Here is a 144,179-nt window from a genome sequence, read left to right on the forward strand (position 1 = left end):
AGATCGGGGTAGGCAACCTATGGTATGGGTGCCAAAGGCGGCACGTGAGATGATTTTCAGTGGCACTCACACTGCCCGGGTCCTGGCCACCTGCATTTTAATTCAATTTTAAATGAAGCTTCTTAAACATTTAAAAAACTTTATTTACTTTACATACAACAATAGTTTAGTTGTATATTATAGACTTGTAGAAAGAGACCTTCTAATAACGTTCAAGTGTATTACTGGCACGTGAAACCTTAAATCAGAGTGAATAAATGAAGACTTGGCCCACCACTTCTGAAAGGTTGCCAACCCCTGGTGTAGATGGAAGTGGGGCTTGGGCTCAATCCTGAGTCAGCGCTCAGACTTAGTGTGCAGTGTCGACATACCCCCAGGAAGGCCAAGTAGAGCTAAATGGGATGAGGTTTTGGGCGGAGGACACTAGCCTAAGACCACAGACTCTTTCTGTAAAGGTCACTCACCAGCCAATGGGGCTGGGTGGGCTGAAGGATTTTGTAACAGGACTTGGGATTGGATTCACAAAGGTACTTGGGTACCTAAACCCCAGATTTAGGCACCGAAATCCCAGTTTTGGCTCCACTTTACAACACTCCCACTGAACGCTGTAGGCGCCTGAGATCATTTGGCACCTAAGTTTCTGTCTCTGGACATGCACCTTGCTGCCTCCCTCTAAGTGCCTGGATGCCTGTCTCCTGTGAAAGCCCCAGAGAAGCCAGGAACCTGGGGAAGGTAGGCATTCACCTGCTTATGTCCAGTGCAGGGCCTGGTCCTTTAGGTGTGCGCTGAGGCTGCCTACCAGGTCAGATCCCATTCAAAATCTGGTAGGGAGAGGCAGAGGAGGTGGTGGTGGCAGCAGTGGTGCTGGCGTACAGCTTATAACTTTTAGCCCAGTGGTTAGTGCACTCACCTGGGATGTGAGAGACCCAGGTTCAAGTCCCATCTTCTGCTTGAGGGAGAGAGAGGATTTGAACAGGGGGCTGTCACCTCTCAGGAGTGCTCTGACCACTGGGCTGTGGGATATTCTAGTGTGTGGGGGGCTCCCTCAGTTTCTCCTGTTGAAGCTGTTCTGGCTAAATACCAGACCTCAGAATCATGCTCACTGGCCTGACTCCCCCTCCTCCTCCTCTGGCCACTGTGGGTGAGCGAGGAGGCCCCTCACTCCCTTTCACAAAAACAGGCTTGGGCCAACTCACTCCAGGAAAGGAGTTCCCGTTTGTGGGCCACTAGCAGAGCTAGGTGCTTCCCTACAGCCTGGACATGGGCTCCCATCTCCACGAGGGGGGGCAGGTTTTAGGACACCCCCCTGTCATCAGCATCTCCCATTGGCTAGTTGAGGCAGCTCCTCACCTAGCATGCTGGCTTTGTGAATCACGTTCTAAGGCGCCTCTCTCTCCCCTCTCCTACAAGGAGCCTCAGTGCCTAACTGAGGCTTTGGAGGTCATCAAGGTGTTCTTGTGATTTTCTAGGCACCTAAAATGTAGGCACTGTGACACTCCGCATCACAACGCCTATGGGCCGTTGTGGATCTGGGCCTTGGAGTACGAGTGACCAGATCATATCATGCCTGGTTTGGTGACAATTGACAGTTGTGTTATTCAGAAAGGTGCTAATGGCTGGCTTGGATCCAAAGACAGTCACAGAGCCTACAAAAGCTAATGGGTGCCAAACACTCCTTCAGGCTCAACCGAAGGCATAATCAAGCAAGCCCCTTTTAAGTAGGAAAAACATCTGGGAGGTGCTGGGAGCAACAAAGTGTATAGTAGGTCAGAACTAAACTGAGTGGACTGAGGTGTTTCTCTGGCTGCAAACACATGGGCTAGGCTGTTGGTTGTAGGCTGTGTGTATTACAGGCAGAAAGCCAGGAGAAAGAATTGAGTGCATGACATGGAGAAAAGCAGAGACAGGGGTTCTTGGGCACAGAGCTCACTGGAGTGGCAGACATGGGGGTGTGTCTGAGTAATGGAACTGCCTGCTTTTTTACATTGTATAAATTCTCTGTATATAAATGGGGTTACACAAAGAATACACCTGATTTAGATCTCTGATTCCTAATCCAAACAGAAACAAGTCTGCAGGGTGCCAAACATTGGCTAATCATTAGGCCACAGGGGCCTTAGTGTCAGGGACAATTTTAATTTCAATTTCTGATGCATCAATCAGCTGTGGCTCTAAAGAAAATATCACAGCAGTTAGACCAGCATAATGGTTGTTAAAAGAACAAGCTGAAAAAAATCTAGCTGTAATTTTAGAAAGCATGAAATGGGTGGGACTGGGACCCTGTGGGGAAAATGAATATATGCTCCTGGCATGGGAGGGTTGGGAAACTGTCAAAGCCGATTTATAGCTATATTCATTTTCTGTAACTCAGTGCAATCAGGCATTTAAATAAAACACAGTGAAAATTCAAGCATGACAGAAGTTGGTGACCTGCCCCATGTTGTTTGCAGATTAATCAACTGGTCACACTGACCTTTGTTTTAAATCCAGAACCTGGTCATTCCAACAGCAGCACCTGACTCATTACAGACTTTAGGTAAACTCCAGATACAGTTCCTCTCTCTCTCATGTAACTACCTCATCATGCAAGGAGATGATTTCAGGACCATACACATGCATTACTAATATACGTACTTATACGGTATGCAGGTGCAGATTTGGCAAGGATCTATTACAAACAGGATCTGTTGCAAGTGATAACTGAGTCAATATCCTTGTTGGAAGTTAATCACTGATGTGAAATCTCTATAGTTGTTAGGCAAAAACTGTACTTAAGACAGAGTTCATGTTGTACAGAGAGAGAGCAAGTGAATCAAAAGTAAAAAGATTGGGACTTTGTAATTTCATAGATTCTGAGGCCAGAAGGAACCATTGTGAGTGACCTCCTATACAAACCCGGCCAGAGAACTGCCCCAAAATAATTCCTAGAGCAGATCTGTTAGAAAAACAGCCAATCTTGATTTAAAAATTGTCGTGGTGGATTCCCCATCATCACTGACCCTTCGTAAATTGTTGCCATGATTAATTATCCTTGCTGTTAAAAATGTACACCTCATTTCCAGTCTGAATTTGTCTAGCTTCAACTGCCAGCTATTGGATCAAGTTAGGCTTTTGGTTGCTCCATAAACTTAAAAATTGGACTGATGATCTATCATTTTTACTATGATAGCTAATCATTATCTTATCAGAACTCAAAAACCAAGTATAACAGATTTAGCAAGGATTGAGTCACTCGGATATAATCCACATAGTGTCATCAGACAAGTACAAGCCTTGATTCACCAAGGGTCTTTAAACACACTCCTTGCTTTACGCATGTGAGTATTCCCAATAGGACTAGTACCTTGCTGAAGCAGGGCCTGAGCTGAGGGATTGGTAATGGGGCACGTAGTCTTTCTGGTGGGATGTCACACTTCTAGATTGTTGGGTTACATTTGGCTGGAGCTGGTAGTGGCTTAAATAAGTTACAATATCTTGGCTATTTGATGGTCCGTGCAAAATGAATTTCAGATATTCTTAGTTCAGCTCCTAATCAACATAATTAAAGCTACCATCACAAGGGATGCTAACTGCAGACGTTGCTGACAGGTTCAGCAGAGAGGCCAAGGAATGACTGGGCTACGGAGATCAACGTACAGTTGGAGGTAGTGTCTTTTTCTACCTCCAATGAGCTCTAGAGCTTAACCAGGGCTGGGGATAAAAAGGCGTCTGTTCTCCACGGCCATCTGCGTGGGACCTTTCACCAGCCCTAAACTCCAAATATCTTTTCATAAAGAAAATGCACATTGTTCTTGTAAGGATTTAAAATTCACAGACATGTCTATCTTGAATTATAACTCTTTCTGGGTGAGTTGTATACAGAGTTGTTTATCCCTAGATGTACTAGGCCCATACTTTTCTTCTTGCAACACATGGAATCAGTGGTACTCCAGAGCAATCACCCAATCAGAGCAAACCTGGCTTCCAAACCTTCCTCCTGCCTCATTGAAGGAAATTCCCATCTGTAGAGCGATACTGTGGGATTATAAAACAAGCCAGTTCCACTCTGCCTGTTAGCACCATATCTCTGAACTACCACTTAACCTTGATTTGGGAGGAAACCTTTCCCCTTGCTCTGAGCTGTTTTTGGATAGATTATTTCAATCACACTTCATATTAAGGCTCTACTTATACTTTGCAAAGGATTAACAAATGATTGATAGATATTTGAGTAAATGGCTAATTGATTGTTATGAAGTCCAATAGGTTGCTTACCAGGATGTATAACCAGCTATAACCCCTTATCCTCATGTGCTCCTAACCATCCATCCATACTGCTCATGCATGTAGCATGCTTCCAACAACAATTTATTAACTCTTTATACATGGAACTGTAATATAAAGTGTGACCATTATTGAATTAAAACAGCTGTGTTAGCACAGATACAATGAAGCCACTGAAACCCACCTAACTGGCATACAGGGGCTATTCTCCTGGAAGCAGGGTCTGAATGAGCTCTCCCCTGACAGCTAACTGGGAAGAAGGAGAGACTTCAGGAGCAAACTGTATTTACCTAAACACACCTACTCTGCTTAGAATCCAGCAACACATGGAACTGTGTTGCTCAAAGTGATCAACTTTGGCTAGTGTTGGGTTACAAATCACTTTAGTACTGAATGCAGGGGTAGTGAAATGTTGTTATCAATGTTGTTGTCTTTATTGTATGAGTAAAGGGGAGCAGAACTGTGCTTAATCTGTCCTGATTGAAGGGGTTATCCTCAGCTGAAAGGAACTCACTAAGCCAGGGGCTCAAATGCCAGACCGCTGTGAATGTAAGAGGGGTGGGGAGAGATGTCCCAGCCAGGTAGTGTGGACTCTGCATAAGGGTCCCTGGTCTGGTTTAACCTGTTCCTCCCCACTGCTCAAAGATAAAGCTAAATAGGCTCCATTAGGAGTCTTTTGTTATGTTAAGTGCTCATTAGAGCTGAAATCATTTGTAGTGGGACAGCATTTCTGCCTAGCCTCTTCAAGTTCCCCCACTAAGAGCTGACAATCACTAAGATCTGGGTAGACTGTTGAGAGACTGACCTGCAGAGGTCCCAGCAGAGAGGCAGGTGACAGCAAAAGGTGACTGGTGAGCAGGTGGCTGGCAGGAGCAGCAAGCAGGCGGCTGATGAGGGTGGCCGGCGAGAGTGGCAGCTGGGAAGGTGGCCAGCAGTATGGAATGGTGGTAGGCAGAATGGAACGGTGGCTGGTGGGGCAGCCAGCAGAGTGGAGCGGAACGGAACAGTGACTGGCAAGGTGGACAATGGAGAGGAACAAGTAGCTGGCTGGGAGGCCAGCCAAAGCAAGTGCTCCGATGGCAGAACAGTTAAGGTGTCTCTTTCTTCCCCAGGTGGGAGGTGAACTCACACAGCTGCACCTTTTAACCCTGGGTCCTCACTGATGAAGGACAACCACAGTGAGGGAGGTATGGTGAGGGAGCAGAGGGGAGTACAGTAAAGGAACTTTTGGTTGTAGAACTCAAGAACATGGGGCAGAAGACTCTGCCCCATGCACTCTGGGGCGGGTGTCCTGCTCACAGCTTTATGATTATGAATCCTGCTTGTGGCATTTTCCCTAATTACTGACAAATGATTTCCCTCTTTTCATTAAAAGTTTCTTTGCTACACTCAGACTCTGTGCTTGTGAGTTGGGAAGTATTGCCTCTTAGAGGTGCCCACAGGTCATGTGTAATTTTCCCAGGTTAGTGAGTGGGGGCTCAAGCTGGTTCTGTGTTGAATTGCTGAAGAGGAACCCCTAGAAATTGAACCCATCCTGGTTGCTGCTGGCTCCACTTGACAGAAGGGTTACACTTCCCTCAGTGAGGGATTAACAAGGGGAACTCAACTGAGTGCTTATACGCAAAGGTCTCCTATTTATTGATAGGACAGTAGAGATCACGGGAGACTATGTATTCCTAGCAATGGAGTTAGCAGGACACAAGTCTCTGTATTCATGTCATCGATTCATTTAAGGAGGGTGTAAAGTATCAGGCTGATGCATCCTGGATATGGCTCCAGGGTAGATGGTGTCTGTTCTAACAACAGGGCAGATATTGTATGGGCAGTGGCAGAACAAGTCTGACTCAGAATCTTCCCCATCAACATGCTCCAACCCTACCCTGAAGGCACCATCTGTAGGGAAGAGGGCAGTTAGGCCACAATTCCCGCTCAGTTCTTGGCCTTTGTGGACACTGCCAACCAGTGCTTATGCTGGTTTTGTGATGTGGATACTTGGCCACTCTTTGGGCTGAGGCCATCAACACCTCTCACAGAAGCTACTAAACAGGCATCAGATAGAAACAACCTTCAGTCTGGAGTCAAACAGACAGCCCAGAGGTGAAAGTCTCTGTATTTCATAATGTCATACAAATGTAGAACTGTGGGTCATCTAGTCCAGTCCCCTGCACTGAGGCAGGACTAAGTATTATCTAGAGATTCTAGACCATCCCTGACAGGTAATTTTCTAGCCTTAAAAACCTCTAAGGATGGAGATTCCACAACCTCGCTAGTGCTCCTGAGCCATCTGGTCCCCCTTATGTTTTATGTCCAAGAGGCACCGACTTTCTTCTTTCCAGGTGAGCATTCCACCCCTGCTCTGCCCCAAGGTCCCACTCTGCCACTTCCCTGAGGTCCTGCCCCCACTCCTCCCCTCCCCCCAGAGCCTCCTGCCCGCCACAGAACAGCTGATTGGCAGGTAGCATGTGGGTGCTGAGCACCTACTATTTTTTTCCATGGGTGCTCCAGCGCCAGAGCACCCATGGAGTTGGCGCCTATGGTCACACCTAGTGTATTACTGGGAGGATAAAGCTGTTGGAACCAGTGAGTCAAGCTGTCAGAAGCACAAACCACTGAACAGAAACTACCTCTCGGGGAAGTGTTCGCTATTTGACGAGATTCTCGGGGTTTTCAGGATTGCATTGACAGCTTGGGCGGAGCTGGCATTGCTGGTGGAAAGGAGTTGGCATTTTGGTGCATGGGTGCATTAACTGGCACTGCTTTGGCCGGGTTCACGTGCTCAGAGAGAGCTCTAACTCAAACAGGGAGCTGCCAGGTGACTGATATCACAGAGTTATTTCCTGTAAGAAAGAGATGAATATTGTAGACTATGGGGGAAGATGCTCACTGGCATACTTCCCATAGGTGCATGAATTAGGAACAACAGTGTAACCTATGAGTCACCATTGCCCAGAAGATGCTAGTAGGAGACTGGGAGTCCGGACTCCTGGGTTCTATTACTGACATGCTGCATGATCTGGGCCAAGTCACTTAACCAGGGGTGTCTCAGCTTTTCCATCTATAAAGCAGGGATAAGAATACTTCTCTACCTCACAGAGGTGGCAGGACTTCAGTCAAGTCCTGCCTGTGTTACAGCTTTTAACTACTGAGCAGTAGCTACACAGTTAAAACTCAGCTGTGGCAGCAAATTGTTTTCTCACCCTTGCTAAGCTGTACGTAGAGTGAGGAAATGTAGGGGACTCTCCCACCACTGCCTTAGTCCTACTGTGGCTACCCTGGTGGTAGCAACAGCGAGAGCACTAGTATAAACAGACTTTCACCACAGTGTGGTCAAACTCTACTCAGAGCAGGCCTAGATGAGATGGGGATTAAACACCAGCAGAGACTGGTGGGTCCTCTGCTGTTGCACTCGCCTAAAGAGCTGCACCAGTGGTAGCAATGGTGGGCAAATTTAAGAAAAAAGTCTAGTGTAGAGAAGACTTGACAAAGACCATGTGGCAAGTCAGTAGTGGGACCTAGGAGGCAATGGGATGACCTCAGGACCACATGGCAAGTCAGTAATGGAACCTAGGCATCCAGCTATATCCTCTAGGCAACACAGTCTCTCATGAGTTACGTTAAGCAGGGTAAGCTGAACATGGTGATCCAAATACCAGCGGCTGGTCTATGCTAGGGCTGGTTGAACTGCATCAGTGCTGATGCAATGGTAGGGGGACTTCCCTACATTTCTCTGCATAGCCAAGATCCTGGAGGCCTCAGCTGGCACTCAGCTGTCTCCTGGAATGGGTGAAGCAGACCGGTTTTGTAGTGTGGGCAGGAGCTCACCGTGTTTGTGGAACCAGTTTGGCCAACTGTTCTTCCTTCCAGTTCCCTGTGTGATAGGACATCCCCAAAGTCCCGCTAATGCCACTCTCTGTGCATGTCCTCCAGGCACTCTGTCATCCTACTGACACATTATGGGGTAGGTGTCCAGTGTCTTCCCACAATGCACTCATACACAGATGGTTTAGGCAGTACTGTGGGTTCAAACATGCAAACACAGCTGTAATTGCAGACAAGCCATTGTATGGACATACAGGCTAAGGTCCTCAAAGGTATTTAGCTCTTTGAAATCAATGGGAGCAAGGTGCCTAAATACTTTTGAGGGCCTGGGCCAAACTAACCCATGTTTCTTGTAACTGGTTAAGATGACTGTCCCTGTAACTAGTTACAAAATCACTATGATAGCTGCACTATAGATGGGCCCTTGTTGTTTGTAATGAGCTTTGAGCTCCTTGTAGTAAAGGTACCATAGAAATGCAGTGCAGAGTCCTGCCTACAGAATGTTAACAAACCATGTCTGTATTACATGAGCTTTTGCCTGACTTCTGTTTATACTGGGTCTATTCATTCTTTGCCCTGACAATGATTACACATTCTAATGGATTGCAGACTAATTGTCCTGACATGAAGACCAGTGCTACCCTTTATAAGGGTAGGTCCCATTATGAAATATGTGTATAGTAACCATTTATATCTGGCGTAGTCCAAATCAGGGGTGCCCAAACTGCCTAACTGAGGGGCCATCTTGCCAGGAGCCTGGGGGATTTGCCTAATTTGCAAAAAAAAATTGAGCAAATTGCAGCTTCCTTACCTTTGCTATGGAAGTGATCTGTTCATCTAGACATGACCTTAGAAAAGCACACTGAAGGCAATCATTCCTCACTCTCCTTCTCACAGAAAGGCACTCTGCTCCTCCTGCACTTTACAGGATCTGGTCCTATGTGTGTGACCTCCAATTATCCAAGTGTCATTAGACCCAGAGTTAGGGCATGCCCCTGTATCAACTCCTCTTCCCAGTGCACATTATTAAAGCACTTATGAAAGAAGAATAGAAATTAGTGTGGCAAGAAATCATCAGACTCGGTAACATAGACATATGTATGAAACCATTGATAAAGTCAGCAGGTCAGGTCCTCAACTAGTAGCATTATGTTTAATCACAAAAGCTGAGGATCTGTACTGCACATTTCCAACACACTATAGGGTAGGGTGACCAGATCACAACAGTGAAATAGCGGGACACATTGGGTCCCATCAGCCCTGCCCACAGTCCACCCCCACTCCTCCCAGGTCCCGCTCCCCCCGCCCTTCCTCATCCCCCAGCCTGCCGCTGGCTTGCTGCATCTCTCCTCAGATCCCCACTCACCGCTCGCCTCCTCATCCCTGCCTGCCCCTGGCTTGCTGCTTGCCTTTTCACACCCCCTGCCCACCGCTCACCAGGGTGCTTGCCCACCCCCCCACCTCTTCCCGCCCCTGCATGACCCTTGCCCCGCCTCCATTCTACCCTCTTCCACCAAGTCCCTGCCCCTGCCCTGCCTCTTCTCCGCCTGAGCGCGCTGTGTCCCAGCTCCTTCCCCTCCCTCCCGGAAAGTCCAAAGCACCGCCAAACAGCTCTTAGGCATCGGGAAGCGCTGGGAGGGAGGGGGAGGAGCAGGGACGCAGTATGCTGGAGAGGGGAGAGGAAGGCGAGGAGAGGGGAGCTTGGCTGTGGGTGGGTGCGGAGCACCCACTAGTTTTTCCCCGTGGCACCCAGGGCAGAGGACCCATGGAGTCGGCACCTCCCTCCTGCTTGCCTCCTTACCTGCATATCAGAACAAATGGCGTTCCAATCGTACATCGATCGGGACAAAGGGTTAAATATCGGGACAGTCCCGATTTTATCGGGACATCTGGTCACCCTACTACAGGGGAAGGAAAGAGATTAGGCTAGCATCTCTAGAGGTGCCTTGGTTCCGAAGTATAAACCCACCTCTGTATTTCTTGAGTTTCTAAGATTTGCTATTTGTTCTCCTTTTTACCTCTGACATTCTTGTAGAGTATGCACTCAAAACACAGCTATGTATCTGCAACCTTCGATTCCACCTAAAAGTACAGTAATTGATGCAAGAGTCCATATGTAATAGAGCTATTAGAGATGGTCAGAAGTGGTATTTTTCATGTGGAAAATTTCAATTTTTTTGGCAGAAATTAAAATACTGAAAAGTTTTGGTCAACATTTAACATTTTTCAGGAATTCCATCTTTCAATGGCAAATAAAAAATTTCAGATACTTCTTGCAAAAAATGTTGCGGAGTCAAAAATGTGATTTGTCATCCACAGCAGTTTAGATGGAAAATGTTCAACCAGTCCTACTACATACCCACATATTGCGTCTGTCTTTTTCATAGGCATCTAGCAACAGAGAAGGAACACAGAGCTGCACAGTGGTCACTTTGAGGGAAAATATAATCTGTATTTTTGGTAGATTAATTTGTTTTTCTGTAATGAAGGTTAATGCCGAATCCAGTGAGTTTTTCCAATTTATAAAGAAGAATTTCTCCCCACCCAACCTAATCAACCAGTAACTAATCCTGAAATTCAAATCCAAGCTGAAACTTGCTGTGGAGTGGCACATTTTGTTTTATATCCTGTGGATCACATTCCTCCCTGGTGAAACACCACAGGCTTCAAGAAAGAGAGACCAGGAATTAACATGGCCCTGTGTGTCTGTGTTAATTTATGTCAAAGCTCTCCGTGTTTCAGACAGTGAAATGGGAAATCCATACACAGAACCACCTGCTGAGCGTCTGACAACAGCACATACTAAAAATGTTGAAGGTGTTAATTTTTTTAGACATCTGAGTTAATTACTTCAATATTAAAGTCTATGTGAAAGGGATTTTGTAAGGAGTATAATGCTTAAAAAGATCAATAGAGGATTTTGACCAGATAATCCTGCTATAGATCAATGCCTAAGATGTTGGAATCAGTACTCTGTTGGAGATCTTTTCCTTGCTATTAACAGTTATCCATATGAGGATGTCTGAAGTTAATGGGAGGCATAAGTCGTATAATGGTGATGGGAAGAAATATCCCTGTTGATAGTAAAAGAGGAGTGGCTCATTGCAGGAGGAGGGGTAGTCCCTGGCTACTTGTGATGCCACTGAGATCTCGTGTCCCGCCAGGGATCACTAGGAGCACTACCGATAAGGTCTGCTAATTGCTGCAAGATTAGATTTGAGACACTTGGGCCTGATCCTCAGCTGCATTGCTCCTGATCTACATCATGATATGCCAGCACGGAGGGGTCTTAAAGCCAGCATATTCACCTGCAGGAAGATCACCCCAGTGTAAGGAGATCCTCCAGTGGTGAGGATTTGCCAATCCCTCCCAGCAGGGCCCATGGGAAAAAGGGGCATGGTCAAAGCTTCTATATGACCTGGTGATCTCCGGTCAAATATCAGCCCAATCCTTAGACTGCTCTAACTTCTACCAGGGAGCCAGCCCTGCATGCAGTCAGCCTAGGATCTTATTGAAGAAGTAAAAAGGCTGCAAAGGCAATCTGTCCCCCACTGATACTGCCCCATTCTGGGCACACTGCACCTTTCCCTGACAGACAGCTGGGTGCTTTATTTCTCTGTCACCACAGCAGCACTTGCATAGCTTGCCTTGCCTGAGTCTGGGTCCCTGTGTCTATGGAAGTGGGGTCTGGGACAGAGGCTGGGCTTTAAAAACACCCGTGTGGAGGAGATAGAAACAAAGGGACAGGATTGAGTCCGCTGTCAGGAGCGGATACAGCTATGGATTATGCTGGGGCAGTCACTAGAGTGGCCAGGCTGCAGAGGGAATCTGTTTTGACATCTTGTCTGAGGGCCTGTAAATCTTGGCTATGGCCCTATAGCCATGCATTCTCCTTTAACTTCAATGTAGTAAAATTCCTTCCCAGGTCAGGGTAAAATTCACCCCTTGTCAAATGGCACAAATGAAGAAGGTTATGGAGAAACATGTAAGTATCAGATGCAACACCTGCCTCTTCCTGGAGATGCTGGCCCAGATCCTCAGCTGGGGTAAATCAGCAAAGCATCCGAGACACCAGTGGATTCACCCTGATATACACCAGCTGGGGATCTGGGACAAAGTTGTTACTAAACAGGAGGACCCAAAGAAACATTATACCTCACTGTAACTGCACTCTTCAGTGCTTCCTTTAATTACTGTGAACTTGTCACCAGTGCTCATTATAGGTGAACCTGGTTGCCTGACATTTTTCATTACAAGACTCCATTTTGGGGTACTTCTAACTTTGCCAAACTTTAATAGTTTGGGCTGAACTTTTCAATGCTTGGTGCCTCGGGCTGGATTTTTTTGAGGGAACATTTTAACCAGAACAGTTCAGTAGTTTCAGATGTTCCTGTGCTCCTTAATTTGTTCCCCTGGTGTGTACAAATTATAATACAGCCTTTCATTATTTGATCACATTCTGTTTTTCCACAGGCCCCTCCCCCATTCAGTGGACAGGCTGGATAGTGTACTGCAGATGAAGCAGGGTTGTGCAGTGAAGGAGTCTGTTGTCTGCCTTGTTTGTGGCAGTATTTGGAAGCCCCCAGCCCCTGCAGCTTGAGGGTGTTTTACTAGGCAGCATTCCCCAAGTGGTGCCTGGGATATAGGAGACCCGGGTTCTAGTTAGGGTTGCCAGGTGTCTGGTTTTCGATCGGAACACCCAGTTGAAAAGGTACCCTGGTGGCTCTGGTCGGCACTGCTGACTGGGCTGTTAAAAGTCTGCTTGGTGGCGCAGTGCGGGCCTGGGGCTAAGGCAGGCTCCATACTTGCCTTGGCTCAGTGCGGCTCCCAGAAGTGGTCTCCAGGTCCCTGCGACCCTAGGTGCATGGGCAGCCAGCGAGGCTCCACGCGCTGCCCCCACCCCGAGTGCTGGCTCTGTAGCTCTCATTGGCCAGGAACTGCAACCAATGGGAGCTGGGGGCGGCACTTGCAGGCACGAGAGCAGCTTTCGGAGCCTCCCTGGCCACCCATGCATCTAAGGGCCACAGGGACCTGGCAGCCACTTCCTAGCAGCTGCAGTAAGTGCTGCCGGGACCCCATATCCCAACCCTCTGCCCCAGCCCGGAGACCCCTCCCACATCCAAACTCCCTCCTGGAACCCGCACCCCACACATCCCCCATGCCAAAACCCCCATCCCCAGCCCTGAGCCCCCTCCTGCACCCCAAATACCTCATCTCTGGCCCCAGCCCAGAGTCCCCTCTCCCAACTGAAGCCTTCACCCCCCTCCCATCCCCCAACCCCCTGCCTGGTTAATGTGAGTGAGGATGGGGGAAAGCGGAGCAGGGGGGGATGGAGCAAACAAGGGGCGAGGCCTCCGAGAAGGGGTGGGACAAGATTGTTCAGTTTTGTGCAATTAGAATGTTAGCAACCCTAGTTCTAGTCCCAGCTCTGCCATTGGTCTGTTGGGTGACTTGCTTCCCCACTCTGTGCCTCAGTTTCCCCATCTGTAAAATTGGGTTAAACAGAGCATGGGTAAAACATCCCTCAGACCAATGACTAGAACAGCATCAAGGCCCTGGAAAACTACAACTCCCAGCCTCCACCGAGAGCCTTGGCCAATGGCTGCCAGCCTGAGGGCAGTAGCAATGCATGCTGGGATTTGTAGTTCTAAATGGGATCCAGCCGAGAGCTACGGTGTCCCGCGGACTCGTTCACCCAACCTATTCATGGACAACAAAACCGCTCGCTTCCCCCCGCGCCCATCCTCCGCAAAGCCACCCATTTATTTTGCCCAGGCTCAGGAACTTTCACCTTCGGAGACCTCAGCTCCCACCAATCAGGGCTCAGCTTTCTTGGGGCAGCCCCTACAGAAAGCCTGACTATAACTAGGTCAATACTGCTACCAATCGCCTGGAATTTTTTATAATTATTTTGTAACTTATTTCGCGTATCTGTATATTTTTGTTGTCACTTCTATTATTAATTCTTCTAAAGACGCTTAAACCAGTCCTGGCTTTGGGGAGGGCACCCCCGGTCCGCCGCTCTCTGAGAGAAACGATGCCGAGAGAAGACTACAACTCCCAGCGGCGAGGGGCTGTGGAAGAGGCCCGTCCGTTTTGTAGTCCAATCACAATGGGCGTTCTGACTGCGGGCTGGGGATTGTATTGAAGTGGCCCCTCTGAGCCAATCACGGTGAGGGGAGGGAGGAAGTCATCGAACGCGCAGGGCCAATTGTGTTCCGGCGATGGGTGGAGGCGTGGTTTATGTGTGTGAGGGAGTGACGTGACGCGACGCGTCTTCTTCCAGCTCAGCGCGTGAAGGGGGGACTTGGGGGGAGGGTAACGGCTCCGCTGGGTTCGCTCGCACCGCGCTGGAGATCGCCTCGAGACGGGGGCAGCGGCTGGGCGCAGTCTCGGGGCGGCGGCGGCGCGAGGCGGGCGGGAGTGGCTGAACCCCCCGCGAGGCTCCGTCCCCAGCGCTCCGTCCCCCTGCCCGGCCGGCCCCGCCGCTCTCATCCCCCTCGGCAGCAGGCGGGAGGATGCGCCGCCGCCTCCTTGCCGGGGGAGGCAGAAGGGGGAGACGATGAGGAAGCCGCCCCGCCGGCTCCTGGCCCTGGGTTCCTGCCTCTTCTTCTGCAGCTCCCTTCTCTGGTGAGTGGGTCTCTGAGCCCGGCGGGTGGGGGCGGTGGTCTCACACCGACCCCTCTTCACGCCGGACTCCATGGCCGCTCCGAGCACTCCCCCATCCCGAGCACCTTCCCAAATGGAGCATGGGGGTTGCATCTGTTGTGTATGGCGGACTCCCCGCTCCAATGGGGCCCTGGCTGTGGGGGGGTCACCTCCCCTCACCTGTGCTGTGTATGGCGGACTCCCTGCTCCAATGGGGCCCTGGCTATGGGGGGGTCACCTCCCCTCACCTGTGCTGTGTATGGAAGTCTTTGCCACTCGCATGAGGCCCTATAGCCCTGTATATGGGGGGTTGTCCTTCCCCACCTGTGCTGTGTGCTGGGCTTTCCCTGCCTCTCCCTGGTCTTATAGCCCTGGGAATTACGGGTGTCTTCCCTTGTGCTGTTTGGTAGGATTCTCTGCTCCCAGGGGGTTGAGGTGGCCTCCCCCCGTGCTGTGAGTGGTGGGTTCTCCTGCTCCCAGGCACCCAGGTTTCCAGAGGAGGTTTCCTTCCAGTTAGTCTCTCCTTTCTGTGGTGTGGATACCTCTTCCCACAAAGATCCTGTGCTGCCCCCGTGACCTCCGGTTACAGGTGCATTGACTTCCCTTCTTGGGGACACTGCGTGTAAATTGCTGTACAAAAAAGCAAGTCCCAATAATCAACTCCCATGTCTGCTGCATTCACGGTGGCCGGAGAAGCAATGCTAGTGTAGTTTGGAAAGTGCTATGGCGGACTTTTAGGATGGAAGACTTTGTCTAATCACAGAATGGGCTTGTGTCCCTGTTGCAGCTAGGGCTGAGCTTAATGGTTTACAAAGTGATTTAAGATCCTTGGTTGGGAAGTATGCATTGGAAGGTATCTCTTCTCCTCCCACCCATTGTTTGCTTGAGGCGACCAGCAGCCATCACCCCTTGTGAAGTAATTGACTGTGGTGGTGGTTTTTAAACTCTGTGGAATTCTGCGAGTGACTTACAGCAATGTTTCTCAACCTTTTTGATACCGGGGATCAGCTTGCTGCCTTCCTAAACTGTCAGGAAAATCTCAGAGACGGTTCCGGCACCGGTCCACAGGCCGGTTGTTAAGAAACACTGAGGGTACGTCCATACTACCCGCCCGGATTGGCGGGTAGCAATCGACTTCTCGGAGTTCGATATATCGCGTCTCATCTAGATGCGATATATCGAACTCCGAACGCGCTCCCGTCGACTCCGGAACTCCACCACCGTGAACGGCGGTGGCGGAGTCGATGGGGGAGCCGCGGACGTCGATCCCATGCCGTGAGGACGGGTAAGTAGTTCGAACTAAGGTAGTCCGACTTCAGCTATGCTATTCGCGTAGCTGAAGTTGCGTACCTTAGTTCGACCCCCCCCCCCAGTGTAGACCAGGCCTGACTTATAGTATTAACTTTCATTTATCTATCTCACTTTTCACTTTGGCTGAATATTATTGTGGTGACCATGTCCTTTGACAGGGCTACCATATTTTCTTCATATCCTGTTTGTAAAGAGTTTTGTGATCCTATGGCACCACCATCCTCTCAATACGTTAGTGTCATCTTCAACTCTGCTGCCTCTCTAGACTACACATTTAGGCCATTTCAAATTCTTCCAGTTTCTTTCTCTAACATTTTTGAAATCCAGCTTTTCTTCTAAATTCATATTACTAAAACTCTCATCAAGGTCTGTATCTTCCATCCAGGCTACTGTAGCCTTTTCCCCTCTGGGTTTCCTGACACCCATTTCCCACTGTGTGCCCCCTTACTCTTCCGATACATTGCAGCTAAAATAATCCTGTTTTGTTTTCTGATCATGTCACCCCCTTCATCACATCAAATGTCTTCTTGTCTTTAAATTTTAAAATTGTGCACAACATAGTCTGTCTGGTCTTCAAATCTTTGTGTCACATTCTGACCTGTTTGCTGTCAATTATGCCAGATTCTCTTTTTTTTCCCACAAGCACCTTTGTGCTTGCTTCTTTATGCATAGAATGCACTCCCTGAACTAGTCTGTAAAGCTTCTTCCGTTTCTTTCCCAGTCATTGAGGTCCACTTCTGCTGTAATGCCTAAGATAAGGTGCCAACCAATAATGACTAGAAAACTGACTCACAGGGACTTCTAAAATTTGTTGTTTTTAAAAGCTGTGTATATATGTGGCCTATTAATGTGGTCTTGCTATTTCCTTTGGCCTCTCTTCTGTTATTCCAACAGTGGCATTTTGTTCTAAATTATTATAATCTTTTGAGGCAGGGACTGTCCTTTTGCTGTTTTTAAGTGCTGTTGCTATGTAGAAGATAAAATAATCTTGAAGCTGCAAACAGAAGTAAATAGGAAGCAGTAATACATGTAGAGAGAGAATGGGGTAGACTTCACAGAAACCTGTGGAGAAGGAAGGTGGTAAATGCACACCCCATGTGGGATTTTACTTGGGTGACTAGATGTCCCGATTTTATAGGGACAGTCCCGGTTTTGGGGGCTTTCTTATATAGGCACCTATTACCCCCCACCCCCAGTCCTGACTTTTCACAATTTCTGTCTGGTCACCCTAGATTTTACTGAATGTTAAGGGAAAGTGAGAGAATTTGGGGAGGGGATATTTCCTTTCCAATTTCATAAATAATCACTGGACTGACTTAGTCGTTTGCTTGTCACATTTCACATATGACTGCCAGAGAAGTGTCACTCTGTAGTCTCCTCACATTGGTGCCCCCAAAACACCCAAGAAGCACGTTAGAAGTTCTTTAAGAAGTTGCAAACTTATGTTGAAGTAAGATTTTTCTTGGTATATGTTTTTGCTGCCAGTCAATCTTGTAGACAGTTACTGTTGGTATGAGCTCTCGGAAGTTATCGCCAGTGGATCATTGCTTTTGTCTTCCTCTGAAATCTATTTCACTTTGGTTACTTTTTTGAAGGATAACTGGTTATGCTGGATTCTCTCTTAAAAACAAATTACTTCTTAAACCACTGAGCTTGACTTTTTGAAAAATCTTAGAATGGGGAAAAAAAAAATCAATATAGCATTTTTGTACTAAAACTGTAAGGGGGTTCTCTACTTGAGCAACCTACAAATATTTAGAGAATTAACAGGGCAATTAATAGGCATTGTTGTAAGAGATCACAGTGCACAGAGTGCTTCATTGTGTAACGTAAATATTTTGCTGCTTGTGAAAACAAACATTAAGTCTCTGTAAATGGACAATATAGTATGATTAATAGCTGAGGGTCCAATCCTACAGTTAACCCTGCATGGGTGGACTCATGGGTAGCTCCTTGAATTGCATTTCCCCGGGGGCATGGGAGTCAGCCTGAGAAGTCAACTGCATGATTGGGGTTCAAGGTTTCTAACTCTACCAGAAAGCATTGAGGCAAACTGTACTAATAGCTTAAAGCATTTCTAGCACAATTCTCTCAGCTCATCCCTTTTTTAAAGTTGTGGGGGGAAATTCAGTAAGAATCTAGCAAATAGTTTAGGTTGTTGGAAGAGGAGGATTGTTATAACCCTTGTTTAAACGTTCAGTTGCCATTAGCTTTTCATAAACAGATTTGACCTATTGAGCAAAAGTGTAATGGGGTGTTTTAATTGTTTCCACATGGGTTTTTATCCATTAAACAATTAAGATACCTAATAAAAGTAGAATAATTCTTCCTTTCTTGCATACGTCCATTCATCTTCTCTGTGTCGTGTTTGGGGCTGATAACAAATTAAGTGTTCCAAAGCTGTAATTCGTTGTTAATGGAACAGGTTGTCCTCTTAAGTTCCCTGCATTTTTAAGAATAGAGCTAGGTTCTTTTATTAGTAACTATTATACAAAAGGTCACAGCAACTTTTATCTATTCCATGGTAGAGTAAGAGAAGTTAGGATCCCTTCTTCTTGGTTATGAGTGACAAATTCTGCAGATTACTGAAAAGAAAGGTGCTGTTTTTATATCATAAGGCAACTGTTAAATTCCACTAGATTTTAGTTTGGGGGAAACTTGCTCTGAGACATCTTGTTGTTGTTACCTTTTATTATCTCTAAAGCATTTGAGAATGGACAAATTCTTCTGTCAGGCAATATGCTGATCAGTCTTGGAGGCTGTACTGTAGTTTGTCAACTTCAGCAGTAAAATTGCAGACTCTTTGCTATCCCAGCTTGCTCCAACACTCTTCTTGGTGTCTCGTTTTTAAATAGTCTAGATCAGTGGTTCTCAATCTAATTACTATTGTGGGCCGAATCGAGTAGTACTTATATGGCCCTGTGGATGTGACATGGACCACAGCTCTGTGCTGATTAGGCTGCAGGTTGAGAACTTCTGGTCTAGATGTGGTAAGGAAATAAGATTGCATACAACTCTCATTCTTTTAAAATATTTCTCTAAAGTGAACTTTGTGTTGGTAGAAGGTGCTTGTTGGACAACAATAGAGATTAAAATACTCTCTACAGAACGGCAGCACAACTTTCTCCAACTCAATCTTTCAATAAACCTCTCAGACCTGAAGAGCTGAGAAGTAAATCTCCAGTCCTATTAACTTTGTAGCTTGTCTTCTGAAACTACACGTTGGTTTTAGTTGTGGTATGGACGCTTGATGGGTAAGAAATCCAAGAATACCAGCTCTCATTTTCCTACTAGCCACCAAATAATCCTCTGATATTTAAGGGACACCAGCTTTGGCTTCAATAAAATGACTAGATTTCAAGTGTCTGCACACATGCCTGTGAGTTCTTATCCAAATCTTGTGGCTCTACAATCACATTTCCTAGTTGTTTTTAAAAAAAAAAAAAACAAAAAAAACCCCCAAAAAATCTAAGAAAAACCTACACTAACACAACATGACTGTTTCTACAGGGGAAAGTAACAATGAAACAGACTACAACAAATTATCAGATATACAAAGGAAAGTAGGAAAGATCTTATTCTTTTATTTCTGTTACCATGGTTATAATACTTTTAGCCTCTATAGATATGGCTTACCAGCCATTCAGACTCTAACAGTCTCACTCTTTAATTGTACTTCCTTAGTTCTCCTAGCTCAGCTAGATAATTCCTGAGTTTGAACCAAATTAAATTTTACATGAAAGTGTTTTTACCCATTCCCAGCTATGGATTCGAAGAAACCTAAAAGAATCTAGAAAAATCTCAACTTTGGTATTCCCATATTTCTTGTAATTTGGCCATTTGGATGTTCATTATGCACCTAATTTTACATTTGTGGTCATCCTACAAACTTGTTTATAGGGATAGTTTTTCTTTTAAAGATACAACTATCTTCTGTATTAAAAGTCAGTGGAGTAATAAAGGTCCATAATTTGTGGGCCAGCAACTAAAACAGGAGTATCATTAATTTTCTTGTGTTTTTTGGATTAAACTGTTATGTTTTGGAACGTCATCTGGACATAAAACTTTGAAGCAAAATGCACGAAGTACTACTAAAATATAGAAAACATCTTTCTAAAAACGAACCTGGATCAAGGGCATACTGTCCCTGGTAACTGATGAGAACAGGATGTTTGGATGGTTTTAGAGAACTGCTTTTGATGCCAGGCTTCCATGTCCCATCAGTAATCAAGGGCAATATTAATGAACTAAGATTTAGGAATACATTCCTCTAAAAATATATATGTTGGTATGGGTCAGAGTTCCCATTACATGAAGCATTTGTCAGGCAGTCCTAAGGGATGTGGGAAATGTGTAAAGGATGTTGTGTGTTTGCAGAACACTGTTCTTTGTCCCTCTGTGTGGTAACCTCAAAGTATTCAAAGTGTATTGTGCTGAAGTTAATGCTTAATAGTTTGGTTTTCTGCAGAGCCAATTAAATGATGCAGCCCTGGAAGCTTGGAGATCACTTTAGGGTTCTTCAATACTTAATTGTATAGCACTCACTGCTTTGTTTGAATTCAGACTACCTTTGATAGCTATTTAAACACTAAAGAAACTGGTATAAATTGTTTTGAATCCAGCTTTTGTCCACTACTAATAGCATTTTCAGAAGCATTGTTGGACCTCAGGTTGATGAATGAAATGACTGTTGTAATCTGCACTTCTATAGCACCTTCCATCCCAGAATCTGAAAGTGCTTCACATGTAAGTTTAGCTGCAAATCCTTATGAAGCAGGTATTACCCCATTTCACAGGTGTGGGGAGAGGGGAAAATGAAGCACAGAGAGGTTAAAGGCTTTTCCACATTAGGGATTTTGCTGGTGTAGCTATGCTGGTACAGACATCCTCAGTGTAGTTGTGCTACACCAGTTGAAAGCAGGGCTTTCACCAGTTATTCAGTAGGGCACAATGGAAGCATGTCTACATATCGATGCTGGGGGATTGCACCAGAGAAGCTACATTGGTGCCAAAATCCCTAATGTATACAAGCCTGAAATAACTTGTTCAGAGTCAGTGGTATAGCTGGGAATAAAACCCAGATGTCCTAACTCCCAGTCTTGTTTACTAAATACAAGATACTTCATCCTTCCCTTCCTGTAACAAATTAATTACATGAAAACTCATTATGAACCTTAATATTCAAGTTGAACTAAAATACTTTCCTCCCTAGTTTTCTTGCCTTTTATACTAACATTCAGTCTTACTGGCACAAGTATATAAGGTTACATGGATTTGTATGTTTGCAGGTTTATTACAAGCTTTCATACTGAAATAACTATTAGGGGGGAAAAAATCTCAAATCAGGGGTGGGCAAACTTTTTGGGCCAAGGGCCACATCTGGGTGGGGACAGGGGGTTGGGGTGTGGGAGGGAGTGCGGGGTGTGGGAGGGGGTGCGGTGTGCAGGAAGGGGTTTAGAGCAAGGGATTGGGGCAGAGGAGGGGTGCAGGGTGTATGAGGGGGCTCAGGGAAGGGGGTTGGGGTGCACAGGAGTGTGGGGTGTGACGGGGGCTCAGGCAGGGGGTTGGGGTGCAGGAGGAGTGCAGGGTATGGCAGTGGGCTCAGGCAGGGGTTTGAGGTGCAGGAGGAGTTTGGGGTGTACAAGGGGGCTCAGGGCAGGGGGTTGGGGTGCACAGGAGTGCAGGGTGTGGCAGGGGGTTGGGGTGCACAGGAGTGCAGGGTGCAGCAGGGGGCTCAGGGCAGGGGGTTGGGGTGCACAGGAGTGCAGGGTGCAGCAGGGGGCTCAGGCAGGGGGTTGGGGTGCAGGAGGGGTGCGAGGTGCAGGCAGGGAGCTCAGGCAGGGGGTTGGGGTGCACAGGAGTGCAGGGTGTGGGGTGTGATGGGGGCTCAGGCAGGGGGTTGGGGTGCACAGGAGTGCAGGGTGCGGCAGTGGGCTCAGGCAGGGGGTTGGGGTGCAGGAGGGGTGCGAGGTGCAGGCAGGGAGCTCAGGCAGGGGGTTGGGGTGCACAGGAGTGCAGGGTGCGGCAGGGAGCTCAGGCAGGGGGTTGGGGTGCACAGGAGTGCAGGGTGCAGCAGGGGGCTCAGGCAGGGGGTTGGGGTGCAGGAGGGGTGCGAGGTGCAGGCAGGGAGCTCAGGGCAGGGGGTTGGGGTGCACAGGAGTGCAGGGTGCGGCAGGGAGCTCAGGGCAGGGGGTTGGGGTGCACAGGAGTGCAGGGTGCAGCAGGGGGCTCGGGCAGGGGTTGGGGTGCACAGGAATGCAGGGTGCGGCAGGGAGCTCAGGGCATGGGGTTGGGGTGCACAGGAGTGCAGGGTGCAGCAGGGGGCTCAGGCAGGGGGTTTGGGGTGCAGGAGGGGTGCAAGGTGCAGGCAGGGGGCTTAGTTCAGGGAGTTGGGGGGTGGGGCACAGGAGGGGTTCAGGCTCCAGCCCAGCACCGCTTACCTGAAGTGGCTCCGGGGTGGCAGCGGCGCTCACCGGGGCCAGGCTCCCTGCCTGCCCTGTCCCCAGCCCCATGCCGCTCCAGGAAGCGCTGCGGCCCGGGGGGGAGGGCTCCGAGTGCGCTGCCCCGAAGCTCCCATTGGCCGCGGTTCCCCGTTCCTGGCCAATGGGAGCTGCGGGGGGCGGTGCCTGGAGGCCAGGGCAACACATGGAGCCCTCTGCCCCCCCGCCCGGGGGCCGCTTCTGAGCCATGAGTGGCCGGACCTGGCCCGCGGGCCGTAGTTTGCCCACCCCTGGTCTAAATAATAAACATGGCAAATTTTCTTCTATGGCTGCCAGTCACAGAGGCTACCAGAGATGCTGCACCAAGTCACACTTTCCCAGGAGAATACACTGCAATGCCTGCATAGAAGTTGTTAATTGCTAGTTTTGTCTTGTACAGCAGCTCAAACTTGCCCTCTTGCCGCAGATGGAATCAGGCTCTAGCCAAACTAGTTACCACAGTGGTGGGAATTCTTCATTAGTGGGTCAACTGTTGCAAGCTAAATTGTAGGAATGAGGGAAGCCCCTCTTTTCCCCCCATGTACCTTGGATGAAATTATTCCTCACGCATCAGTGATTGGAAGAGAGGCTGGGTAAAGTGGCAGAAGGAGATTTTGCTGCGTGTTTAGTGAATCCAACTCGCATTGATCTTTTCTCTCCTCTCTCATTTGTTCTCTTCCCTTCCCCCCTCAAAAGTTCTGAGTTAGGGATGTGCTCTGTGAGGCTCAGTGACACCCTCTGAATATGTCTACACTGCACTAAAACTGGCCTGTGTCAGCTGACTCTGGCTTGGGATGCAGGGCTATAAAACTGCAGTGTAGATGTTCAGGCTTGGGACAGTCCCTGAGCCTGGGCTCCAGCCTGAGTCCAAACATTTATACTACAGCTTTATAGCCAAGCAGCCTGAGCCCCACAAACCCGAGTCAGCTGAAACAGGCTATGTCTACACTGCAATAAAACACCCATGGTTGGCCTATGTGAGACTCGGTGCCACCCTGTATTTTAGGCTAAGTGTATGAGAGGCTGTCAGAAGAAGACAGACCAAAGATAGGGGATAGTAGGAAGCTCACTTTACGGAGCGTTCAAAGCAACTCTACAGTTCCCTGTTTCATTGTTTGTTTTTTTTTGTTGGTGAATTAGAATAGGCAGTATTTGCAGCAGGCTGGTCTCCTGGCTAGAGATCTTAACATTTTAAATTGTATTGGGGTTCAGGATTTTTTTGTATGTAATTTAAATCTGTTCATAACACTTCTGCTGTGGTACTAAAATGTTTAATAAATCAAAATAAAATTACTTCATACCTTTTGTGGAGAAACTTTTTATGAAGAAACAGACTTAGGCATCCGTTTTATATATTCAAAACCTTTGTTTCCATCTGCTGACTTCTAAAGTGAAATGCATGTTCTGTGTATAGAGAACTCTATTGTGGAGGTGCCAATTGTGGCTTTGTAGCTAAAGATGAGTATTTTTTTAATTAAAGCAGGGATTTGCATACTATTAGAATCTGAATTTACTTCTTGATATCTACTTTTGGCGTATGTTTTTGGAAAAAAGTACACCTCTACCCCAATATAACGCGACCCGATATGACACGAATTCAGATATAACGCGGTAAAGCAGTGCTGTGGGACGGGGCTGCGCACTCTGGTGGATCAAAGCAAGTTTGATATAATGCGGTTTCACCTATAACACAGTAAGACTTTTTTTTTTTGGCTCCCGAGGACAGTGTTATATCGGGGTAGAGGTGTAATGCAGGTTTTCATTGTAAGCCCTATTTTTATTCCACTCTAAATCCCTCAAGGAGGTCCTTTGAGTTGAAATGTTTCCTATGTTTACTGTGGGTTTTTATGGTAACTTGAAATGAATTGGATAAGCAGTTTCTGATGTATTGTGTTTTTTTTGGTTTGTTTTTAAGTTGTCTTTGAAAATTATTCAGCTACCTCTTTGTCATGTCATATCTCAAAAGTGGCTTGTCCTAGAAACTTCAAATTTGTTTATTCAAGGTGTGAGAGAATCCTACTTAAATGGAAATGCAACCCTGTAATTATAATCTCTGCCATTACTCTGTGAGACCCTGCCTGTTGCAAAGACATGTCATCTTCCAATTCCTGGTTTTTTACTCTTCTTTAGCCTTCCCTGCCAGTGGTCTATTGTATCGTAATTCTTTAAACTGCTGTTTATTTTGCCTACTGTAATCTTTTCCTTTTGGTTTTGTTTCAATGAAAACACACAATGCCCAAGGAAAAATACTTCATCTTTATTCTTAGTCCTGTCCTTTAGTAAAGCCATGTTTCTTTGAAATGGACAAGATATTATAACTATTAGTTTGGAGTAAAATATTCCAAATTCTGCTCTTAGTGGTTGTCTGCTTGGAGAGGTTAGTGGCTTTTGGAGAACGCAGGCTAGAACACTTTTTTTTAGTCTAAAACGAGGTATTATAGAACTTGAGATCAGTGAAAACATTCCCATGTTTTTAAAATCTAATGAAAATAGTTAATTAGGATTTGAACACTTCAGCATTGTGTTAGTGCAGGAGAACTAGGAACATGAAACTGAGTACAGACAAAAATGAAACTCACTAATTAATCTTAATTTTCCAGGATGCAAAAGTCAGAAAAATCAGCATTAATGGTAGACATATTAAAAATATTTATCTAGGAGTGGTTAATAAAAAGATAACAATTTTTAACTTGACATTGTCCCTTCAAACTATTTTCTGTCTAAGCTTGCTTCACTTAAAAAGGAACTTTTTTTTAGCCTAAAAGCTCTTCTACTTTTAGCCCCATAAGATAATCATCATGGGTCATTTCAGGATAAGAAGTTTATTATAAATGAGAGGTGGGAAAACTACGGCCTGTGGGCCACATCCGGCCTGCCGGCCGATTTTAATCTGGACCTCAAGCTTCCACCTCAGAGTGGGGTCTGGGGCTTGCCCTGCTTTCATGCTCCAGCTGAGGAGCAGGGGCAGGGGCCACTCCGCGTGTGTGCACCACAGCTCCCAGAAGCAGCGGCATGTCTTCCCTCTGACTCCTACGTTTAGGGGCAGCCAGGGGGCTCTGCGCGCTGCCCTGTCCGCAGGTGCCACCCCCACAGCTCCCATTTGCTGGGCACTGCAGCCAATGGGAGTGGCAAGGGCGGTGCCTGTAGACGGGGCAGCACGCAGAACCATCTGGCCGCACCTCTGTGTAGGAGCCAGAGGGGGGACATGCTGCTGCTTTCGGGAGGTGCTCGAGGTAAGCGCCGCCTGGAGCCTGCACCCCTGAGCCTCTCCCCATACCCCAACCCCCTGCCCCAGCCCTGATCCCCCTCCTGCCCTCTGAACCCCTCAGTCCCAGCCCAGAGCACCCTCCTGTGCCCCAAACCCCTCATTCCCAGAGCCTGCACCCCCAGTCGAAGCCCTCACCCCAGCCCGGAGTCCGCTCCCTGAACTTCTTGTTTCTGGCCCCACCCCAGAGCCTGCACCCCTTCCTCCCCCCATGTACCAACCCTGATCCCACACCTGAATCCCTCTGTCCCAGCCTGGAGCATCCTCCTACACCCCAAATCTCTCATTCCCAGCCCCACTCCAGAGCCTACACCTCCAGCCAGAACCCTCCCCCCTTGTGTACCCCAACCCCAATTTAGTGAACGTTCATGGCCCACTGTACAATTTCCATACCTAGATGTGGCCCTCGGGCCACAAATTTGCCCACCCCTGTTATAAATCCATTATATAAAGTGTCTGGCTGTTATACAGCATAGTTTTATAATGATTTTCAGACAAAAATTAATATTCACACAGGTTGATGGTAGAATCCTGATAACTATGTTTTAACATTGCTGTTGATTGCCATTTCTGCTTCCTGTGTGCACAGCACTGAGCAGATAATGGCTGTCAGACTGTGTTTGTTCTAGAATAACTTTCCCCCAGGTAAGGGAACTGTTTTTAACATAGGTGTGAACTAGCTGTGGTGGCAGAAATGCTGGCTGGTATGACTGAAGCATAACTTAAACTTTTTAAAGAGAAACTCTGTTCTTTGCTTAATTTCAAGAGCTTTAAAATATTTGTTATCCACAGCTAATGGCACACCTGGTGTTTGCACAAACTTGTGTTTAAAAACCCCAGTGTGGGAGATGTGAGGGAGAAGCATCAACGCCATGTGCTTCATTACCTTCCTGTATTCTGCACAGTCCACATAAGGCTTTGCTATTTATTTTTTCCAGCCAGAATGCATTAGTAGTATTTATGTATTTTTAATTTAATCCATCCACAAACTGTTCTACTAAGATGGTAAGATCAGGTAGAGCCTGCTTACCGTGTCACATTTAGCGTCAGGGCACTGTGATAAAGACCTGTGAAGAATAGGGTCTATATCAGTGGTTCCCAAACTTTAACAACCTGTGAACCCCTTTGCCGAAAATGTCAAGTCTAACGAACCCCCTCCTAAAAACAAATATTTCCAGGGATTTTCTCCTTTACCTGAGTATAAATTATAAAAGCAGTGATCTTGGAAATACACAATTTGTTTTTATGACATGCTTATTACACGCTATTTATTATTAATTATTATTGATCATTACAGTATTTTTATTATGAAAACAGCAACACTCTTCCAAGATCTCACTTTCGTAGCTTGTATCACTTTGAATAAGCCTGTTATAAGACAAGGTTTCTATGTTTCATCCAGGCGTATCAGATATGAAACAGCAGGAAGGTATTTAAGAAGTCAACTCAAAGAGTTCCTCCTACACAAGCATTCAGTTCTTGAGCAGTCCAGGCAAACAACACACATTACAACAAAGCTTAAACTTGTTCTTCATAATAATTAAAAAAACTAGCTGCCTATTTCGTTTTAAAAACAGCAAAAAATATCCACCTCCCTTTCCATTTCTTATAAGGAGTGTTGAAGTTTAAATCTCCTCAGTGTGATAGATAGGCTTGCTTTGATCTGCTTAGCTCTTGGAAGTCCAGGGGCTCCAGGCTGCTGGACCTGTGCTGCCCGGGGTCCCTAGGGACAGCTCTGTCCACCATTCAGGATTTTTTTCCCTGAGAACCCTCTGTAACATTTCACAAACCCCAGTTTGGGAACCACTGGTCTATATATTTAAGCGTGACAAGAGACTTGGAGTGCCCCAATTCAAACACTTTAAAGGGGGACCTGGTTTTCAGAGAGTCCGTGGTCTGCACTTTCTGAAAATGTGGTCCATTTAAGGTGTGTGAAGTGGGACACCGAAACACTATCAACACTCTTGGAAGCTCAGGTACAGGGCTTTAGTATTATTTCATAACAGGGTTCTAATTTTATATTGGTGTAGTCCACACAGGAGACAAGCCCACTCAAAACACAATTACGTCACAGTAAATTTTGCTGTGTTGGACAAGGATGATTAAACTAGATACTAGTAGTGAATGAAGACTGATTATTTCTCTGTTTCCTCTGCAGACCTTTGTTTTTGTTTTTTATCATTTATATGCACTCTAATTTGTCTAGTAACTTTCTGTATTTAAAAAAAAAAATTAAGCTACACTAAGATTGAGAGTTCTTGATGCAAACTTGCCTGATTTGCAAGATCTGATCTACAGAAACAGGATATGCTCACTATTTTTGTGCATATGAATCCAGTTCTGTAAATGAAATGAAGAAATCCCTTTCTTTCTGAAGAACATTCTGGATGGCAGGATTTAAAATATGAAAACTTTTTGTGAAAGAAAAGCATAGTTGAGCAACAGCGAAGAAAGTATATTCTGCTTTGACCTATTTTTCATCAGTTTCAAGCTAGAAAGTAATGAAATATTTCTGTGTTCTCAAAACAAACAGTGAAATGCATTGTGGTAAGAAACAAAGATTTTACTTCAGGCAATATGTATAGATTCTTATCTTGTAGCATCCTTACTCATTTTGATTCTGTGTATTTTGTGCTTACTGTTTTCTCTCAAAGGCATGCGCATAGTCATTTAAACTGATTCTCTTGTTGTAGCATCCTGCTCTGTGATAGTAGTAACTAGCTATTTAAATCATTCAAAATTGTTTAATCGGTCAAAAAGTTAGCTTTAACATTTCTCCGTTGTGTGGTAGAAATGAAGTGTGGATAAACCCAAAACACCTCTGTACGAATAAGAGAATGCTGTGTCTCGTTGTATTTGGGTGAGATGGGATGATGATAATGGCCATTTATAGTACCAGAGGTCTCTTTTAAACCTCTGGGAGTTACCTGCCTTTGTTCCATGCTTCAGAGGTAAGCAGAGTACTTCTTACATTTTTTTTAAAATTGATTGCTGTCTTTCTTTGCTGGCACACTAGAAGTGCTACAGCCACATTGAGAGCCCAGTCTTCTGCCTCTGTGTAGGCAGATGTAGGTTCCTCAGGGCGCTTTCTGGAGGCCTCCTTTCCTGGTAGAATTTTAGGACACTCTTCTCCTTCTGGCCAAACAACTTTAATAGAGAGATGGTCCATTTGACAGGACTAGAGGGGAACCAGGGAATTTCCCTATTTAGTGTCTTGTCAATACACTAAAATGGAATGTTGAGCTCCTGGGGACCTCTGTTGTTTGGCCTGCGTAGCTCATCGCTGCTGGGAGTGGTGCATTATGGGCAGCTATCCCAACGTTCAAGTGGCTGCAATGTGCTTTTCAAAAGAGGGGGGTGGGGTGGAGTGTGACAGGGAGCGTGGGGGAGACAGAGAGAGTTGATTTTTGGAGCCAACACTGTGTGTCAGCTCCCTGCCTTGCAAGTTCTAAGGATTGGAAGATACACAGCACCAACCTTCAATCATTTTAAAACTTTCGACCCCTTCCCCCACCCCTCTCTTAGTCACTAAATGCAAATAGCCTTCAGACCACATAAGCAGCTGTTTCAAAACTGACTCCCCCCTTCTCTCCTCAAGCAAATTATCTCTCTCCTCAAGCAAACACTAGCTGTGCCCGTTCCAAAGGAATTCCCCTGCTTGCCTCTGCTCCAGCAAATAGTAGCTGTGTTTGTTTTTTAGAAAAGCAGCCCCGGGAGCCCGGAGTTCACAAGAAAACAAAGAGAGGCATCACAACAAAACAAAAGAATGTTATCTGGTACTTAAAGCATTTTGGGAAGGTTCCGGAGGTCAGTTACAGCGTAGTAAGATTAATCACTGTTTACACTTGCTCCCCAGCGCTGCATCACCAGCGCTGCACTCGTTATACCTGAGGCAGATCAGGTGTATGGCCAGCGCTGCAGCCAGGGAGATGCAGCGCTGGATGTGCCTTGCAGGTGTGGACAGTTACTAAGTTGCAGTGCTGTAAACCCACCACCAGCGCTGCAACTCTCCAGTGTAGCCAAGCCCCAAGAGACCCATCTTTTCCAGTTCCTCAGGCAAAAATCGTAATGTCCAGAAACCGCATAGAAAATCCAGACCCTGTTCCTTCTCTTCAACCCCTCACCCCGAGTAAAGCTCCGAAAAGATGTGGTAATAACTCCTTTCTTTTTAGACACCGTAATCCTCCAAGACCACATCAGAAGTATAGAGCTTTAAATAGCCTCTTTTTTTCTGAGGAGTTGACTAATCATCACAAACATTACTTCAAGTCATTGTCATTGGAGGAGGGCAAACTCTCTGAATCAGATTGATTTTACTTGACTTCCTTCCAGATTAGGACCATTTCAAAATGAAGGAAGAAAGACAGTGTTTTTCCCTCATTCTAGAATCTCTGGAGAAGATTGTGTTGGACTATTCGGAGTCCACAGACACACATAGGTCCACTGGTAAGGCCATTAATGTTGATTTGAGCACGAACCATGGGTTGAAATGGAGTGAAAGATATTTATAGGTCAAGATGACTGTTTCATGTTACATAAAACTAAATACAAGCTGTAGTGAAAGTATACCAACTAGATTAATTCAGACTAAAAACTATTTAATTTTAAGGCTTCTGGTGAAGTCACAGAATTGTATGGCAATAGGATAAGAGGATGTCATATGGCACTATCTGATAGGTTAATTTTGAAAGTATAATGTCCTTTTGGGATTTCTTTTGTGGGGAGCTTGCAGGCACAGAAAAGACTGAGCATGTCAGTCTTATGCATGACATGGAACACAAACCACCTCCATCACCTTGGCTGTTGCCCTCTCCACCACCAGCTGCCAAATCCAAGTGGTTTTTAAGGTATTTTGTTCCTGTGAGTCTTTTCAGCAGCTAAACTGCAGTCTTCATTGACAGAAGCAGCAACGTCTTATCTCTTTCTCTTCCCCTTTTTGGGTACATTTGTCTTTTTCTTTTTTCTTTGAAATCTGATTCTGTGTTTTTGTTTTTTAATCCAAAGCTGCTGTTTATAACCCCCCAAACAAGGGCATTTAATACCATCTAAAAGATTGTCAAGATTTTCTCCTTAAAGACTTTACAGAGGGAAAGATGGAAATTGAAGTCTGTCTTGTATGTTTCAAATGCTTTAACTGTTTTTTGCTTTTTGTGTTTAATAAACATTTCAAAGGACTTTTGTGATGGTTGTTACAATGGGAATAGGAAACTTCACTTCACACAAAAGCCACACCATACGTAACTGTTTAATGTTCTTAAAACACCTGAACCCTGTTGAGACCAACAACCCTTATGAATATACCAACATTTAAAAGCTATACCATATGCAAATAGACAAGTTGGTCAAATTTTCATTGATTCTAAAATTTTTCCTTCCTTCATCTCGTCCAGCTCTGTTGCCAGCATAGTAAGATATTAACTTTATTGGATGGAGGGATAACCTTCATATTTTTTTATTTTTTATTTTTTTTTTGTATATTGAAAGATCAAGAGTTGTCTAAGAGGGCCTTCAAATTCTTCTGCATTGCCTTATGAGTAGCCATGGCTACTCATCTCTGCTTGCACAACTTTTTGCATCTATCTTGCATGGAGTCCCTGGCCCTTTTAATTCAAGCATGCTGGCAGGAAGAGCTGACAGCTATCACCAACAAACTGCAAGAGAAGTGCCAATTTAGAAAGTCAGGAAAAGCAGTTTAAAGTTTGAGGGCATAATAAGAACATAAGTGGCCATATTGGGTCATAACAATGATCCATCTAGCCCAGTAATCCTAGCTTTTGACATTGCCTGGTACTAGATGCTTCATAGGGAACAAACAGAATAGGGCAGTTTATTGAGCAATCCATCCTGTTATCCAGTCCCAGCTTCTGGTACTAAAGGTTTAGAAACAGTTGGAGCATGGGTTTGTGTCCCTGACCATGTTGGCTAATAGCCATTTGTGGACTATCCTCCAAGAACTAATATTTTTTTCAAGCCAGTTATTCTTTTGGCCAGAGGTGGTCAATTATTTTTCGTCAACGTCCGAATTTCTTGATCAAGGTTTAGTCAAGATCCAGATGCCAGAAAAAATAATTAAAAAACCCCAATAATAAGTAAATAAAGTTTTTTTTGGGTCTGTTCAAAAGGATCTGGCAATCCAGATTTGACCCATGGTCGACCTGTTGACTACCCCTGCTTTTGGCCTTCACAGCATTCCCTGGCAGTGAGTTCCACAGGTTGACTCTGCATTGTGTGAAGAAGTACTTTCTTTTGTTTGTTTTAAACATGCTGCCTATTAATTTCATTGAGTGACTGACCCCTGGTTCTTGTGTTAAGTGCAGGGGTAAATAACACTTCCTCATTTACTTTCTCCACACTTCATGATTTTATATTTCTCTATCATATCCCCTCTAGTCCTCTTATCTAAAATGAATGGTCCCAGTCTTTTAAATCTCTCCTCATATGGAAACTGTTCTATACCTCTAATCATTTTAGTTGCCCTTCTCTATAGTTTTTCCAATTCTTTTTATGGGGTGACCAGAACTGTACACAGTATTCAAGGTGTGGGTGTTACATGGATTTATATAGTGGCTTTATTCTATTTACAGTCTTATCTATCCCTTTCCTAATGTTTAATATTGATAGCTTTTTTGACTGTTGCCACACATTGAGCAGATATTTTCAGAGAATTATCCACGATGACTCCAGGATCTTTGAGTGGTAACAGCTAATTTAGATCCCATCATTTTGTTTGTATGGTTGGGATTATATTTTCCAGTATGCCATTACTTAGCATTTATCAACATTCAATTTCATCTGCTATTTTGTTGCTCAGTCATCCAGTTTTATGAGATCCCTTGAACTCTTCACAGTAAGCTTTGGACTTATAAAACTACTTGAATACATATTGTCTGCAAACTTTGCCACCTCACCATTTACCCCTTTTTCCAGGTTATTTGTGTGTTGAACAGCACTGGTTCCAGTACAGGTCCTTGGGGAATCCTGCTATTTGCACCTCTACAGTATGGAAACTAACCATTTATTCCTACCCTTTGTTTCTCCTCTTTTAACCAGCTACTGGTACATGAGAGGACCTTTTGGCAGTTAGGTGCCTATCTCATCATCCTTAACAATGGGTGGGTTTAGACTGAACTGATGCTAAGTTTAGGGGCTTATGCCTTTATCTAGTATGTGACCCTGGAAATAAGTTTTCTGATAGCTATCCTTGATTATACTGTGTGCTTCATGGCCCACTGGTTGAAGTTGCCTCTGTACATAGGTCTGATTTTAAATTGTGTTGAACAAGTTCATGCTTTATGTTCCAAATTTGATAGGCTTCTAAAAATGAAGCCATTTTATTATGGGGAAAGTGGAGAAAATTTGTCCAACAAGGTGTAGTGGTTCATGTTTTATGGGTAGATAGATATTAGAGTGTATTGGGGTAAGAAAATATCCCTTAAAAAGCAGTTTCGGTTTTCTTTGCAGAGGAGGTCCCTGTAGCATAATGTAATAGATGCCTCTCTGTGGTGCCATCATGGATGCTGCCATCAGATAATCATGTTTATGTGGGTTCTATTTACTTCTGGTTAACTTGTAACTTGTCTAATTCACTTCCACTGGCTGCTCACTTGGTGCTAACTCCATTTTTGGTCCTTGACCAGAAACTATCATTATTCTAATGGTGTCTTCAGATAAGTCTTCTGTATCAAGAATAACTGCTACCTTTTAAATGACTTTAAATAATGAGGAATTTAAGAGCTATGTTTAAAAAACAAAACTGTACAGTCTACTAGATCAACATCCGTTTCAAAGTCACTCAGATTTTACAAACATAACATTCTAATTCAGCTTGGTTTGTTATGGATGCCAAGCTGTCAATGGAACACTGCTAAATCGCAACATCACACACATTATTTTATTCAGAAGTGGTGAGCAGATGGTTTTTTTTCCTTCCTCTTCACTAAAGAACAGCACATGCTTATTGTATGAAGGGTAAAGTTTTTGTCTTGTAAGCTTGGGCTAGCATCCAGGACTTGGATGTGTATCTCTTCTTAACCTTAGGAATCCAGTGGGGCATCCAAGAAAGTCAGGCGTAGAAATATACCAATGAAAATGCCAGATTATTCTTTATCAGATTTAAATAGCTTCTGTTGCTGTCGTCATTGAACCATCTGTAGCAAACTTGAATTGTCACATTAAAAACTTCTGCAAGGTCAGAGACTCTCTTAGAAACAGTGATTTATTCAGAGAGAGGGTAAATCTTGATGCAACAAGAGAAGTATATAATAGCAAGGACAGGGAATGATAAAATCTTAATATTGACTAGAAAGCCTTAATGTACTGATAATCTGAAAGACTGGTAGTCGTTTTAGCTATTTTGTTACTCATCGATCAGTGTGGAAATACATGTTAGAAACTATCTGCACACTAATACATAATAAACAGTAGTGTGGCATGTTTGGCCTGAGGCAAAGAAAATACAGGCATTTGAAGAGGTATTTGCATGAAGGAACTACTTAAATGGGTTTGCTGTGTCTTGGACTGGTAGAGCTGCAAATACTATGAGTTAGCATCTTGGATTTTATTGATTTTTTTTGTATTCTGAATATAAAGACTTGACAAATATGCAGCCATATATATTTTACTGATAGGCTATAGTGTTTGGCAATAACAAAATGCTATCAGTAGTTTGTTCTATGTGAAAAGCACTGAAATAGAGTAGAAGGAAAAATAGAATCATGGTGCGGATGAGAAAAGTAATAGAAATGGGACAGGGTCAAACCTGTAACTAAATTAATTGCTTAACTTTAGGGTTAGTTTTTGTTGTTGTTGTTTTTGTTTTTTTCCCAGCTGCCAATCTGGCTAACGGTACTATAATAGCTGCAAGGAACTCAAACTACTTCCCTAGAATAGAATTCCTCTCTTCTTTAAAAAGGGGCAAGATTCCCTTTTGGTCAAACAAAACAATTAACTCCCTGCAGAAATGGATTCTATAAAATTTTGTTACTGATTACTAGAGCAAAAGGGGACTCTCTGTATAAGATTATATGCCAAATATACTATGTCTCCAAGTCTAACATCTGTTAACCAATGTTTAGAAATACAGTCAAACCTCTCAATAACGCGCTCCGCTATAACGCGAAATCGCATATAACGCGATCACAGGTTGGCTCCCCTTTAAGGTATAATACAGTACGGTACTGTACCAATGGTCCCCAACACCATGGCAGGGGAGAGAAGCTGCAGCCCCGCACCTGCTGGTGACAGAGAATTCCGAGGCTGCTGGCACCGGTGCTCTCTGTCCCCAGCAGGCGCGGGGCCCCAGCTTCTCTCTGGCTTCTCCGGGGCTGCCGGGGCCAGTGCTCTCTGTCCCCGGCAGGTGCGGGGCCATGGCTTCTTTCCGGCTTCAAGAGAAGCTGCGGCTCCCCACCTGCCGGGGACAGAGAGCACCAGTGTCTGCAGCCCCGGAGTTCTCTGTCCCCGGCAGGCGGGGGGCCGCAGCTCCTCTCCCCTGCTGGGCACTAAGCACCAGGGGCACTAGGCGGTGCACCTCAATGCACCGCTTTGGGGCCACTGAAAAACTGACTGGTTTGAAACCCTGCTATACCGTGACCCCGCATTTAGCGCAATGGAATTTTTTGGACCCCAAGGGTCGCGTTATAGCGAGGTTTCACTGTATCTGCTTAGTTTTCTTTATATGAGTATTGTTTAGTGGCATATTGTACTAAATCAGCAGGAAGCAGACTTTACTTGACCCTGTTCTTAAGTGGATGCTTAAAATTAGGGGGGAGAGATAGCACAGTGCTTTGAGCATTGGCCTGCTAAACCTAGGGTTGTGAGTTCAATCCTTGAGGGGGCCATTTAGGGATCTGAGGCAAAAATCTGTCTGGGGATTGGTCCTGCTTTGAGTAGGGGGTTGGACTAGATGTCCTGAGGTCCCTTCATACCCTGATAGTCTATGAATTAGTTTTTTTTTTATAGAGACCAATAGGTTAGAATTTTGGGTAAGAGGAGAAAAGTAACAGATGAGGACTTGTTCCAAGAAGGGGCTAGAGACAGGCAGAGGGTAGAATAGCTGCCCCGTTTGAAAACTCTCTTCTGCATGTCTTTTTAGGTGGCCTTCTTTAGAATCATGTGTGTGTGGGGGGGTGTTCGTAGATTGGAAGTATGGGATGTCTGCAACATAAAGGCAAGATTACTCAGAATTTCAAATTTGAAGAATGATTCTGCCTGTTCGATGTGCCTAAATTATAATATTGTAATAATGTTAATAGAACTGAAATGTCAAAACTGCAGAGGTTGATTGTATATAGTGAAGCAGTAGTTGGGAACATAAATATTTTACAAATTGTTTCTTTTAGATCTTTGTATTTCTGTAAATTACTTTAACTTAAACACCACTTGTGTTAATAATTTACACTCTTGTCTATTGTATTGTTGAAGATTTTAGTAGTCTTTTTAGAATAAACTTAATCTTCAACCACATAGAATCATATTCATTTAAAAACAAATGAAAATGTACTTGTAAAACTTGTTCTGATGGTTGTCACACATTTATATACACCTTTCTATGGTTTTTAGCTTCTCTAGCGTATGGGTGTCAAAGCTGTGACTTATATGCATATGGGGGGTGTGTGGTTTTTTTAAATTCTCCCCTACCTCTTGTGGAGGGGGAAAAAGTAGGTTGTGATTTGTATTTTAATGAGAAGTGAAATCAAGCTGCCTAGTTTAGGAACTAAAATGTCCAGCCCCTGGTTAATAAAGCTGATCACACATTATTAACAATCTGTTCCATAGATGCAGTACTCCTGGGGAAATTCTGTGCTACTGTGTGCATAATTAATGAGCCATGCGCATTTTTCATTTTTTTGCGCAGAAAAAAGCTTCTGCTGAAATGTTAAAGCAGCAAAGAATCCTGTGGCACCTTATAGACTAACAGACGTTTTGGAGCATGAGCTTTTGTGGGTGAATACCCACTTCGTCGGATGCTCCAAAACGTCTGTTAGTCTATAAGGTGCCACAGGATTCTTTGCTGCTTTTACAGAACCAGACTAACATGGCTACCCCTCTGATGCTGAAATGTTGTTGCAGTTCCGCCTTTTGCCCATCAGAGGGAGCTGTGGCAATAGAACACAGCAACTGATCCCAGTCCGATAAGGAAGAGAAAGAGCTCGCCTTCTTCGCAGCACCTGTCGGGCCAGGTTAGGGGGGGGAAGGAAAAAAAACCTGTTCCATTCTTTTCCCACTCATACCCAACAACCCTCCAAGTTCACACCTAGGCTCCTTCCCAGCAATTTGCTTCCCCTCTCTCAGCTCCTCTGTTATCCCTGACTCTTCCAAGCCTTTGCACTGGTTCTGAGGGGTGCAGGAAATATGGTTCTGTATTGTAGTTTAAATGAATTATTACTCAGAGTTCTATATTAATGACTCTTTGTCAAAAAACATTTTCCTCAGTCTTTTTGGTCTATATTGTTACAGACGTACTTGCTGACAGGTGTTTTGAAATAAATGACCAAAAAGTAATTTAAACTGGTGTAATTATATTATTGTTTTGACAAATAAAATATGCAGAATTTTAAAATATTGTGTGCAGAATTTTTATTTTTTTGTTGCAGAATTCCCCCAGGAATAAAGCATTTACATTGCTATGCATTGTCTGTCTTTTTTTTTAAGCGCAAGCCCTCATGGACACTACTTTTATTACTACACCCTATTTTAAGAGACCTAGTCCACCACTGTAGTAGGAAAATTGCGGCTTTTCATTCTGACAGTTCACAGAAGATCTCAGCTGAGTCTGCAACTGCAGTCAAAAAAGCAATGTTGGAATGTCTAAGAAATTAGATGGAAAATACAGAATGTGATTATTTAGATCAGTAGTTCACCCTTACCTAGTGTATTGGGTGAAGTGCTGGTCAACCCATCACAGGAAGGACATGACAAAATTGGAGGGGGTTCAGAGAAAGGCAATATTGATTAGGATTCTGGGAGAAAATGTCTTGAGTGCTTGCTTCTTCTCTTTTTTGAAATAAGAAAGGACTTGATTAACAGATTGTTTTAAACAGGTTAGGAAATGCCAGATGTACAGTGCAACCTTAATTCTTCTCCCTTGCATATTGATCCGGTGCCCAGAATGAGGCAAGGGTCTTGTGGAAAGAATATGATTGTGTAATTAAGCCTGTATTATAATTTATGTACGTAAGGAGTCAGAACAAAGTGTGCATGGGCAACTGTAAATCTTGCATTTCCTATCTTTTGACTTTGCAGTTTAAAAAACTTAATGTTTTTGTGTGTAACTTTTTTTATAGGACAAAACAAACTGTTCTGTGCAAATATGTCAACCCCCTGTTAACGCATCATAAGCAGAGTTTGAATCCTGAACCTTCATCTCTGCAGTGCAGATGACTACAGTTTGAGCAAAAGAACTAACTGAATTAGCTGGCAGGAGGGGAAGGTTATTCCCAGAAGTGTGGTGGTGCAAATAGACTGCAGGGTTTTGGATGTGATTGGGTGCGAGATTCTAACCTGGCCCAGTTCTCTTCTCTCACTCACTTACTATGGCAGCTTCCACAAGTTTGCCAGTACAATGCCTGCTACTGCTTTGGCAGTAAGGTGAGCCTGGCCTTAGAATGTCTATTATTCTGATACAGTGCTAACATTTTCTTTAGAAATGCAAGGGGAAGAAAAGAGATAGTGGTGTTAGCAGTTTCTGTCACAGCAAAAAACAAAATTTCAATAAGTCAAAGAAAAGCCACTTCTGTGATACCAAGGCATTTTCCCTGCCAAATATCAAAGATCTGCTACAAATAGTAAAGGTGTGAAGTTTGTCAAAGATCACAAAAATCTTTTATAATGAAAAGTGTTAGGCAACCTAAATATAGGGATCACTTGCTGCTCACCTTACAGTAATGAATAGTATAGAGAAGCTATAAGTGATCCTCCCCCTTATGCTTGTGGTGAGAATGAGAGAATGGAAGGATTCAATGAAATCGAGGGCAGCAAATAGAAAACTAATTACATATTGTGTAGACGTATTCTTTATCTGTCTGTAGAATTAATTGCTCCAGGATGTCATTGAGGCCAGCAGTTTAGCAAATGCCAAAGGAGGATTGGACTTTTACATAGATAAAAAGTATATCTAGTTGCAGTAGTTCATGCAAACAATTTTTGGAAAGATTATTAAATCTCATGATTCAAGCCTTAAACGAACCTCTATTAGGAATTACTATGAGACATTCATGGAAGTGCATAGCTGTTGACTGGGGCTTTTCTTTCAGTTTCCTCTGAAGCAGGTCACTGTTGGAGACATGATACTGAACTAGATGGACCATGGGCCTAATATAGTATGGCAATGCCTGTGTAATGTTTGTTTGTACCTAATGTAGATGTTTATAAACACTACTTACATCAAAGTAGCTCAGGGGTTCCTAACGCGGTGCCCGCAGGGGCATCTAAATGCGCCTGCGTCTTGGCCGGCGGTGGAGCATCCGCCGAAATGCCGCTGAATTTCTGTGGTGTTTCGGCGGCGACATCTTTTGATGACGTCGCTTGTCGGCGTTAAGTGACGTCATTGAGAGGCGTCGCCGCTGAAATGCTGCAGAAATTCGGCGGCGACGCCTCTTGATGACGCCACGTGCCGCTGACAAGCGATGTCATCGAGAGGCGTAGCCCCCGAAACGCCGCAGAAATTCGGCGGCATTTCGGTGGGTGCTCCACCACCGCCACGGTCCTTCGTCTGGCAGGCGCCAGACGAAAAGGTTGGGGACCACTGAAGTAGCTGGTTGGGCTCAACCCCAATGAGAGAGCTTAAGGGTGACCACCACCATTCCTAGTCTTGCATTGCCATAGATGTTGTTTAACTTGAAATATGTAACACATTATACTGGATCCAACAGTATACTCAAATCGTTATTAGCCTATTTAATATTCTCTGCTTTTCTTGCAAAAGTGTAATGGTGGCAATGTGAGTGTCAAATCATGTCATATCACTAGGCTGCTGTGGCTAGACCTAGAACAGTTATCCTGTTCTTGTGTACTTCCAGAAACAAGAGGACAAAAGATATTGCTGCCTATGATGTTGCATTCCATATGTTTTATTGAAATATGCTTATGAGTGTAAATATGATGCAACTAGAATATGCTTTATGCAAAAGGTCTCTTGTAAGGTATCATAACAAAGGTTATAACCTACTGAATATATTCCTCCTATTTGTATGCATATAGCATTCTTGTATCTGAAGCTAGAAATATAAAATATAACTCCGAGGTCGTATTGTAATTAATGGTGGTTTAGAATCTTGATGGCTCCCATTGACTAGGACGATTGGTTGTAAACGGTTTATTTACCTGCATGCCTTCCTGTGTACCTGTGGGCCATCCCAGGAAGAATGGAGACTAAGGGTCTTAAAGTGACGTGACCATGTCACATGATACTGGAATCCATCTTAATCCTTGTACTTTTCCATGGATGAGCCGGGGATGGGGACAAGCACAGACAAAAGATTCCCACCTTGTGCCAAAGCTATAAAAGGGGGTGGATCAAGGGGAGGGATAGCTCAGTGGCTTGAACATTGGCCTGCTAAATCCTGGGTTGTGAGTTCAATCCTTGAGGGGGCCGTTTAGGGATCTGGGGCAAAAAAAATAGTTGAGGATTGGTCCTGCTGTGAGTAGGAGGTTGGACTAGTTGACCTTCTGAGGTTCTTTCCAACCTTGATATTCTATGAAAAGGGGTGGCCAGTCATGAGAGAACCTCTGCTTACCACCTGAGCTGTCTGCTGGATCTAACAGACTATACCAGGGGAAAGGATTGGGCACAGACAAGGAAGGCATCTAGTGTGTGAAAGAAGCTTATGGGAACATCTTTGAGGGTGAGATATTACCTGTAGTCAGTTTCTTAATGTATTAGGCTTAAACTTGCATGTTTTGTTTTATTTTGCTTTGTTTACTTTGTTCTGGCTGTTATTACTTGAAATCACTTAAATCCTACTTTTTATACATTATAAAATCACTTTTGTTTATTAATAAACCCAGAGTAAGTTATTAATATCTGGGGAGCAAACAGCTATGCATATCACTCTATCAGTGATATAGAGGGCGGCCAATTTACAAATTTACCCTGTATAAGCTTTATATAGAGTAAAACAGATTTATTTGGGGTTTGGATCCCATTGGGAGTTGGGTGTCTGGGTGCTGGAGACATTTCAGAAAATAGTCCAAAATAAACTTTCTTTTTCCCCCCCATTGGAGTAACTGGACTTTTCATTTTCACTGAAGTAAAAAAGGTATCATTCGGAGTATAAACTGTTCATTAAAACTAAGATTGTTCTAAAAAATGCTGTTTTTAAAAAATCATTTGAAACAATGTTAGCCAGCTTTTAAAAAGAAATTTCAATTATAACATGGAAACTGAGCTCTCCTTACATATGGCTTGAAGGCCCCGCTTGGTCTCCAGGCAGTTCTCATTCCCACAACCACTTCAGAACATTTTTCACTCTGTTTAGGCATTTATATAGCCACCTTCACCTTTTGAGTGCCTCAATTCTTTCTGAGCTAATAGGTTCTCCATCTAACTCCTGAGTTTGTCCCTCAAATAAATATAGAATTTTATGTAAACCAAATCATATAATTTACCTTTTGGTATCCAAGCCTAAATATCTTTCTTTACCAAGCATGTTAAAGGGAAATTTTGCATTTATACATCTAGAAGATAGAGAAAATGTGATGAGCCCTTTGTGCTATATCTACTTGGATCAGAAGAGCTAACTATTCAACTAACAAAATGCCTCCTGTAGGAGCTGAAGATGCAACTCCCTCATGAACACCCCCTCCTTCGCCCCCCAAGCCTTATACAAGCACATATGTAAAGCCACTATCTGGTTTACCATATATTGGTTTACTAAGCTCTATAAAGCTTGGGCTTTTCTTTACCTGGCAGAGCTTTGTTAGCATCCTTCAGTGTGCTCTAAACTTACAATATATGCTTTAAATACATTTGTTTATATTTTCAGTTTGTGTGGGACAACAGAGCCTGTTTTTATGTATGATAGTTATCTTTATTGATCATTACTGTTTGCTACTGTCCAAGGGTGTGTATTGTCAGTTGATCTGTGCATAGGCAAGGAAGAAAACTTCAGTTTCTGACCTGTGACTAAAAGGTAAAGAAATTTCAAATTTTAGAGAGGAGTGTATCCTTTTAATGATAGCTAATCAGTATCTTGTCAACTTCCATTCTGTGCATTTTGTTTTCTGGTGTTCAGCTCTGGAGGCACCTCCTTAGGCTGTGATTTCATGCAGTTGGTGTGCTAAGGGAGTTATTTTTCTGTGAAGTATTAAAAAAATATAAGATGCCTTTATAGTCAGGTGTGTAGGAGTTCCCTACTGCACAGTGCCCATAATCACTGGATTTACCATTCTGACAAAGTAAGTTACAGATAAGAAACTGAAATGTTCTTTTGAGAACTACTTATCAAAAAATCTGAATTTTCTGACGAGAGGCTTTTTATCTCTTGATCAGAAAAAGTCTGCATGTTCTGTTCAAGCTAGTACTCTCTACTACTATGAGATTGCATCTGTCAGTGCCACATGGTTTGACTACAATCCACAAGGTCATGGGTTCAAGTGTCACTCGATTAGGGGGCTGGAGCACATGACTTACGAGGAGAGGCTGAGGGAACTGGGATTGTTTAGTCTGCAGAAGAGAAGAATGAGGGGGGATTTGATAGCTGCTTTCAACTACCTGAAAGGGGGTTCCAAAGAGGATGGATCCAGACTGTTCTGAGTGGTAGAAGATGACAGAACAAGGAGTAATGGTCTCAAGTTGCAGAGGGGAAGGTTTAGGTTGGACATTAGGAAAAACTTTTTCACTAGTAGGGTGGTGAAGAACTGGAATGGGTTACCTAGGGAGGTAGTGGAATCTCCTTCCTTAGAGGTTTTTAAGGTCAGGCTTGACAAAGCCCTGGCTGGGATGATTTAGTTGGGTTTGGTCCTGCTTTGAGCAGGGGGTTGGACTAGATGACCTCCTGAGGTCCCTTCCAACCCTGAGATTCTATGATTCTATGATCTCATATTGAAAAGCCACCTCTAGTTTACCCAACTGCAGAGTGGATACCTGATCCATTGGGTTAGGGCAGTCAAAGGTGGTCGGACATGATGCTCGACACATCACTCCCTTGTGTACTGTTGGCTATGAAATTAACTGTTTCAGCCCGATGGCTTAGGGGAACTTAGACTTTGACTATTGTTAGGCTAGTTTAGAATGTAATATCGTAGGTGCCCAAGTACTGTACACTTCTAAGAGGAATAGAACACCCCGAGCCACTAAGCACACTGATGGCACTGCACAAGAAATGAGTGAATTTTGATCTATAGACTCCACTTCTTAATTTACAAATCAGTCAGTAAAAAGTACGAGTATATTTCAGAGCTAACTTCCCAGTCCATCCTGCTATGAGATCACTTCTTAAAACTGAAGTGAGTTTCCTAGCACTGCTCGCAAAGGATCATCAGTAACCTAACAAAAGTGGTGTGTTCTTTTTTTGGTTATACCCAGGTATTTTATAGGAACAAACAAAAATAAAGTTGAGGGAGATAATCTTTGTATTTATGTATGTAAAGTGAGACTTAGATTTTTAGTTCCTGTTTTGTCTGTGTTTTGTTTAACAGGCTTCCCAGCTGGCATGTTTTTTGTAACGAGAGCCCTTCATCTACATCGCAGTACTCTCCAGATAACTATGCCCTGGCAAATGAGGATGAGCACATCCAGGAAAAGGTACAGTGGAGATTTGCATATTTTTCAGTAGATAGGCTTGGTATCACATGACTAATTGCAAAGCTAGTGGTGGTCCTCATTTTAAGATTGGTTCTCAATCAGTGATTTAAAAAATATGTACCAAATGCTCCAATTAGCTAAGGTGCTAGGGCTAGTCATCTAGAAAATCTACTTTAATTTCCACAGTGTCCCTGTCTCTTAGATCATGCAATGTCCAGGCTCACTGTAGTTTTGCCAGCTTGTGCTCTAAGTGATGCACAATCAGGGTGGATTTGATTTAAATAATGATTTAAATCACTAGTCAGGAAGACTCGGTTTTCTACATAAAAGTGCATTTTTGTTCGTTATAACCTTAATATTCTTCACAACTCACAGATGTAGATTTCATTTTTAGAAGGTACACACTATACATTTTTAAACAGTGATTTATTTTGAAAACTTTTCAGATTAGTTTTACAGCTATATCAGAAAATGAATGACTGTTTGGTTATTTCATTTACCAAAGGTAACTGAAGCAGATATTTATGAAGTCATTGGGAGGTGAACTATCTCCAGTTCAACAGGTTAATCATTAATATTTGGAGGATTTTCTTGTCATGACTTAGGAGGAGGAGAACATCACCAGACAACATTTAAATTGTCTTATTTAACTAAAACAACAACGTTAAGTATTCTGGATTTTTTTCTTCAACAGCAAACATATAATATTTTAACAAAACAAGCATATGTCCCTCACTTCTAACATTTATCTCTAGACTTCTTCTCCCTGTCCAGATCTATTCTGCCCCCAACAATCTTCTATTCATTGAACTTTTTGAAACTTTGCACTTTTAGAGAGAGGTAAGGGATTGACTCTGTGTACACAAATTAGCAGAGGGACATTAGAATTGAGGTCTGTTATTTCTCACCTCTACTTTTTTTTGCTGTTAACAAGCATGTTACCTCTGGAGATACAAATCCACAGTTTGAAAACTGCAAAACTAATCATCTCTGATGGTATCTTCTAGACTGAGCACTGAGTCCCATTGGGTAGATAGAAAGATTAACCTAAATAATCTATACAGAAGCCTGTGGAACCCCATAAAATTGGGTCCCTAATCCATGAACTATTGGAACTCATTTACAAAACTTTTTTAAACATTACATTAATATATTGTCTCATATTATAGAATTAAAATTTATAATCACTATTACATTATACGCAAAAAGAACAGGAGTACTTGTGGCACCTTAAAGACTAACAAATTTATTTTAGCATGAGCTTTCGTGAGCTGCAGCTCACATGCTAAAATAAATTTGTTAGTCTTTAAGGTGCCCCAAGTACTCCTGTTCTTTTTGCGGATACAGACTAACACGGCTGCTACTCTGAAACCTGTTATTACATTATAGTGCAAATATATCTCATCATGGATCTTAATTAAAACTATATTTAGGTTTTTCCTCAAAAAGCATTTTATCAAAAATCTGATTTAAATAAAAAAATCCATTTTTAAAATGGATTTTTATCCACCCTGTGCACAATCCTGCAGTTCTGATGACCTCAGCTGAAAGAATACAAGATAATTTTTTTAAATTGAGCAAAACGACACAATCATAAAAAATGGGACTTGTCACTAATCCTTCATACCCCAGTTTGATTTTATGGCTAATGTAATATGCCCACATCACTCAAAGAAGAAGCCAAGTGACCTGTAGTGGGGGTTGAGTTTGTGAAACCACTCTTGTACACTTTGTACTGATTTTTCTGATAAGCATCCTAAGGGAATGAGGGGGAAGGTGATTATTTGTTTCAGAAGCAGATGTCTAAAATTTAAGCCTAGAGATTAAACTCATTCCACCAGACCCAAAGTATCTTTTGTAGCTTGTTTAGGAAATTACTCTGTGTGTGAAGATATAATTTAGAGCTGTTGATTCTTTAGCATATTACTCTTGACTGGGTCTCCAGAACTCCTCAATTCAGGAGGACAATCTTGCAGTGTTTGACTAGCCCTCCTTTTAGAGGAATTTCTGCTAGTTAATCTTTCAGAAGTGGGGATCTGAGTAGCTAATACTTGAGAGAAGTCACTTACCTGAAAGTGTGCAAGATTAATTTCATATATAGATCCATACTTATTTTCCTCCTTTTCTGGAGTCTGTTTTAATCAATTGAGGGTTCAGAGCTGCAGTTCATCATATAGCCTTGCTTGTCCTTGGGTATTCAGACATTTAGTACGTTTAGCCTTCAGAATCACTGATTTTTTTCAAATGGGTCTTATACAATGAGGGGCATGCATTTCCTGAGCTTGTGAATATGTACAGACTATATTTCAAAGAACTGCAACTATAGGTAAACAATTTCTCAGATATCATTCACCGATCCAGCCAAGAGTGTAACTTCCCGCATATATATATTGAGAAGTTGTACCAGTTTAAATCTATCTAATTGAACGGACACAAACCCCTAACAGACACACTTAAACAGTCTTAACAGTTTCTTAAGTCTGTTTATCTTGTGTCAAATTAAGCTAAACAGATTTAGGTCACGTTAGAGTGGCATGTCTATGGCACCATAGCTGTGCCAGCATAACTCCATAGTGTAAATGTAGCCTACAGTAGCAAATAGGGTTTTTCCATCACTGTAGAAACACCACCTTCCTAAGTGAGGGTAGCTAGATCAACAGAAGCATTCTTCTGTCAGCCTGGCTGCATCTACACCAGGATTAGGTTGGCATGGTTACAGTGCTCAGATGTGAATTTTTCGCACCCCTGAGTACTGTAGCTATATCAATCTAAATCTTAAGTGTAGACCAGGCCTTAAGGAAATGTTAAATTGATTTGTGTGTTTTTGTGCAAACCCATTAATTGAACTAAAATGACTTAAACTGGTGTGACTTTTCTTGTACAGACAAGGATTTAAGAGCATTTAGCTTATATACATTAGCGTGTAAGACATGTCTTTGGATGTTCCATAACTCAGCTTGTTTTCTTTTGTTGGATCTAGAATTCAGGTCTAGAAAGGTAAAATACTCCCAAGGTTTGTCTCAAGACCAATAGTGGGAAAGTGTTTTTAGTAGAACACAGATTAAATTCAAGCATGGTATGAATATTTATTATCCAATTGTTTCTTTACTTTGTAATGCACTAGGAGGAAACAGGCAGGCCCATTGGAACAGAGTCTTTAGAACATGTGGACTCAAATATACACAATTATCCTGGAGAAACTGATTTACTTGATGACTGCACAAAAGAAGACCAGGCAAGCTTTTTCATTCATTTGTCATTTGGTGCATTTTTCAAACATTTGATGGGTTTGAGCTTTTCATTTGTGTGTTGAGGTTTTATAACTATTTATATTGTATTTTACTTGCATGGAGATATTGGGCACAGAGCTGCTGGAGGTGTCATTTTTCATATGGGAGGAAAAAAAACAAGGACCAACTGTCACGGAGTCCCTGGGCGATGCTCTGGAACTGCTCCCCACCAAACCAGTCAGGACTTTGGGAGCCTCCTCTCCCTTGGAGCAGACTGTCTGCAGGGCAAGAAGCTCACATGGCTTCACCTCCTGGGTCTCTCCTTGGAGCATTCAGCATGTGCCCCTCCGTGCGCTTCCCACAGCGAGCCCGCCCCAGCGGGGTACTGGGGAAGCCACCGGGTCCTGCACCCCCACTTTGCAGTCAGACGTGACTCTCAGCCAGCCAGTAACACAGAGGTTTATTCCATAACAGGAACACGGTCTAAAACAGAGCTTGTAGGTACAGCGAACGGGACCCCTCGGACGGGTCCATTCTGGGGGACAGCGAGCCAGACCCCCACGTCTGCACTTCACTCCTCGTCCCCAGCCAGCTGCAAACTAACAACCCCTCCAGCCCCTCCTCTCTGCTCAGCTCCTTTCCTGGGCCAGGAGGTCACCTGACTTCTTTGTCTCCAACACCTTCAGCTGGCACCTTTGCAGGGGAGGGGCCCAGGCCATCAGTTGCTAGGAGACAGTGTCAGGCATTTAGGTGCACTGGCCCCTTCCTCTGCAGCAATCACACACTCTTATTCCACCACCTAGATATTAAGAACTGCAGAGGGGACACTGAGGCACCAACACAGTATTCAGAGAAAACATTAAGAACATTCCCAGTTCGTCACACCAACACATTTTATTATTAAATTCCAGCATGTATAATTTTTAACAGTGGGGGTAATTGACTGTTGCACAACTTACCAAGGATGTGGTGGATTCTTCATCACTAGAAGCTTTTAAGTTGAGATTGGATGTCTTTTTAAAAGATTCTCAAGCACATAACTACTTGTTTGGCTAGAAACAGGAGTCACTTGGTGATATTCTATTGCCTGTGTTATGTAGCAGCTCAGACTAGATCGGGGTAGGCAACCTATGGCATGTGTGCCGAAGGTGGCACAGGAGCTGATTTTCAGGGGCACTCACACTGCCCAGGTCCTGGCCACTGCTCTGGGGGGCTCTACATTTTAATTTAATTTTAAAGGAACATTGGATGCTTTCATTCATAAGCAACATACATGACACTAAATGCTACTTTGGGACATATTTGCAATTTTTGTTGTATACCCAACATTACAATTAGGAAATTTTTCCTAATAATGCTATATTTCTAAAAAAATTAATACGTTTCACCAAAACAAGAATTTATACCACTTTTCCAATGTTCCTTTATGGCAGGGGTCGGCAACCTTTCAGAAGTGGTGTGCCGAATCTTCATTCATTCACTCTAATTTATGGTTTCGTGCGCCAGTAATACATTTTAACCTTTTTAAAAGGTCTCTTTCTATAAGTCTATAATATATAACTAAATGATTGTTGTATGTAAAGTAAATAAGGTTTTTAAAATGTTTAAGAAGCTTCATTTAAAATTAAATTAAAATGTAGAGCCCCCCAGAGCAGTGGCCAGGACCCGGGCAGTGTGAGTGCCACTGAAAATCAGCTTGTGTGCCACCTTTGGCACATGTGCCACATGTTGCCTACCCCTGCTTTATGGTGTCAGATTCTTACTTTCATGTGTGTATGTGTGTGCGCGCGCGCATATTTGGTTTTTGAAGAGATCAGTAATTCAGATGTATGTTTTATGGAAATACAGGAGAAATGTACATTTACATCTCACTTACCAGAAGTCATATAAATTTTGCACTGATTTCTAATATTTTAAACAGACTACAGAAATGGGTGAATTAAGTCTGCCTCAGGTTGAGACACTACCTTCAGTAGACTTAAATGAAGCTTCTTCTAGCATAGCAGCAAGCATTGAAAACATTTCCAGTTCATCTACCTCAGAGATCTCTCCAGTCTCGCAGCCTGAGTAAGCCTTTTATTTTGTTACCATTTTGGTCTTTATTGCAATAAGTAGTATTTCCCCAAATAGGTGGCCCTTCTAAATTGCTAGGCATGAGGAATTGGTTGTAATACTGTGTAGGTGTTGGGATTTTGCTTGCCAAGAGTACCATAGCATTCTCATAGCTATACATTTTTGTTAGAGAATGCCATCTGAAAGTATTTAATCAGTTCTTCAAAATCTCCATGGCAACAGCTTTCTCATTGATTTACAGTGGGGGAAACTATTGTTGCTACTATGTAAACTTCAGCCTACCACACTCTTACTAGTTTTGCTACATACTGATTTATGATAGCAAGGCTACTTCAATATACTGTACCACTTCTGCAGTGCACCTTTCCTGCATTGTTTGCCTGAAGTGTCAATGTTGATTATCAACCTAGTGATATATACTAAGAACTGAAATATTTTTTTCCTTTCACAGTAGTAAGCTTGCTAACTGTATTCTATATACACTTCATAGTATATCTGAAAAATACATGTCTTTATCTGTTCCCTGTTAAAGGCCACTAGCCCTCACAAATAGGCTTTCATGTCTTTGCCAGAACTGTTTCACTGCTGGGCTATACTTTGTCCCTTAAGGAGATAAGCCTCTAAGAATTCTGTTATTCCCACCAGCAGCAACAGGGCTGTCCTAAACTCTCTGCTCTGACAGCAGGAGATTTTTTCCCCCTTAAATGGGGTCTCAAAACATCTTCATTTAAAAGAATTCAGCAGTGCCTGTACTGCTTCTGAGGCTCCCAGTGGATCATAGCCTAGGTTATCAGTGGCTGGGTGGCTCTGAAGCAGTCTCTTCAAAGGGCACCTCTGGAACACAGAGGCATCACTCTGCTGCCCTCTCTGTGATGACACAAAATGCAGGAAAATAACAAGAAAAAGTTGAAGGTAACTATAGAATTCAAGTATCAGAGGGGTAGCTGTGTGTGTTTGGATCTGTAAAAAGCAGCAAAGAGTCCTGTGGCACCTTATGCGTCTGATGAAGTGGGTATTCACCCACAAAAGCTTATGCTCCAATACTTCTGTTAGTCTATAAGGTGCCACAGGACTCTGTTGCTTTCTATAGAATTCAAGTTGTGTAAAATTACAGAGCACCAACCCCTAGCATAAGAATTTAGACTTCTCTTGCAAAGTTCTCCTCAGACACATCAGGATCTTAAAACAATGCTCAGCTAATAATTTTGCTGAAAAATCTCTGCTGCAGTACTTAGGCAGTACAGAACAAATTAAGCCTGACTCACTGTCATTAAATTGACAGATTAAAGGAAAATCAGAATAAATTGGACTCATTAAATATAGCCAGTTTTTAAAAAAAAATTACGTAAAGTCTGAGGATACGTTTGCACTGCAATAAAAAAGCCCCAGCACAGAGTCTCAGAGCCTGTGTCAATTGATTCGGGCTGTGGGGCTACAAATGGCAATGTAGCCACTGGGGCTCAGGCTGGAGCTCAGACTCCGACATCCACCCCCCTCGTGGGGTTTCAGAGCTTATGCTCTATCCTAAACCCAAATGCCTCCATTACAGTTTTTGTCCCCTAATTGGCCTATTTATACTGATGCATTCACTGATATTCTTTGCCAGTGGTGTTCAAGACTCATGGTACAAATCATGAGAGCTGGCAGCACTCTTAGTGGGCTTCTTAAACCCTTAGTTCATGGAGCCATATAACTTCATGAGACTTTCACCTTTCATTAAAAAAGCTTCTAGCCCTCATGGATGGGGAAAAGCTGGAAAAAGTGAGCCCTAAAGGCTGAAACGAGAAGGCAAATTTAAAACAAATGTTTTTTAAAATCTTGTCATTTTTAGGGCTAGGCAATGATATTATGGGGCCTAATTCATGATTTTCAAATGGTTTGGATTGGCTTCCCTGAATAAATAAGGGAAGAAGGAACAGGGTGACCAGAGAAGGTGAATGTTTCTTTTCACTTAAAAACCTTTTGAATCAACAGAAAAATGTTTATACCTATTTTAATTTCTGTATGGACACTTTTATTTAAAGTGGCAATGGACGTTTAACAAGCATATGTTCAATCATAGACAACATATGGAAGTTTAGCAAAAACTTTTATAGTCCAAGATGTTAAAGAAAAAGTTGTATAGCTATCTTATTTTGCTGTTGTGAGCTTTGAGTTGCGAACTGCCTGTTTAGCTGCTTCTGTTAGTTTGAGACATTACAACCACCACAAACATACTTGAATCATTTCATCTAAACTCCTGTTTTTACTCTGTAATAACTTAAAAGTTGTTCCTTTTGGACATGAAACTGCTCATGATTAATTTCTGCCAAAAGACGAATATTTTTGGAAACCTTTCAGAAAAAATCAGTTCCCATCTGAGTAAGATGGGAGATTTTATGGTTATATAAACTCTTTATTTTCTGACTTGCGTTTCAGTTAGTACTCAGTGTGAACAAATGATGTGCACATGTTTTGTAGTAATTTTTTTTAACAATTTACATTTGAAAATGACTAAACAGGACAAAATACATGTGCCTAGTGTTCGTGCTACTCTTTCATATATGTAAACGACACATGTATATCTTCTGTGGGGAAAAAAAAATCTCATTTGTGGCTAATGAAGTTAAGGTATACCCTAAGATTTTTTTCAGTTAATATTTGTACCATATTTTATTGAATTACTGATTATTCATATTCACATTGTTTCTGATCATTCATCTTCTCAGTCTTGTAGGGTCAAGAATGTGCAGATCAATTTAATATTAATATGTTTAAGTTAGGTTTTACACCTTGGCATCTGAATTTGAGGTTTAATGCAAAGGTGTGATTCACCTGGCTCTGCCACCAAAAGGGGTTTAAAGGAAATAGCTATTAATATAATGGACCGAATAACTTGTAATTATAACCCCTGGTTTTAAGGATCATATTTAACACAAATCCTAAATGAACCTGTTTGGTAAAATCAATCTCTTAAACAAGATAATTAGTAGTAGTCTTCCTTTTGTACTCGCGGGGATAGACAGATCCCTTTGCGCATGGCCAAGAATAAGTTTTTGAATGTCTGGGTTTTTTCTCCCATTTAGCATTTTCATTTGAAAGGTGCCAAAATAAGTTGCTTAATTTGTTTCCTATTCCTGCTTCCATTGTAGGAGTAGCATCAGGTGGCAAATGGAAAAACTCAGCCTGTAGGTTGCTAACCTGCTGTTATTCTTTGGAGGAGAGGGGGTAGGGGAGGGGACAGCATTTTGCAGCCCAGTGTCAGAATATTGGTGTGACAAGGTTTGTATTGCCTCAGGTGAAGATTGCTAGTTCTGATATACGAGAGGCCGAGCAAAGGCTTTTCTTCGTTCTGATTTATCACCCTTATAGATAACGTTCCCTCTAATTTTTCCCATCCATTGTGGAATGAATTTTGTGTGCAGTAATATGGAGGTATGATGTGTGGCGGGAGGGGGCCGAGGGGTTTGGAGTGTGTGTGTGAGGGTTCAGGGCTCAGGGCTGGGGTAGAGGGTTGTGGTAAAGGGGGGAGGGCTCTCGGATGGGGTTGGGGATGAGGAGTTTCGGGTGCAGGCTGCCTTGGGTTTGCGGCGGGGAGAGAGGACGACTCCTCCTCCCCCCCCCCCCCCCCAGCCATCTCTCCCCGCTACAGCACCTTGGCGGGGAGAGAGGCGTCTTGCCCCGCTGCAGCCGCCCCGGGACTGGGGGAGTCGGGGAGAGGCGTCTTGCCCTGCTGCAGCCGCCCCGGGACTGGGGGAGTCGGGGAGAGGCGTCTTGCCCCGCTGCAGCTGCCCTGGGACTGGGGGAGCTGGGGAGAGGCGTCTCGCCCTGCACCCATCTTCTAGGCCCACCTATGGCCATGCCCGAGTGCAGCGTGCACACCTGCACGGCTCTGCTAATTTTGTGTGCGGCCCTTGGTTGTCTCCTGCGTAGGCGTGCACCTTAGAGGGAATATAGCTTATAGACCACTGGTTCTCAAACTATATTGTACTGGTGACCCCTTTTACACAGCAGGCCTCTGGGTGCAACCCCCTTATAAATTAAAAACACTTGTTTATATATTTAACTCCATTATAAATGCTGGAGGAAAAGCAGGGTTTGGGGTGGAGGCTGTCAGCTTTTGACCTCCCCTGTAATAACCTTGCGACCCCCTGAGGGGTACCGACCTCCAGTTTGAGAACCCCTGTTACAGACCATTGTGTACTCTTACCTTGTATGAATGTAGACAGAAAAGGAACAAATCAAAAATTCATTTGTTCCCTCTTCTCTCTCCATTTTTTTTTCCTGCTTCATCTCTGATGAAAGGCAGCTATGGCCTTTTGTTGCTTTAGGATCTGTGTGACCCAGCAAGTTCAGGTTTTCTTCCTGAAGACTGAAATGGAAATAATCAAGACACAAGGACAGATTCTGTAGCCCAGTTGTGGCCCCTTTACACAGTGGCTACAAAGGGGCTGTAATGCAGCATCATTTGGTCAGCAGAGAATTCCCCTGGTATAGGAGAATGGTATGCTAGCACACATGTGCTGCTGCCAGGCCCTGTGTCTTTTCATGCCATCCCCTCCTGGCTTAAGAGGCATGACAGTGCTCTGTTCAGCTGTACATATCCTCCGCTGATGTATGGTTTATGAAGAATCCAACACCAGTGGTGAAACTTACAGCCAGTCAGGCAGCTCTAAGTTGCGTTGGTTAAGGCTCACCCTGAGAATCTCACAAATGAGCTGGTTACAGCTTCCTTCCCCCCAGCCCAAGCAAAGCAAAGTTTGGACAGAAGAGCCAATTTCCCCCTTGAATTTTCCATTACTATTACAAAATAACTATTGCAAGAGTGATAAGATGTCTTAGTGGAGACTTGAGAGCTGGGGCCTGGGCCTTCTATAAGACAAACGTTGTGTGCTGCTACTTATACCATGGCAAATGGAATAGATGGGAAATAGATCATCCTTGATGTGAGCAATATGAGACTACACTTGCAAAATAGTGACATAGCATTATATTTCCCTTCATCCACTTACAAGATCTATGACTGACATTTCCATGGTACTGTATTATATATGTATTCTCTCTTTTTCTCTATCAAAATAGCTTCATTAACTTACCTCTTTGATTAGCAGGGTACTTCTAATACCAGAAGGGTAAAAAGCATGTTATTTCTTTCCCTTCAGTGCAATAGAAAATTCCCGTGCTGATATCCCTGTAGTCAGCTCTAGTGAAGCTGAGCAGTCAGAACCTGACTGTGATATTGGTGGGGCACTTGAGGCTGACCCTCAGAGTGAGCCTTCCTCTTTTGTCAGTCCACCAGAGAGGTGAGTGTTGTGAGCCTAAAATAACTTCAATGTGTTTTGCTATGCTGGCTTTGCAACATGGTCATTCACCTGCTCTGCTTGCTTCTGTATCCATTTTTTGTGTACAATTTCATATGTAGTATATTAAATGTAGTTATATGAAGATTCTAAAACTGCTTAATATGTTTTATTGCTTCTAATATTCTTGTGTATTTTTCAGCCTTGTGGGTCAGCATATAGAGAACATCTCTTCTTCACATGGCAAGGGAAAGATGACTAAATCTGACTTTGAGTCAAAGGTCGCAGCAACTGAAAATGGGCCAAAGAAGGCAAAATCTGCTTTGAATGCTTCAGATAACTTGAAAAGGGAGGTATGTAATATAACTTGAAATATTCTGCCAGGACACCCATAATTAAGGAACTATCCAGGAGTTGTGTTTAAATTTCAAAATTATCTTTTTGCCTTTTCCTCTGCTTTGATACGTATATTGCCTCAAAGATTTCTTCAAAAACTCATTTCCCCCCTTGCTTTTTTCAGTTTTAAGTATCAGGTTTTCATTTCCCTCTTTGCTTTAAGAATTAGTATTCCCTTCATTTGAGGGATTGAGCTGTAGTTCAGGTTACTGCCTTGTGTGATGTGATTTCACTAGTTAGGTCATTGAATGATCTTGCCAAGATCCTTCATCACAGAGGACGAAGGACTGATACAGATGATGATTCAAATCTAAAAAAATTGTACAGAGCTGCCCAGGATGATGGCAAACGAGGGTCTTGTATCTCATAATGGGGAGAACAGTAAAGGGGAAAAAACAAATGTTGTTTGCAGCAGAAAAAGCACTTTCTTTTCAATATTTAAAAAAAAAAATGGTTTCTCTCCCCTGTACTGCCCCGTTCTTCTGTGTAAAATGGGCAGATACTGTTGGAAGAGAAAGTCGCAAAAGTTACTTGGAAATAATGCAAGAAACCCAAAACAACTATTTTAAAAAAACAAAACAAAACCCCTAACAGCCATCCAACACAAAAAGTGGAATCGTCTACAATTGCACAGCCCACACAAAGCCATCTCTGGGAGAAACCATGGCACAAGGACCTGCCACACAGCACTACACAACACCCCAACATCATGAATTTATGAAGATTATCTCTAACCAGAGCTGAACTATCTATACTCTCCAAGGGACTGAACTTCTGTGATGCCACAGAACCTGATACCATACTAAACATGGGGAGAACTATGGGTTCTTCCACTGACTTTTGCCTCAAAGAATTCTTTCACAACAACGGCGACACCACCCACAATTACCATGTCCCGACTGACAGTCATAAGAAAAAAGAATTATCTGACGACATCACAGAGAAGACAAAATCACACTCTTGATCATTATGTTGCGTCAGGAAAAAAATTGACTGACTGTGAAATCTTTAACAAACATCACATCCACCACAATCTCTCCACTGCCGAAAGGACAGCTATACAGACCCAGAAATCCAGCCACCAAATAGTGATCAAATGAACAGACAAAGGAGGCATCATCGTAGTCCTCAACCATGGTTATGTTAATGAGGCCAAGTGACATCTGTCCGACACCACCTACTACAAAGAATTCAAAGAAGACCGCACACCACAGTTTACCCAGGAAATTGAGGATATAATGAAATCCTTCCCCAAACCACTGCAAGAGAAACTCTACAACTTCATCCCCCACAAATCCAACCCAGACACCTTTTACGTGTTCCCAAGATATACAAACCAGGGAATCCAGGCAGGCCCATAGAAACCATCTTCAAACTGTTCACCACACAAAGGGCCACTTTCCTCTAGGACACAACCTATTCTTCCAGATACTCCACAACATTAACAACCTCCCTCAGAACACTGTCCTTTGCACCATGGATGTCACCTACCTATACACCAACATGCCTCACAATGATGGCATAGCTGCCTTTCTCAGATATTTACAAGATAATGGACAACCCTCAGATATCCACCTCCAGCACATTGCCAAATTCACCCATTTTCATCCTCACCTGTAACAGTTTTACATTAAACAACAAACACTTTGCCCAAACCATGGGAACAGCACCAGGTACTAGGATGGCTCCCCAATGTGCCAACATTTTCATGGGTCACCTTGAAGAATATTTGGAAAAAGGCACCACAAAATCAATGATATACTTCACATATATCAATAATGTTTTCATCCTCTGGACAGATGACCTAAATTCTCTCGGACTTCAACCACCATGATCCATCCATTAAACTTTCTGTAGAACACTCCCACACTAGCATCAACTTCCTGGACACCACAATCAGCTTCAACAATGAAACCCTCCAGACTACTATATATGAGAAATCCACAGATCACCACATCTGCCTTCGTAGATCCAGTAGCCACCTCAAACAGATCAAGAAATCTATCTACAGCCAGGCATTCAGATATTACAGAATATACTTCAAGGTGAAAGTGTGGGATATATAACTTCACACTTAAAACCGTCTTCACCGAACAGAGACATTCCAGCAGAGAAGTAGATTGCATCATGGAACAGGCCACCCAAATATCCTGAGAGAATCTGCTTCAATATGGAAATAAAAACCTCCTCTGACTACATACCACAAGCTGTCACCTACCCCACACTGGAACCCTTACAGGGTATCATAAACTGCAACCCATATTTGATGGGGACCCCATCCTGAAAGATCTTTCCTGAACCCCCTCTTCTGGCCTTCAAATAACCCTCCAGCCTCTCCAAGCTCATCACAAGCAAGCTCCCCACAGACCAGGACACACCAACTCAAAGTGGCACCAGACCCTGCCAGAACAGATGCGCAACCTGCAGAAATATTTTCATTCTGCTATAATCAATACCTCCATAATACACTTGTTTTCAAGATCCATGTGTGACTGGTTTGATCACAGAAACCCTCTTGGGAGCCGCCACCCAATGTGCCAAGACCACTTCTACCCCTGCTTTCCCTGCCAGCTCAGGACTCCATCACCCTGTCTTGCTGAGCCAGACACACTGGTCTGCTTCAACAAAGACCCAGAGTCTGAATTACTTGCCCCAAAGCTTCTGTTAGCTGCTTTCAGTGAAGCCTGAAGTGTTCTCGTCTTTAACACCCAGATGCCCAACTCCCAATGGGGTCTAAACACAAATAAATCTGTTTTACCCTGTATAAAGCTTATGCAGGGTAAAATCATAAATTGATCACCCTCTATAACACTGATGGAGAGAATGCATGGCTGTTTGCTCCCCCAGGTATTAATACATACTCTGGGTCAATTTAATAAGTAAAAAGTGATTTTTATTAAATACAGAAAGTAGGATTTAATTGGTTCCAAGTAGTAACAGACAGAACAAAGTAAGTCACTAAACTAAATAAAATAAAATGCGCAAATCTATGTCTAATCAAACTGAATACAGATAAGATCCTCACCAGTTCCAGAATGCTCCCTTTTACAGACTAATCTCCTTTTAGCCTGGGTCTAGCAATCACTCACACCCCTTGCACACAGTCCTTTGTTCTAGTTTCTTTCAAGTATCCTGTGGGGTGGAGAGGTTTTCTCTTGAGCCAGCTGAAGACAAAAATGGAGGGGTCTGCCAGGGGTTTAAATAGACTCTCTTGTGGGTGGAGACCCCCTCCTCACTCCTATGCAAAGTCCAGCTCCAAGATGGCGTTTAGGAGTCACCTGGGCAAGTCACATGTCCATGCATGACTCAGTTTTTACAGGTAGCATCCATTGTTTACATGCTACCTGGAACCTCCAAGTAGAGTTCTTCTGTGGATTGGAACATCCCAAGATCCATTGTCCTTTAAGTGTTTCTTGATTAGATACTTAATTTCAACATTCCTTTCTCCAGGAACTGACCAAATGCTCTACTAAGGTTATTTAGAAATCAAGCCAGTACACAGCCAACATTCATAACTTTGAATACAAAAATGATACATGCATACAAATAAGATCAATACATTCAGTAGATCATAACCTTTACAGAGATATGTTACATGGCATATGTAGCATAAAACACATTCTAATAAAGCCTTATGGGAGGTACCATCACACCATGGGTCCCACATGTCTATTACAACATATGGGTACCTCATCCAATGCACAAAATGACCCAATAACTGCGGGTGAAACAAGTCAATTGCTACACTCTCAAATGAACTCTCTTAGAAAAATAAGACAAACACTTTATCACCCATGGGTGAACAAAGTGATCCATCTGTCTGACCTCTCAGTTCTCCTCAAAGGAAAACTTCACAACAGCTTCAAAAGACAGACCTGGGAGCTTAAATTCATAACTTTGGTCTGACCCAATATGTACTCCTTGGGGGCATTCTGTGCCATTGCACATGTGCCGAATTTATGTCCACCGCAGATTTATTTGCTTCCCCACAGAAATATGACTTGCTGATGGGAAAGCAAAAGGAAGCCACAAGAGGGGTCATACAACCCTCAGCTGGTAGTCCCGGCTGGGCTGGAGAGGACGGAACTTCCTCTTTCCCTACATGGCATCTGGGGATGGGTCAGGCCTACCTCCAGATTTCTCCCCCAGCTGTAGGAAGCTCTGCAAAGCCTCCCTCTCTGCTCTTTCCTGCATGCATGGCTCCTTAGCTGCAGGAGGAGGGATCACTGTACAGGATGCTGCTCTCCCATCCAGCCAACCCCCATGCATCCAGATCCCCTTATACCCAGATCCTCCTGCCAAGCCTCATTTCACACCCCCACTGAGCCCTACTCCCCCTGCACCTGGAACACCTCAGTGAGCCACCTGGATCCCTACCCTACGGAGCCCCAACCAGCTGTACCTGGTTCCTCAGCCCACTGAGCCCCCTCCCACCCAAGCATCTGGACCCCCCTCTGAGCTTCCCAGACCCCCCTGCTGTGCTCTATCCCCCAACCACCTTCGCCTGGATCCCCCTGCAGAGTCTCATTACCGTTGCACCCAGAACCTCCCAACAAGCCCCTGGCATCCAGATCCCCTCTGCACCTGGATCCCCCACTGAGCCGCTCACATCTAGATTGCCCCACACAGAACCCTCTCAACCTGCACCTGGAGCCCCCCACACTAAGCCCTTCCACACTTGGATCCTGCTTTGTTGAGCCTGCCTGCCCACACCTAGTACACCCTGGCATGCAGAATTTTTAAGTGTTTGGCACAGAATGCCCTCAGGAGTAAATATGGCCGTTCTTATGCTCTTAAAGAGCTCCTCTTCCCTGACCTGCAGAGAAGCCCTTTGTAAGCTCAAAAGCTTCTCTCTCATCAACAGAAGTTGGTCCAATAAAAGATATTAACTCATCCACCTTGCCCATTTAATATTATGTTGATTTGGAATCTGCTTTTTAAAAAGCACTGCAGTTCATTGTATTGTCTCGATTTAATGTTGGCTGTCTTAAAAACCTGAATCCTGTATATTGCTTGATTTTTTTTTCTCCTTTCCCAGAAGGACTATAAAAAAGCAGGAGAAATTGACCCTACATCAGTAATAACCCCAAAGGACCCAGGAGACATTCCAACATTTGATGAGTGGAAGAAGAAGGTTATGGAAGTAGAAAAAGAAAAAAGTAATTTCCAAGATTAATTCCTTTGGTCTAAATACGAGCCACTTCTATATTTTACAGTGTTTCCTCTTTTATTAACTTTGTCTAAAATTTAAATAGTAAAAGTAAATGCATTAGGATGCAGACCAAAAGTCTGCTTCTGTACTAAAAATATATAATACAGAAACACAACCGACTTCCTTGTGTAGTTGTCTGTCAAAATATTATCCCCACAGAACATGGCAAGGCATTGGCATTTGACAGTATTTCATAAATATCAAAATTGCAAGAATTTCAACTTTAATTAAAGCAGCTGGAACTTGTGTGCCGCTATTTCATTGCAAACTGTTAGGCAGACTTCCATTTTGCAGAAGAAACCCTGATGCTGAAGCAGCTAGTCCTGCCCAAGTATCTCCTTAACTGGACATAGAAATGTCAGACTTTAAAGATAGTGATCTCATAGTCCTGTAGGGCTGGGAAAGGGAACATTTTCCTATCTTCCCATTGAACCTGGTGCTTATTTCTAGCCCAGAAATGTCCTACAATGACTGTATTTTAAAGTCATGGCATATATAGTCAATCTAAACAAATTAATATTTAAAGGCTTTTATGGGTGTCCCTAAGATCTGTGCAGTTCTCCCTCAATAATTAAGACACTTGACATTAGGTGGAGGGCTACAAAAAATAGTCCTAGTGACATTTTTAAAACCCTCAAGTGTTTGTATTATTGAACGTTGGTAAAAGAGATGGCATATAGAGAAACATAATGGCAAAGTTTTATCAACACTCATTTAGGATGCCCTGCATACCTTCCTTTGGCTCTGTCACCTGTGAGTAAAAGGAAGTTTCTGAATGAATGCTGCTAAAACATGTCTATCACACCGTTATGTAGCTATGTGTGTAAATGTCCAAAAAGTTTTGGAGTGTGTGGCCATTACCTCCATTCAGATACCTACTTTTTCTGTCTTGGTTTTTATAATATTTAAAAATTTACTACAAATTACATGGGAAAAAAAATTGTTTGTGGCCTAATTCCACAAAAGTCAGAGAATTCTGAGTAATGGTAATCACTGTTGCCTAAGCCTTGCCATACATGCTTCACATCAGACAGTTATACAGCTGTCTAGTGGTCAAGAACACAAGGTACGTATTACATTGTCTTATTTATAGAGTACCAGTCACTGAAATATCTATTAGAAATATTGTGCTCTTTTTTGATAGAGAAGCGAGAACTAATTGCCAATTTCCCTTTTGGGAGTTTGTCAACAATTTAAAAAAACATGCCCAAATTCTTGTGCAGGATATTGTTTCATATAGATGAATGCTTCCCTGCATTGGCAAACTGAAGTACTAACATGGGAACAAGATGCATTATTTAATTAACTACTAAGGTCCACATAAAAAATGAAAGAGGAACCTTAAAAGCAGCTCTATGGAAAGAGCATTATTTTTACAGTCTGATCACATACAGTGAATTAATTTGTATGCTTACGTTGAAGCTTGCAGCTTTGTTACTCAAATGTTGAATAACAATACTTTCTTCAGCTCTGAAAAGATTGGGCCCATACATGTCTTTCGTTACCTTGTTAACAACAAAATTTATCTTGTCTGCAGGTCAATCGATGCACCCATCCTCTAATGGAGGACAGCATGCTACAAAAAAGGTTCAGAAAAACAGAAATAACTATGCCTCGGTAGAGTGTGGTGCCAAAATACTTGCTGCGAATCCAGAAGCAAAGGTAATTTTATTTACTAATTTGGGGTTATGAATGTGTATGTGTGCATATTTTAAATGTGATCTTGTACTGTGTTCTAGCCACACTTACCTTAAAACAAAACATTGGTTTTCTAAGGCAGTGTTTCTAACCTTTTTTCAGTATTTCTTTTTTTGGCTTTTGAAATACTGGAATTCCATGAAAACATCTACCTAGCATAGGACTCTATGGAAGCTAGTTATGTTGTGTGCTGTAAAATCTTGCCAGCTTATTTAATAAGCGACTAATCCTCTGGAGGTATATGTGATCTGAGATGTATTATCTTCTGCATGCTGTCCTGTTTAATCAGTTCCATAACTTAATATTTGATTCCTAGAATAATATGTGCACTCTAAATGCAGAAGTATGGATTGAAAGTTCATTTATGTTAAAGGAAATAAATGTTGCTTTAATTCTTTATTACCTGTCATAACTTAAGAATTTTATTATCCATTTAGAGCACATCAGCAATTCTGATAGAAAACATGGACCTCTATATGCTAAATCCATGCAGTACTAAAATCTGGTAAGTTATGTAACACTGTGCATAGGATTTTTTGGTTTGCCATCCTGCTGGGAATATGTGCATACTGGTCCATTTACTTGAGATCAGAATCTGCCTGCCTTAAGTGACACTAAACTATTCAGAGTGGGGTAGAGAGGAACATACTCAAGAGTTTAGAAGAAGGTGGACCTTCATTTCCTCCACTGCAGAGAAAATCCAGGGGTTTTTTTGGTAGTACTACTTTCTCTCTGGCATTGAGATATGGCGATAGAGGGGTGGGTTCACCTAAGTTTTGAGTTTTGTGCTTGGTCTCTGTAGTTTAGTTGCTCCCATGGCATCTGAAACAAGGAGGTTGCTCTGCAGACTAAACCAAGGAGAGCAGCATAGGGAGAAGGGAAAAGAAGGCCTTCCCACCTCAAAGAAAACAGTCCTGTGGGGTTTTTAGAAGAGAGACTTGACTTCCAAAAGTTCCTATATTCTTTTCCTTTCTCCCCTGCTTCAGTCTAACCCTTCTTATACCTTGCCCATTATTGTCATAGGCGCCCGCTCAAGTATCAGTTCTTTTGTAATCAGCAAGCTCAGCCTCAGAGTCCAAGAGCTGGTGCCAGTTAACTCAAGATCAATATTGGGCAACCAATCTTTTCCATAATTCTGGATCTTCTCCACACATGAACTAGCAGAATATTTAAATGCCATGTTTTTAACAGAGCTGATGTTTTTCATGGCACACTATTAATGTAGCTTTTTTCTGTGAAATCTATGATATTAGGGAAGAGAAAAACCTGTGCATCCACTTGGCCTTTGTGAAGACTTAAGTGAATCTTCCACAACTTTATAGTTGCTTTTGAAGGTGTTTAAAACACTGGTTTGGATTATATTTGCTTTTGCCAGGTTTGTGATAATTTGTTTGGTCTGTATGTAGGATGGTTTACCCTAGGTATGTCAGATGTTGGAGCATATGGCATTTATCAGTATACTATTGAATATATGCTGTAAATCTGTTCTAGTTGCATAAAAATTGAAAGTCTGCTTTTAATTCAAATTGTGATTTGTACAGTATTTAAATGTACCTCAGGATTATAATTTTGTGAGTAAACTGATGAATACTGTAGCACAGTGAGTCACTGTGCTGAAAATCTGAGTTTTTAGACTGTATCCTGAGTTTAGACTCAAACTCTTCTGGGCTGGGAGCACCATGGAAACAAATGTATTCGAATCCTGGAGAGAGACTAGGGGCATGGCTACAGTCTGTCCACACTGACAGCTGCCAGCGCACTGGCGTGCCCACATTTGCAGCATTTGCAGCTGCATTGGGAGCCGTGCATTATGGGCAACTATCCCAGCATTCTAGTGGCTGCAATGTGCTTTTCAAATGCGGGGGTGAGGTGGAGTGTGACAGGGAGCGTGGTGGGGGGGAAGAGGGGAGAGTGAGTTTTTGGAGTGCTGAGAGTGTCAGCACTCTGCCTTGTAAGTTCAGACCCCCCCCCCCTTCCTCCCCCATCCCCCTCACTCACTGAAAGCAAACAGCAGCTGTTTCTTTTTTTCTCATAGACCAGATAAGCGGCCACTTGCGGAAAGGGACCCCAACCTCCCAACCCCCCCCACCCCTCTTCAAGCAAACATTAGCTGTGGGTACTCCAAACGGAGCCCACCTGCCTGCCTCTCACTCATTCAAAGCAAAACAGTAGCTGTGTTTTGGTTTTTTTGATAAGCAGTCCCCAAAACCGAGCTTTGAAAGGGCACTTCCTCCTCCGGAATTCACAACAGAACAAGAAAGGATGCTTCAGTTAAAAGGATTATGGGGAGTTTCGGGAGGTCAATCAGTGCGTAATAACGTTACTTCCCGTTTACACTGGAGCAGCTCGGGGAGATGGAGACACAGCGCTGTACGTGCCTTGCCAGTGTGGACGGGGAGTGAGGTACAGCGCTCTGAGAGGGCTTTATTGCGTTGTAACTGGCAAGTGTAGCCAAGGCCTAGGACAGCTATTTCTCTTCATTGTTGCGCCCTGTCTTCCCTGATTAAATCAGCATATTAAGTCCTTTTCAAATACAGGATAGTTAAGATGAGGCACACTGAAGAAATGAATAAAAGGAAGTGTTTAACCTGGAATGAGGCTTGGGAGTGACTAATTGACGGAGTCCTTACTAGTCATTTTGAAAGTTGAATATTCATAATAAATGTCATCTGAAGAACTTGCATTATTTACACAGTGCTTGTCACTTAGAATCATAGAATCTCAGGGTTGGAAGGGACCTCAGGAGGTCATCTAGTCCAACCCCCTGCTCAAAGCAGGACCAAACCCAACTAAATCATCCCAGCCAGGGCTTTGTCAAGCCTGACCGTAAAAACCTCTAAGGAAGGAGATTCCACCACCTCCCTAGGTAACCCATTCCAGTTCTTCACCACCCTACTAGTGAAAGTTTTTCCTAATGTCCAACCAAAACCTCCCCCTCTGCAACTTGAGACCATTACTCCTTGTTCTGTCATCTTCTACCACTGAGAACAGTCTAGATCCATCCTCTTTGGAACCCCCTTTCAGGTAGTTGAAAGCAGCTATCAAATCCCCCCTCATTCTTCTCTTCTGCAGGCTAAACAATCTCAGTTCCCTCAGCCTCTCCTCATAAGTCATGTGCTCCAGCCCCCTAATCATTTTTGTTGCCCTCCGCTGGACTCTCTCCAATTTATCCACATCCTTCTTGTAGTGTGGGGCCCAAAACTGGACACAGTACTCCAAATGAGGCCTCACCAGTGCCGAATGGAGGGGAATGATCACATCCCTCGATCTGCTGGAAATGCCCCTACTTATACAACCCAAAATGCCATTAGCCTTCTTGGCAACAAGGGCACACTATTGACTCATATTCAGCTTTTCGTCCACCCTAACCCCTAGGTCCCTTTCTGCAGAACTGCTGCCCAGCCATTCGGTCCCTAGTCTGTAGCAGTGCATGGGATTCTTCCGTCCTAAGTGCAGGACTCTGCACTTGTCCTTGTTGAACCTCATCATATTTCTTTTGGCCCAATCCTCTAATTTGTCTAGGTCCCTCTGTGTCCTATCCCTACCCTCCAGCATATCAACCACTCCTCCCAGTTTAGTGTCATCTGCAAACTTGCTAAGGGTGCAGTCCACACCATCCTCCAGATCGTTAATGAAGATATTGAATAAAACCGGCCCCAGCACCGACCCTTAGGGCACTCCACTTGATACCGGCTGCCAACTAGACATGGAACCATTGATCACTACCCGTTGAGCCCGACCATCTAGCCAGTTTTCTATCCACCTTACCGTCCATTCATCCATCCCAGACTTCTTTAACTTGCTGGCAAGAATACTGTGGGAGACTGTATCAAAAGCTTTGCTAAAGTCCAGAAATAGCACATCCACTGCTTTCCCCTCATCCACAGAGCCGGTTATCTCATCATAGAAGGCAATTAGGTTAGTCAGGCATGACTTGCCCTTGGTGAATCCATGCTGACTGTTCCTGATCACTTTCCCCTCCTTTAAGTGGTTCAGAATTGATTCCTTGAGGACCTGTTCCATGATTTTTTCAGGGACTGAGGTGAGACTGACTGGCCTGTAGTTCCCTGGATCTTCCTTCTTCCCTTTTTTAAAGATGGGCACTACATTAGCTTTTTTCCAGTCATCCGGAACCTCCCCCGATCGCCATGATTTTTCAAAGATAATGGCCAATGGCTCTGCAATCTCATCGGCCAACTCCTTTAGCACCCTCGGATGCAGCGCATCCGGCCCCATGGACTTGGGCTCGTCCAGCTTTTCTAAATAGTCCCGAACTACTTCTTTCTCCACAGAGAGCTGGTCACCTCCTCCCCATACCGTGCTGCAGAGTGCAGCTGTCTGGGAGCTGACCTTGTCTGTGAAGACAGAGGCAAAAAAAGCATTGAGTACACTAGCTTTCTCCACATCCTCGGTCACTAGGTTCCCTCCCTCATTCAGCAAGGGGCCCACACTTTCCTTGACTTTCTTCTTGTTGCTAACATACCTGAAGAAACCCTTCTTGTTACTCCTAACATCTCCGGCTAGTTGCAACTCCAAGTGTGATTTGGCCTTCCTAATTTCACTCCTGCATGCCTGAGCAATACTTTTATACTCCTCCCTGGTTATTTGTCCAATCTTCCACTTCTTGTAAGCTGTTTTTTTGTGTTTAAGACGAGCAAGGATTTCACTGTTAAGCCAAGCTGGTCGCCTGCCATATTTACTTTTCTTCCTACACATCGGGATGGTTTGTTCCTGCAACCTCAATAAGGATTCTTTAAAATGCAGCCAGCTTTCCTCGACTCCTTTCCCCGTCATGTTATTCTCCCAGGGGACCTTGCCCATCAGTTCCCTGAGGGAGTCGAAGTCTGCTTTTCTGAAGTCCAGGGTCTCTGTTCTACTGCTCTCCTTTCTTCCTTGTATCAGGATCCTGAACTCGACCATTTCATGGTCACTGCCTCCCAGGTTCCCATCCACTATTGCTTCCTCTACTATTTCTTCCCTGTTTGTGAGCAGCAGGTCAAGAAGAGCTTTTCCCCTAGTTGGTTCCTCCAGCACTTGCACCAGGAAATTGTCCCCTACACTTTCCAGAAACTTCCTGGATTGTCTGTGCACTGCTGTATTGCTCTCCCAGCAGATATCAGGGTGATTAAAGTCACCCATGAGAACCAGGGCCTGTGATCTAGTAACTTCCGTTAGTTGCTGGAAGAAAGCCTCGTCCACCTCATCCCCCTGGTCTGGTGGTCTGTAGCAGACTCCCACCACGACATCACCCTTGTTGTTCATACTTCTAAATTTAATCCAGAGACTCTCAGGTTTTTCTGCAGTTTCATACTGGAGCTCTGAGCAGTCATACTGCTCTCTTACATACAATGCAACTCCCCCACCTTTTCTGCCCTGCCTATTCTTCCTGAACAGTTTATATCCATCCATGACAGTACTCCAATCATGTGAGTTATCCCACCAAGTCTCTGTTGTTCCAATTACATCATAATTCCTTGACTGTGCCAGGACTTCTAGTTCTCCGTGCTTGTTCCCCAGGCTTCTTGCATTTGTGTATAGGCATGTAAGATAACTCACTGATCGTCCTGGTGTCCCAGTATGGGGCTGGAGCCCCCTCCCCTCTTGCACTCACCTACTTGTGCTTTCTCCCGATATCCCACTTCCCCACTTACCTCGGGGCTTTGGTCTCCTTCCCCCGGTGAACCTAGTTTAAAGCCCTCCTCACTAGGTTAGCCAGCCTGCTTGCAAAGATGCTCTTCCCTCTCTTTGTGAGGTGGAGCCCGTCTCTGCCTAGCAATCCTTCTTCTTGGAAGACCATCCCATTGTCAAAGAATCCAAACCCTTCTCTCCGACACCATCTGCGTAGCCATTCGTTGATTTCCACGATTCGATGGTCTCTACCCTGGCCTTTTCCTGCCACAGGGAGGATAGATGAGAACACCACTTGCGCCTCAAACTCCTTTATCCTTCTTCCCAGAGCCACGTAGTCTGCAGTGATACGCTCAAGGTCATTCTTGGCAGTATCATTGGTGCCCACGTGGAGAAGCAGGAAGGGGTTGCGATCCGAGGGCTTGATGAGTTTCGGCAGTCTCTCCGTCAGATCGTGAATCCTAGCCCCTGGCAAGCAGCACACCTCTCGGTTTTCCCGGTCAGGGCGGCAGATAGATGACTCAGTCCCCCTGAGGAGAGAGTCCCCGACCACCACCACCCTCCTCCTCCTCCTTCTCTTGGGAGTGGTGGTCGTGGAACCCCCATCCCTAGGACGGTGCATCTCATGCCTTCCAATCAGTGGAGTCTCCTTCTGCTCTGTTCCCTCAGATGTATCATCCACTCCACCCTCTGCACTAGTACCTGCAGAGAGAACATGAAAACGGTTGCTCACCTGCATCTGTGTTACTGGTACATGGACGTTTCTGGTACTCTTTCCTCTTCTGGAAGTCACATGCCGCCAATTATCCTTGCTGGCCTTCTGTCCCCGCTGCGTAGCCTGCTCTGAATCTTCAGAACATTGTGCCCGCTGAAGCTGATCCTGACATCATAGAATCATAGAATCTCAGGGTTGGAAGGGACCTGACGTCTATCCAGGAAATCCTCATTTTCTTTTATGGAACGCAGGGTTGGTATTCGTTTCTCCAGACCTTGAATCTTCTCTTCCAATATGGAGATCAGCTTGCACTTTGTACAGACAAAGTCACTCCTATCCTGTGGAAGGAAGACGAACATGGCGCATCCTGTGCAGGTCACAACAGCGGATCGCTCAGCATCCATAGTCTCTTCCTTCTAGGAGCTTCCTTACTTGTGGCAGATGCTACTCAGAGAAACCTGCGAGGGGGGCCTCAGTAGGCTCTCTCCAGGCGAACTCCCAGGCAAACTCCTTCTGTTTGCCTCTCTGCTGTTCGCTGCTCAGCTGGTTCACAGCTGACTGCCTTTTTATAACAGTCAGGCCCAGCTGGAACAAAGCACTCCCAGGTCACACTGGTCAAACAAGCAATCAAACGATCAAGCACACAGTCAAACTGCCAAAGTGCCCCCCCAACAGACCCTCAGATACTCACCAGTGCAGTCCCCCTACTGCAGCACTTAGCGTACCTCTGCTCAGAGGGATCCCAGGCAAACTCCTTCTGTTTGCCTCTCTGCTGTTCGCTGCTCAGCTGGTTCGCAGCTGACTGCCTTTTTATAACAGTCAGGCCCAGCAGCGCAGTCCCCCTACTTTGTTCCAGCTGGGCCTGGAACAGTTGATGTGGACTCTTTTTTGCTAATCCTTTGTGCTTTGAAATTTTCCTGTGCATTTTCAGTTGGTGGCAGTGCTCTTGTTTAGGAGTATTATTGCCAAGTAACTATTAGCAGTCTGCACAAGCCTGCTTCTCCCCTAAACAGATAGAATATGTAAAAATACTCAGGTATCTGGTTAGAACCATAGAAATATAGAATTGGAAGGGCCCTCAGTAGGTTATCTAGTCCAGTATCCTGCACAGGGGCAGGATTAAGTATTATCTTGTCTCATCCCTGACAGGTTTTTATCTAACCTAGTCTTAAAAACCTTAAACAATTGATCACCCACCTCTTTATAACAGTTTTTACATGCTTGAAGACTCTTATGTTCCTTTTCAGTCTTCTCTTCTCCAGACTAAACAAACAGTTTTTCACTCTTTCCATGTAGGTCAGATTTTCTAGACTTTTAATCATTTTTGTTGTTCTCCTCTAGATGTTCTGCAGTTTGTCCACGTTTCCCGAAATGTGATTCCTTGAATTGGAAACAGAACTCCAATTGAGGCCTTTTCAGTGCTGAGTAGAGTGGAAGAATTCTTTATCGTATCTTGTTTACAATATTGCTAATACATCCCAGAGTGATGTTGGCTTTTTTCCACAGTATTACGTTGTTGACTCGTATTTAGTTTGTGATCCACTGTAATCCCCAGATCCTTTTCTGCAGTACTTCCTAGGCTGTCATATGCCATTTGTGCAATTGATTATTCCTTCCAAGGGTAGTGCTTTGCATTTGTCCTTGTTGAATTTCATCCTTTGCATTTCATCCTGTTTATTTCAGACCATTTGTCCAGTTTGTCGAGATCATTTTGAATTCTAAGACGCTTGCAATCCCTCCCAACTTGGTATCATCTCTAAACTTTAAGCATGTTCTCTATGCCATTGTCCAAACCATTTATGAAGATACTGAATAGAATAGGACACAGGACAGATACCTGCAGAATTCAATTCACTATGCCCTTCCAGTTTAACTGTGAACCATTGATAATTACTGTGTGAATTTCCAACCAATTGTGCACCCAACCTTATAGTAGGTTCATCTAGGCTATATTTCCTCAGTTTGCTTATGAGAAGGTCATGTGAGACCATATAAAAAGCCTTACTAATGTCAAGATATCATATCTACTGCTTGCCCCCATCTGCAAGGCTTGTTACCCTGTCAAAGAAGGATATTAGATTGGTTTGACATGATTTGTTCTTGACAAATCTAGGTAGACTGTTATTTGTCACCTTATCGTCTAGGTGCTTACAAACTGATTGTTTGCTCCATTATCTTTCTGGGTACTGAAGTTAAGATAACTGATTTATAATTCCCTCGGTTGTCCTTATTCTCGTAGGGCTTGTCTACATACACAGCATTGCAGCAGCACAGCTGCACCCCCGTAGTGCTTTATGTACTACTATGCCAGTGGGAGAGCTTTTTTTATCGGCCTAGTTAAAGCACTTCTGTGAGATGCAGTAGCTATGTCGATGGGAAGAACTCTCCCCTTGACAGTGCTGTCTACACTGGGGGGTTAGGTCAGTATAACTATATCACTCATGGGTGTGGGTTTTTCACACTCCTCAGTGACGTAGTTATACCAGCGTAAGATTGGTAGAAAGCAGTATTGTGGAGTAATTGCAGGTTCCACCATTTCCTGCATGCTGTCTCAACTTTATACACTACATACTCTAGGCTGCATGAACAACTGGAGAAGTTAATATAAAACTTTTTAAATTTCCTGTATGCATTGCATGGAAAGGGGGAGAGGCGATGATTAGGAGTGCTGCTCTGTTTTCCTTCGTGATCTTTAGAAATTTGGAGCCTTCTTCAGAAGGACTAGAAAAAAGGTGATAGGCACTCCTATGGCAATGTGAGACTATAAACTCCAGACAACTTTATGTAGGTTCCCTCTTGAATTCCCTCCATCTTCCTCACTTTTAAACTTGTCATTTAACTCACCACCTTTTTTCTTTTTATTTAATAAATGGTGCGAATTTTTGTTTTAGTTGTTCTCAAATTTATACATAGGGTGGGCACAAGTCCTTAAAGCAATACATTTTCCAAACTACCAAATCCACAAACTGTCCAAAAACACCCTCTAAGTACTTAATGTATGTCTATACTACAGCAGCACAGCTACAGCGCTGCAGCTGTGCTGTTGTAGCGCTAAAGTGTGTAGACACTTTCTGTCAATGTAGAAAGCATTTGTCCATCTGTGCAGGTAATCCATCTCTCCAAGAGTTGGTAGCTAGGTCAACGGAAGAATTCTTCTGTTGACCTAGATACTCCTACAGTGGAGGTTTATAATTAATAATTTCTGTTAATAAACAGCAAGCCAGAATAGAATCTAGTTTGCTCTTCTGGAGTTGTATTGGCTTTGCAATATTATCAGGAATAAAGAGTAGTAGGTACTTACTGAAATAAGTGGATATGACCCTGAATACTGAAAGGGGGCAGGTCTATGGGATAAGATGTCACTTTTCTGAGTAGAGCTTAATTTGAAAGAAAGAGAAGAGTTGCATTCTTTTACTTTGAGAAAATTGGGTGTTTTGAGCTAACATTTTATTCCATTTCCTGGGCATAGAATTTAAAAGCAAAATAATCTGCAACCCACCCACACACCACAGGAGCAGTTTCTTTGACAAATTTTCTAAAGGTAGCAGTGAGTGGTGCCTCTATATTGTTGTACAGCTATCTTGTGGCACATTTCCATTGTGAATGAAACATTTAGTATTACTAACGGTTTTGAATTGTGTAATGAAATTGTGTGTTTCCTGGAGATCACTTATTTCCAATATCTCTTTTTTTGTCTTAAAGGTTCGTTATTGAGCTCTGTGAACCAATTCAAGTAAAGCAGCTTGACATTGCAAATCATGAATTATTTTCATCTACTCCTAAAGACTTCCTGGTGTCCATTAGCGACAGGTATGTCATATAATCAGAATTTGATTTTGTGATCATTTGCGTTCAGGAAGCTTAACATAAAGCGGGAATAATACTCAACAATTGCAATGATTTCATAATGAATAGAATTTGAATACCAAATACTACTGTGTGGCTCATTCCTTTGCTTAATGTAAATGTTATGAAATAACATGCAAGACTAACTATGCATGTGTAATAAGTGTTTTTCGAAATAGGTATATCAGCCATTTAGCTTTCCCCAAAAAAGCAAAATAACTTAATTTACACTATTACCTTGATGTCCTGTGGTACTTTCTAGATCAGTCTTTGATTTGCCTCCTTACAAATGGCAGGGAAAAGCATCATTGATCTCTCTTAATTTTATTTCCTCCCTAGATGAGGTTTGTATCCCATAAATAATTTTTTACCAGAAGTAAAAAACACTAAAATATTAAAGAACTTACTTGCAAATCAAGCATCTAATATATCTGCATTTATTGTATCTTTAATTTGTGGTTAATTTTTTAACTCCTTGATTGTCATCCTTAGTTGTGGAAAGCAAGTAACATATTTTAAGAGATCCCACATCATTACCTTCCAGTGGTATAAAACGAGTTGCCCACATCCTAAACTCCCAACCAGTGTTATCATTAGATTAAAATACTAACTCTTTAGTAGATCCCATATCCCTTTTTAAAAGTGTGTGTGTGTGTAATATACACACACATACAGGGCAGAAATCCGAAGTCCCACTGCGTGGGGATGAAGTGTGGGTTCCTGAGCCCTGCCAGTCGACGCTGAAGCTGAAGCCTGAGCAGTGTAGTTTCATGGGGTCCCCTGTGGCATGGGGCCTCAGGCAATTGGCCTGCTTTCTATCCCCTGACGCCACCCTGGCTTTTATATGCAGAAAACCAGTTCTTCTTTGAAGTTTTCCCCTTAGCTGTACCCGTACTGGGGGAGCACCGTGGCTACCCCTGGAGTGGTGCCTATATATCGCGCTATAAGGGGAGCCACGCGCTCCCTCCACCCTCAGTTCCTTCTTGCCACCAGTGAAGGTAGTTGGAACTTTGTGCTACAGCTCTGCTGCAGGTTTCCTTCTCGACCTTAGTGGTACCATTCGTGGATTGTTTCTTCAGGCTTCAAGTCGTGCGACTCCTGTCACCGTTCTATGCCTAGGAGTGACCTGCACGCTGAGTGTCTCCGCTGCATGGGTGAAACTCACACCAGTGACCGTTGTAAGATCTGTACGTCATTCAAGCCAAGGACCAAGGAGAGAGAGATTAGACTTTGAGCTCTCCCGATGGAGTCGGCGCTGGCCCCAACTCCGGCGTGTCGAACGGACTTGGCACCCACCGCCGCGTCGTCAGTGCATAGCGAGGCCCCCTCGACCAGCCGGCACCGGTCTCCCACCAAGAAACAGGGGAAGGGCCCCACCTCGCAGCAGCGCCGAGACAAGGAAAGAGGGGAGGCTGGTCCCATGTTGGGCAGCCCTCGATCTCCCCTGGGCTTAAGGCCTCCGACTCGTGTTGAGCGGAGCAGCCCGGCGCTGTCCGCGCACGCATCCCCACTGGTACAGATGCCGTCGACGCCGGAGGCGATGCAGGCTGCGAAAGACATTATGAGCCTACTGGTTCTGGACACACAGCCGGGGATGGGCCCCTGATCCTGCGGCAAGCCTCCTTTGGGTGCCCACCAAGCCTCCCTGGTGGAACGCAGTTCCCACTCTGAGGACCGCTCAGCGCGCAGCGACTGATCTTCCTGTAGCTTGTGCCCGCCCTCGACGCCAGCCAGGCCATCTGGGTTGCTGCTTGGATGGGAGTCTCGGGGACCCTTCACGCCGCCTGCCAGTGAGCGTAGGCGCCGAGAGAGGCACTGGGAACGCTCCCCTTTGCGGCGTGACTACTGCAGCTGATCTTGATGGGATAGATGACGTCGTTCCTGTTCCACTTCCTGCTCTCCTAGATGTCGTGCTCGAGACTCCCCCCGTGATGCCTTGGCGCAGGGGCACCGGACCTCCCAACGCCGTCAAGAGTACCGAAGCAGCACTTCGGGTGGGTACTGTTCCTCGACGTCGAGGTCCAGGTCCTGAGGGAGGCAGCGTCGCAGGCACTGCTGCTCCTACTGCTCTCGCAAGACCATGCCCTCGATGGTGACCTCTGCCTTGGCACCCAGCCGCCCACCCTCAATCCATGCTGCTCAGCCAGGACAGATAGCGCCACTGGGCTCCCAGCTGGGTCACTGGCAAGGGGCTCTGTGGCAAGGGCAGTGGTGCCAATGTGCTCCGTGGCAGGCGATTCCTGCCAAGACAGGGGCCCGCCCAGTTGCCAGAGCGTCTCAGACTCCATCGGCCTAGTCTGGCCGCCTAAGAGACAAGTTGGTGGGCCACGAGTCAGCGGATCCACGCCCGGACTCTGATCTAGGGCTCAACACCCTGATACCAACCGAGGCCCTCGGCTCCATGCTGGCCCTCTCCCTGGCACCGGATGACACCATGACGGCGCCTCCACCTTCAGTCCCACAGGAGGACTTTGAGGCACACCAAGACCTGCTAAAGCGGGTGGCATCCATCCTCCAGCTGCAGGCCGAGGAGATGGAGACCCCGTCCGATTCCCTCTTCAACGTGTTGTCTCCCTTGGCACCGGGCCATGTGGCTCTGCCCCTGCACCAGGGTATAACCAACATTTCTAACACCCTGTGGCAAACTACTGTCTCCTTGGCCCCAATCTGAGCAGATATGACTTTAACCTTTGGGAGACACTGCCTAAGTTTGAGACCCTCCTCCCAGATCGGGACAGGAAGGACTTCAAGGCTCGAGTGGAAGAGGGGGAGGCGGTGGCAAAAGCGGCCCTGCAAGCGGCGTCGGATGCAGCTGACACTGCAGCCTGCTTGATGGCTTCTGCGATTTCCATGCGTAGAGTGTCGTGGCTCCTCTTGTAGGGTCTGTCCTCGGAGGCCTAATCCCTTATGCAAGACCTTCCATTCGATGGAAAAGCGCTCTTTGCACACCAGACGGACGTCAGGCTGCATGGGATGAAGGATTCCCGTACCACCCTGCAGACCTTGGGCCTCTACGTTCCTCCAGCTAAGGACAAAGCCAGGCCGCAACCGTCGGCTCAACCTGCGAGGAGCAGATACGAGCCCCTGTATAAGAGACCGAAGGACCGAAAATGCTGGTCTCAGCAGCAGTCCCGCTCGGACTCGCAGCCTGGATCCTTTAGGGGCAAGAAGCAGGGAAAGAGGCGGTTTTGACTGTTTGCAGGGGGACACTGGGCCAGTTGCCAGGGAGGCTCCCCCCAGTTAATAAAGTTTGTGTTCTGCAACCGTTTGTCTGCCTTCCGCATGACGTGGTCCCGTATAACTTTGGACCAGAGGGTCCTCAGCACCATTTCCAGGGGCTACATGTTGCAGTTCACCTTACCCCCACCAAACCACCTGCCCTCTCCAGTAGTCCCGGGCGACCTGGAGCATGCCCTCCTCCTAGGCCAGGAGGTGGACCGCTGCAACTGGGGTTGGTGGAAAGAGTCCAGTAGAATTCCAGGGCAAAGAGTTCTACTCCCGGTACTTCCTGATCCTGAAGGCCAAAGGGGGCCTCAGACCCATCCTGGACCTCCAGGGCCTAAACAGTTTTCTGGCCCGCTCCAAGTTCTGTGTGGTGTCCCTGGCCTCTATTATCCCCTCCCTGCACCCGGGGGACTGGTACACATCCCTGGACCTCCTGGACGTGTACTTTCACATCCATATTTTTGAGGGGCACAGGCGCTTCCTAGTGGGGCTGGACCACTGCCAGTTTGCAGTCCTTCTGTTTGGCCTATCCACGGCACCCAGGGTTTTCACAAAGTGTATGGCTGTGGTAGCTGTCTATCTCAGGCAGGAGGGGGTACAGATCTTCTCATACCTGGATGATTGGCTTCTCAAGGGTGACTCGCGTTCCGAGGTAAAGACCCATGTGGGGCTGCTTCTCTCAACATGTGCCAGTCTCGGCCTACTGGTGAACGAGACCAAATCAACCTTAGTTCCAGTTCAGCGCATAGTGTTAATTGGGGCGCTACTGGACTCCTTGAGGGCCACAGCCTCTCTTCCCCCTAGACAGGTTCGAGGTGCTGAGAGATCTCATCGGGAAGGCCGCGACCGAGGCAGTGACAAAGGTGAGAGCGTGCCTTCGAATTCTGGGCCACATGGCAGCATGTACGTATGTGGTCCACCATGCCGGGCGCTGAATGAGGCCCCTCCAGCTCAGGCTAACCTCCCAATTCTCTCAGGCCCGGGACGGGCTGGACAAGGTTCTCATGGTTCCGTCCCTGATGCTGGCTTCCCTTCAGTGGTGGTCTTACCCAAGCAATATGCTACAAGGGGTCCCCATTTGGGATGTCAGCCTGTCTATATATCTGGTGACTGACAGGTCGGACCTAGGTTGGGGATCCCACTCAGGGAACACACGGACCCAAGGGACTTGGTCGATCCCGGACCTGTCCCTTCACATAAATGTCAAAGAGCTCAGTGCAGTGAAGTTGGCATGCGTGGCCGCACCTTTGCGGCAAGGTGGTCAGAGTCCTCACGGACAACTCCGCCGCCATGTAGTATATCAACAGGCAAGGCGGCACTCGCTCCCTAGCCCTCTGCCGGGAAGCCCTGAGCCTATGAAGGTTCTGTATAGCCCACAGTATCTCCCTGAGGGCCTCCCGGGCGTCCGCAATACCCAGGTGGATTGCCTCAGCAGGGTTTTCTCCCCTCAGTATGAGTGGTCTCTCCACTCGGAGGTTGCTCACTGGCTCTTCTGAGAGTGGGGAGTTCCCCGGCTCGACCTCTTTGCAACCCACTGGAACCGGCATTGCCCACTGTTCTGCTCCGGGAGAGGGGCACGATCGCTGATGCGTTCCTCCTATGGTGGTCGGGTTAGCTCCTTTATGCTTTCCTGCCGTTTCCCCTCATCGACAAAGTCCTTCAAAAAGTAAAAGCAGACAAGGCAAGAGTCATCCTCATAGCCCCGGCGTGGGCCTGCCAACACTGGTATGGGACCCTCCTCTGCCTCTTGGCAGCCTCCCCGAGGATGCTGCCGCTTCGCCTGGACCTCCTCTCCCAGGATGGGGGCCGCCTCCTCCATCCCAATATAGCTGTGCACCACCTGACAACGTGGTTGTTTCATGGCTAGACGAGGAGGAGGGCAGGTGTTCAGAGCAGGTAAGGTGGGTCCTCCTGGAAAGCAGGAAGCCGTCCATGCGCCATACGTACGTGGCAAAGTGGTCCAGGTTCTCCAAGTGGGCGAGTGAGCGGGGAATTTCCCCCTCCTCTGCACCTCTCTAGCTTACCCTGGGCTACCTCCTGTCCCTTAGGGCTCAAGAACTGGCACCCTCCTCTGTCAGGGTACACCTGGCAGCCATATCGGCCTTCTACCCGCTGGTGCAAGGGCACTTGGTCTTCTCCCCTCTATGACCTCCCGTTTCCTGAAGGGCCTTGACCGTTCGTTCCTGTATGCTAGACCCCCCCCGTGCTGCAATGGGACCTAAACCTGGTTTTGTCCAGACTCACGGGGCCTCCCTTTGAATCTCTGGCCACGTGTTCCTGGTTTCGCCTCTTGTGGAAGGTGGCCTTCCTTGTAGCAATCACGTCGGCCCGACGGGTCTAGTAACTCTTGGCCTTCCACAGGGATAAAGTCCAGCTCACCCACACCTGGCATTTCTCCCGAAGGTGGTCTCTGCCTTCCATATGGAACAGAGCATCTTTCTTCCCGTGCTCTGTCCTAAGCCCCATTCCTCTAGCGAGGAGAGCCGCCTCCACGCGCTCAATGTGCATAGGGTGCTGGCCGTTTACCTGGATTGGACCAAACCGTTTTGGAAATCCTCGCAACTCTTTATTGCCTTGGCCGAGCGGGTGAAGGGGCAACCCATCTTCACCCAGCTTCTTTCCCGCTGGATCACCTCGTGCATACGTACGTGTTACGATCTGGCAGGGGTTCCCCTGCCACCAATTGTTAGGGCACACTCTATAAGGGCTCAGGCCTCATCAGCGGCCTACATAGCCCATGTCCCTATCCAAGACATTTGTAGGGTGGCCACTTGGGCCTCAGTTCACACATTTACTTCGCGTTAGGTGATCGTTGCCCAGTCTAGGGATGACGCCATATTCGGCAGGGCGGTACTCCGTCCCGGTCTACCGTGAACTTCTACCCACCTCCAACAGATACTGCTTGGAATCACGTACTGTGGAATACACATGAGCAATCACTCGAAGAAGAAAGGACAGTTACCTGTTCCATAACTGGCATTCTTAGAGATGTGTTGCTCATGTCTATTCCACGCCGTGGCCTCCTTCCCGTCTGTCGGAGTTGTCCGGCAAGAAGGAACCGAGGGTGTGGGGAGCGTGTGGCTCCCCTTATAGCGCGATATACAGGCGCCACTCCAGGGATCGCCACGGTGCTCCCCCAGTATGGGAACTGCTAAGGGAAAAACTTCCGGCACCGGTGCACGTGGCGAGCACGCACACCTACTGTGGAACAGACAGGAGCAACACATCTCGAAGAATACCAGTTATGGAACAGGTAACTGTCCTTTACTGCAGCATAAGTAGGCCGTGGAGTTTTTATAGCATATTGTGGTGGGCTCAGAAAGAAAAAGGTTGAGAACCCCTAGCATAGGGGATCTATTGATTGCTCCTTCCCAGTAACTTGTGAAGGACTTTATCTTCTCTTGAGCTTTGATGGCTCAAAAACTATGGGTGTATGGTCATGTTTCAAAATTCCAAACTTTGTATCTGTCATGTTCTCTCTCTCCCCTAACCTCCTGCTACTTAAATGAGGGCAACACTTATAGCTATATATGTATCTAAAGCAGTCTGTAGTAAGAAGCAGATGCACACACCTTATTGCAGTACTAAAGTAGGTATTTACATGTTTGTAAACTATATATTCAGTTAACTTGTTCTTAAATTAGGAAGTACTTAGCTAAAATCATCCCCAAGCATGAAAAAAAACTTTGCTATAGACTGTAGGTATTTTGAAATGCTTGGAATCTCAGTAATTTAGTAACTGAACTGGGATTAATTCTACTATCATGGAGTATGATACTATAACAAGCAGTGTTTTATCTAATGGTAGAGTGTCTTTTTTGTGAAAAGAACAATGATGATGTTCTGTTGAACTTGAGACTGACAAACTTCTTTATTTTGCAACATCCAGACCATTTTTCCTTTTCAAAGCAAATACTTCAATATATTTTGTTTGGATTTAAAAATCAGTGCCCAGCAACACAGGCCTTGTGCATAATCCTTTAATAATTGTATAGGCATTATGGAAACAGGATTGATTTCAGTTTAGAGTTTCCTAGAATGGCTAAACAAGAAATATTGAAGTTATGAAAAAAGAATTATGAAAAATATTAAAATGAAATACTGTTTTTTAAAAATATTAATAATTCAAAGAAATTAATAATTCAAAGAATATTGAAATTATAAAAAAAATCTTGATGATTCTGTGTTTTGTTCTTAAAGTCAACATTTTGGTATTTTCCAGGTACCCAACAAATAAATGGATTAAATTAGGTACTTTTCATGCTAGAGATGAGAGAATTGTCCAAAGCTTTCCTTTGGATGAACAGATGTATGCGAAATACGTTAAGGTAATATTTTTAATGTGCATTGAATGCAACCATTCTCACTTTTAATGTCAACAATTTTTTTGAAGGATTACTTCTGCTTGAGTCACCAATACAATGTTGCTTGAGAGTCTGTTCAAACCTGGGTTGAAAAGTCCTTGCTCAGTTAGCAATCTGAATTTTTGTTTACTGACATACTATGATTAATTCAAATACAAGAGGGTATTAAGGAGAGGTTGATAACTTTAGCATCAATTTTCTCAACTGCAGTTGATTTTGTAACTTTGGTTTTGGCTGCCAATGTTTTACTTTGCTTTTTAGGTTTAATGAAGCAAAACGTTCTCAGAACTTTTATTTTCTTTATAAGTACAATACATACCAATACACATGTGGTGCATATTTCCCCAGGTTCATATTACCTGCTGTACTTTATTCTGTATCTCTGCGGTGTAACCTATACTCTAGCAATTATACACTTCCTCAGTAGTTTGTACTTTATATTGCTACACAACTTCAAACAAAAATAATGATGAATTAAAAACTGAAAATTTAGAACTTCAGTTTTGATATCTAGTATAGTATTCATAATGGAGTTCTTGAGCTGTAACAATCACATACGCTAATTCCTTTGAATTATTTAGGCTTCCTGTGCTGGAGCCACAATGTAATAATTGATAAATTCACAGAGGCTTGTTTTGCATTGAGAATACTTTACTTAAGATTTCAGGAAAATGTGAAATCTAGCCTATTTAGAAATCCTCTCATAGTTAAGGAAGAGAATTTAATGGTACAATTGCACGTTGCTTTTGTTCTGAAAAGGATACTTATGCTTCCAAATACTTGCTTTTTGATTTATTTTTGAACAATTTTTTTTCTCTAGTTAACATCTCATCTGAGCATCCAAAACAACATTATTTGATGCATTGGCATGCTTAATATTTGTTTTCACTAATAAAAGTGAGCATGTAACAATGCCATAAATAAACATTAAATCTGAGGACAGCTTTCTATTTTCATTTGATTTTTTTTTTTTTACTTGTACTGCAGTGGTTTCTGGAGTAACACAACTTGAATGGAAACAGTGTGGATTTTGATTTGCTATTCTCCCGCATCCCTCTTAAAAAAATAATTCGAAGCATACTAGCCTTCATTTAGCATTCTCTCTCTCTCTCCTTTGAACCTGTGTTTTAGATTCTAGTTGGTTAAAGATGTAGTACATCTTTTTAATGTTATCATGGTAATTTACTTTATACCTTTTTTAAAATTCTATCACAATACTATTAAATTTTTTACAAAAGTTAAACTTTGGCACCATCCAAGGAAATGCAATCACTTGAAATCGCTGAATTTCTGTAAAAATTGGCTTGTACCATTAAAATTAAGCAATCTATTTTCCTAATAATGTGGGAGTGATTTAACTTGTAATCTATGATAATAACTATCCAAATCTTTTACTCTTCAACTGTTAATTGCATAATTACACCCCCAAAAAATCTTGCATGAGTCTGTAAAATGACAAGATAAAGACTATTTGCTCTGCCTGCTGGCTTAATTAATAGCCTAATCAGTATAGCCAGAACTGTGACTTTATCTGTTAGTAAAGTACCAAAAGTGTGCTAGATGCTATAGATTTTTTTAAAATCTCTTGTATATATTGTTCTGCCTTAAATATTATGGTCCAAAACCCATGAAATCTTAAAAGTACTAATTGTTCTTGGAATGTATTGGCTTTTATAATATCGAATATAGTTTGCTAGCATGTTATAAATATAGTAGTGGCTAAAACTTTCCCATTGGATCTTCAGCTGCTTTAACAGAAAATTTGGAATCTGACTGTATCTTCCGATTTAATAGAAACAAAGATTTCTGTGCATGTTATTCCTTTCTGTCTGCAAACTGAGGGCTAAAGTAAATCTAGGTTTACCTAAAGCAAATGATGTAGTATTGCAGCTTTATCCTTTGCATCTTATTTCTTTGTGCATTTGATAGTACTTATTTTAAAAAAAAAATTCTAGTTGCCTGTGGCATGGCCTTTGTACTGACATCTTTTTTTTTTCTTTTCCTTTCTCTTGCTTCAGATGTTCATCAAGTACATAAAGGTTAGCAACCTCCTTTCTGAATGTTGAATGCATAGGGCTTGGGTATAATCTGTGGCTCCGCATGTTAATGCATGGCAAGAATAAAGCTTTCCAAGAACCTTTCTGTAATGAGCAATCTGCACATCACTTACATAAATCTAACTTGCAGATTGAAAACTGTATGGATATGTTGAATGGAGGTTTAACTTGATGGTTCTTTCCTGGTCTTCCATTTTGAATACTTCTTATTCTTTAGGTGGAGTTGGTATCACATTTTGGATCAGAACACTTTTGTCCTCTAAGCCTTATAAGGTAATATAGAATGAAACACTTAAGCTGAAAGTTTTCTTTACTGCAGTGCTGCAAAAGTAGCTAATGTTTTCTAGTGACAACTGGAAAACGCAAGTTTGAGCTTTCAGTAGCTTTATTCCTTTTGAAATTCATTAGAGTGTTTGCTTATAAAAGTTACATAGATTAGCTGCTGCATAGTAATGCTGCCAAGTCACTGAAAGCTTTTTATTTAAAATAGGTAGCGTTATGGACTAATTCAAGTGTTCCATATTAAGTAGAAGCATGAGAGAAGGCAGAGATGTTTGTAGAAGTGGACAAAGGCATTCAAGGCTGACATAATTGGCAGAACAAAGGATGGGGTGTGCAATACAATAAAACAAGTGAGTGGGTAAGCAAGGAGGGGAAGGACTATGAAAGGCCTTAGGTCTGATCTAGTCTGGCAGTTACTGAGCTCCATCTAGTCCAGTATCATACTGTCTTTGACAGTGGCCAGTATTAGGGGCTAGATTCATAAAAGGACTTAAATGCCTAATGGCCACCTTGGGTACCTAAATCCCAGAATCAGGCCCTACTAAGATTCGCAACCCCCCGATTCAGCTGCCCCTGTACCTTGTAGGCACTTAAAATTACTTGGTCCCTAAATTTTTGCATTAAAAGTTCCCTAGAAGCCTATATTTATGCCTCTCATCGTTTGTTCTGCAGTCCTACACCAGGCGTACAGACGTCTTAACCCCTAAAACAATGCATGGACCAAGGAAAGATAGCTGTCCCTCCACTTCACTCACTTGCAGGGCCCAATCTGTTGTTAATGCTCAGCCCTTGCCTACCAGCTTCGGCCGTGTAGGTGAGCTTACACAAAACAGCTGAAGCGGTAAGGAGGACTGCCTCAAACTTTTAGTCCAGTAGTTATGGTACTCATTTGGGATGTGGGAGATCCCTGGTTCAAGTTCCCTGTCTGTCTATGGAGAAGAAGGGATTTGAACTGGGATCTGCCATCTCTCAGGTGCATGTCCTAATCACTGGGCTGTGGGTTATTCTGATATTGGGCTCCCTCAGTGTCTCCTGTTGAAGCTGTTCCACTATGAATAAATAATTTTAAAAAGTCATTTGAGCAGGGGGACTGGATTTTTTGGAAATGTTTTGGAGGAATTAGCGACAGGATTTGGTTCTAAATACAATACTCTCAGAGTGCTAACAAATTATTTTTTGGAAGTGACTTTGTTTCAAAGGAAGGGAGTTTGGTCAGCTTATGGAAGGTGTCAGTTTGCTGTCTGGCTAACAGAGGATAAGCATTGCTTACTTAATACATATTTATGGCAGTAAGTACAGCAATTAGATTTTTGCACTCAGTTTTAATTAAATGTTTATAGGGTGTTTGGCACTAGTATGGTTGAAGAATATGAAGAAATTGCTGACTCTCAATACCAATCAGAACGACAAGAGCTGTTTGATGAAGACTATGGTAAGCAAACAGAAGTAACTGATGCTTGTTAGTCATCAAACATACCTTCTGTACTTGGTGATCGCTAGTATTTTTCCCCTGCTGTGTTGAATGTTTTATTCTGAAGTTGAGGATGAGGATGAACTAAAATAATCCTTAAAGTAGTAAAATATGACGGAAAATTAGGAATGTGCTAGAGGTTATAAGCCTGTTACAGGAGTGAGTGGGTGAGGTACTGTGGCTTGTGATATGATGGTCCCTTCCGGCCTTAGTCTATGAATCTGAGTAATGTGCCCGTTTTCAAGGCCTGTTCGAACATCCCATTAGGCCTTATACAACCTACTGTTCTTCATTATAAACCTCTGCAGATTGTTCACTTCTGGGCACTACTGTCTGAGTTGGTGAGAATTACAGTAGGCTGGCTGAGCATATATACACCTCCAGCCATCCTCCCCAGACCTGTTACCTTGGATGTTGTGAGCATGCTTCTCCCTTTGTGAATTCTCAAGCCATCCTTCATCCATACATAGATTCACTTGGTGACAGACATGCTCTGACTTCAGGTGGTTACTAATGCACTCTGAGCTGGCAACCATACTTATAAGAACATAAGAACATAAGAAAGGCCGTACCGGGTCAGACCAAAGGTCCATCTAGCCCAGTATCTGTCTACCGACAGTGGCCAATGCCAGGTGCCCCTGAGGGAGTGAACCTAACAGGCAATGATCAAGTGATCTCTCTCCTGCCATCCATCTCCATCCTCTGACGAACAGAGGCTAGGGACACCATTCTTACCCATCCTGGCTAATAGCCATTTATGGACTTAGCCACCATGAATTTATCCAGTCCCCTTTTAAACATTGTTATAGTCCTAGCCTTCACAACCTCCTCAGGTAAGGAGTTCCACAAGTTGACTGTGCGCTGCATGAAGAAGAACTTCCTTTTATTTGTTTTAAACCTGCTGCCTATTAATTTCATTTGGTGACCCCTAGTTCTTGTATTATGGGAATAAGTAAATAACTTTTCCTTATCCACTTTCTCAACATCACTCATGATTTTATATACCTCTATCATGTCCCCCCTTAGTCTTCTCTTTTCCAAACTGAAGAGTCCTAGCCTCTTTAATCTTTCCTCGTATGGGACCCTCTCCAAACCCCTAATCATTTTAGTTGCTCTTTTCTGAACCTTTTCTAGTGCTAGAATATCTTTTTTGAGGTGAGGAGACCACATCTGTACACAGTATTCGAGATGTGGGCGTACCATGGATTTATATAAGGGCAATAATATATTCTCAGTCTTATTCTCTATCCCCTTTTTAATGATTCCTAACATCCTGTTTGCTTTTTTGACCGCCTCTGCACACTGCGTGGCCATCTTCAGAGAACTATCCACGATAACTCCAAGATCTTTTTCCTGACTCGTTGTAGCTAAATTAGCCCCCATCATGTTGTATGTATAGTTGGGGTTATTTTTTCCAATGTGCATTACTTTACATTTATCCACATTAAATTTCATTTGCCATTTTGTTGCCCAATCACTTAGTTTTGTGAGATCTTTTTGAAGTTCTTCACAATCTGCTTTGGTCTTAACTATCTTGAGTAGTTTAGTATCATCTGCAAACTTTGCCACCTCACTGTTTACCCCTTTCTCCAGATCATTTATGAATAAATTGAATTGATTACCTCTGCTTCAGATGCAAGCCCTGGCTTCTTTCAGGACAGAGGGGAACAAAAGTGAGCTAAGTTTTGAAAGGAGGCAAGACACAGGAACGTAAATAAGAGAGAATGGTGAGAGAAGGAAGAGACAAAGCTGGCCCTGCACATACAGTGAAGGAAAATAACAAGAATGTATTTGGAGTAAACATTGACTTCTTTCACTCAGCCTTGTGCTGAAGCATCCCATTTTAATTCTTAAAGGAAAGAGAAGTGTGGAAGAAGTTTTACTTGGCTGAGGAAAATAGAAATGTGTGGGCATGCTCTTTCTCTTCCTAGATACCAGCTTCCAAAACACTCAGGGAGTAGCTCCGGCTTCTTCACTCCCCTCCCCAATCAGAAATGTTTAAGTTTTTCACTTTGAAAATCTAGTCATCTTACTTCATAGGAGTTACCTGCAAGAGCTTCCTTCTGAACCTGCAGAACTGCCTTGTAGTTTATATAAAGGGACTGCACCCCTCAACTGTCTCAGTTCCTTTTTGGCTGCTGCAGAGAGATAATGGAACTCATCCTGTCGTGTCTTCAGGCATAGACATTTCCTTAGCCTAGCTTAAGATTTAGTGTAAATCACTAATAGCTTACTCCCATGTCCCCGGAGTCCACTGTCTCAGGCCCTGAGGCTTGCAGAGACTTCCAGAGGTGTATCTCTTGCCTTGCAGTCAGCCCTGAAAGGGATGCCCATGTTTTGTGCTTCCCGTGTCTTGTTGAAACCCATTTTTTAACCAGATTTGTGGTTTGCTGTGCCTTTATTCCCTGGGTTAAGGGAGTGGGGGGAGAGATCTGAGATTCTAGACTCCTCCTGGCTTCAGTGCCTACAACCTGATACTCCAGTGGGCTCATTGACAATATCAGTGTCCTTTTAACTCTGATTTACAGTAAATTGAAGTGTTTGTTTTTTTACTTTGTCAGACTCTTTGCATATAACTCAAACACTAGACCTTGAGGTGTATTTTCACTGTTCATAAGGCATGTAACTTTCTGTTGCAACAATATTTTCTTTAAACAGATTATCCATTGGATTACAATACAGGGGAAGAAAAATCTTCAAAAAATCTCCTTGGCTCTGCTACTAGTGAGTATAATTGCATGTTTCTCAGAACACTTTCATAATGCTGTCTACTAATAAAATGGTTTATTTTATGTGAAAGTAAGATTCCACTTTATTGTGACACATTTATTTCATTAAATAATGGGAAAAATCATGCTTTTGTAATTCAGATTTAGAGCAAAATTTTCAAACTCATAAATGCCTTAGTAGCAGACTGAGACGAAGTGCCTAAGTCTCTTTTGTAAATAAGACTTAAACTCCTAAAATACTTAAAGCATTTTTGAAAATTTTACTCAGTCCTTTTCTCTTAGCATCAGAGCAATAAGCATGTTAAGCTAAATAAATGAAAAGTTGAATGTGTTTTTTTAAGTCTTAATTGTTTTATTAACAGTGCAGTAGAACCTTGATTATTAAAGAGGATAGAGTTGCCTGAGCACCTGGCTAAAGGGAATGGATAGAGAACCACTATATGTCTCTGAGCCAAAGTCTTTACATGCATAGCATAGCTTCTTTATCCGTTCTTAAACCAGTCTGCTTTTGAGGGAGCTGATGGCTCAGGCACTTCTTCTCACATTCTTCCTCTTTAACCAGTTTCATTTAATCTGGGTGACTGTACCTAATCTTGTGAAAATAAGTGAGTTTTAGTGGACTAAGGTGACTAGACATGGCACTACTTCAGTTTTAATTGGAGTCCTCAACTTCAGCCGCATTGTTTTAAGATAATAGCACCAGTCATCCAACCCTTCTAGAATAATTGTTGCCTCGTTGAGCTTGTTCCTGTCTATCAAAGTTAGTGATCTAGCTTCTGCAGGCACAATGAATATTACTTCTGCTTAGTGCTCACACAGGTTAGTAGTCTTGTATCTGCATGGGCAAACATTTTTATTTTTTAATCCCACACTATACAAGTTTGTAATGCTTGCTTTCAGTTTTTCCTAGAATATAGCTGTGGCTTAAGTTTAAAAAGGTCATGTCCAGGAATGTTGCACAATATCTTAGTGGGAAGGAATAAATTCCCAAACAGTCTATTAATAAATGTTAAAGTGCCAAATAATGTTGGGCTTTCAACTCGAAAAGCAGCATGTTAGTTTTCCTGACGCTGCCCCATTTATCCTTTATCGTTAGTCTTGAGCTACCCATACCCAGAATAGTCTTGATAAAGTACTTTAAAATATGATACAACTGTATTTGCATATATAGTATGTAACTTAATACAACTACAGCTTTGATGGTGTGAGAAGTGCAGTGACTTTCTTTAATGGATGTCAAATATGTTTTTATAGTGTGTTTAGTATGCCAAAGTCTGTTTAGAAACCAGTGACTATGTAGCCATTAAGCACTCAGTAACTCTTACATCGTCTTGGCTAGTAGTCTGTTATTGAGACTGCCATTTGACCAGTACTCCTGGGATAATCTGCATTCTTTTTTGGGGGGGGGGGGGGACCTTTGTGAGGCTTGTGCTTGGGCAAATGCAAGAGTGACAAAAGCGGCCTCCATTTAGTCAATCTAGTACAATGCCATCTCTAATCTCAAGTAGAGAGGCTAATATCATCTATGTAACAGTAGAACCCCCTAGTTATATGAAGGGTAAGGAGGGAAGCATCAGAAATTTGATTAGGGATTTGGATGATCATAAGAGCTGTCTTGCATTCTCTCTGGCCATATTGACCAGGGCAGGTAGCTCTTGTGCCCTTGCTCCTTCTCTTCTCATCATCTGGAAGATTGACAGAGCAGCTTCAGTTGTCTCTTTCCTCTGTTTTACCTTCCGGAAGGAATCTGGTTCAGATTTCAGATCTGAGCTGACCTATGTTGGTTATGATCTCTTATAAGGCATTCAGCAACTACAATGGTAAGCCTGGAATAAAAACCTTGATGAACAGATAAAATTCATGGTGTTCAGGAGTGTAGCTCTCGAGCTTTTTAGACTGCAAAAGCACTAGTCTAATCAGTCTTACCAAAACCCAAATACTTTTCAGTAATTCTGGTTCTGTAAAGATATCACTTGATAGGATGGGTAGGCAATCAGAGTTAAAAAGGAAATAGTTTTTGGTTCTAGCTTACTTGAGCCATTTATTTATGCTTTCACCTGAGGGAACTCTTTCCTCCTATCTCATCGAGGAGCTGAAAATATTCTAGAGGACATAGAGGCATTGACAGTTGAGCTTAATCTACCATTGACTCAGAGGACTGAATTTTTTTTGAGTGCTAGAGGGATTTCCACCTGTCTTGTGCTGGAAGCACAAGATTCAAGAGTAGAAAACCAATTCAATACTAATATAGCAAAAACTCTTACCTGGAATTCTACTTCTCTGAACTTTTCTGCAGTCTATAGTAGATTTCTTATCCATTGTGGACCTGTATTGAATCAATAGCTACAAAAAGATCTAGAACCTTCCACCAGCTTTGATTGTTTTTCACTTTTCCCATGAAAGCAACTATGTTTCTCAGTTCAGATGGAAGAGGAACATTTTGCCTGAATGTAGTAGGATCTTTACTGCCACCACCATGTTGTTTAGGAAATACGTTAGTAGCATGTTGTTTAGGAAACATTTTAATTGCCTTTCCTGCTCACATATATTCTTGAAGTAAAACATGTATATTTACAACTTCCTATTTTAAATATGGTTGGAAGCCAGGATAAACCTTTTAACTGAGAGCCCCACTGGTAAAGATTTGGCATAATTTTGCAAAATAACCTAGAAACCTATATTTGAAATTGTCAAGCAGAAAACCCAACCATTTTTTTTTATGATGAGACAAATAAGGAGGAAGTAGGAGGGAATAGATTACTTGTTTGGACTGGGAAAAAAAATTGATGGATCCAAAGTTAGTCTATGCAAATCAATGGGTAGATAATAGTACAGATTTCTGTGAGGATTTCTGGTCATGTCCTCTCTGATCAGTCGTGTTTTTGTTCAGATGCCATTCTAAATATGGTGAATATTGCTGCTAATATACTTGGAGCAAAAACAGAAGAGATTTCTGAAGCTGAAGGTAAATGTTATTTCCTTAAATGCATAATTTTGTTAATTTATTAAAAGATGCAGGATTTTAAACATGTTATAGATTCCTTGTTTCCCACCTTCATTTCTCCTAAGGACTTGGGTGACCTGAGTGCAGAGTAGTTCAAGAGTGGAATGCACAGATGCAATCACTTGGAGTGCATGTGTCCCATGCACAGTCATCGGAAACTCTTCCCTCAGTGGTATCAGTCAAGGTGGCTTGAGCACCCCTGCCATCACATGCTGGTATAAAGGGCCCAGCTATCTCAGAGACCTCTCACTTCCTTCTTACTGCCTGTGGTGGCAGCCAAACAATTCTACCACCCTAGCAAATGCTTTGTGTGCTCATTGTAAATTCATTGTACAGCAAATAGTTTTCTAGATTTGTAGCTGATCAGTACTTCGTAGTGTGGAAATGGAAGGTAACCTTCAGTTCCCAGTTTTGGGGTTTCCATTTCTCAGTACTAAGGATGCCTCGGTCACCTGGGTTCAAACCCTGTATCTTTTGTGCTAGAGTTTAGCCGTCCTGAATCGGCACTGAGTGCTTCAGTGTCAGTTAGGAGTGCACTTCCTATCGTGCCCAAGACCTGACACTGCTAACCCTCCCCAGTACCTAAAAAGAGGCATAAGACCACTGAGAGAGGAAGATGGCCAGCACCAAATCTTCTAAATATAGGGAGTAGAGTACAGCTGAAACCTAAGCATTCCTCTGCTCTGGTATAATGGTGCCAGTTTCCATCGACTCTGGCACCAAGGCAGGTACCATCGAGTCCAGGACCCAAAGGGCCCCTTCTGCGTCTGCAGTACCACACAGTGACCTAAGACAATCTTGGTATTGATCAGGCCAGAGGTGGTTGTGCCAGTGAGAGATCTGCTGAGCCTTTTGATACCAGTATCTGTGGCAGTGCAGGAGATAGCGCTCCTGGTACTGGCAGATGGAGGGGTGCCAGTATCATTGGTGCATTACTTGGTACTGCAACAACCTGCTGTGCCTTGGACTCCCATCGGTACCGTCGAAGGGGAAACCTGCAATGTTGACTTCTCTACATTCTTTGCCAACTCAGCACTGGTCTCGGACACCATCACGGGCAGCATCCCACTTGGTCGGCAGAGGGTGATTCGCTGTCCTTTGAATGAGAGACTGGCTCCTACTTTTCCTAACCTTGGAACCAGTCACTCTATTCCTCACATAGGTGTTACTCCCCTGGGTTGCTTTTGAGATCCTCTGGGTGGAATGGTATTGGGCATCTGTCCAGGGAGTCACTGGGACCCACTACTAGCTCAGTGGTCATTTTGGAACCTGTGGGGATTTCCCCTCGGTTTTATGTCCTACACAAGTTGTTCATTCTCTGTGTACTTGCAGATGCATGGGGAGTCTACTTGCCAGGAGCTGCCTGGTCCTCAGTCTGGTATTAGGCCTAATACCAGGAAAGGCAGAGGCAGTTCACAAGGAGCTGTGGGCTTCTGTTGGTTTTGCAACTCAGGACTGCTAACCAACAATCTCTTTTGGAACATTATGATTTTAACATTTGAGACTTCTCCTTAAAGATTAAGGACATGTTGCAGGCGGATGCTAGACAGATGTTCTCTTTAGTTGGTGAGGGGAAATCCATACTAAAGTTTGCTGCAGATTGAACTAAATGTTACAGACTCGGCTGTTAAGGTTTTTTTGCAGTTTCCATGCGCAGGAGCTCTTGCCTGCAGTCCTTGGGGTTTCTGCGTGAGGTCCAACAAACAATTCAAGACATGTCCTTTGAAGGGTCCTCACTTTTTTGGAGCAGACAGACTTTAAGCTCCATGAGTGGAAAGATTCTGGAATTATTTTAAAGTTTTTGGGACTGTATGCTCCTGCTCCACCCAGGAAACTTTCTCCCACGGCAGACCCACCATTACTCTGCCGCTGCTCATCAGGATCTGCAAAGAGTGAAAAGTAGAGGTTATAGACACAAGCTGCTATGTCCTTTGGCTTCTACATCAATGCGTGCTCCATCTAGACTGGGGTGGTCAAACTTTTTAGGGTGAGGGCCACATCTGGGTGGGGAAATTGTATGCAGGGGCAGGGGTTTGGGGTGTGGGAGGGAGTGCAGGGTGTGGGAGGGGATGCGGTGTGCAGGAAGGGGCTCAGGGCAAGGGATTGGGGCAGAGGAGGGGCACGGAGTGTATGATGGGGTTCAGGGAAGGGGGTTGTGGTGCAGAGTGCAGGAGGAGGCTCAGGGCAGGGGTGCAGGATGGGTGCAGACTGGGAAGGGGCTCAGGGCAGGGAGTTGGGGTGCAGGAGGGGTGCGGGGTGTGGCAGGGGGTTGGGGTGCACGGGTGCAGGGTGCGACAGGGAGCTCAGGGCAGGGGGTAGAGATGCAGGGTGTACGAGGGGGCTCAGGGCAGGGAGTTGGAGCTGCAGCAGGGGCTTCAGGGCAGGGAGTTGGGGTGCAGGAGGGGTGCGAGGTGAGGGCAGGGAGTTGGGGGGCAGAGTGAAGGAGAGGTTTGGGCTCTGGCCCGGCAAGTGGCTCCAGGGTGGCAGTGGCGCACACGAGGGCCAAGGCAGGCTCCCTGAATGCCTGCCCTGTTCCCAGCCCTGTGCCGCTCCAGGAAGCTCTGTGGCCCCTGGGGGAGGGGGAGCGGAGGGCTCGTGTGTGCTGCCCTTGCCATGCCTCCAGGTATCTCCCCTGAAGCTCCCATTGGCTGTGGTTCCCCGTTCCCGGCCAATGGGAGCTGCAGGGGGGCAGTGCCTGGAGGCAAGGGCAACGCACGGAGCCCTCTGCCCTCCCGCCTTGGGGCCGCTTCTGAGAGCGGCGGGGGCCGGATACAAAGCCCTGAGGGACCGGATCTGGGTGATCTAGACACCCAGGGGTTGCTAAACAGGCATTTTGATGGGTGGCTCAAGGATGCCATACCAGTTTACAGCTTCTTAGTGCTTGATCCCTGCCTACTTCAGACCAATGGGTCTTAAGTTCTGTGCAATTTCTTTGTACCCCTCCCTCCCCCTCTCTCTTCAGGGACCACTCTCTCAAGGGTTTCCTCATCCAGTAGGTTGTCTCCTTTGAGTTGGAACCACAGAGGAGGCGCTGCAGTGTCTTGGGGGGAAGGGGTTCTATTCCTGTTTATTTCTAATCCTGAAAGCTAAGGGAGGTCTAATTTTAGACCTGCACCCCAACTCAACAGATATCTCAAAAAGCTACAGCTTTACATGGCCACCCTGGCTTCTGTTGTTCCCTCCCTGGATCCTGCTATGCAGCCCGTGACTTAAGGTGTGGCAATTTATTGAGATCACAGAAAATATCTGATTCATAGTGAAGCACTCTGGTTACCAGTTCACCATGTGGGTACCGCTGAGGGAAAATTTTCAAATGACTCTGTACAGCGTGTACACATACCAGGAATGGAATAAACGTGTGCAACACATTTTGAACAACAGTTACAGAAGACTAACTGTTTTCTCTCCTTTTCTGTGGTTTCTTTCCCCATACTGCTGCCACCATAAACTCACCCTCCTGACTAGGGAAAAGATGCTACTGTGATTTTCTGTGGCTATTACTGATGGATTAAATAGCATGGGGTTCTGCATACTGGTCCAGATATCTTTGTTCTTTGTGTCAAAATCTGCCTGATGTGGTCTTTAGCCTGTAGCTTTCCACAACCTTAGTTATAGAGACTAAAAAGACTATCTTTCTTCTCCATAGAAATACTTCAGCACATCTTTCATATGCAAAATCACATCAACAGGTGGCCAATTCATCTAAGTGTAAACATAGAGAATCGGTATCTTGTTTTAGTGTAGTTCCTTTGTTAATGCTACTAAACATGTTTATAGGGAAAATAAATATGCCTGGTTAATGAGAATTCAGTTTTTTGAGCATACTGTATTAATGTTTCCTGTTTCCTCACCCATTTTTATGCTTCCTTCCTGTTGACTTCTGTTGTATTCATGGAGCTCTCAGGAAGCTTATTATATTAATTTGATTGTGGTTCCACATACTTTAATAGGAAATAACAGTATGTCTGAAAATACCACTGTTGCTGCTGCCACTGCCACTTCAACAGATGCACCAAAACTGCCTGAACCAACCCTTCTTCCTTCACCAGAGTAAGTGATTTTGTGTGTTAAATTTAGTTCTAATAAGGTAGAGCTTGGCCATGACTTGAAATCTTCTGCATCAGACTGCTAGACTTCGGCCCTCGTTTATACTAGAAAACCCTAATGTAGACATACTTGCATTGGTTGAAACCTTGCCTATACAGGTACTTGGGCTTGACTTTAACATACTTGAGGTTCACGTCTTTCATATTTGTTGATAGAGTTTTCAGAATGTAGTTACTGTGTATTGCAATAGTCTTCACTGCATGAAAGTATATGTGTAAATTACTACTTGCTTGACTCAATGAAACCAGTGTATTGTACCTTTTTTTTTTAAACAGGAAGTCAAAAGTTCTGGGTCAAACTGTTTTTTGTGACCACTGAAACAGTTGAACAAAACCATAGGGCTGTGATTAGATTGTTTGTAAAACAAACAATGGACAATATTCCTAGAAAATATAAAATTTCTAAAAATTCAGCCCAGAGGGAGTAGGCAACACATTAGACTAATTCACTTTCTTTTTTTCTGGTCCCTGGGTTCGTATCTTAGCTTGTCACAAGTGAATTGCACTCCATACATGTGTGTCATGTTGGCTTTTGTTGCAAAGAAACTTGTATATTTTGGAGGCTAGGAAGGCTGTTGAGAGTTTTTTTAATTTTTGAATATTAAGGAATTTAATACTTCCTTGGCATATTGACACTTCAGATCAGACTCTAGGCAACTTATTCTTTGTCCTTTAATTATAACAATTTGGAATTGAGGTCTGCTTTGGAACCAAGCCTGGATTTCTTCTCCTCCTCTTTCTTCCCAGCCCTTAGTCAAGTTTCTCTGGATCTGATTTCTGCTCTGCCTTATTTTTGCATGGTACCTCTACTCAGTCCCATGTAGAACTGGCTCTAATAGGGAAGACTAGGTTCTGTGCAATTGATATGCTGTTCTATGGGTCTCTGGTTTGAGGAACAAACCTAGAAAATAGGTATCCTGATACATGAAAATAAATGTAGTGATCTCCAAATTGACATTTGTCCATGGTACAAAGCCACTATGTGATTTGGCACAGTTCTCAATTTTTGTTCAAGAGAAGCTTATGTCTGGAATAGTCAGGGATAGTAAACCAAGTTAGGATTGAGATGTATTGCAGAGATAAATCAGTGATTTATTTAATTGTAATGGCTCCTGCTTATACTATTTCTGACATTTATTACCTGATATTTATTACTCTTTCCTGAGCATCACTTTCATGCATTCTTTTTTTTTTACAACTACCACCATATCCTACAAATCTATAGCCTGTGTTTATTTTAACTTCTGTTTGTAGGCTTGTAACTACAGAGCTACCACAAGTAGATAAGGAACAATTAGTCCTGGAATTAACAAAGGAGAGCCCCATTGTTCAGCTAGTTCAAGAGTATGAAGAGGAGGCAAGTCAGTCAACGGTGACCCTGCTGCCTAGTGATGAACAAGAGGAAGAAACATCAACATGGTTTGAATCTGAGACAGAAATCTATTGCTGTGAGCTGGTGACGGTTTGTTGTATTTCTAGCTTTTCAGAATATCTCTATAAGTGGTGTTCAGCTGCAGAAGCTGTTCATCGACAACGTAGCAAAACTTCTGAGAGCAAGCAAGGGGATTACTCTGTTACCATTCAGCATTCACAACCAGTTCCAACAGAATCTTCAAATGTTTCAATAGATGAGTCTCTGCCTGAGAAACTAGATGGTGAAATTACAGGGAGAGTACCTGGATCTACTATTGCAAGTGACTTAAGCAGTGTACTCCATGAGGATATCACTAACCAGACTATAGATTCTATTGAATTGGAACCCAGTCATCCTCAGACTGTCTCTCAATCTCTCCCCTTAGAAGTTACTTCTGAAATTAAGCCATTATCTACAATGGAGGTCTCCTTGGAGCCTACAAAACATGAGGCAGCACAGTTAACTTCCCAGATAATTCCCCAAGAGGATACTGTTGAGATACATACTGAAGCAGAAAAGAAAGCTGAGAGTTCTGTTTCTGAGAAACATTCTGTGGTCTCTGAAACAGACGTTGTCAGTGAATTCAAGGAGATCAGCACAAGAGAGACAGATTCTGTCCAAATCCTCTCAAAACCTACAGAGACTATACCACAGCCTGAATATACAATGGCAACAGTAGGCAATGATGTTGGGGAAGCAAAAGTGAGTGCTTCAGAAATGCAGAAGCAAGTACTGTCTCCTGTGGTAGAATCTTCTGCATCAACTGAAATAAAATATGATGAGCAAACAACTGAAGAAGCTTTTCTAGCTATTCCTGTTTCTGGTGGACAGCAGAGAATGGCTACAGATTTCTATGCTGAATTGCAGAATTCCACAGATCTAGGTTATACTAATGGAAATCTTGTTCATGGATCTAATCAAAAGGAGTCTGTATTTATGAGACTTAATAATCGTATTAAAGCCCTGGAAGTAAACATGTCTCTCAGCAGCCGCTATTTAGAAGAACTTAGTCAAAGGTAAGTCTCCTAATAAATTATGAAAATCTACCTTTATCATGTCTAAAATGTGTTTAACACGACACAGCTGATTAGAAAAATCTGTAGGCAACATGCTAACATGTATTTGAGTAACTGATCAGCAATGTAAAGTTTTTGTTTTTTTCAGACAATTGAGCAATAACTGACCATTGGTAGAAGCTGCCAAAAGTTTAGATTTCTGTATCTGAATTTTTCCCTATGTATTTCAAGCTGCCACTGAATTTTATATTCTACTGCAGAATACACAGTGCTCCATTTTTAAAGAGTGTATGTATTGCCTGAGGATGTGCACTAAGCCTTCTGCAAACCTTCCAGAGTAGGATCTGATCCTGCTGCCTCTTCAGTCAGTTGCAGAAGCATCCAGGCCTTAGTAATTTCCCTTACTAAGTGTGACAGTCTATGGTGGCATGTAATTCCTTTTGGTTAATACAGTAATGTTAAACTCCTATGTTTGTGTTTTAAAAAGAGATGGATAGGGAGGGGAACACAACCTGCAGATTTTAATGAAGTTAGTATAACTATTCAATAGTAGTTATTTTTGATGCATGTATGGGAGTAAAGGTTGGTAAATCTTCTTGTCATACACTAATTACATAATCCTTTCTTAGTAAAGGCTGTAGTTGTAAATGTTTGCATTGCTTCTTTTTTCTGCTGCTTCAACACTGAAAGCTTTTTGCAATGCATTCACTCTAATGTATGAAGGGTGAATGCACTGCGGGGGGGGAGGGATAGCTCAGTGGTTTGAACATTGGCCTGCTAAACCCAGGGTTGTGAGTTCAGTCCTTGAGGGGGCCACTTAGGGATCTGGGGCAAAATCAGTACTTGGTCCTGCTAGTGAAGGCAGGGGGCTGGACTCAATGACCTTTCAGAATCCCTTCCAGTTCTATGAGATAGGTATATCTCCATATATTATATTGTAGCTCCCATAACCATGCTTACTGACCCCAATCTTCTGCTTAGTGCTATTTAATGCTGCTTCCTGTGAGTCACAATTAATCAGCACCAACAGTAAGTAGCAGAAGCACCTTCCCACTCCAAACATTTCGGGCATACAGCCCATTGCTAACTCTTTTAATATTAAAATAGGCTTTAATTTGGCTCCTAAAAATGTTTTAAAAAAAGTTATCTGAGAATTAAACAAATAAAGACAGGAAAATAGCAAAGTTGTTCCAGACGGTGGGAAACTTCAAAGGAGAGGGGTTTTCTCCCTAAAACTGGTGAGAATGTGGGCGAGAGCAGAGAGGAAGTTAGTACTAGATGAATAGAGGAAGGTGCTGTGGTGACAGTCTGTGAAATTGTAGTCTTTAATATGGAACCCAATTCATTTTATAGGTACCGAAAGCAAATGGAAGAAATGCAGAAGGCTTTCAATAAGACTATAGTAAAGCTTCAGAATACTTCAAGAATAGCAGAAGAGCAGGTACGAATTGCTTCTGTTTAAAAGTAGGTGACAGTGTATCTTAACGAAGAGATTCTCAAGAACGTGTAAAAGCTTACAAGGACAATGTCAGTATTTTTAAACTTTGTTTAGTGACTGGACTGAGCACAAATCTTTAGAAATAGTCATGTTTTGTTACTCTAAAACAGTTATGTAAAAGCTGCAGATTTGATATTTTTTCTATTTAATGTCCTCCCATTTTTCATCTTGTAATTATTCTGTAATTAAATTTTAGATTTCTTTTTCTGTAAATTAATGGGAAGCTCAGACTCTTTTCCCTTCCACTTTAATTTCTTAAATTTACTTTTCAAGAAAAATAAATGACTGGTATAAGTAGTCTGAAGGCGATGGAGGCCCTTTTGGGAAATCGTATCCAAGTCCCATTTTAAAAAATTATTTAAGCACTTCTGCTTCTAAATCACATAAGATAAAATTTTCAAAAATGCTTGTTTATATACAGATCCATACCTGATCACTTGCTTCTTTTGGACTCTTATTTTCAATCCTTATAAATGTAGGTCACCCCACTTTGAAAAGGACTGAATTGACAGATGCTGTGAGAGGTGTTTGAGGGGCTGGGAACCCCCTGTAGATAGTCATGGTTGCATAAGAGTTTCAAATCCAACTCCCTGCTTTCAGTAATTTAAAGCTTCTGAAACTTATTTGAGCTGAAATCTTCCAGGCTGGGTCTTGGTCCAAAAGTCACATTTCTTTTTAGAAAGTTTAAGCAAAAGTTTTGTTTGCTACACTGATGCCTTCAGAAAGCACAATACACAAGGAAGGTGGATGAAAAACAGTATACTGGGAAGTCCTATATATCAGCCACTTTAGACAAGGGTTTGCCTCAGACTTGTATTTTTGTAATTTTTTTACATATATTTAGAGGGTGCAAATTGAAACTGCTTGAGCATGCTTTAAATTGATTCAGTAGTCTTCCTACCCCAAATGTACTAATGTAGTTTGCAGAGCAATTGGCAATGCAAGGTAATCGAAGCAATTAGACTTCAAACACAAGGTTTTTTTAAACATCCTATTTCCACTAGGTCCTTAAGCATTTTAAGCATCATCTTGTCAAAATGTAGTTCTTGACAAGTGATTTATGAGGAACAGGATTTATATTGCTATGGTAACTGTTGAAATTCAGGGGAAAAATTAAGAGTTCTAAATAACGTATCACAGGTATTATTGAATTCAGACTTTCACTGGAAGTCTTTCAACTACTGCTATTTGAACACATGTTAAATCCCATTTAATGAACTTATCATAAATAAGATACATTGGTTTCATTTTTGTTATGCACTTTAGAGAAGGGAATAGTTAGAAATCATAGTGGGATGTATTGGTATAGTATTACATAAGATTATTAGATGCAGTTAGTCTTAGAACTGCTAAAGATTTTCAATAAAGCTTTTCATGCAGAAATCTGACGCAGCTAAAATGTTGCTTTTACTCCGTTTCAAGTGCTATGTAGAGATTAGCTTTCTGCATTATAGAATAAAATCTCCTAACTACTGTAAGTGTTTTCTTTGTATTTAGTCAGCATGTAAATGAATTTTTCATAAGCCTATGGCTATGTAGTGTCTGTTGCCTTTGTGGATAAAATGGAATTATAATTTGATAAATAGTATGGTGCATGTTAGCAGAATCCCACATACTGAACTATGTGGGGATAAACCAACTTTTTTTAAACACAGGATCAGCGGCAAACAGAAGCCATCCAACTGCTACAAGCACAGCTGACCAACATGACACAGCTAGTTTCCAATCTGTCAAGAACTGTGGTTGAACTAAAACATGAGGTAATTCGAATTTAACAATATGGCATGAGACACTTTTTTTTGTATAAAATGTTTCTTGGTGGCTGAGTTTTGCAGGGGTAAAACTTAATCTGCAAGGAGATGCGGGTAGCATTGCTTTCAGCCCCCTCTGGCTGCCAGCCAAGTATTTAGTCAGTGTGAGTTTCTTGGTTGCAGCAGGACTGCTAATAAAATAGCTGCTGAAATATGGGGAAAGGGGGCTGGAGGAGTATAGAATGTAGTAATGGGTGGAAGATTAGGTATTAGGTTGACCTAATACCTGGAGTTCACGCCTTAATGGTGAGGGCTTTTGGTCAAGTGAAGTGGAGAAGCAGCTGCTCACACTCTGATGCATGGTGCCTCCAACTAAAGTGAGACTAGGCAGCTAATATTTAAATCTTTGTCTTGATGAATACCAATAGATTCAAAGAAAGAAAACAAAAGCAATTAAAAGCCATTTAATAAAAATGTCATAACTAAACTTAAAACCAACACTATCTATTCATTTGTAGTTATTGAGTATCAAGTCATTGATTTGCAGGATCAAAAGAATGAAAGGGACTTTCAGAAGTATGTGTGGTAATTCTTAAATCTGCATAGACACAACTGGAAAAGTGTGTGTTTACCGTTTCATCATAGTGCTGCTAAGGATAAATAAAAGACTAATTTCAGCTTCAAGCCAAATGAACAAGAAGATAGAGAGGAAATAACCGTTTACAGTTATTCTCCAATCTTTGCCAAGAATTCAGGATTATTAATTATTCTATAGATTCCCATAAATTATAGTGAAGTAGAATTACTGGGCCACATATAAAGTTTCTGTAATGGACCGAAGGAAAAAGTTGAAATTCCATGGAACATCCCTCAAAGATATTTGTTTAATATCAACAGTCTTCAAGGGCCATATTGCCACAGCTGTGGTCAACAGAGGCACTTGAGCAGGATCCCTGTCGTTAAAGAGTGGGAACAGCAGGCAGGGCATTCTGTGAAGGCTTCAAGATACTGGAACTTGCTTCAATCCCCAGGGTCCAAAATAGCTTGAGATTGGTGAATTTCTGCGCATGCTGCCAAAGACATCTTTTAAGGTGTTTGGAAAGGGCTGGGAGTATTTCCAAAAACAATAAAGGAATAGAAAGGAGTTTCTGTAAGTGGCTGGCTGGCAGTGTTCCTGTTAAAATGATTACTTTAATGCTTCTGGGATTTTATTGTCTCAAAGTGTCTAGAGCCTTGGATGGGCATCTTTTTATATTTTAAATCTAAAGAAATATAGTTTAAAATAAAATGCATACTGCTTTTTTCTGATTAGCTGATGACATTTGGCCTTAGGTAGCTGTGCATTCAGTTGGTTGGGAATTGTGAAATAGCTCATTATGCTTTTAATATAATGTGAATGGCTTAGCACAAAACTCTAAAAACATTTTTTAAAATAAACATGGAAAGGGTAATTAGAGCTAGAGCTCTTCCCCCCCCACCCAAAAAAACCCAACCCAGCTGGAATAATTCCCCTTTGAAAGTTACTTTGATTGTAAAGTAATGCCCTTGGATTTCAGTGTTTTGGTACGATAATAGCAGGCTTAATAAAGTTTGTCAGCCAGTGATCTTCAGAATCAAGCACTATTTATAATGTGTATATATTAAAAAAAAAAAATCCTCCCACATACATGAGGCATGGTAAGGTACATGCCCCTTCAAAGTTGATGAGTGACCTTTTAAGAGATCGGTTTTATATAAAATAAGATTAACCAGGTTCCATGGAGTAGAACAGTTTTTCTTCAGAGAAGATAGTTTCATATTAAAAATGTTCTTACATATCTTAATTTAGGTTTCAGATACATATTTTTATATGCTCTTCATGGGAGAAACTATAACTCCATCTTTTTAGAAATCACCTATGAGTTCTATTACAATTTGAAAAATAAGATTTGTTTAGGATAGAAAATAGTGTACATTTGTGTTAATGGGAAGTCGTTGCAATCCAGGCAGTGAACTCCAATATCTCTTCAAAGTTGTCATGAAATTCATAAGAACATAAGAGCGGCCACGCTAGGTCAGACCAAAGAGCTGTCTAGCCCAATATCCTGTCTTCCGACAGTGGCCAATACCACTTGCCCCAGAGGGAATGAACAGAACAGATAATCATCAATTGATCGATCCCTGTCACCCATTCCCAGCTTCTGGCAAACAGAGGCTAGGGACACCATCCCTGCCCACCCTGGCTAATAGCCATTTGTTGGACCTATCCTCCATGAATTTATCTAGTTCTTTTTTTGAACCCTGTTATAGTCTTGACCTTCACAACATCCTCTGGCAAAGAGTTCCACAGGTTGACTGTGAATTGTGTGGAAAAAATACTTCCTTTTGTTTGTTTTAAGCCTTCTGCCTATTAATTTCATTTGGCGGCCCCTAGTTCTTGTGTTCTGAGTAGGAGTAAATAACACTTCTTTATTTACTTCCTTCACACCAGTCATGATTTATAGACTTATCATATCCCCCCCTTAGTCATCTCTTCTGAGCTGAAAAGTCTCAGGTTTATTAATCTCTCCTAATACGGAAGCTGTTCCATACTTTTTCTGAATCATTTCCAATTCCAATATATCTTTTTTTGAGATGGGGTGACCACATCTGCACACAGTATTCAAGATGTGGGAATACCATGGATTTTTATAGAGGCAATATGATATTTTCTGTCTTATTATCTATCCCTTTTCAATTATTCCCAATGTTCTGTTTGCTTTTTTGATTGCCGCTGCACACTGAGTGAATGTTTTGTGAGAACTATCCACAGTGACTCCAAGATCTTTCTTGAGTGGTAACAGCTAATTTAGACCCCATCATTTTATATGTATAGTTTAGATTATATTTTCCTTAGCATTTTGGTTCCCAGCATTTACTTGTTGACATCCTGGCAGTTGCCAAACATCTAATAAAGGCACATTGAGGAAATATTTTAAGGCCATTTATGAATGTGAATGTGTTTGAACAGGTCTTTAATGCAGCTGAACTTTTATCTGATCTTAATGCTGTAAAATGAACTTTGAAAATGCTGGGTATACTGGCTTTAATGGCTGTCAAACTTCACTGGCAGATACACTTACAGCATATTAAATGCCAGGACTTGACCTGTTGGCTATATAGCAGACACTTAACTTTGAGAAACGGATATTATGAAGTGAAACAGGAAAAAAATCCCTGGAGTTGATTTGAAAACTGATCTATTCATTAAAGTTTACATGAAACTGAACATGTTCAGGATGTAACTGCTAGCTCCATTGTATTTAAACTCCTCTTATTTAATCTTTAGTTTTTATAAATAAAAAATCCAATTATTTTTCAGGTGTCTGACCGACAAAGCTATCTTGTGATTTCTTTGGTTCTCTGTGTCATCCTGGGTTTGATGCTTTGTATGCAGCGTTGCAGAAATACATCTCAGTTCAATGAAGATTACCTCTCAAAAATCCCCAAAAGTAATCACTACCCAAGCCCCAAAAGGTAATCTCTGATATTTTAATCAATTCTTACAACTTTATATTTACACTTTATCTAGCATTTGATAGTTGCTCACTTACTCTATTTCCATCCAGTTGAATGATGTTTGTCCATTTTCATTATACCAGTCTGTTTTCTGTACATTCAGAAGTTTGGGTTCTGATAAGCAAAAGGCATACCCTTTAACATCTAGACTTCTATAGAAGAATAGTTCCTGTGAAGGAGTTTATACAAAGTAGTGCCTTTTATTTGCAATAGGGTCTAACATCACTAATGTAGGAATGGGATCAGATCCTGGATATGGAGAGAGCACTGCATCTTACTCTCCAGCAGCTTTCTTTGGCCATCAGAAAGTCAAAGTCCAGAGCAGTTTTGGGAAACCTTGCCATGGGGAAGGCTTGCTGCAGTGCGAAGGTGTAACACCGACAGTCCGGTTGCAGGCGGGCGGGATCGAACCTGGAACGTCTGGAGCTAAATGCATGAGCTAAAAGCCACATGGCCCTTAACTAAGGCTGTAGAGCAGACTCATTGATCGATCTCTCTGTCAGTGGTCTTGGTGCCATGAGATGGGACAGATCACCACACCCAGGAGGTGTGCGGGTTACAAAAATATAAGGAGTGGTAATGGGGGAAGTTAGTGTCTCCCAAAAGTACTCTGGGAAATGGAACTTTATTGTGTTTTTTGTCATTACAGATGTTTTTCCTCCTATGATGATATGAATCTGAAAAGAAGAACTTCTTTTCCACTTGTCAGGTCCCAATCTTTTCAACTAACTAGCAAAGAAGGTATGTTTCATGTACAGCTAATTCCTCCTAGTGGTGGTTGTAAAGTCTGTACCATATGAGTAATGCATTGTAGATGTATGATCATGTAGTTTGTAAACCAGTTTCAAAAAAGGTAATCCAGAAGCACTCTACTTGTTGTACACTACTGAAGTCTATCACTGTGTACACTGGGAAATTCTGAATTGAAGTAGTTCAGTGTTTTTTTTATAGTCTCTAAAACAGAAATTTATAAAAGGTCTCTGAGTTGAGTGCAGAAAATCAAAATCATTTAGGGTTACTACAGTGGAATTAACAGAAGCTTTCATTTGAAAAAGAAATCTTAGAACATTTTACAAACAAACAAAATGCCAACTACACAAGGTCAGCCACCTCAGGAGTAAAAGCACTTTATTTTTAATATTTTAAAAGCAAACAGTAATGCTAAACAGACTATTTAGGAAAGAGGAGAATAGCAAGCCATTGAAACTGCAGGGAAACTTTAGATGGGCAAAATGTAATAAAGTTGGAATTTGGTTTAGACACAGGGTCTAACACTCTTACAGAAATACTTTGATATCTATAAAGATAAATAGGCAGGACTTCGGTTTTAATGTCTCCTCCACCTTTGTACATTTGGGGCATTAGTTCATAACTGACTGAGCGCATGCACCGTTTGAAGCCTCTAGCACAGTAATCCATTGGCCTGACCTTGTTTAGCTAGAAAGCGGGGGTCAGAGTGCTATTTGATACTACTGCACTATATGCTCACTTTAACATAAGACTCCTCAGCAAGCCAAAAAAGTTTAACTCCTTAATCTTGGAACTTTTAAAAAGAAATAGAAGGAATGCTGCATGCTTTACCCCCCCCCCCCCAAAAAAAAAAAGAGAGGGGGGGAGAGAGAGAGAGACCTTTTTGGCATGAGTTTCACAGCTGAATTTGGACTTTCAGAAGTAGACAAGCCTATTCTTTAAGGCAGTCATGGAACATTTTTTTTCCTGTAAACCCTGAAATATACTACTTACATTTTTGCTGTTCTAGATTAACATTGAGTTGGATTTCCATTTTTGGTAGCAAGGGGATACTCTGATACCAGACTAGTTTAAAAAAAATTCTCATTTGTTCGTTTTTCTACATCAGCATAGATATTGGCCAGCAACTATATTTCCAGTCTTTTTTTTTTTTTAAATCCCCCATTTTAGTGTACATGAACCTATGTGGAAACTACTTCCTGCTTCAGGAGCAGAGTGTCAGAAAAGAAAAGAGTAAATCAGAGTCCACTAGGCAATCACCAAGCCTTGAAAATAATCAAATGGGGGTAGAAATCAGTCATTACAGAGCTGAATTCTTACTCTAAATTAAATGGAGAGCACCTTTATATTTGGGAGTCTTAAGAAACTAGGTTCATTTTAGAATAGTATTGTCAACATTGAATAAAGGAATTGTTGTTCAAAGAATATTGCCAAATATTTGTAAACGAAATGAGGGCACAGAGTATGTAAACTAACCTCCTATATAAAACCTGTGCGTAATTATAGACAACTTGAATTTGAGTATTGTTATACCTAGTGCCTAAATGCTATGGTGGAAGCTTAATTTTTTTCTCAAAGTTCAAGATTTTCTGAAATGTGAGCCTAAATGTAAGGTCCTAAATAAGTTAGTACACAGCAGGTCCCATTCAATCCATACTTCATCAGAAATGTGCACTTACAGTACTCCATACTCTGCACAGAAGAATGTGTGGTGTTAAATCAGGCATCTGGTTGAGTTTATATAAACTGGGGGATACTAAATTCAAAAAAGGTAATGTTCTGAGAGATTGCTATTGATTAATTTTAATCTCTTGGTGTTTCAAGTAAACTTGAACTCCCTTTATGCCTGGCTTTGCTAGCTAGCCTTTTAGTCTGTTATACAGCAATGTATACACAAAAATAAGAGTGTTATTTCCATTCTTTTGGAGACCCTTGATATTAAGTATACATTTACAAACCCCTCCTTTACTCCCCACCGGCAATGGCAAGCAAAAATATTGTAAACATGTTTTTTTAATACATTCAATAATATAATATTAAATACCAAGGGCTCTGCTGTAGTTAGATTTACACTTCTTATCTCCTAAATTTGGGGTCACTGTCTTTAAGGGGCTAATATCATCTGCACCTAGCTGTGGAATCTGCTGGTATGTTGCTATTTTTGGAGGATCACTTCCCCAGATCATGCATCTTCACTCGTTAGCACTCCAGAAGCAGGGGGAATTAGCTCATAACTAAGCCATATTATTCTAAGAGGCACTCTGGAAGGAAAAACCTGAGCCTGACAGAATGTTGACCTTAACTTTAATTTACACCTGTCAGTATCCACAACTCTCTATGCACTGGCATGTTTACAGTTTGTGTGTGTATCTGAAAAAAATAAATCCAATATAAAATATAGCATTCTATAATACAGGGGTCTCAAACTCAAATGACCCCGAGGGCCGCATGAGGACTAGTGCATTGGCCCGAGGGCCGCATCACTGACACGCCCCCTTGCTGCCCCTGGCCCCACCCCCAATCCACCCCTTCCATGAGGCCCCGCCCCTGCCCTGTCTCTTCTCCACCTCCTCCCCTAAGCGCGCGCAGTTTTAATAAATATATACACTCAGTAATGCACCTCACTCAAAGGACAAAACACGCACTTAGATTTACTGCCTAAGGCTCTGGGAGGGAGTTTGGGTGGGGGAGGGGGTCTGGATGCAGGCTCTGTGCTCGATGCAGGCTCCAGGCTGCGGCAGGGGGTGGGGGTGCAGGCTTTGGGACGGAGTTTGGGGATAGGAGGGAGTGCAGGGGTGAGGGCTGTGGGGCTGAGGGTGAGGGATACATGATGCAGGAGGGGGCTCAGGGCTAGGGAAGAGGGTTGGGCTGTGGGGTGAGGGCTGTGGATGAGGGGTTCATGATGCGAGGGGGCTCAGGGCTAGGGAAGAGGGTTGGGCTGTGCGGTGAGGGCTGTGGATGAGGGGTTCATGATGCGAGGGGGCTCAGGGCTAGGGAAGAGGTTTGGAGTGTGGGGTGAGGGCTGTGGATGAGGGGTTCATGATGTGGGGGCGCTCAGGGCTGGGGCAGAGGATTAGGGTGTGGGGGGATGAGGGGTTCATGATGTGGGGGCGCTCAGGGCTGGGGCAGAGGATTAGGGTGTGGGGGGATGAGGGGTTCATGATGTGGGGGCGCTCAGGGCTGGGGCAGAGGATTAGGGTGCGGGGGGATGAGGGGTTCATGATGTGGGGGCGCTCAGGGCTGGGGCAGAGGATTAGGGTGCGGGGGGATGAGGGGTTCATGATGTGGGGGCGCTCAGGGCTGGGGCAGAGGATTAGGGTGTGGGGGGATGAGGGCTCTGGCTGGGGCTGAGGATTAGGGTGCAGGGGGATGAGGGGTTCATGATGTGGGGGTGCTCAGGGCTGGGGCTGAGGATTAGGGTGCGGGGGGAATGAGGGCTCTGGCTGGGGCTGAGGGTTTGGGGTTGGAGAGGCTCAGGGTAAGGGCAGCCTGCCTTGCCAGTACTGGCGGATGGCAGGCACTAGGACCCTGCGGCAGCAGACAGCAAATCTGCTGGGAGCCCTCCGGGCAGCAGGCAGGGGAGAGGCACGCTGCGTTCTGTCAGGCAGGGACGCAACACAACGCGGCGGAGGGGGGAACACGCGGAGGGGGGGTGGCAGGCGGGGGCTGGGACCTGCTCCAGGCAGGGTCGCGGCGGCGGGGGGAGACCTGCGGTGGCCGGGGCCGATCCAGGCAGGACCCGGGGGGAGAAGGCGGGAAGAGACCCAGCTCCAACTATTGCTGGAGCAGGGCGCCCAGCCCTGAATATTGCTGGGGCCCGGGCCCCACACAAGTATATAACCTGCCGCCCATGTCCCCCGGCCCGGCCCCGGCGGGTCTCGCTTCCCTTCCCCCGGCCCGGCCCCGGCGGGTCTCGCTTCCCTTCCCCCGGCCCGGCCCCGGCGGGTCCCGCTTCCCTTCCCCCGGCCCGGCCCCGGCGGGTCCCGCTTCCCTTCCCCCGGCCCGGCCCCGGCGGGTCCCGCTTCCCTTCCCCCGGCCCGGCCCCGGCGGGTCCCGCTTCCCTTCCCCCGGCCCGGCCCCGGCGGGTCCCGCTTCCCTTCCCCCGGCCCGGCCCCGGCGGGTCCCGCTTTCCCCCCCCCTTACCTGAGCGCGTCTCCGGCAAGGCCTGAGCTCTGTCCCGCTCAGAGCCGCGTGGTGAGGGGGCGGGGCTGGGAGCTCCACGCCGAGCGCAGCGCTCAGCCCAGAGCTCCCAGCCCCGCCCCCTCCCCACGCGGCTCGGATCGGGGCGGGGCTCAGGCGCTCGGACGGAGACTCGGCGCTCTATGCGCCGAGGCTCCAGGAGAGGGGCGGAGGCGGGAGCCTCCGCTTTTCTCTTGGGGGGCCCCTGCGGAGCTCCCCTGGGGAGCTCCGCGGGCCGCAGGGAAGAGCTCCGCGGGCCGCATGTTTGAGACCCCTGCTATAATACGTTGATTTTGTAACAACCCTGAAGGAGTTTAGGTTCCGAAAACATTTCCCTCAATGTTTTGGGGGCCCAACTTGAGACCATTTTAAAAGATCATAACTCGGTGGTGCTGAACACCTGTCTTAAAGTGGCACAAACTGAGCGACCAAAATATTAAGGCATCCAAATTCACTAGTGACTTTGCCTCTTTCTCAGATGAAATCTTTTTTTCCAGCTTTCATGTTAAAGGAAAATGGAATCCAATTTCCTCAGATCAGCGCCCTACTAAAATAAATGAAGTGCTGCTAATTGCTAATTAACCAAGAAGTTATGCTTTTTCTCCCCTTTGTGCTTATGGTATGAGCAAAATCACTTCAGATTTTTTTTCTACCTGTGTAAGCCAAAAGAAACCACACACAAAAAAGTGAGAGTGAATTTCAAAAGTGTAGTTATGGAGACCACCTAACACCCAAATTACTTTCTTTACTAATATCCTACGTGTTTGGTGTTCTACACCTTTGTTCTTGGAAGTGTGATGATAAAAATTCTGAAGACATGGTATGCTGCTGATGTCAGTCTGTTTCTTACAGCCCTAGGTACACATTGCGACGCCTCCAATTATATCCTACTATAGACAGGCTTTCTGTTATGTAGCATTAACTCTTATTTGTGATGTAACCTTTTCCAAAATATTTCTGCAGATGAATCTTTAGTTATGTGGTCTTTCAGCACAAGCAAGTTTGTTTAATACTGAGCTTGTTCGGAAGATGATCAGTGAACTTCTAAGGAGAACTGTGCAAGGAAGCCAAAAAAAAAGCACTTTTATTTAATAAAGAAATGCTTAAATCTGCCCCAAATACAGGGTCCTTGAACACTCCCCTCTGAAAATATATTCTGCAAATCTTGCCTATGGCCTAATCCCTCAAATGAGATCTGCAGTTGCAAAATTATATAATTGGGTAGAAATTAGCTACTCTGGAGATAAAACTTTATACTGAACATTTTGATGAGTTTACTTTCCATGCACATGCATCTTGTTAATATCTAATCCATAGTATTAAGATGTATGCATGGAAAGCAGAGTAATAGTCCTTGGGATGAGGAATGAAATCTCTTATATAGTTTCATGGTTTTAGAAATTAGCGTCTGTGGTTTCAGTTAAATTTTATTGTCCTTTCATATGTAGCCTTTCTTGTCTTATAGTGGATCCAGATGACTTCTACATTGTAGAACCTCTGAAGTTTTCACCAGAAAAAAAGGTATAGTAGCTTCCTTCCAGTTTTTGCAAGAAAAGTGTTTTGAAAACACTACCAGTAGATGGTGCTTTTGTTGGTCACTTACCTACAATCAGGCTTGAAAGAATTAGGTTTTTATTGGTAAATGTCAGTAAATACTGACTTCACCATACACACACAAGCTGCTGATAAACATTTACATCAATGATAATAAAAATTTACAGATAGGCATAGTAAGAAAAATGCTGCCGGAGAACTTCAGTTTGATTTAAAGGTATTTACTTTTTGTATTTCGCCATGTGATGTTGATAATTTGTTTTAACAGTTAAAGCTTTAACTTTTTGAATTTCAGCATCTACAGTCATTAAATAATTCTGACCCCTCCCCATAATTTACTGCAACTGTGAAAATTTAAATAAAAATTTAAAAATGCTTAAAAATAAACATTGGTATTAGCTATCAATTACAAGAGTTCTGCCAAGCCTATGTATGACCTACCAGTATTCATACTTGATATTATTTCCTGTTTGTGTTGCACAATCTAATTGCTTCCCCTTTTTCTGCTTTAGAAGAAACGTTGCAAATATAAAAGTGAAAAGATTGAGACTATCAAACCAGCATCAGAGCCTCTGCATCCATTAGCCAATGGGGAAATAAAAGGAAGGAAACCCTTTACGAACCAGAGAGATTTCTCTAATATTGGAGAGGTATATCACTCCTCATATAAAGGTCCGCCATCTGAAGGAAGCTCAGAAACCTCATCACAATCTGAGGAATCCTATTTTTGTGGCATTTCAGCATGCACAACTCTGTGCAATGGACAGACCCAAAAGACAAAAACTGAGAAGAGGGCTTTAAAACGAAGGAGGTCTAAGGTTCCAGACCAAGGGAAGTTCATAAAAACTCTAATACAGACTAAGACAGGGTCAATGCCAAGCCTGCATGACATAATCAAAGGAAACAAGGATATAACAGTAGGAACACTTGGTGTCACAGCAGTTTCTGGACAAATCTAAAACTAGTTGAACTTCTCATACAGGAGATTTTTTTGTTCATCTGAGAACAGTCTGTATCTTGTAGGAGAGTGGTGGGAGAAGAGATGAACTAACTGGAAAGTATTCAGAAATTATGGTTTCTGCCTTTTTTAAATAGATGGGATTGTGTCAATCTTGGTTATGAGTTTCAGCTTTACAAGGCTGACGACTTCCTATGTGGACAGCTTGGGGGTGGGAGGGATCGTTTTATAAAACTTTTTTCACAATTACTGGGGCAAAGATTGTTGAAGCCCTGTTTGTTGGGTGGAATTAGGGATAAAAGCTTAATCCTCTTCCTTTAGCTTTGTTCCTATTTCTTGCACCTTCCCGTATTTATGTGCCTTTTGTCTATTTATAATGCCACTGGAAGAGGGAGAAAGATAAAACTGTCATTTGATTTCTTTTGTAACTTCTCTCGCTTTTTTGAGGATGCAACACTACAGTGCTGTAAAAGGACGTGTTGGCGTTCAGCTGGACTCAGTAATGTGGGCTGGATACTGTAGAAATACTAACATGGTAGACTTGCTGATTAGATCTCAGTTTTGAAAACTCACTTGGGGAAAATATCTTGTTAGAAGGAATTGTAATGCCATTAATTGCATTTTTAATCAATTTCAGATGTGTATTTTATTTAGATGCGTTAAATTAATGACAGCTGTACAGTAACACTCACTGTATGTGAAGGATCTCATACTGACAAACATGCCTTTGTTTCCCAGACCGACTTTCGGAATTCTCTGTTACGATATTTAACCAAAAAGGATTGATGCTTTATTTTGGTCACTCTGTTTTCTGTTCTAAGAATTTGGAAATTGGGGCCTATCTACAAGGAGAAATGTAAGGGTGACTAGGTACAGCTGAAGATATAACTATCCTAACCAGTGCTGGGTACAAGTGCACATGACAAATGAAAGTGAGTTTGCCAAGCCTTGATGAAGTCTAACAGCTCAAGTCTATTTAAAAGTGGATATTTCCATAAAGTTTGCTTTTGTATTGGCTAACACATGTGCAGTGTGTGTGTGTGTATGTATGTATGTATGTATGTTTTGGTACTTTCATATCTGAGTGTTTTTTATTTTGACCATGATTGTATATTTGGATAAAATAGAATGTGTGACTGCATAAAATGTTATGAATGTGTAGCTGAGTGAATGGGACAAAAGGTTATTCCTTTTTGAAAGGAGTTATAGGTTCATGTTGTAAAACTAAGTTAACTTATTAAGCACTTTTAGTGGTACCCTTTTTTAAACAGATTGAATGCCTTTTCTGGGTATTGTATGTAATGTGACTTATTTAAAGCCTTTGTTTTTGCTGCTTTCATGTTAGTTTATAAATACTTTAAAGTGATGTACTTTTACAGTCGGTCTGCACAATTAGCCATTCAGAGCACATGGATCTGATTTATAGAAAATGTAATTGGAAAAAGCTCCAGACAAGAATGAAGAAAAAATGTTTATACTATCTGAGTGCAGCATACAACATTGTGGAACAAGAATATGTAACTACAGAGCTGTAGTGCCATTAGAAACTGTGAATTTCCAAATAAATCTGAACACTTGTCTTATAAATTTAGTGGCATTTCTTTTCTTTTATAAATCACATGTTAATTGGTTGAAGCTCAAACTCATGAAGCAGTGTGGTTTCGTTCACAGGGCACTGGACTGTGGCCCTAGGGAACCTGGTTCTTTTTTGAGTGCTTGCTCAGGTCGATTCCATTCTAGGTGTGTGCGTGTCCACATGCACAGTTATCAGAGACTTTTGTCTTAGTGGTATCCGTAGGGCTGACTGTGGGGCCCCTTTGAGTGCCATGCTCATGCGTCGGTATATTAGGCGCCGCCGATCCTATGCCCTCTCAGTTCCTTCTTACCACCCGTGATGGTGGGTTGGAGTGCCTTGTCTTGCCTTTAGCAAGAGCATTAGCAGTTCTTCATAGTCTTTTGTTCTACCTAATCTGTACATAGTTAATAGTAGTCAGAGGAGGAATGTAGACTGCATGCCTTGGACATTAAGAGTGCGCTAGCCTTCTACATCAAGCAAACCAAGCCCTTCCATAAGTCTATGTAATTGTTTGTTGCGGTGGCTGACAGGATGAAAAAGACCCTGTATCTGCCCAAAGAATTTCTTCTTGAATCACTGCCTGCATTCCCTTCCGCTGTGATCAAGTGAAGGTGCCGCCCCCAGCGATTGTCACCACCCACTCCACCGGGGCTCAGGCTTCTTCGGCAACTTTTCTGGCCCAGGTGCCTATCCAAGACATTTGCAGGGCGGCCACCTGGTTGTCTGTCCATGCGTTTGTCCCAGGCCTGAGTTGATGCTGGCTTTGGCAGAGCAGTACTGCAAGCTGCAAAACTGAACCCTGAGCCTACCTCTGTAGATACTGCTTGTGAGTCACCTAGAATGGAATTGACATGAGCAAGCATTTGTAGGAAAAAAGTTACCTTTCATAACTAACTATCCTTCAACATGTGTTGCTCATGTCCATTCTATTACCCACACTCCTACCCCTCTGTTGGAGTTGTCGGCAAGAAGGAACCAAGAGGGCATAGGGTCGGTGGCGCCTAATATACCAACACATGAGCACGACACTCAAGGGGAGGCACCACAGCCAACCCTACAGATACTGCTAAGAAAAAGTCTCCAACAGCTGTGTACTTGAGTGTGCACGCACCTAGAATGGAATGGATATGAGCAACACATCTCGAAGAACGACAGTTATGAAAGGTCTTTTCTAGTCCTGGCTCAGCCACTGATATGCTATGTGATCTTGGACAAGTCACTTTACCGCTCTGTGCTTTGGTTTTCCCTCCCATCATCTGTTCTCTATTTAGATTGTAAACTCTTAGGGCAAGGACTCTTTCTTATTTGTTTGAAGAGCACCCTGCATCAGGGAACCCTGATCTCAAGGCCTTTAGATGTTGGTGTAATATCAATAACCTATTTTACCAATTCTGTCAGATATAAATGTTGATTTATCATTTCAACTTCACTGGTAAGAAACTTACTTTGTGCAACTTTTTCTTGTTCCGGTGTCTTTAATTGTAATTTACCCAGAGCATCATTTGAAGACAAAGTGGGTATACTGTCACCGTTCCTCAGGCAAGAGATTGTTAGGCCTGTGTTTAGCAAGATGTCAGGATCACGATTTTTCTTTAATTATTGCCCTGTCTCCTATAGCTGTCTCTTTTTTGGTAACATTATTGAAGTTGTGATGAAGCAATTGGAGCCTTGAACTTTTGACACCTTTCAGTTCGGCTTTAGGTGTGAATACAGTACAAGCACTGCACTGGTTGCATTAGTCTTTCTCCACAGTGCTGTACAGAAGATAGGTGACCATACTGACAAGTGTTGAATTTTGATGATTTTTTTTACCAGAAGATGGTTTTGACTCTATGGACTCTGATGGAGTGTTTGGAGTCACGGTTATCTCTTTGAGGTTCCAGTGGGTGGGTTTTAGGTTGTTTGCCACAAGGCTTTCATTTATGGGTTACCATAAGATTCTATTTGTCATTCGCTGTTCAGTGGGTAAGTAAGGCAGTTAGGGGTGTGACCAATATCACTGCCAACTCTTGATTCCTGCTTGGGCCTTTCACGTCTCCTCTTCTGTTCTCCCTGTGCCGGTTACTCTGGGATAGGACACCTTTGTGCAGGGTCCTTAACCAAGACTACATAGGGGGATGTAGCTTCCTGAAACTTTTTACCATTCAGTTCAAGGTTATGAATATCTCTCTTTTCCGGGGATATCTGCATGACATTATTCATACAACAGTAAATTTAACCAAAAGAAAGATTTATTAAAAACAAGGAATGGGATTTAAAAAACCTGTTTCTTAGGATATGTTTACACTAGCACTTTTGTTGGTAAAACTTTTGTTGGTCAGAGGAGGTAAAAAACACACTCCAGACTGACAAGTTTCACTGACAAAAGTGCCGGTGTGGACAGAGCTATGTTCTCGGGAGATGCTCTCCTGCCAACATAGCTACTGCCGCTTGCTGGGGCTGGTTTAATTATGCCAGTGGGAGAGCTCGTGAGGCCATTTGAGATGTTGTTCAATCAGTATGCTGCGGGAAAACACATTTTTGTTTCTAATCAGGAGCACATACTTTATTCTTCCTTAGGCCTAGCTGAGACACAGACCTGGAATGAAATCAAACTGGTTGGAGTTCAAGACAGGTGATCCTGGTTGTAAGGAGAAGTTTCTAGAGCATATAGCAACAATAGATTCTGCCCCATTGATTGAGGTGGTATGCCTATATTTCCACAGAAGTGTTTTTGTATCATGGACTGCTTCTGGAATCTTTTATAGCACAAATGGTCACAAGCACCTTTTCATCATAAGTTTGTCTTGATAATAGTGACTGTTTTTACTTTTCCATAGTTGTGTGCCTTTATCTCCAGATAGGATTACTGCCAAGTGCAAACAGGTTATCCTTGAACTTGGAAACTACAGCTAGGGAAGAATATTGCTAATTGCTTCCTTAATTGTTTTGGCCATGTGGAGCATATTACACCTGTTCTCCATAGGCAGCACTAGCTATTTCTGGATGCATTTCAACTTATCAAATTCCTTATGACTCGAATCCTAGCTATCCAAGAAGCCCAATCTCTCCCCTCTGTGCTATCATGATAGGTGAAACCAGTGGGGGCTGTTTTATTTATACTCTCTACATCAGGGACAGGACATTCTTTCATGAGAATAGAATTGCGAGGAATGCAGTGACCTTTACTCTTGAGTGGAAGTCTTTATCGCTTCTCAATAAGTGGTGTATATACTGTCTTAACTCTTGTCTAGACTAAGAGTGTGCAGCAAGCTGGGGTGTAAATATACATGCACTAGCATGCTATGCACTCTCTGTATGGACTCTGCTACTGCACACTAAAAGTTCCCTAGTGAATAGTGACCTACTCTTGTTTCAAAGCAAAGTAGATCAAATCGCACTAGAGAACTTGTAGTGCATGGCAGCTGGGTCCACATGGACAGAGGGTGCACTGTAGATTTACACCCTAGCTTACCGTGCACTAACTGTTCATCTTAAATAAGTCCTTAAATTTCTACGCATCTCTAGGGACTGTGATAGGCACATTTTATAAATATCCAGGTAAGCCAAGTATTGCATGCCACGCTGTGGAGTCTTCTACAATAAGATCCTTGCCTTTCTGGTAAGTTTTAAAATGAGCGGTATTGGAATATTTTGTGAAGTCACTGTGCATACTGCTGGTTGTACTGTACTAGTAGCAGCAGAATTTGTCCTGCCATTGTGGTCATACCTTTGACGCCTGTGCTCACAGAAATACACAACAATGGGGAGGGAACAGAGCTATCAAGTTAACTTGGATGGAGGAAACTTCTTAAAGACAATGTGGCTCTTAAAATTCCCCACTGCAACCTAAAGCTGAAGGTGATGAGAGAGAACTGTTCGATACCATAACTTTTGAGAGTGCTCAGGTACCATAGTGATGGGTGCCATATCTAAACCCAGAGCAATAGAACAAAATCCTTCATAAAGTAAGATTTTTAAAATTCCATTAAACTCCTTATAAAAGGGCATCTTTGACTGAGTGAAATTTGACCGCTCTGATTAAAAGAACCAGAGAGAATGGCACCTTATTGACTTTCCACTGGAAGAGAGCTCACATAACCACATCATCTTCAAGTAGTGTGTCTGTGGTTGCTCCACTTCAGATGCACATGCGCCTCTCGCCCTTGATTGGAGATTTATAGCTAGCAACATCTGTTTGGCCCACACCTGTGCCCTCTGCCTCCTCATGGCAGACACAGGCTACATGGAGGTTATGATGGGTTGCCTTTGGGGTGCCACCTGGAACTGGGGTACCACTGAGCCCTCTGACTCATCAGCCTGGGCTCCCTCTCACACTGTGCTGCTGTGACAAGCTGCAGACCTACTCCCAGTCTTACACTTCCACCAGCATTCGCACAGGCAGGGACAAACCCAGATGCAGTTAACATGCAAGCTCTCTGACCAGCCACTGCATGCACCAACAATAGAGAGGCTAGAGCCAAAATAGCCACCAGCTTCCCAGCCTAGGACCTCAGAGCTGTACTACCCTGCCCTGGTCCATATCCCAACCAGTATGAATTTATTATCCAGTTCTCCTCCCCCTCAATGGGCAGAGGAAATGCAACAAGTCTGTGTTAAAGCAAGCTGCAACTTCTCTCCCCCACCCCAAAGACTTCACTTAAAGGGACATTGGGTTTAAATTAAAACATAAAACAAGTTTATTTACAAAAGATAGATTTTAAGTGATTATAAGGGATAGCAAACAGATCAAAGCAGATTACCTAACAAATAAACAAAAACAAACTGAGCTTAACGTACTACATAGATTGCTAATTCATATCCAATTTTCCACCCTGAGAGATGGTACAAGCAGGCTTGCAGATTCTTAAGGGACAAGCAGCATTTGCTTTGCATCTTGGAATCCCCAGGTTTTCATACACAGGATAGAAATCCCTTTAGCCTGGGTCCAACACTTCCCCCAGTTAGGTCTTTTTTCCTCAGGTGTTTCCTGGAGTCATCTTGTGCGGGGAGAGAACAACAACAGATGTCACTCCCAGCCTTATATAGCTTTAGCATATGGCAGGAACCCTTTGTTCCAAAACAAGTTTCCAGACCAATGTGTGGAAAAATACAGACTATCCCAAAATGGAGTCCAGAGTCATGTGGCCTGGTCACATGCCCTTGCATACTTTGCTGAGTCATAGCAGCCATTACTTACAGGCTGTCTGGAACATTTACAGGAAGGTTAAGATCTTCCAGGGTCCATTGTCTTTGCTGATGGTCCATCAGCACTGATTGCTTTCTTCATTGTTGTACCTGAAACGCTAGTTGTGGGTGTCATCCAGAGTAAACACATTTTGAATACAGATTAGTCAATATTCATAACTTTAGATACAAAAATAATACATGCATACAAATAGGATAATCATATTCAGCAAATCATAACTTCTGACACCTCACATGACCCATCTTGTACAAAATGCATCATAATTATGCCATAATCATCATATAATATCACTGTGGAGAATATGGGGTGCAGTGTCAGGGATTTATGGGCAAACCACCTTCAGTTACTTCTCCATTGCTTCGACCTGAGATGGAACACTAGCATGTCTTCCTAGAGCATACTCTGCCTTTTCGCTTTCTCAAAGTTAGTTTGCAGTTTTAGTTTTCTGTTTAGTATAGTTAGTTTTAGATGACAGGACTGTTCTCCCCTCTTTTTTCCCCAGCGAGACCTGTCTTTTCCTGGCAGAGTATGCCTGGTTCATTAGTCTTCAAATGTTGCCTCTCTTGCCAGGAGGCTGTAATGGTAAGCCTCAGGCACTCCAAATGTGTAGTATTTCTGAAGAACTACATCATATGACAAGGACCAAAAATCACTTCTTTTTGGATAACAGTCTTACTCATCCACAACTGTGCAGTTCCAGGTGGCGAACTATCAGGTGGTCATGGCCAAACACAACAAACTGACAGCCTTTATTGAACAGCTGCCACATGACTGCTGGGAGCAATTCCAGTCCATAGTTGGAGGTCAGCTGTAGGCCAGCATGGCTTTCCAGGCATCCCTAGATGCTGCAGACACTGCTGTCTGATCCATCTCTGCAGTGGTAGTTATGTGCAGGGTGTCATGGTTCCAACTTTTGGGGTTTTCAAGAGATGTTCAAAACATTGTAGAGGACCTCACCTTTAACAGTCATAAAATTTTCTCGGAGACCACAAATGACTCCCTGAACACTTTGAAGGACTCCGAGGGTACCCTACGTTATTTGGGCATTTATACACCTTTTGAGTAAGATGTTTCAGTAGGTCACAGACTGCCCAGAGATCTCACCCAGCTCAGTTTGGTGTACCATCAACTCTCAAAATCGCAAAGAAAGATTTCTGAGGAAGAGGACCACCCGGGTGTCCTCTAAACCAGGGGTCCCCAACCCCCGGTCCGCGGCCCAGTACCGGGCCGCGGCCTCTTACAAACCGGGCCGCGCCTGCGGGAGGTCTACCCGAGCCGCGGGACGAGCGCTCCCTCCGCAGTCATGCCTGCGGGAGGTCCGCTGCTCCCGGGGCTCTGGTGGACCTCCCGCAGGCATGACTGCGGACGGTTCGCTGGTCGCGCGGCTCAGCTGGACCGCCCACAGGCACGCCTGCGGGAGGTCCACCGGCTCCGGTTGAGCTGCCGCAGGCATGCCTGCGGGCGGTCCAGCTGAGCCGCGCGACCAGCGAACCGTCCGCAGTCATGCCTGCGGCAGCTCAACCGGAGCCGGTGGACCTCCCGCAGGCACGCCTGCGGGCGGTCCAGCTGAGCCGCGGGACGAGCGCTCCCTCCGCAGGCATGACCGGTCCCTGGTCCTGAAAATGTTGGGGACCCCTGCTCTAAACCACACTTCTGTTAGGTTGGTTGAAGGTTCAGATCCTCTGTCCTCTGATTTCACAGTTGTGCCCCTTAGCCCACCTTCCTCCCTTTGGGGACTGCCTTGTTCATTTCCACCAGGCTTGAGAATGGATCACCATGGAACAATGGATCTTGGATGTCATAACTTTGGACTAGGCCCTCCCTCTTTAGGGATCCCTCTTATGAGCTTCTACTGAGTGAAGAGGGTGACTCGCTCCTCTGGCCAGAAGCAATAGAACTGGTCCCTTCCCCTTACAGGAGTAGGGGGTTCTACTCAAAACACTTTCTAGTACTGAAAAGGGATGGATGTTGGAGGCCAATCTTAAATCTAAGACAGCTGAACAAGTTTGTGAAACCTCAAAAGTTCAGGATGGTGACTCTGCCAACTAATTTCTTCACTAGAGGAAGGGGATTGGTTTTTGTCCCTCAACCTACAAGATGCCTACTTCTGTATAACTATACACCCATTGCAGAAGAAATACCGATGATTCACGATAGGCCAAGACCGTTTCCAGTATCAAGTGCTCCCCTTCAGCCTATCCTCTGCCCCAAACGTGTTTTTTGAAGGTTCTAGCAGTAGTGGCAGCTCACCTTCAGCAGGAAACGATCCTCAGACCTCAGTGACTGGCTACTCAAGGGCTGTTCTTTTGAGGCAGTTATCTACCCAGAATGCCCTGGCTCTGTTCTGGGAGTTGGGCCTACAGCTAAATGTAAAGAAATCCTGACCATTCCTCATTCTCTGTCTCCGGATGTGGGCCGTGCACTTCACCCTAACCTGGCAGTTCTATGCCTTACAGCCAGGCTCCTGCATAGTTGTCAGGAATAGAGGTTTCCTGCTCTACGAGGTGCAGCAGATGTTATTAAACAGTAGAAAAACATGAATGCACATTACATACCTGCAGAAATGGAAGAGATTCATCTATTGATGCAATCGTTGTTCCCTCTGTCCAGAATCCATTCCCCTTTCCCTCATGCTAGATTACCTGCTAGATCGGAAGATACCTGGGTTATCCATCAAGGTACACCTGGCTGCCATATCAGCCTTTCATCCATGGTTGATGTATTTGTTCTCTATTTGTTCTCACACAGTATAGTCCAGATTTATTAAGGGTCTGGGTAATCTCTTCCCACACATTGGACACCCCCCTGCCATCCTGATTCTCAGCCACCTCATGAGACCTCCGTTTGAACCAATGGTTCATTTATCTGTGAAGATGGCCTTCTTAGTTGCCATCACATTGGCTGGTGGGGTCGAGGAGTTTGAAGCCTCAAGGGCAGATTCTCCCCCTCCCTCCCTTTTGCCCTGTTTTTATAACGATAACATCTCTACATTCATATCATAAGCTCCTCCCAATGGCTAAACTGGATTTTCCAATCTATCCATCTACCAGTTATTTTTTCCCAAAATCTCATAGTTCTCAGCATGAATCCTATTTCTATACTCTGGCCTTCTACCTGGGTGGGACTAAGCAGTTCAGGAGATCTAGACTCTTTGGATCTTTCACAGATAGTTCTAGGGGAGCTTCTATTTCTGCTCAAAGGCTTTCAAAATGGATATTGGGTTTTATCTGTTACGAGTTTGCAGCTGCTCAGACCCCCCCCCCCCCCACACACACAGTGGTCAGAGCACATTCAACCAGATCACAGATTTTTGAAGAATGTCCCAGTATATCTGAGCAATGCAGAACTGCTACATGGACCTTAGTCCACAGGTTTTCAATGCATTATGTCCTGCTCTGTGCCGTCAGACCTGATGTGACATTTGGCTCTGCAGTACTGTCTTCAGTTGTGGAACCTGTTCTAAAGTACCCTCCTCCTAGGATACTGCTCAGAAGTCACCTGAACTGGAGTACCCGTAGGGACCCTACTCAAAGGAAATATTACCCTGTACTGTAACTAATTCTTTGAGATGCATGTCCCTATGGGTGCTCCACTACCTGTCATCTTTCCCCTCTGCTTTGGTTGTTCCCTTGGCTGAGGGGATGACTGAGTAGAGAAGGAACTGAGGGTGGTTCACCCATGCACCCATATATAGCCTTGGTGTCAGCCCCAAGGAGGGTGCATACACAGGCCAAACGGACACTGCTAGCTAGAAATCTCTGATGAAGGGCTCCAGAGGAGCACTCATAGGGGGACACATCTCGAAGAACTGCACAGCGTGAGTAACGGTTCCTTTATGTGATTTGAAAAACAGCCGTTAAACTCATTCTGCTATTCCCAACTGGTGTCCAAGTGAAAAGGTAGCATGTGCTAATTAAATAGTACAAGCAGGATAGAAATCTGAATTTCCCAATATGTGGGTAGATCACTTCTGATATGGTCAGGATTTCAGTTCCTAAATGTTGCAGACGCTGGGCCAGATCCAGAAAAACTGGCATCAGGCACACATTCTAGGTCTGTATGCCTGCTAAAACCACCTGTGTCAGAGGGGATTTATCCAGGGGAGGTTAAGTGGCTTGTCACCACTGATCTCCCCCATTTTTTCCACCAATAGGAGGGGGTTGGTTCAGGTGTTCCATCAGGTCTCATTTGGAGTTTCACCACCAAGATGTCTTGGGTGTGCCCCCTTTCAGGTCAGTATTACTATTTTGCAGGCTGCACTGTCTGACAGTTCAGCGTTGTGGATTGTTTTAAATCAAAACTATTTTAATCAGCAAACAAAAAACCTTGATTTACATCATTGCTTTTAATCTTATTTTGCATTTGTACTTTTTGGTTATTTTCCTAAAGAAAAGTTGATTCTCATTGGTTAGTAACCATTAAAACGTTGATTTGCAACTCAATAATTTAGTCTTTATACTAAATTTGGTACTACTTTTTGCTAACGGGAATATGCTATATCTGTACATACGTAAGTAATGATATAGCTTAACGTACATTCAGATCTTAGTTTTTACATTTTTTCTCATGTTAGAAAAAGGTGAATGATACATTTCTTACCAGCAACCATTAATTTTTTTATTTGTGATTTGTGTCAAGCTCTCTTTGGATGGAAATTCAAATAAATTAAAAATCCAGAAAAACAGCATTTTAATTCTATTAAATAAAACTACTCTTAAATGTGCTGAGTACACAAGAAAAATGTTTATCAAAACATATTTTTTATTTAAAACTGATTTAATAAAAGAAGTGTTAGCTGTAGTCAGTGAATTGAACTGGTTGTTTCTGGTTGCCATGTCCTTCAAGATTTTAGAAGTAGTAGGTCTCATAATCTCTCACCTAGTTTTTATTCATAAATTGGAAGAGGAAATTAAGTTTTCCTGCTTTTTCATCTCCCAGCTGGCTTCTTAACTATGAATGAACTAGGCATTGAACTGAACAAGTTGAATAAAATGAAATTAAGAAAATACTCTCTTTCGCTGAACCTGCAGAAAAGGCCACAGCTTCAAAAGCTGATTTTGGACTCTGGTTTCAGGTGCTTGGCCGGTGACTTCCACTGTTTTCAGTGGTTTGATTTTTCTTTAAATCTTGCTTTGGAAGCAAACATACTGTGTAATTTTTATATGTAAATAGTCAATTTAGGCCTGATCATAGGGTTGTCATAATTTTAAAAATTAATTTTAAATGGGTTTACTTTTAAAAACAAACACATTTAATTTAAATGAAAATTTGATTTAAATAAAGCTTGTTAAACTTTTTTAATCATTGATTTTTATCTAGCCTGCTGTTGCCTGTGTAGGAGGTTGGAGTCTTTATGCCAGCACCTGGTTGTCTACCCACCACAAGGGCTTCAGCACAGTTCATACCAACATCCTTGGGAGAATTTGGTCCACAATATTTGTTCTGAATTCTGATTAGTTCTGATCAACTAATCCCCTGATTTTTGCATATGACCAACAGGGTCATCACTGAATTAATTACTTATGCTACAATTGAATTCCTTCATTTAAAATTATCTCACATCATGGTCTTTCAAGGTTTGTTCCTGGCAAGTTCATAGTATAGCGGAGCAGCAGCTCCACTATATTTAAAGTTGAGAAGCCATCATTACATAAAAGTTGACTCTTTCAAGTGCTCTAAAATCTGCATGTCTACTCAGAATGTTTATTTGCCTTGAAATTTGGGGTGCCATGCGGGGTCGAATTAGTGATCCGCTAGCAAGGAATTCACTAGGGTTTCCCCCTCCCCCCGGAAAAAAACCCAGCTTTTCTTAAAGTTGACGCAATCTATCACCATTTATTTACTTATTTATTTTATTGCATTCACCTGGAGCTCAAACCATGGCTTGGATCATCCCCAACTGATCTGTTACTCAACATTTATCTCAGCTAGTGCATCCTTTTGGGGACACAATATTGAAAATGTGATTTTTAAAAATTAGGCGCTCTGAACTGGTGTGTGCCAAATGGATTACAATGCACATGTGCAGAAAGGCTAGCCAACAGGGTTTCTAGCCAGCTAGTTGTCTGGGACCTGGATGGCTTTAGAGTACTTACTGTGGCTATTGAACATGAGCTACAGCAAATATAAGTTCAAAGACTACCTTTAGCAGAAATCTGAGCCAGATCTATAGGCCTGTTGCTACAATTTGCCTCTGTCAGGGTCAGTTTTTATTTTGGGGCAATGTAATCTGAATCTAGCAGATAATTTGGAGGCATGCAAACTATTTTTGAAAAGAGAATAAATTACATATGTGAAGGCTTGCTGGGAAGGGTTGGGGGCTGGGGCAGATGGCTGTGGGGCTGCAGCGAGTGGGATAAGTGAGACTAAGCGGTGACACAAAGGGAGGGTAGGAGAACCTGTCAGCTCCACATTCTTCACACTCATATGTGCTGGGATCTGTGGGGTCTGATTGTCTCTCCCTGCCCCCAGGTGAGCCAGGTAACAGAAATTTAAACATGTGAAAACCAGGAAATAAGGTACACGCCTGGCTGGAGTGGGGGCAGGAGCCAGCTTGGAGTGGGGTGGACTGGGGAAGCTTGGCAGGAGGACATAGCTCAGTGCACAGGCTGCAGAACCGAGCAGGTATGCAACCCTTCAGTAAGCTGCTGCCAATAATGTGTATGCAGCAGAAGAGGATGCCAGATAACAAAGCACAACTCGTCACATGCCCATAGCTTAATGGGAGAGGAAGAGGAGAGCAAGATGGAAATGTTGGCAAATGGCAGGAGGGGCTATATGTTTTGGGCAATGGTGAGGGAGGAGGTGGAGGAGGAGAGACATACCAGTCTTCTCGGATGTGCTTAGTATAGTACATACTTCGTCAGGATTCTGTGCCATAGACCATGTCTGGAGGCTTCTCTTTGGCCCATGAGCAATGACACACTCTGGACATTTTGAAGCAGGACCATTATCTCTGTTCCGCTACAACAGGTTACAGGAAAGGGGAGGAGTGCTTAGGAATCACTTAGCAGCCATTTGGCCTGGATGGAGAGAATACTGGATGGGGACTCAGATCTGCATTCTATTCCTGGGGTAAGTAATTTTACTTCTCTGTGCCTCAGTTTCCCCATCTGTTAAATGGGGATAATGATGGTTACCTCCTGTGTAAAGTGCTCTGAGAAGGACCAATAAAAAGTGCTATATTAAGAGCTAGGTTTGATTACCTCTCCTCAGCAGTATCTCAACCACAAACCTATGTGATAACTATTACAAGCTAAATGGCCACGAACTCCTACAGAAAACATCTGTTTAAAACAAACAAACAAACAAACAAAAAACAACCACCAAACAAATTGGCCAATTCACTGATGCAAAGCATTGTTAATGCGGAATTAAGTTTACCCTGCAGTGTTCTGTGCCTTTCCAGAACTCTAACGTCTAAAAACCAGGAAATAAGAGTTAAGGTACCTGCCCCCAGAACCTTAATTCTGCTGCCTTTGAGCAATGCCCCAGTACACCCATAACACAGCAATAACCCCCCGCTTGCTAAATCTGACAGCCCCATTGCTCTTACCCAAGGGATTCCCTCTAACACTGTACTACTGCTTTCACAGCCCTCTCTCATTTCCCACCTCACTGCTGGCAATCTCCAAGGCCAGAAGACTCCTGTGCTCCGTTAATGACACAACCTACAGGATTCACCACTGAGATGAGGGAGCCTGGCTCTCACGTGCACCTCTCTCCTCTGGTCACATGAGGAGGGGTTCAACCCACCCAGAGGGAAAAGGCCCCACAGACGTCATCAGACTCTAATCACAGCTCAGACAAGCTGCTCCAACTAATGCCCCCACCCTTCAGTACAGCTACAGCTAACGCAGTGAATGCAGCTGGAGTGTACGCAAGTAATTCCCAATGGCTGTTCCCAGCTCCAGGGGGGCAGAGTTAACGTTTCATTAGCAGGTATCTTAACTCTTCACCCTGTTTTTTCAGAAGCTGGGGTGTCATTTAAACTTTGTGCTACAAGGGCACAGGATACAATCAGGCTACTTTAGCTCTGCCTTAACGAAGCGTTGTCAGTGACGGGACGGCTCTAGGTATTTTGCCGCCCAAGCACGGCAGGCAGGGTGCCTTCGGCGGCTTGCCTCCGGGAGGTCCCCGGTCCCGCGGATTCGGTGGCAGCCTGCGGGAGGTCCGCCGAAGCCACGGGACCAGCAGACCCACCTTAGGCAAGCTGCCGAAGGCACCCTGCCTGCCACCCTCGCAGCTACCGGCACAGTGTCTCCCGTGGCTTGCCGCCCCAGGCACGTGCTTGGCGTGCTGGTGCCTGGAGCCGCCCCTGGTCAGTGAGTTGTCTATGCCGGGCTAGAAAAGATTGTGGGTTTTAGCTCTTGCCCCTCTCCACCAATTGAGTCAGGTGATCAAAATGAGTCTCAGCCCATTGGAACAGGGAAGCAGAGGCCTGCAGCCTCGTTCGAGAGTTCAATAACTATTGACCACATAATGTACTTGAGTGGGTGTGTTGAACAACTGGTGCCATGTAAGAACAAAGGCCTTGGCTACACTAGAAAGAGGTTGCTATACCAGCAAACCCTCCTAGTGGAGACACATTTTCGAGAGTACTTTTTTCTAGTGTAGATTATACCAGGTCCCCAAACAAAATAAGCTCTGCCGGCAAGGTTGTCTACATGAGGACTTTGACATAAAACTGCTTGGAAGTTAGGAGGGTGTGTGGGGTTTTTTTTGTTTTGGTGGGTTTTTTTGTTTTTTTTTCCCCCTCCACACTCCTAATCAATCTGCAAAGTTATTCCAGAGTTATGCTAGTAAAACTTTGAAACGTAAACCCCTTTAAGTCCCTTGGGTGTAGCTTGCATCTGCTTTGGCTGGAAGGACCAGCGTTCGAAGAACTTCCAAATGTGAGACCACTTTGCTGAGAGTTGTTCAGTGCCTTCCCTCAGCGAAGGCTAGGACAGAGCAAACCACAGCTTCCTCTTTTGCTGTGCTGGTAGTGTTTTTTATTATTAGCAATACCTCTTTGATGAAAAACCTCTTAGAATTTCAAGCTCCCTCATTGCTTAGTTTTTCTCTTCATGTGGGCTCCCCAGTCATCTTTCATTTCCTATTTCACAGTTGTATTAACATGATGCTGTATGTCAAAATCTCTCTTTCCAGGCCTCTTTCTCAAATTGATCATAACTCGAGTTTAGAGATTATAGATCTTTCATTCAAAGTGCTCAACAGAGTCTTGCCTGAAATTACTTTAAAAGAAGAGTCTCATTTCATCTGGTGATGTCTCACAAAGTAAGTAGGGTCAGGCTTGGATGGGATGCCCAGCAATGCCAAAATGCTGCATTCGGGTGAGCTCTAACTTCATGTTGCCAATTCTTGTGATTTCTTTTTATCATGAGTCTTGCAGTATTTAGTGTTGTTTGTAAAGTTCTAGACCTTGGAGTCATGCGGATACTTCAGAATCACAGCTTTTATTTATTAACCCCCCCCCCATTTCTAGCCCTCATGGTTACAGAAAATTCTGGAAAACCTAAAGGTGCAAAATCCAGAATTATTTAATTGTTGTGCTGAGGACAACCAGTCATGGCTAAGTACCCTGCTGTGCTAGCCACTGTACAAGCAGACATATCTGGTGTCCCCCCCCCCCCCCAATACAAATGTTTTATTTCTTATAATCCTGTGATCTTTAAGCCAGTGTCATGATTTGTGGGGGCTAAGTTGTGATTCTGAGCACTTGGGGGTGGCGATCCCACATTCCTTCCCTCCCCATTGTATCTCGGCAAGAGGGAGGATTAGTAAGTAGTTAATTTCCAGAGAGCTGGCTGACCTGCTGACTGGGAGCGAATTTTTATCCACTTGAACACGAGACACTTTGGCAGTGAAGTTGCATGTACCTTGCTGCTTTCCCTGGGCTTAGCAAGGGCTGCCAAGATGGGTTTGGAGTGAGGGGCTGAAGGTCAGAAAATGCTCTTCAGAAGGAGCGAGGTTTTATGGCATTTTTTCTGCAGCCCTCTGTTTGGTAACAAGTGGTTTGAGCACTTGGCACTTCACCTTGTGTCATGGAAAACTGGGCCCACACGGGAGTGCTTTGGGTGCAGGAGGGAGGTGGGAAACGAGCCACTTCCTTTCTTGCCAACACACTCTGTGCCTGTATCTGATTCAGATTCTCTCACTCAGAAATCATTCTGTACATAGAATCACACAAAGGTAGGGCCGGAGGGGACCTCAAAAGGCCATCTAGTCTCGTCCCCTCCCCCCTATGCTGAGGCAGGACCCATAAATGTAGCCCAGCCCTGACAGGTGTTTGTACAAGCTATTCTTAAAACCTCCAATGACAGATTCCACAACTTCCCTTGGAAACCTGCTCCAGAGTTTAACCAACTATCCCTACAGTTAGAAAGGTTTCCTAATGCAGTACCTAACCTAAATCTCCCTTGCTGCAGATTAAGCCCATTACTACTTCTGACCTTCAGGGGAGATGGAGAACAATTGCTCTCTGTCATCTTTATACCAGCCCTTAAAATATTTGAAAATGATCAGGTCCCTCTTTCCCCCAGTCTTATTTTCTCAAGACTAAACAGGGCCAGTTTCTTTAACCTTTCCTCACAGGTCAGGTTTTCTAAACCTTTGATCAGTTTTGTTGCTCTCCTCCGGATTCACTCCAATTTGCCCACATCCTTCCCAAAGTGTGGTGCCCAGAACTGGGCACAGTACTCCAGATGATGCCTTCCCCAGTGCCAAACAGCATGGGACAATTCTCTCCCGTGTCTTACATATGATACTCCTGTTAATACACCCGTTGTTACACCCCAGAATATTAGCCTTTTTTGCAGCTGCATCATAGTGTTGATTCATGTTCAGTTTGTGATTCACTATAACCCCCAGATCTTTTTCTGCTGTATGACCACCTAGCCAGTTCTTTCCCATTGTGTAGTTGTGCATTTGAGTTTTCCTTCCTAAGTGAAGTACTTTGCGCTTGTCTTTATTAAAATTCCTCCTGTTGCCTGACCAATTCTCCAATTTGTCAAGGTTATTTCAAATTCTAATCCTGTCCTCCAAACTCCTTACAATCCCTCCCAGCTTGTTGTCATCCAGAAAATATGTAAGCATCCTCTCCACTCCATTATCCAAGTCAGTAATAAAAAAATTTAATAATACTGGACCCAGGACAGATCCCTGTGGAGCCCCAGTAGATGCATCCCTCCAGTTTGACAATGCACCACTCATAACTACGCTTTGAGTCCGGCCTTTCAACCAATTGTGTACCCACCGTATAGTAATTTCACATAGACCAAATTTCCCTAGTTTGCTTATGAGAATGTCATATGAGACGGTGTCAAAAGCCTTACTAAAATCAAGCTATATCATGTCTACTGCTTCTCCCCTTTCCACTAGGTCATTAACCCTGTCGAAGAAGGCAATTAGTTTGGTTTGGCATGATTTGTTCTTGACAAATCCGTGCTGACTATTCCTTAAAACCCTATTATCCTCTAGGTGCCTACAAAGTGATTGTTTCATAATTTGTTCCAGTGCCTTTCCAGGCTGCAAAGTTAGGCTGCCTGGTCTATAATTCCCCGGGCCCTCTTTGTTCCCATTTTTTCAAAGGTCCAATACCTGGCCTTCTCCAGTTCTTTTGGACCTCACCCCTCGACTGACTTTGGTGGCCCCAAGCATCTGGTGTGGCACAAAGCAAATTAGAAGTGTCCCACCTGACAGAACATCTTAAAAATAGGCAGTCCCACCCCATAGAGTTTAAGGGGCCATTAATCATCTAGTCTGACCTCCTGCATATCACAACCGCTGGACTTCCTCCACATTCAGGTTAAAATCTTTGTACATCTCTTTCCAATTCCTTTTTCAAACATACAGGTTTTCAGGTTGTTATTCAGGTCTTATGTGGGATTTTCAACGTCTTTGACTGATGCCAGTGACCTAGCAAGCCTCTTCTTGTTAAGGGAATCACATCCGCACCCTAATTCCATAAACTGTGGCCTAGTGGATAGAGCAGTGGACTGGGACTCAGGAGATCTGAGTTTTAATTCTGGCTCTGCTGGGTAACCCAGGGCAGTCACTTCACCCCTCTCTGCCTCAGTTTTCCCATCTGTAAAATGAGGCTAATGATGCTCACTTCCCTAGTAAAGCACTTTGGGATCTGCTGATGAAAAGTGTTTTATGTAAGAGCTAGGTATTTATTTCTCTGTTTATTATCTTCATATGTAGCACTGAGGAGCTAACTCAAGCAGCTGTGGACTAGTGCAGAAGATCTCAGAGAAAATAGAGAGGAAAAAATTCCCACTATTTAGCCGCGAAACAGAGTTGCGAGGATACTTGAGTATGAAGTATTCAAAATGAACCAAGGATACAGTGGAAACTGATCAACCCCACTTTTAGCCAGTACTATAATAGAACAAGAATGCACTGATGAAATTAAATGATAGTAAATGACAGTAGACTGCAAACCTCCTGCCCCACCCCAAAACACAGCATTGAGTCTCAGAGCCAGGGTCAACTCACTGAGGCTCAAAATAACAGTGTAGGCATTCCTGTTTTGCCTGGAGTCCGTGCTCTGAAATCCACCCTCCCTTGCCAGGCTTCAGAGCCTTATTAGCTGGGATGGTGTCCCTAGCCTCTGTTTGCCAGAAGCTGGGAATGGGCAACGGGGGATGGATAAGTTGATGATTACCTGTTCTGTTCATTCCCTCTAGGGCACCTGGCATTGGCCACTGTCGGAAGACAGGATACTGGGCTAGATGGACCTTTGGTCTGACCCAGTATGGCTGTTCTTATGGTTTCCAGCCTGAGCAGGAGCATCTACATGACTATTTTTAGCCATGTAGCATGGCCCTGAGTCAATTGATCTGGGCTCTTAGGCTCACTGTGGTAGGGTTTTTTTGCAGCATGTAGTCAAGCTGTGGAATTCACCATACCAGGCAGTAATACAGAGACTGCTGTGCTGTACTGTAAAAGGACTGCATGATTTTAATTTGATCATTAATGTTTGTACATAGGTGAGAAAGGGTAAAGTAACCAAGTCTTATGAGTCAGAGGCTATGCTGTTCACAGCTGAAGTTCAGGTAGGAAGAAATTCCCCACTGAGGAGGCTAGCTGCATGTGGAAGTAGAAGGAGGAGGGTCCCCTTTGATGCACTGAGCATTGACTGTTGTCAAAGGCAGGGCACCCGACCGTAGTATCGTATGTATTCCTGTGCATATACAGCATGGACAAGTGGATGGCTGATGGTATTTTTCTCCATTCACAATCACATGCACCCTACATCTGTGTATTTTAATCATCCGATATGTAGACCCAAATATCCAATTTCCACTGTGCAGAAATATTGAAAATATCAGAAGCGAAGCAAACCAAACCAGCGAAGCAGACAGTGGGTGTTGCTGTGAATTGAGACTAATGCATCTGAAATATCAACTAGTTTTGCAGTGGATTCTGCTGATTATTTCACTGTGCACAGTGAAATATGGAACAGTTTAATATCTGTTTCACTGGGTTAAGTATAAATATGTTCCACTTCGCTTGGAACACTTGAAGGGTAGAGCTCAGACCACAAAATGCTGTGGGCAGATCATCAAGAAAAGTCTCTCTCATCTGGAAACCCTGAGTTTCAAGTTGTGTCAGCTCATCAGTGCGGTGTGATGAAGTGACAGGTGTCCTTCCAGCTGCAGAAGATCTTGGAAAGCTCGCAGAGCTTGGGCTGGATTAAATCCTTTGCCTCACTGAGGGCAAGTGCAAGTCGAATGATGCCTATTGCATGCATTTAAAAAAATAAGGACGCTAGCAAAGATTCCTTGTCCTCTCTGTGCCTGGGGCAATGCTCCATAATTAAGGGTTGTAGCCTGTATTCTTTTAACAGCCTCTGTAGAATGCAGGCAGCCTGGAAGCTGTGGGTACCACTACTCGCAGTGTGGTTATGATGATAGTAAACAAGCTGTTTGTAGTTTATTAAATAAAGCCAGCAAACGCTGCCCTCCCCCGGCACCTCATTTTAGGGACCAAGATATGGAAATGAGAATCTTGTCTTCCACTGTTTTAATGGAAGCTCCTGGCTTATTCTTAATCATTTAGGTTGAAGTAAGTGGTGGCTGTAGGTTTCAAAGTGGAGATGGGCACTTTACAGCCACACAGCAAAGAATAGTCCCTGAATCCAATCTGGCAAGGGCAGGGGAGGGGGTGCAAACAATGACTGAGCTTGTAATCGTGCTGTGATTTTTCCTCTGGACGCTGGCTGAGGTTATGTGTAGTTCCCTTGGAACCACACACAGCTGTGCTGTGAGGGCCAGAAACATCAGAGCTGTGGGGCCCTTGACACTTCGGGAAGTTGGTGGCTGATCAAGCTCACAGCTGGGAGAAGTGCCAGTGATAGCACTAGGGCTGCCACAAGCTCCCTGCTGGGGAGCTGCCCGTGGCTGTGTGAGCTCCTCTGCTGAGCAGCCAGTGTGATCTCTGGCCATGGCACGAAAGAGAGCACAGGGACCTGTTGTGGCAGAAGATCAAAGGTGCCAAAGTCCTGTTTACTTTCTGAGAGACTGGAGTGCCTAATTCACTTCAAAATGAGACTTAGGCACCTTGGAAAATGTCATGCTCCTACAAGGAGCTGATGAAGGAGCTGCCAAGCCTGTACTGAACCACACCACCACCACCACCAGAAAACCTGGTTGTATTGTGCAGCAGAGACCCCTGCTGATTTACCAACCCTGCGGAGCTCTGCATGCCATGGCCTGTGGCTTCAGAACAGAGCTCTGTGAATACGCTGGAGCTCCTGGAAACTGATCAAGGCCTTTGACTTGAGGGAGACCCTTGGGCTGTGTGGTGGCTGCCAGAGGAAATGAAGCGTGAGAGAACCTGATGGGGGAGCAGTATCCGCTTGCACCTGGAGGGGGTGCTGCTGAGTTGCCTGTTGCCTTGCCACTCACAGCAGTGGCCAGCGTCTGCGGCACCAGTTGTGGGGGCTCACCCGTGGGCAGCGCTATTGTATGACAGCCGTGGGGTTGTGTGCGTGTGCACCTAGCCTGCTGGTAGCATTACCAACCCAGCTCTGTCCTGGGGCCTCGAGGGAGCCAGTCTGCAGGGCTCACAACATCCAGGGCAAACCCCTGTTTTCTTTTTGACAGGTCCTGAAATGAGAGCAATTCCTGCCCTTCTGGGAGACATGGCCACTCCCTTTATTTAACACACACATGACTGGGTCCTTTCCGATCCAGGGGGCAGGTTTCATTTTGGGGGGTGGAGGGAGTGGGCAAGAGTCGGGCGTTTAAATTTTTTTAGGTGCAGGGACATAAATAGTTGACTGGCCTGGCTAAACATGCTAAGACCAGCCCTGCCAGGTGAATTCCCATAGGTCAACAAAGAGTCGAGCTGGCAACAGCTTCCCATTCCTACTGAGCTAGACTGGATTGGAATCGCCAAGCTGGAGAAAAAGGCCTGTAGCCCACCACTGAATCTCCGAGCTGGTCTATCTCAACAGTGCCACTTAGTCTGCAGTTTAGCCACAAAGTTTAATTAGCAGATAAACTTCTGTTCTTATGCAGCTTATGAGAGCCCCTTTCTGCAGCCCCTAAATTCCTCCTGGCAATGCCGTACATTGCTGAGCTGTTCTGCAATGCCTAAATGGTCTATTTTCTCCCCGTGCTTTCAAGCTGTGGGTCCCTGCAAAAAATTCCTTTCCCTGATTGTTACTATCTGTATGTGAGCAGATCTCCAATCCCCACCCCCAGTTCTGCTTTTCTTCTAAGTTGCTAAATGTAACCTTTCCTCATGGGCCCTGCTGCCTAGTCCTTTACCGTCTTTCCCACTCTTGCCCTGGTGTCTCTCTTGTTCTTTTATCATTTATAATGTGGTCTAAACTGGAGGGCAGCAGGCAGGCGATTGAGCTGTAAAACGGCACTGATAGCTGTAGGTGCCGCCGCCCGATAGCCCTCCCAGTAAAGGGGAGCCAGCACTGGCTAGTGGCCATTGTGTAAGCTTGGTAGTTGTTGGTTCTGGGTTCTATTCGTAGCTCAGCCACTTGCTGGGTGTGTGACCTTGGGTAGGCATTACACCTTTCTCTCCCTCAGTTTCCCTCTCTGCAAAATAGGGACACCATTCAGCGAACTGCCTGGGGGCGGTGTAAGGGAAGGGCTTGGTGCTCGCAGCAGTGAAGGTGCTATGGGAAGGCAAAGTGCCCCTGCTGTTCTTTAAAAGAGCTTCACAACGGAGTCAAGAGTGTGACTTCCTGGAGGGCTGCTGATTCAGGGGGTCACGTTCCCCATACACATGTCACTTCTGCTCAGGTTAATATGTCTCAATGATCAGTAGTTCAGGAAATGAAGTGCCGTTGCCAAGGCAAAGTGAAGTGTTAAGATCCCTGTAATTATGAAACAAAACCTAACCCGTGGTGCTCACCACAGAGTCTTAGACACTGGAGCACAGGCTCAGTGCTACGTCAGAAATAGGGCAGCCCAGTTTGGTGCTTTGCTTTCCCACTCTGGTTCTTTCTAAGATTTGGGTCTGAGTGTTCTCTGCTAGGGACATGGAGCCACATCTCCTGGCATCTATCCATAAACAAGAGGGGGAACAGGTAGAGAGACTACCAGAGAGAGTGAGGGCAGGAAAGAGTCATGTGTCAGAGGAATAAATTCTGTGGTACAGAATCTACCACATTGGATGACCTAGTTATAACATGGTCGCACCCCCATTAGTACCCTAGAACAGACTATTACAATAATCTAGTCTGATCTCCTGCATAACATAGGCCAGAGAATGCTGCCCAGTAACCCCAGCATCAATCCCATAACTTCTGACTGAATTAGAGGATATATTTTAAGACATCCAGTCTTGAGTTAAAGACATCAGGTGATAGTGACTCTACCCCTAGAGAAGTTGTTCCAATGGAGAATCACCCTCACTGTTAAAAATCTGTACCCCTATTTCTAGTCTGAATGTGTCTAGCTTTAACTTCCAACCGTTGGATCGTGGTCTGGCTTTTTCTGCTACAGTAAAGAGCTGTTCGAAATCTCTTCCCCCTACAGGTACTTCTACACCAGGTCAAAAGGATAAACTAAATAGACTGAGTGTCTTTGATCTCTCACTATATGGATTGTTTTCCAGCCCTCAGATCATTCTTGCGGCTCTTCTCTGAACCCTTTCCAATTCATCAACTCCCTTGTTGAAGTGTGGATATCAGAACTGGACACAATATTCCAGTAACGGTCTCACTAATGCTGTGCATAGAGAGAAAAACCACCTCCCCGCTCCTACTTGATACTCTCCTTCTCATACATCCAAGGAGCACGTTGGCCCTCGTAGCTACAGCATCACACTGGGGGCTCAGGTTCAATTGGTTTCAGAGCCACAGTTTTTCAAGATACAGCTCGCCAGCCTCGAAGTGTGACCTACATTCTTTGTTCTTAAACCTATGTTCTGACTGTGTTAAATGCACGCTGTCCTGATGAACCCGCCTCACCACGTAGCATATACCTGATCTGTCCCCATCATTATTTACCGTTCTACAGATTTGTGTGTCACCTGCCGACTTTATCAGCAATGATTTTATCTTTGCTTCCAAATCATTGACAAAGCTATTTAACAGCAGTCAGCTGAGAACAGAGCCCTGCAGGACTCCACTAGCAACACCCCCAGCAGATAATGATTTCCCCTTTACTCTTACTTTTTGTACTCTATCAGTTAGCCAGTTGTGAATCCATGGGCTGCACTGATTTTTCTATACAGTTATTTTTTATCAGAATGTTATGTAGGTCTAAGTCAAATGCCTTATAGAAGTCCAAGTAGATTGTCACCAGCGTTGCTTTTATTAACCAAACTTCAAGTATGAAAAGACCAATCTTCCACAAAACCATATTGATTGGCATGAATTACATCACCTTCTTTTAATTCTTCACGGACAGTCTCCTACTTCAGTTTTTCCATAATTTTGCCTGGGAGTGAGGTCAGGCTAGCTGGCCTATAGTCTCCTGGGACATCCCATTTCATGTTTTTAAACTGCGGTACAACATTTGTTTTTTTCAGTTCTTCTAGAACTTCCCCAGTGTTCCAAAATTTGTTAAAAACCAGCATAGTGCCCATCTACAAAAAGGGAAATAAAAACAACCCAGGAAACTACAGACCAGTTAATTTAACTTCCATGCCAGGGAAGATAATGAAGCAAGTAATTAAGGAAATCATCTGCAAACACTTGGAAGGTGGTAAGGTGATAGGGAATAGCCAGCATGGATTTGTAAAGAACAAATCATGTCAAACTAATCTGATGGCGTTCTTTGATAGGATAACGAACCTTGTGGATAAGGGAGAAGCAGTGGATGTAGTATACCTAGACTTTAGTAAGGCATTTGATACTGTCTCGCATAATATTCTTATTGATAAACTAGGCAAATACAACTTAGATGGGGCTACTATAAGGTGGGTGCATAACCGTACTCAGAGTGGATAACCGTACTCAGAGAGTAGTTATTAATGGTTCCCAATCCTGCTGGAAAGATATAACGAGTGGGGTTCCGCAGGGGTCTGTTTTGGGACCGGCTCTGTTCAATATCTTCATCAACGACTTAGATATTAGCATAGAAAGTACGCTTATTAAATTTGCAGATGATACCAAACTGGGAGGGATTGCAACTGCTTTGGAGGATAGGGTCAAAATTCAAAATGATCTGGACAAATTGGAGAAATGGTCTGAGGTAAACAGGATGAAGTTTAATAAAGACAAATGCAAAGTGCTCAACTTAGGAAGGAACAATTAGTTTCACACATACAGATTGGGAAGAGACTGTCTAGGAAGGAGTATGGCAGAAAGGGATCTAGGGGTTATAGTGGACCACAAGCTAAATGAGTCAACAGTGTGATGCTGTTGCAAAAAAAGCAAACGTGATTCTGGGATGCATTAACAGGTGTGTTGTGAGCAAGACACGAGAAGTCATTCTTCTGCTCTACTCTGCATTGGTCAGGCCTCAGCTGGAGTATTCTGTCCAGTTCTGGGCACCACATTTCAAGAAAGATGTGGAGAAATTGGAGAGTGTCCAGAGAAGAGCAACAAGAATGATTAAAGGCCTAGAGAACATGATCTATGAAGGAACTCTGAAAGAACTGGGTTTCTTTAGTTTGGAAAAGAGAAGAGTCAGAGGGGACATGATAGCAGTTTTCAGGTATCTAAAAGGGTGTCATAAGGAGGTGGGAGAAAATTTGTTCATCTTAGCCTCTAAGGGTAGAACAAGAAGCAATGGGCTTAAACTGCAGCAAGGGAGGTTTAGGTTGGACATTAGGAAAAAGTTCCTAACTGTCAGGGTGGTTAAACATTGGAATAAACTGCCTAGGGAGGCTGTGGAATCTCCATCTCTGGAGATATTTAAGAGTAGGTTAGATAAATGTCCAGCAGGGATGGTCTAGACAGTATTTGGTCCTGCCATGAGGGCAGGGGACTGGACTCGATGACCTCTCGAGGTCCCTTCCAGTCCTAGAGTCTATGAATCTATGAATGATTCAGAGAGTGCGTCTGCTGGTTCTTTTATACTCTTGGGTGCAAGTTATCCAGTCATGCAGATTTAAAAACATTTATCTTTAATAGTTGCTGTTTAACATCACCCCTAGTTACTGATGGAATAGAAAATATATAATTGTCACTGTAAGGTATGAATACATCGTCCTGCTTCTTTCTAGTCACAGAAGAGAAATATTTGTCGGCTTTTCTCCATCATGATTAATAATTTCATCATCTTTATCTAGAACTGGACCTATCCCGTTACTATGACTTTGTTGCTGATATATTTGAAGAGTTCCTTTTAGTTGTCCTTAACCCTATTGGCCTAGAGTTTTTGTTGATACCTTTAGCTTCCTTTATCAGTTGTCTGCATTTCCCAGCTGCTGACTTATACTCCTGCCTATCTGCATCCCCATTTTTTCCATTTGATAAATTTTTAAAACAAATATTTTATATTGCAGCCTTATCTTTCCTCTTAACCAGGATGGTTTTTAACCAAATAATCCTCCTTTCTTATCTATAGAATTTTTCGGTCTTTTTGGAGCATCTAATAAAGCATAGTTAAACAATTGCCGACTATCATTCACATTTTTATATTTAAATATTTCCTTCCATTCAGTTTTGCATTTCATACTCAATATCACTGGGTCCCCCAGCACCAGGGGCGGCTCCAGGCCCCAGCATGCCAAGCACGTGCTTGGGGCAGCATGCCGCGGGGGGCGCTCTGCCGGTCGCTGGGAGGGCGGCAGCTGGCTCCGGTGGACCTCCCGCAGGTGTGCCTGCGGAGGGTCTGCTGGTCCCGCGGCTTCGGTGGAGCATCCGCAGGCACGGAGACCGGTGACTGGCAGAGCTCCACCCGCAGCATGCCGCCGTGCTTGGGGTGGCGAAATATCTAGAGCCGCCCCTGCCCAGCACAGGCAGATGTTCAAATGTAGGTGGGACCTTATGAAGGATGAGAGAAGAGACCTCCCATTTTTATCTTTATATCCTCACTTCTGCCTGGCAGCTGTGGGTATGCCCCACATGAAGGGAGTTTGGATCCAGAACCAATCTGGTATTTGGCCTGTTTCTAATGGCTCCAAATCAGAAAAGATTCAGCTCTGTGCTTTTGAATCTCATGGCTCAGCCTCATCTTCAGTAGCTCAGTCTACTGTGTGTAGTGATTAACAGGATGCCAATCAAGCTCGCAGCCAGAAGGCATCATGACACGGTACCTTGGAGTAGCCATGCTGCCGTTGTTCTCCAGGATCTCTCGTCTCAGGGATGCGATCTTCATGGCAGCGTGTGCCCAGAAGAGACGGTAATGTTCCCTGCAAACAGCTCCCCTGATGCTAAAACAATCAGCTGATTTAGCTAGCCACATTGTGTGTTTGCTACAGTGCTTCTCGTTTGCAACTGCAGATCAAGAGCCCACTAAGGGCTTAGCTGCAGCAGCTTTCATCAGCTTATCACTGTCGCCCCACCCAAACAAAATCAGATGTGTACTAATAGGAAGCAGTGGGTGACAAACAAACAATTTTCTGACATTTAAGATAGGCTTTCGGTGCTTTTGTCCTGCCCACAAACTCACCGAAACGAGCACCATTGCACTAAGCACGGTATCTAGCACTGAAAAAAGGGATAGCTGCACATGCTCTTTAGTCTCAGTTGTGCAACTGCTGGCTGACTGAGGGTTTATGAACTAATACTGGCTACCAGTTATACATTCAGCACTGTGCCACCCGACCTGGGAACATCCACCATGTGGGGTTAAAACATAGGTTATAGAATGAGGGGTAGAAGAACAATATTAATGCAAGAAGCTTAAACCGCAGTGTGTGGTTTTGATTATAAATGATCAATAATAAATATGTGACAGCCTAGTTCACCCAAGGACCTCAGAGCACTTTCCAGGCATCCTGGAAGGAAGGTAAATATTGGAATGTCGGTTTTACTCACGGGTGAGGTGATGCACAGACAACGTGAAGGACTTGCCCCAGGAACGCCACACAATTATTGGCAGACAGAAATAGCCCCTTTGTCTTCTGCTCCAACCCCCCACTCATAACACCTACTAACGTTTTCTCTTCCCCTCCTTCCTGAGTCTAGGGTTCTCTGTACTTTAGTAACAATTAAACAAATGAAAACTGTCATATCAGTGGGAGCTGGAAGTAATACATCTAACCTGCGAGGCGAGGCTGATAGGAAATCTGCGGCACTATCCCAGTTGGTTGTAAGTAGGCAGCTGGCTTTGACACAGGTGAGAAATTTAGCCTTTCCATTGTACTGATAGTCAGGATATGGACATGACACTCCAAAAGTTTGAGATGATTTTTCCTATTCCATGTGGTACAGTTAGGTGGGTCAAACCATCATCTCCCAGCTGTTTTATTCATCTTCTCCTTCGGGGCTGTTAGTAACATTTCATATCTTGATTGGCATGTGCTATATTTAGGGATAGGTGGTGCCCAACAGTGAAGCCAATGGCCAAAGTATAACTCATGTGGAGGAGGGGTGGCCAGGTGGTTTTGGGGATGGAAGGTTTGATACAGTTTTGTAGGCCCAAGAAAATAGCTTTTAATCCACTTGTCCCTCTTCAGTGACAGATCTTATTGTCTCAGCCTAGGAGTATTGGCAGAACAGGGTGTGCTTTAGACCCTGTCTACAATGGTTGACCAGCTGAGCTTAAAAACTTGATATAAACAGAGCCAAACTACTAGCTGTGGACCCAAGCCAGAACATCAGTTCCAAACCACCTGGAACTGCTAGGACATTAAGGCTTGGGTCAAACTGTTCTCTAGCTCAAACAGCATAATAAAGTCATGCAGTAATGAGGCCCATACCTAGACTAGAACACAGTCCTGACATGATTGACCTCAGCTTGGCTGGCTAGTGTGGCAGCATCAGAACTCTACTGGGACGCAACCAAATTTAACAGCGTAGATAGGACCTCAGTGATGGTGGTGGTTGGGGCGGGGGAACTTGGAGGAGCTTAAGGAAACAGCGCTGGGTTCTGGTGGTTTTATGTCTATATATTAAGAAACATAGGTTATGAGGGGTTCCTGCCTGGGTTTCCAAAACCTCATTCACTGCAAAGCATTGCATCATTGAACGACTGTGGTGAGCATCTTCAAAAGGCAGGCAGGTTGCTGGGGTTGGCGTCAGGGTTTTGAGGACAAGTCTGACAACCATTCGAGTGGTAGGAAGTAGAACTGAGCCAGAAGGCTGGGAAAAGCCTGCTTGCATCCGCTGCTCAAATATATTTTACTCCGCAGCTGGAGAACTGGCATGGCTTTTCCCATCACTCTCTCTGTGTGTTTGGACCATTTTGATCCCTGCAATATGTTGAATGCCCAAAAGTCTAATGATTCACTTGGATATGCTGCAGTCACTTTTACCTTTTGAGGGTTCAGGCATTATAGAGCAGGGGGGCGAAAGTTTAGGCTGTGAACTGTGCAGGTCAGTAGGATTCAAGAGGGAGCCTGCTCAGCCATCTTGGCTGACTCCTGATGTTCAGCTGGGGTCATGCTGAGTACCCTGGTGACAATAAGCGTCCTAGCTGTTGGCTGCCCATGCAACCCAACCCTGATTCTTTGGGGTTCTCATCACTAGCTAGTTAATGAAAGGAGTTGCATGGGGTGGGGGTGGAAGGACGGTTTGAGAGGAGACTTTGGATCTCTGTTCCAGGGAATGTGTATTCCTTGCCTCAACATTCACTGCTTCTCTGCTCTCTCACCCACTGGCTGTGCTTGCATTATGTAGGTGGAATGATGGCACCAGTGATCTACGGAGCAAGCCAGCGAAATGGCGAGCTGTTTATTCCATGTGTTTTGATCTTATTAGCACTGGGGTAGCCCCGAGAGGCCCAGCTGAGACTGGGGCTCCATTGTGCTAGCCACTGTACAGAGACATAGTCCCAGTCCCCAGCGTTCACACTAGGCAAGCCAATGGAGGTGCTGTTATCTCCGTTTTACAGCTGGGGGAGTTGAGGCACAGGGCAGTTAAGTGACTTGCCCAAGGTCACATCGGCACTGAACCAAGCTCTGTGGGTCCCAGTGCCTTAAACCCCAGGCTGTCCTGCCTTTCTTTTGCTCCTACTCCCTGGCCAGGCCCATGTCTAGCTTTCAAAGCTGACAGCTGCTGAGGTGGGACAGCACAGCGCTGCCAGCGTAGGCTGTTGGAAATTGGTGGCGGAGGAGCAGGCAGGTTCGTGCTCTAATGTGGTTACTCAGCACCCAGCTCAATGGAGGATGGGAACCCTCCCCTCTGCCACCCTCTTAGCCCTGTCCTAACTCAGGCACCTGCTCTCTTGGCCTGGCCAGCGGGTCTGGATCCCGGGGACGGCCTGTGGAGCTTACAGTTGCAGCCCATGGCTGAGCTTCTAGCTGCTCACTCAGAAGCACCTAATGTGCCTGCTCCCGTCATGTGGGAGGAGCAGTCTTGCATCAGAGGGGGTGGGCGGAAACTCTTTGAGGTTTGCTGCTTCTGGCTCAGGGTTTTCAGACTCAGGCACGTATGAGTAGATCTCTCACTGCTAGGGTGATGCAGGCGTATAAAGGCAGAGCCGGCTTCCCTCCTGGGGCTCAGTCTGCGGCTGGCACAGCCGGATTTAACTGCCGCATGAAAGAGGAGTTCCACAGCCAGGGCGGCCCAGCCATTCCACTGCCCACCATGCAGCAGAACCTGAACTATGTCTACCCCCAGATCTTCTGGGTGGACAGCTGTGCCAGTCCCACTTGCGCTCCATCGGCGCCCGTTGCCACCTGCCCGCCGCCCGTGCCGGAGAGGAGGAGGAGAAAACAGAGCAACAAGAGGGATGGCACATGCCTCTGTTTCTTGGTGGTGTTTTTGCTGGTCCTGCTGGCCCTCGCTGGAGTGGGGCTGGGGATGTTTCAGATTGTCCAGCTGCAGAAGGAACTGGCTGAGCTCCGAGAGGTAACGTCTGTCTGGTTATTAATAGACACAGAAGTGGCCAGCAATGAGACCCTTAGCAGATGTAAATTGGTGGAACTGGATTGAAGTCAATGTCCACTTGCCCCAGCTGAGGATCTGTCCCTATTACTGATGGTTATTTTACATATCATGGTCACTTACTAGGTGTGAACTTGTCTCTCTTCTGTTTTGACAGTTAACCAGCACCGGACATGTTTCTTCGTCTATGGAGAAGCGCATAGGTGAGCCATCCTTCCCAGCGAGTCACTGTGTGTGGGAGAACCCGGGCCAGGAATTCTGCGAATGGCAGCATCTCTGCACTTTCCCCCTTCCTGTCCCCAACCGTGCCCTCAATTTGGGTGGCAGATGGTGGAGTTACATCTGTGAGGCTCTGATGCTTGTTAGATGACATGTTCACTCCTTTGGCTGTAGCAGTAACTGTGCATGTCATGGGCTTGGGGGGCCGGTAGGGGTCTCCCTTCTGCTTGGGGGCTAGAAGAAAGCTGGCCTAATGTAGGCAGCCTGTGGGGAACATTGATTAGAGATGGGCCCAGCCCCGATCTGAACACACATAAACATTGCGAAAATTCAGATTCTCTTGGATTCCAACTCTGTAGCCAAGGTCCCTCCTTCTCCTTTCTTGGACGATGCATGTGATAGCCTGAGCTTCACTGTAAATGTGGGATTCTGGTTTTCTTGCCATGCTGTGATAAACGGATATAGAGAGAGAGGAGGAGAAAGGGAAATGGTAACAGATGGGTTTCCAGCATCACTATATTATTATTTCCTCTTGTTTTCCTTGACTTTTTGCTTCTTTTAAAGTGCAACTTGATTTTTTTTTTGAGTATCTAGTATACAAGCTATATTGTTGTAACTAAAACTGGCTGAGCATTTTCTGACCAAATATTTTCCCATCTGGAAAATGTTACCTCAAAATGGCAACTTTCTGGATGAATGTGTCAATTTCAATGCAGTTTTTGTTTAGAAAACAGTTTGAAAGGAAGTATCTTGGGAAATCATTCTGCCTCTGTCTTAAAATTGTAACTGAGCTTAAACGGATGCATTTTACTTCCATATGTCCAAAGATTTGATTAAGTTCAACAGAGTCACTCTGTTAGTCTTCAGTGGCCTTCTACATTTAGATGCTGCAAGGCTCCTACTCTCTAGGGACATGGAAATGGTCTTATCAGAACAGACCAGTGATCTGCAGCTGATTGTGCAAAGCTGGATTGTACCATATGGAGGGAGAAAGAAATTTCTACTTGAGCCCATCTGGGAATCAGTTTGACATCTTAAAGCATCTTAAAGTGATCTCATAGCCCTTGTATTTTTTCCTAGCTATTCTAAGTACAGATGTTGCTCTGAGTCTTGTACATTAACTGCCCAATCCTCTTTTTTTAAAATTTACCAAGCTATGGTGTATACCTGAATGCTGTCCTGCAGCAGGTAATGTCATAGGTTAATTATGCCTGCCTGATGAAGTATATCCCCTGATCCATTTTACTCTCTCTCTCTCTCTCTCTCTCTCTAATTCCCCGGAGGGGACCCCCTTCCTAGTCTTAATTTCCTCACCGCGTCTTCTTCACAAAGCCTGAAGCTGTCTCCTTTCTCTGTTTTAACACAGGACTTCTGAATGTAACAGCAGAGAAGAAGGTGATCAGGAAGGCAGCACATTTAACAGGTATGTGACACAGTGTAAAGAGTCAGCATGCCGGAGAAAGCAATGGCCACAAGAAGCCGGACGTGGGTGGGGAAAGTGGTGGCTGGGTTACTTCCTAGCTAGTCATCTGGCTATCGAGCACCAGCGTTCCCTTTGCATCATTCACCTTCCAGGATTGACATGTGAGACTCAAGGGTTCTGATTTACTCCCACTTCCTTTCCCCATTCAGTTCATCTGGTACTTTTACCTTTATGTGGGTTTTTTGCTTCACTTTTGGGCTGAGTAACCATGTGGCCTGGAGACTGCAGAGCATTTGACATGCATGAATGAACAGCCTCCTGGCTCTGAGTTTGGCAGGCATTGTGCCTGCTTTACAGGAAGAAGCTGAGGTTAAGTGACTTGCCCATGACTGGTGTGACTTGAAACCTGTTAGCATGCATGTGCCTCTGTCTAAATGCTTCTTGTTAATCTTTGTTACTAGGCAAAGCTGATCAGAAAGCCCTTCCTCTGGAATGGGTGGCCACCCTTGGGCACGCCTTCACCTCCAACATTCAGTACAGACACCGCAGCCTGGTGATCAATGAAACAGGCCTGTACTTTGTGTACTCCAAAGTGTTCTTCCGAGGCAAGATCTGCAACAACCTGCCCCTAGACCACATAGTTTTCAAACAAAATCCAGCCTACCCAGCTAGCCAGGTGCTGATGGAGGACAGAAAGATGAACTACTGTGCGGCTGGGAAGATGTGGGCCAGGGGCAGCTACCTGGGGGCATTGTTCAACCTCACCAAATCAGACAGCTTGTATGTCAATGTCTCCGAAACAGCCCTGGTTAATTTTGAGGAATCAAAGACATTTTTTGGTTTATATAAACTTTAGAGCTGTCCACCAAAGTGTTGCTCTCAGCAAATAAGCACTCAGGACTGATACTAACATGAGTTGGGTACTGTACGGCATAAGAAATATTCTGTCCATAGGACTAGTCTAATACTGTGCTGGGCTAGCAAGGATCTAGCTGGAAGATGCCCACCAAGCATCCCTTGTTTGCCCTTTGACATGTGACAGCCAAACTGACTTGGAAATGGATCGCCAAGGATTAAAACTTTCACCTTGTGAACTACTTGGATCACCCTAGGAGAACCTTATGTGTAGCTGAAAAAAATCTAGCATGCCAAAGGCCTCCTTTAAACTCACTACTCACTCACGGAGAGTGTTTACTACCTGAGAAGATGATGATGCACTGGGCCCAATTCTGCTCTGTTACATCTATGAAAATTCCGTTTTACCCTACTAAGGACAGCATTTGGGCCCCTGCAGAGATGGTGTTTGTGTGTATCTCCACAGGACTGGGGAGTTCACTGCCTGGCTCTGGATGCGATCATTGCTGGGGGGGCGGGGGGGATTTATATTATGTATGACCATTTAGCACCTTAACTCTTTGCTTTTGGAGGTGCTTCAAGTGTCTGCAGGGTATGTCAGAGGAGTAGAGGTTTTTTTTTTTTTTAAGTTATTTGTCATTTTTATCCTCAAATGTATCCTCTTCCCCTCCCCACATTTGACTTAAAAATTGGCGTTATTCCCAGGACCAGATTTTATTCCAAGGGCTCATCTGGGCCATGTTCTATAGAGGATAAGAAGCAATAATTACATGGAAAATTTGGTATACAGAAGTGTGGAGGGAGGGAAGACCCTGTCTTTAACTGCTTCTCTGCCAAACAACACGCGGTGGGTATCTGGCATCCCAGCACAGCTGACTCAGGCAAGGTTCAGCAGCAAGGAAAAGCGCTGGAGAGAATTTAGAGCACAGCATGGTGGAGTTACACCGAGTACTCCCACGTAATCCCGGGTGGGGACTCCATTGAGGTTTGCAGTTTAGGAACC

General features: G+C 43.9%; 2 protein-coding genes across 5 annotated transcripts; both read left to right on the forward strand.

Annotated features, from left to right (window-relative positions):
• The first annotated feature begins 14,460 nt into the window (after positions 1–14,460).
• Positions 14,461–111,084, forward strand: SUCO (SUN domain containing ossification factor). 3 transcript variants are annotated; one of them, XM_045027956.1, is made up of 24 exons: positions 14,461–14,712; positions 43,420–43,525; positions 46,650–46,760; positions 48,677–48,822; positions 53,970–54,110; positions 54,310–54,460; positions 59,545–59,662; positions 61,253–61,377; positions 61,851–61,918; positions 71,459–71,566; positions 79,050–79,155; positions 81,210–81,230; positions 81,466–81,521; positions 82,871–82,962; positions 85,660–85,725; positions 88,621–88,695; positions 92,685–92,784; positions 94,095–95,270; positions 96,624–96,711; positions 98,424–98,528; positions 101,860–102,014; positions 102,706–102,797; positions 108,451–108,506; positions 109,052–111,084. In XM_045027956.1, exons 1-24 carry the CDS (start codon positions 14,645–14,647, stop codon positions 109,496–109,498), a joined length of 3,777 nt encoding a protein of 1,258 aa, XP_044883891.1. In that variant the 5' UTR covers positions 14,461–14,644; the 3' UTR covers positions 109,499–111,084. The 3 variants fall into 3 exon arrangements, with proteins under 3 accessions (XP_044883891.1, XP_044883890.1, XP_044883892.1); XM_045027955.1 differs by having other exon boundaries at positions 14,462–14,712; positions 59,542–59,662; XM_045027957.1 differs by lacking the exon at positions 53,970–54,110 and having other exon boundaries at positions 14,464–14,712; positions 59,542–59,662.
• Positions 111,085–122,428: 11,344 nt separating this feature from the next.
• On the forward strand, positions 122,429–143,177 carry FASLG (Fas ligand). 2 transcript variants are annotated; one of them, XM_045028332.1, is made up of 5 exons: positions 122,429–122,462; positions 123,234–123,335; positions 140,837–140,882; positions 142,265–142,321; positions 142,783–143,177. In XM_045028332.1, exons 2-5 carry the CDS (start codon positions 123,288–123,290, stop codon positions 143,175–143,177), a joined length of 546 nt encoding a protein of 181 aa, XP_044884267.1. In that variant the 5' UTR covers positions 122,429–122,462; positions 123,234–123,287. The 2 variants fall into 2 exon arrangements, with proteins under 2 accessions (XP_044884267.1, XP_044884266.1); XM_045028331.1 differs by lacking the exons at positions 122,429–122,462; positions 123,234–123,335 and adding an exon at positions 140,197–140,643 and having other exon boundaries at positions 140,837–140,903; positions 142,286–142,321.
• The last annotated feature ends 1,002 nt before the right edge of the window (positions 143,178–144,179 follow it).

Source organism: Mauremys mutica, chromosome 8 (genome assembly GCF_020497125.1).
Source record: "Mauremys mutica isolate MM-2020 ecotype Southern chromosome 8, ASM2049712v1, whole genome shotgun sequence".
Classification (NCBI taxonomy): domain Eukaryota; kingdom Metazoa; phylum Chordata; order Testudines; family Geoemydidae; genus Mauremys; species Mauremys mutica.

Bases quoted from the DNA above. Each gene is read 5' to 3' on its own strand.
- SUCO (XM_045027955.1), top strand. From the start codon at position 14,645: ATGAGGAAGCCGCCCCGCCGGCTCCTGGCCCTGGGTTCCTGCCTCTTC. The intron at 14,713-43,419 runs GTGAGTGGGTCT...TTTGTTTAACAG, and splicing joins TTCTGCAGCTCCCTTCTCTG to GCTTCCCAGCTGGCATGTTT. The intron at 98,529-101,859 runs GTAATTCGAATT...ATTATTTTTCAG, and splicing joins TGGTTGAACTAAAACATGAG to GTGTCTGACCGACAAAGCTA.
- FASLG (XM_045028331.1), top strand. From the start codon at position 140,224: ATGAGTAGATCTCTCACTGCTAGGGTGATGCAGGCGTATAAAGGCAGA. The intron at 140,644-140,836 runs GTAACGTCTGTC...CTGTTTTGACAG, and splicing joins AACTGGCTGAGCTCCGAGAG to TTAACCAGCACCGGACATGT. The intron at 142,322-142,782 runs GTATGTGACACA...CTTTGTTACTAG, and splicing joins GAAGGCAGCACATTTAACAG to GCAAAGCTGATCAGAAAGCC.